The 127975-nt window shown below is 36.1% G+C and overlaps 1 protein-coding gene across 2 annotated transcripts; it reads left to right on the forward strand.

Moving 5' to 3' along the window:
* Positions 1-28529: 28529 nt before the first annotated feature.
* Positions 28530-101011, forward strand: LOC140138660 (transient receptor potential cation channel subfamily A member 1-like). 2 transcript variants are annotated; one of them, XM_072160400.1, is made up of 26 exons: positions 28530-29493; positions 47495-47651; positions 52455-52630; positions 56794-56901; positions 58146-58254; positions 58664-58809; positions 61591-61724; positions 62776-62824; positions 64465-64665; positions 65898-66067; positions 78334-78498; positions 79119-79233; positions 80409-80575; positions 81467-81551; positions 82129-82188; positions 83322-83420; positions 83944-84014; positions 87580-87736; positions 90823-90918; positions 92386-92555; positions 92870-92999; positions 94149-94346; positions 95554-95739; positions 96488-96615; positions 97336-97479; positions 98926-101011. In XM_072160400.1, the coding sequence occupies exons 1-26, from the start codon at positions 29320-29322 to the stop codon at positions 99092-99094; spliced, it is 3564 nt and encodes a 1187-aa protein (XP_072016501.1). In that variant the 5' UTR covers positions 28530-29319; the 3' UTR covers positions 99095-101011. The 2 variants fall into 2 exon arrangements, with proteins under 2 accessions (XP_072016501.1, XP_072016502.1); XM_072160401.1 differs by lacking the exon at positions 28530-29493 and adding an exon at positions 39229-39309.
* Positions 101012-127975: the final 26964 nt, after the last annotated feature.

Here is a 127975-nt window from a genome sequence, read left to right on the forward strand (position 1 = left end):
TTGCAATTCTGGCACTGGATATTGTACACGGTATGGCACTTTTCAGTCTTGTTGATTTTGTCCTTTGGTGACACTAGGAACTGCCGAAGAGTATTTCTTGGCTTAAAATGTACTTGTATACCGCGTTTGCACAGAATGCGGCGAAAGTCCTTCAGAAGCTCCCCTAACATAGGGAAGGGTGATGGAACCCTTGGAAACAGCAGTAGTGGAGGGCTAACGGTTAAGAGGATTGCGTGTATTTGCAACTGCGAAATGTGACCGTTTGTAGCCACACACACCTAGCGCTCTCTGGATCTTTTTCCAACTCTGATGACCCCCAACGTATGTTGAAGTGGGTGGTGCGAATACATGAGCAGATACTGGTCGGTGTGTGTGGGCTTGCGGTAGATGGTAATTTTGGTAGAGCCTGTGTCCTTTCTGTGAATGAGGGTGTCGAGCATAGGAAGCTGATGGTTTTCCTCCCGTTCCATAGTGAACTTGATGGTGGGCGAAATATTGTTGATGTGGGTGGTAAATTCGTCGATATATTCCTCGCGAATTACAACGAAAGTATCATCGACGTAACGGGCCCAGAAGGATGGTACGTGGGGAGCGGTACCTAGTGCGCGGACCTTAAACCATTCCATGAAAATGTTGGATGCGAGCGGCGAGACCGGAGATCCCATCGCGAAACCTTCTCTTTGTTGGTAAATTTTGCCAAATCCCATCATGTATGTGGAGGTAACGCAAAAAGTAAGAAGTTCCATAACATCAGCAACATATAGTGTAGTGCGATCAAGTGAAAAATGCGCGGTAAGCGATTGGTATTGGTATCTCATTGGCTAAAGGCCCCGGCTAAAAACTAATCGCTATAGCTTAGCGATCATGTTACAAATTTAGCTGTTTGAATTGTCCTTCAAAATACCCATGGAAGATAGAATGTTGGACAATTAAGTTTGTATTTACACAGTCTCTATAGAATTGATATCTCAATAAATAGTCCGAATCGACTCGCATTTCTGAAGCACCTATTATTGGATTGATATGAATTGTGTGACCAAACCACGCCCCTGTGCTATATGTCTATGCTAGCTGGTGTGTTATATTGATATGATAAAATCTCAAATCCTTGACTTGGTTATAATATTTTCCTAGCATATTGAGCTAACTCCTCAGCTATTTGGTTTTTCACGATATGATAGTAATAGAAAGATTCGACCAAATGTTCGCCGTTTTTCGCCATTTATTTTTTTTGGAAACGATGACGTAAACATTGCATCATCTCTTCCACAGGTGATACACTCATACACGTACAGGGGTACTATACTATGCCGTCACATGCATTATCACGCATAGGCTGAATGACTGACTTCATTTGCGCAAACGAGTGGCTTATCCTATAGTATATTAGTACTCGAGAATCCTTGGTTATGTATCAATCGTACCGGCGGAGTTCGTACAGGTACAGGTGGAGTGTTATACTTTGACTGGAGTGCTCTGCCTTTTATCTCGAAACTATTCAACCACGGCGGAACAAAATCGACATACCGTGCTGTTGAAGAAACTAGTGGTTCGCCCTACTATTATGGCGATTTCATACACGAAGGTATAGGGATGGTGATGCTGTGCCCCTCAACACCCCATACGTCGTGCCATATATTTAAACATTATGATTCATTATTTACGGATTATGATTCATATTCATTTATTTATTCATTAAAAACACAATATAACAAATAAGCACAGCAAAAAACAAAACAAACAAACAAACAAAACCAGATGGAGGAGGTGCAGCTAAAAACAAAGATATTATAGAGTAGGTTAATGTGATCGCAATGCAGGATCGATTGTGAGTGTGACATATATGTTGAAATCCTCTTGGCACGTGACATTACCATTCACTACATCGTACACAACATAGGCCTACACATACTTTACTTTTACTTCACTAATTATATAAACTCTTTATGACCATTATACTATTGAACAATTTTAATAAACATCTGTACAATTTCAAGTGTTAATTTTCGCTGTATATAGAACTATTTTACTTGCATTAAATGCATATTAGTAAACAGTAATAAAATCAAAATTAAAAACCAAACTAGTTGTGTTATTTTTACTCTAAGCACATACTTTTAAACAAAACAGATGCAAAATAAATCTAGAAATACCGACATTTGAAGCATTTTGCAAAGTCAAGCCAATATAGGGGCTCCGCCGTAGCGGGCGCCCCAAAATCACAAAATCCAAAAATCTTCTAAGTTTAATAAAAAAGAATGACGTCACAATATTTTAATGACATCACTGCATGCACGTTTAGGATTAGATCTCATTAGAAATTATGTCGTCAATTATGTCGTCATTTATCGCATCAACTCATCAACTCGAAAATATGTTGTAAATTATCATGACAACTGGATATTATGTCGTCAATCATGTCATCATTTATCGTGAAAACTGGAAATTATGTCGTCAATTATGTCGTCATTTATCGCATCAACTCATCAACTCGAAATTATGTTGTAAATTATCGTGACAACTGAATATTATGTCGTCAATCATGTCGTCATTTGTCACGTCAAGTTGAAATTATTATGTCAATTATATCATCATTTATGTCACCATCATGTCATCCTGACAACATGTCATGTCCCTTTAGTGATTCCGTATATACCTATTTCTTTTCGTTTTTTTCATACAAACATAGATCGTCCATATTAAAAAAATAGCAAAAAATATAAATTATGATTCCTGTATATTCATAATGAAAGCTACGGTCAGTCATGCTATAGGAACCTTTTCATGTTTCTTTTTTTTTCAAACGAACATAGGTTGTTCCCAGCCTATGTCCGCGTGGAAAAAAGGAAACCGGTATAGGTTACTATACAAAGCTATGGCGATTCTTACACGTCGTAATAACAAGTTAATTCTTGTGCTATTTATATTGAATAACATTATAATGAGTTTTACATGCTCATAATTATGCACTCCCTGTAAGAATTACATTGTTTTTGATAGCGATGATGAATTTAAGCTGATGCTTTTTCCTCGGACATCCTTTTTACTCCTACTAATTAGCCCGAATGCTTCTAAGAATGCATCTCGATAAAACTGACTACTAAATGCGTAAATGAACGGATTCAGCGCAGAATTAAGAAAAGTGAAAAAGCGAGTAATTAGTAAAATTGTTTGATACTGATCATAAGTCACCAAGTCTAGTCCATAGTTGCTTAGAATGAAAATTAACGCTGCAATACGATTTGGGCCATGGCACAGAAAATACGCAGAACCGTTGATGATCAATAAGCGGGCGACTTGGTTACGGATGGTATGCTGGTAAGCTTCTATTTTATCAGATGGCGTAAGCAAACGTTTTCCTAAAGCCCTGACAATCCTTATGTAAGCGGTGATGTTGATGGCGAGTAAAATAATGTATTCAACGGTAAAGACGATCTCGACGACATTATCAACGTTTTTAATTAACGTATTCAGAGGAGCGCATGCACGGTAAACGGTTACCGGTTCTGAGATGCCGGAAACGTCTTTCCAAACAAGACAGAGAACTTTCAAATGACCGCGTCTTAGCATTCCAAAAAGTGAGCCTGCGATACTAAATAAACACGCTGCGCTGATCCATTTTGAGGTGCGCGCCAGTCCCTTGTATCGTCCATGATTAATTGGAGAACATATAGCGATACATCGCTCAGCAGATACCAATGTCACAAGAGCATGTGATCCAAATGTTCCGAAATATAACGAAAACCATAGTATCCAACATCCAGCCTGTGAATATATTGGAACGTTATATTTTGCTGCTGAGTGAAAATACAGTACGAAATAGTAGGAAATACCCATTATAAGGTAAAATATGTCAAAAATGGCTAACATACACAAATAAAAGTTAGCCACTGTTTGCATGCAAGACATTTTAAGTACAGTGATTATAAATGCAAGATTTGCTACAATCCCGATGAAGACGAATATGGGTATTACGACAGTAACGAAGAGCTCTTTTGTCGAAGTCCATAACCAAAAGTTTACCATTGTCTGGGTGATTGTCAATGTGTTTAATATATGGCAGACTTCTGGGTAGCTTCCGGAAGAAATATTGTCGAATTCCTCCATACTCACAAAATATTACTCACACAATACTCACACAATAAGCATACAGAACTTATAAGTATGTCCTGTGCCGTTACTAGACTAGACATTCACAAATAATCGAAAATCCAAGAAGTATGACGTATGCCCTCGTTTAACATCTCTTTCACACTGGTATGAAGATCATGGCAACAAGTAAACATTTAAAGTTGGTATGGGTTTGCGGCATACATGACGATGCTTCCGAAAACAATAAAACCTTAAGCAGGTACCACATGTCTTGTCAGTTTGGTGCTGAGTGTTATAAAGAACTGAAGTTTATTGTGTAATACAGGTGTATGACGATTATTATCATATCCTTGCAACAAGTCAAAATTAAACTCTTTTTTACAGTCTGTTCCAATAAAATGACAGGACTTTTTAAATTTATTATAACTTAAAAGCAAATGCTGGCACAAGGCACATGTAGCACAATTTATTTCCGGCATTTCAATGTGAGTTGCGTACGATATCGGTTCAATGGTTACAAAGAAACCGTTAATTATGTAACGCAAGTAACAACGTAGTTCATTCTAAGTTTGTCCATAATTCACTTCCTATGCGCTTATGATTGATTGAGTTATTTGATGTCAATATTTGTTTCTCACGAATGTCTGTATGTTGCATTAATTTAGTTAAGTTGTAAAAAAGTTTACTCAACCAAAACGAAAAAATCGGGAAAGGAACAGACTGTTTTAAAACCTTTAGATAGTACATACCAGCATGAGTGGCATTGGAATAGTTTCAAATTTAAAAGACTTGTACTTTTACTAGGCCTACTGTATGCAACCAGACATGTCATCTCTTCTGAGAGAGAGGGGGTTGGTATACTGACATTGAGAAATACTTTAAATTATTATTAAGTAACAATAAACTGGACAAATCAACTGCTACGAAGCATTTTGCAGTGATGCATTGCGTAACATTCTCCCAATAGGCAGTTAGATTAAATCATTAATAGACTCTTAAAACGATCTACTCATTTTGAATAGAAACTTTGACAAATTTGACAAGGGAAACTATTTCAATGGAGACACAAAAGATTTGGGTTTTCGCAACAAAATAACACGAAAATCATCGAATTTGATAAGATTATCGTTTCATTTTAAAACATGAATATGTTCAGAATCTTGCCAAAATGGAAATGGGTAATTTGTCAAATAATGTTTTGAGATTTGTCAATTTGAATATATACCTGTTAATATAAAACGGGAACTGTTCAAGATTGTCTTCTCAATTAACAGTATGTCTCTTCAATGCGAAATGTTTCAGGATCAAAAATAAATGAGCAGGGTTTCTATTACAAAATAAATAGTGCATAATTAGAGTGTAGAAAATGCCACGATGATCACTAAAACGAATAAAGAGTTGCAATGAAGACATCTAAAAGTATGATCAGAATGATCACCTATGATGAAGTTATGGTCAAACTTAAGGGGTATTACACACTCGATAAATTTGTGTCTATTTTTGCATTTTTCTCAAAAACTAATAACACAGTGGTAACAAAGGTTATGTATATTATAGGGGCAAGGAATCCTATTACTACACTGGAATTTCAGTGACCCAAGACAAGCCGTTCGTTATTTATGATAAGAAAAGAGGTACCGCTAGAATGTACCTCATTTCCGATCATATATACTGAACCGCTTGTCTTGAGTCACTGAAATTTCAGTGTAGTAATTGGATTCCTTGCCCCAATAATAAACACAACTTTTGTTACTAGTGTGTTATTATTTTTTGAGAAAAATGCAAAAATAGTCACAAATTTACTACAGGGGTGTAGTACCCCCTTAAAATGAACTGTATGCATGGCATGTGTTACACGATCATTCGGTTTGTTTTAACCACTGAGCCGAATCGAATGCAATTTGCACAGATATTGTCAGCATGCTACACTAATTGCCTCAGTCATTTTTTGTAATTTTCAGAACAAAGAACTAAATGTGTTTCAAGCATGCATCAGTTACGTAATCACCCTAATTATTTCGGATAATTCCCTTTCATTTGTATCATTATCGTTTGTTCCTGTGTAAAGATTGGTGAATTAAAATGTTTAAATACATGCTTGAACCATATTGTATACTTTCTTCTAAAAAATTACAAAACATGACTAGGGTAATTAGCGTAGCAGGCTGACGATATGTAGGAAACAGTTTGTTCTGCAAGTTCCTTTTTCAATAAAAAAATAAATCTGGTAATTTTATTGGGATACACTGTAAAGCAGCAGTGTTGTGCATAAATCAATCATACAATCGATTGATCAATCACTAAATATGTAAATAAATACATAAAAACAACAAGCCATCTATATTGTATAAGTATTGTAGATTCAGTTTCAGTTCAGTTTCAGTTTCAGTTTTATTTATATACAGGAAGTTCAAACATGAAATTGTTTCTTAGACCAACATGATGAAGTAGTCAAATGGCAGATATGAGTTATGAAAAGACATTCAAATGAAATGATTTTAAAGTTATTTCCCTTTTGATCTTCTAAAGATTCATGATCGGTAATTTTTTCGCATACAAAGGATAAATCAATTATTTGAATCATCTGCAACTTTGCAATTACGTTTATTAAATAAAGAGTAATAGATTGGACGAAAATAGTCATTGACTATACTTATTATTCAAAGCTAAGACTATATAGTTTGACAGCGTTCTTACACAACAAATCAAAAAGGAAACAATTGAATTTTGACCAACGTAAGCAAAGTAAATCACACTTTATTCACTATCACTAGCCTTCGATAATGAGGAATTTCAAATTTTGTTTGAATTCTCGCCATTTATTACAAACCATGGTGACTGACCCATTGAATGAAAAAAGATGCATTTTTGAAAGTTGCACTTAAAAACTACTCAAGTTAGTGTTCCATTACATTATGTACATAAGTCAGTGTACCATTAGGTTATCTCCGTAACTGGTGAAGGATGTACCGCAGCATTTGAAATAAGGCGCGTCCTTGCGTAAAATACCCGTGAATGTAGGCGCGGACCCGCAAATTTCCTACGGTACGGGTCCGTGGCGGCACACGTGAAAATTGAACCAAGTAAAAATAAAAATAAAATACTAGTTGTGTTGTTCCCACTGGAAAATCTGGTTCACATAATAGCCCAGCTCCTTGAGTACACTTTTATTTTAGTTTCCCATCAAGTTTTCAACCCGGGTTTCAATTTTCTACAAACTACATACTATGCGACTGCATAGTATGTAGTTAGTGCACAAGCAGTAGGTATTGCTATTTATTGTTTCTATAGTCTACACCAGCATGTCATACTTCATTAAGTAGTATGCAGACTTTTATTAGACGTACAATATTGTATGTAACATATCTACGTTATTTAATCTATTGCCATTCAATTTCCAGTAATGTTTAAGTTCTAACGAATGTTTGATGACGTAAAATCGATAATATATTTCTACCAGATATTATACGTGACATATTATCGATTTTACGTCATCAGACATTCGTTAGAACTTAAACATTACTGGAAATAGAATGGCAATAGATTAAATAACGTAGATATGTTACATACAATATTTTACGTCTATACTCGGGGTCTGCATACTGCTTAATAGTCGGACCCTTGAAAATTAGTGAGGACACTTGAAATTTTAAAAGCAAGGGTCCGGTGTCGGACCTTGAAAATTGGTGAGGACCCTTGAAATTTCAAAGGCAAGGGTCAAAGGACCCTTGGATTTTTTTCTTATTTCAAGGCCTGATTGTACCGTGGTGACCAGTGACGAGCAGGTATTCTAGCAACAATGGGCCAGGTGCAACTTTTGAATCGGCATCTTTTCATTCAAAGGATCACCATGGTAACACATGTTAGGCTATTTAGACAAACGAGGCATCAAATGTGCAGAATAAAACTGAGTTTCTTTTGGGTATTAATTTTCAGTTTTAAAGGCAATGAAGGGTTACTTACTTTACGTGATGTGTTTAGTTATAGCCATGTCTGATTTGCTCCACAGCGACGCCCTCATTTATTTAATTCCTACTTTTTATTGTATTGCCCAATTTGTACTAAAATACCACGTGAAAGACTACGCCTGAAATGCTTTAATTTTACATGTAGTAAAAATGAAGCTTGTATAATTAAACTGGAGATCTTTATGGCAATATTGCTACTTTTGTATATCCATTGTTTGTTTTTTTATTTTATTTGATGCTCGGTTGATTATTTCTATTTCATTCTAATTGGTCAGTACATTAATACAATACTACTCATTTTTACACAAAGTAGCATAATTATGTAATATTTAACAAATTATATAAAAATAATATCAATTAATTTCTCCGTATGATGTCCAAGTTGTAGATAAACTATAATGAATAAACTAATATTTTACTAGGCTACTATGATGTGTATTATTACTGAAATAATATAGAAACACATAAGGTAAACAAAAGAGAGGTTAAATTCCAGCAGTAATCTAGGATATTAATGAATGTTTTTCTTTTTTCTTGTTCATTTAATGAAACAAGTTCGGTCATATTGGGTGATGGCCATCTTCAGAGTGATGTCTGTCGATCGAACTTCTGTACACCAGCAGATGGCTCACTAGCACCCAGAAGAGGATCGTAAAGGTGACTAAGATAATGTGGCCCTCGTCTCTGTTCATAGTATTCCGTATCCGTCTTTATTCCGCGTTACATTCCTTCTGACGTGGGCATCTCAATTGATAATATGATTTTGTTGAAAGTGAAGGTCCGCAATCACCGATTTGGATTCTTCAAAGTTTTTTTTGGTGTAAAGAAGTTGGAACGATCACTCTGAAGATGGCATTCGCTCAAGAAAAACTGTTATTACGACAGAAATCTGTCCAATTTCTCAAATAACGAAGTTGGCTGATTTTTATTAGGTGTAAGTTTTTAAGTGTAAACATAAATGTTTACCAGTAAATTAGGTTTGAATATGTATTTAAAACATTTGTATTAAAGCATTAAAGCATTAAATAACATGATTCATAATGAGGAAAGCTATAGTGTTAATATCGGAACCTATACCGGTTTGTCTTTATATACGAACATATACATGTAGGTCGTTTCTATAAAAAAAATTAATGTCCGTATCAAAAAGAGCGGAAAACGTTATAGGTTCCATTACTAAAGTTATGTCGATTTGTCATTTGTCGATTTTTAAGGCTTATGTCATTTACATTCAACAAAAATACAACCGGTTTATTTATTCCTTATACACTTACATTATTTTTGATAGCGATGATGAATTTAAGCTTATGCTTTTTTCCCGGGAGTCCTTTTTAATCCTACTAATTATACCGAATGCTTCGAAGAACGCATCTCGATAAAACTGACTACTAAAGGCGTAAATGAACGGATTCAGAACAGAATTGAGAAGCATAAAGCAACGAGTTATTAGCAAAATTATCTGAAACTGATCATATGTAACCAGGTTTACACCGTAATAACTCAGAATGAAAATCATCGCTGCAATACGATTTGGGACATGACAGAGAAAGTAAGCAGTACCGTTGATGATCAGCAGCCGCGCTACTTGATTGCGAATAGTATGCTGGCGTGCCTCCATTTGATCCGTGGGAGTCGTCATACGCTTGCCTAGAGCTCTCACAATCTTGATGTAGGCAGTGATGTTAATGATGAGCAGAAGTATCAATACAGCGGTGAAGACGATCTCAACGACAACATCGGCGTTTTGTACTAAAGTTACCAACGGAGAACACCTGCGGTAAACGGTCAGTGGTTCTTCAACATCGGGAATATCTGTCCAGACCAGGCAAATCACCGTCAAATGACCTCGCTTCAGAAGCCCTACGAGCGAGTTTGCGAGCGCAAAGAGACATGCCGCGCCCATCCACTTAGCGGTACGACTCTTCCCCTTGTACATTCCATGATAAAGTGGAGAGCATATGGCAATGCAGCGCTCCAGTGACACCATAGTAACAAGGGCGTGCGATCCAAATGGACCAAAATTGATGAGGAGCCATATCACCCAACAGCCAAATTCTGAATGTATTGGATAGTTATATTTAGCTGATGAATGAAAATACAGCATGAAATAGTATGATATAAAGACTACAAGATAGTAGATGTCAGCAATGGCTAGCATGCTTAAATAAAAATTGGCCATACTTTGCATCCTGGGAATTTTTAGCACTGTATCTATAAAAGCGCGGTTTGCTGTTACCCCGATAATGAAGAACAATGGGATAACAACCGTGATGAAGATATCCTCTGTATCAGTCCACAGCCATAATTGCACCATAGGCTGGGTGATTTCCAAAGTGTTAAAAGCGTTACATATCTTAGGGTATTGCTCAAGAGTAAGATTGGATGTAACCATGGTGTAAACTTTAGTACAATTGGTAACAAATTGACAAAATAACGTGCAATTCCAATCCTTCGTGGCAATGTGGAAGAATTTAATTGTGCGGTTGTCTTGCTGGTTGATTCTACCAAACGCTCAGTGGAAAGCTGGCCGTTATTATGGAAACTGGAACAAAGACAGACAACTTCGTGAATGATACAGTTATATTTAACTGATTACATCAACGATGATGGTTTGACCTCAATAGATCTGATCAACAATATGATATTAAATATAAAGGCTTGGTTTTCAAATTAAATTTTGCTTACTCTCATTGAAATTTTGGTACAAAGCATGAAAGAAATATAGAAAATAATTTTGAACAAAATTAGCAAATTAAATTAGTTCTATCTTAGGGATGAAATCAAAACTCCACTGGTGGTTGATCGGCATTTCCGTCCTGTTTCTATAGCTCTAAACAATTGAAACCCAAACTCGACTCTACTGGTGGTCAACTGCCAGTCGAGTTTTGATTTCATCCCTTTGAAACCATTAAACAAGTAATTTCCGGTACTCTTTCTTGACTCACAATGAAAAGACGGGACGATGACAACTCCGTTTTGAAGTATCTATATGGTATTAACAATGATAGAAAACGGCAATTGCTAATTCTTAAGTATAACACTAATTATATTTTGATAAAATCACACGGGAAAATTACCTATTACCGTATTTTGTAATTGTCATTTTTGTTCAATTTGCAGTTTGTGCTATATATGCCACTAAGGGGCCGTCCATAATTTTCGCCTTTTAAGTCATTAGAAAAAGGTTGGATGAGAACTCCCTTTCACCTGTGTGTGGTGAATTGACTACGTAATAATCACACACTCAAGGTTATAGGCTAACTGCACGTATCCTCTCCTTTCAAAAGTCGTATCTTGCTAAACAAATTTAGGCCAAAATATCACAATTAATATTAATTTATCTATTAATATGTTATCTTCATATTTCATGCAAAAAAAAATAACTTTAAAAACCGACTCAGGTACCGATGTAATTTCAACCAAGCATTTTACTGATTCGTAGTGAATCAAGGCTCAGGATGGCGATGTGCTACCATTCATACTACAGTTCATTCATAAAAAATATCAAACTCACTCATTAGTATTTTCCATAAGGTATATTCGAGCCAAAATACAAAATTAACAAATCTACCTTATTATAATTATTACAATACTTACAGCCTGTCTCAAAAAAATTGTGCAAGTAAAAAGCGCCCTCTATGGCAATTAGAGAATACCGTTGTGACATAATACTTACATCAACGTCACGGGCGCAGTCTTAGCTCTCAGATGCCGTTTGTTCTGTTCAATGTGCTTGTTCCAATTTTGAGATATGCTTAGTTAACAACGAAAGGGTAAAACCACGATTGTGCCACTTTTACTAGGGAAGAGAGCTGTTCATGTAAATCAATGATAGCTGATGTTGATGCGTCTAATGCGCTCCTCCTTTCGGGGCGCATGCATTGACGCATCAACATCAGCACGCGTGCATTATTTTGTCTACTATCTCTCCCAACACGTAATGCGCGTTCATTAACCTATAACATGTATAATAAGTGCGCAATATTTGTTTGTCTTTTAACATATCTTAAGTGACTAAGAGAACAGCATTTACCATGATAAAATCATTGACATGCACATGTATTGAATTTTTACAGCAGAATGTGAAATATTTATTTATCTTTTAATCTCTTTTAAGTGGAAAAAGAGAATCATCATTCCTGTATCATGATAAAACAGTAAAAACAGTCAAAAAAATTTTGTACTGTGTAATTGATGCATTCTTTTGATTTCACGAAGGAACTCTTGATAAACTTGATGCAATCACTGTTACATGTAAAGCTCTCTTCCCTAGTAAAAGTGGCACAATTGTGATTTTACCCTTTCATCTTTAACTAAACATATCTCGAGATTAAAACAAGCAAATTGAACAGAACAAACGGCATTTGAGAGCTAAGACTACGTCCTTGACGTTAATGTAAGCATTTTGTCACAACGGTATTTTCTAATTGCCAGAGAGGGCGCTTTTTACTTGCACAATTTTTTTTGAGACAGGCTGTATATAGCGCACTTTGTGGCGTCTTACCTTAACTTTCAACAGAAAATTCATAAAGAATTGGTATAAGATTAAGTGTCTCTTTCGTCAAATATGGTTTAAATTAAGTTTTCTTACCCCCATTGACCCCTAGTCGCATATCCACTCTCAAACAGCCTCCAAATAACGTAATTGTTGGACAACTGCTTGCAAACGTTTCAGGATTTTCAAACTAATATCTCAAAATAGTATTATAGTCATTTCTTGAATATAGCACTTTCATTGATTTTTCAAATATATCTGTTAGCGTCTTATTTCATCATTCTCTTTGACGCATTACGATCGTAGCTACAGCCATGAACGTAAAGGAATATATGACTTCTGTTAAATTTCATTTGTGTTATTCCGTCACAAAAAGGTACCTTATAACAGTAGCAACTGCTTACTACATGAACTGTCCGATCGTTTAACGTCGTGGATGTCTATAGGATACTACTTTATTATCGCTATTACGATGGTAATATGTTATATCCACTTTCTCAACGAACCCATTTTGGCTGAGTTCTGTCAGGTGTAAGTTGCAACTTTTAAGTGTAAACTTTAAATATATACCTATAAAGCAGGTTTGAATATGAATTTAAATGATTAAAAGCATTAATTAAATTAGCTATATAGTTATGTTAATATAGGAACCTATACCCATTTCACTTTTTTATACGAACATAGTTGACCCGATCCAGTCCATTTAGGCTAAAGTAATATTAATTGAGTTATTATCAGGTTTATATGAAGTAAAAAAAGTCCTTTTCTATCAGTTCAAACCCCATGTTTAAAACTGACTTGGTTGTAAGTTCCAACATTTTACATGTTCATAGTCTAACTATGACTAACCTTTTTCCGGCTATATCTCAGTTTCGTATTTGCCGACATTAGAATGAGTGGACTAAATCAGGGCACACATGTCGTTCCCAGCTTACGTCCGTATTAAAAAAGAGAGGGAACGGTTATAGGTTCCATTACAAGTTGTGTCAGTTTGTCGAACGCATATTAAAATATCAAGTTAAAGCTTGTGTCATTTACAGTCAACAACATATATACAATCAGTGTTTTCACACCTTATACAATTACATTGTTTTTGAATTTAAGCTTATGCTTTGTCCCAGGGAGTCCTTTTTACTCCTATTAATTATCCCGAATGCTTCTAAGAACGCACCTCTATAAAACTGACTACTAAATGCGTAAATAAACGGATTTAGAACAGAATTGAGAAACATAAAACATTGAGTAATCAGTAAAATTATCTGAAACTGATCATACGTCACCAGGTTTATACCGTAATAACTCAAAATGAAAATCATCGCTGCAATACGATTTGGGACATGGCAGAGAAAGTACGCAGTACCGTTGATGATCAGCAGCCGCGCTACTTGATTACGAATTGTATGCTGGTGTGCCTCCATTTGATCCGTGGGAGTCGTCATACGCTTACCTAAAGCTCTTACGATCTTCATGTAGGCAGTGATATTAATAGTGAGCAAAATTATCAATTCAGTTGTGAAGATGATCTGAACAACAACATCGGCGTTTTTTACTAAATTAACTAACGGAGAACACCTTCGATAAACGGTCAGTGGCTCTTCAATATCGGGAACGTTTGTCCAGACGAGACAAATCACCCTCAAATGACCTCGCTTAAGAAGTCCTACGAGCGAGTTTGCGAGCGCAAAGAGACATGCCACGCCCATCCACTTGGCGGTACGACTCTTCCCCTTGTATATACTATGATAAAATGGAAAGCATATGGCGATGCAGCGCTCCAGTGACACTAATGTAACAAGAGCGTGCGATCCAAATGTCCCAAAATAGATGAGAATCCATATAACCCAACAGCCAAATTCTGAATCCATCGGATAGTTATATCTAGCAGATGAGTTCAAATACTGCATGAGAAAGTATGACATGGCGACTACAAGATAGTAGATGTCAGCAATGGCTAGCATGCTTAAATAAAAATTGGCCATATTCTGCATCCTGGGAATTTTTAGTACTGTGTATATAAAGGCGAGGTTTGCTGTTATCCCAATAATGACGAAAATCGGGATAACAACCGTGATGAAGAGCTCATCTGTATCAGTCCACAGCCACACTTGTGCCATCAGCTGGGTGACTTTCAAAGTGTTAAAAGCGTTACAGATCTCAGGGTATTGCTCTGAAGTAATATTGGATGTAGCCATTGTGTAAACTGTAGTACAATTGTTAACGAGTTACCCAAATAACGTGCAATTCCAATCATTCATTACAATGTGGAAGAATTATACTAGCGTTCATTTGAAAGCTGTGGCAGTTATGTTGTAACTGAAGCGAAGAGACTTCGCTGAAGGTTGCAATTATATTTCAGCGAGTACATCATCAATGTGTTGGAACTTTAATAAGCCTGATCAATAATATGATATTAAACCTAAAGGCTTTGTTTTTAAATTAAATTTTGCTTTCTCTCATTAAACTTGGGAAACGAAGCGTAAGTGAAATATCGAAATTAATGCTGAACAATATTAGCAAATTAAATCAGATATATTCTTAGAAGTTGTTAAACAAGTTATTTCCAGTGGTCTTTCTTGACTCGCAATAACAACTACATTTCGATGTATTTATAAGTATATGATATTTACGACGATAGAAACCTGCAATATCTAATTTTTATGTAACACTAATTACATTTTTATAAAAACAAACTGGAAAATTAACATGCAATGTTTTCAATTTGTAGCTTGTGCTATGCTACTAATATTTGGAGAGCTTTTGTATTTTTCATGAAAGTTAAAAATACTTTAATACAATTATAGTATATTGAATGATTGCAGAACATGGCGATGGTGATGTCAATGTCACAAGTGCGAGTGATCGAAATGTTCCGAAAACCATAGCACAATCAACTTGTGAATGTAATGAACGTGTATTTTGCTTCAGAGTGAAATTTAGTATGGAATAGTATGAAATATAGTATGAAGTAGTACATGTAGTAAGAAATGCCTATTATAATGTATTCTATTCCCCCACGACCCATTATTCAAAATCGCGCACTGTGATTTGTTGAAACGCGTCACGTGAAAGACCATTAGGCTAATTAGCAATAAAGTGGCCAGGGCAACGAACTTTATGTTCTTCTCGCATCACAGCGCACAGCAAAGCGCGATGCAGTATATTAGCGTCGTTACACATTCTACGCAAAGCATTACGCTTGGTTATGTGTTCTGCAATAACGCTATCACATACGCTTTGGCTACGCGTAGGCGCTCCACCTTGAGGTAAACAACTTGTAATATTTGGGCAAAAAATGTGATATGTTCTCTTTAAATCGCACTATTTTGTGGTAATAGAATAGAAATAAAGGGTCCAGCATTATCCTTTACACGCAAATAATGTGTCCTCGGCAGTAAAAACGTTAAAATAATTATTTACGTTTTACTGACTCGGACACATTATTTTCGTGTAAAGGATAATGCATTACCCTTTATTTCTTAAATAAATGTCGACATGCTTATTAACATGCTTAAATAAATTTTAATTGTGATCAATTGTGATCAATCTGGTCAACCAGATTCGGTCTTTAGCTGAGTGGATGACACAGAGTCGTCCGAGGTTAATTAGAACAGGTTAAAATGAAGGATGCACCACTAAGAAAAGGAGACATTCTCATATGTTTTTCAAACTGGCCGCAAAAATCCAATGTAAAGCAGTTATATGGTTGAAATGGTTATGTAATAGATATATTTTACCACATTTTGGATTAGTTGGACAATCGACAATGCTTTAAAATCCATTTTGCAAATGCGAAGTTGATATCATATCTGTAAGATCTGTTTTGTCTGTATACTTTTTAAACAGCTGCGTTAAAGCCTTCAGAATATACCTTTATTTTTTCAAAACCGATTTTCTGGCATATTTGTAATACTTACACAAGTCATGTTCTAACATACATCTATGAGCAAACTGTCGAATTCGGCCTATTTGTCATGTTTGTAGTAAAACGGGATGATTTTCTGTTGGTCCTACATATAATTTTTAGATTTATGATAATATGTCGAAACGATCGCAAATCTTAGTCTCCTACGAAGCCAGTTTGGTTAGGCCCCCTCCACACATGTGCGTAACCAAACTGGCTGCGTAGGAGACTAACTCTGAGGCGGTGAAGTTTATAATGTTGTTTCTTTGCAACTTTCCAATGTTTTTCGCATCCAAATGTATTAGGAACTTTCATAATGATTGCATATTAACTATTTTATCATTTTGGAAGAAAAAAAAGAAGAAAAATCTAATTAAAAAGATCGTACATTAAGGGTTTAATACTGGAATGGTTATGTACATTATACTTCAGTGAAGTTCATGGCGGTGACAACATTTAAAGATAGCATGGATTTTGCGTTCTTGCAAGATGATGCTTCAGACATCATTTAACAAACCTTGAGCCGCTACCACGTGTCAGTTTGATGAAGAGTGCTTTAAATAACCGATGTTTATTGTATAATGTTTGATGACTAAAATCAAATCCTTGAACACGGTGAAGCAAGTCAAAATAAACATTTATAACAGTTTTGTGCATAAATGAATAAAGTTAATAAACAAACAAACAATAAATAAATAAACACGAGAGCAAATACTATACAAAACAAAAGCCCATATTAAGTATGGTTAAGGGGGTACTACACCCATTGCCTTCCCTCCCCCTTTTTTTGCATTTTGTGAAGAAATGAGAAAAAATGGACAAAGTGGTATGCAAACTGAAGCGGCGAATCTTCTCGTTCTATTGGTGGCATCGGTATCAATGCATGTAAGGTACATTGATACCGATGCCACCAATAGAACGAGGAGATTTGCCCCTTCATTTTGCATACCACTTTGTCCAATTTTGTTTTCTGATTTCTTCACAAAATGCAAAAAAAAAAAAAAAGAAGAAAGAAAAACCCGCAAAAAAAACCCACAAATCCAATGGGTGTAGTACCCCCTTAAAGCGTTTCTTAGATCAATATGATCAAGTGGTTTGGAAATTTGAGTTATGGAAAGTTGTGTGAATCCTAAATTTCATATGATTTTGAAAACAGTTCTTTGTAATTTTTTGATATTTTAAAGAACCATGATTGGTCGTCTTTCGCATACAAAGGATTATTCATATTGTTTGAATAATCTGCAAAAACGACTTCGCAATTACTTCAATAAAGAGTAATTATTGATTGAACGAAAATATTCAATGACTATACTTATAATTTAAAGCTAACAATATAAATAGTGCATCAGCGTTCTTACAAAAGAAATCAAAATTAAACAATTGAATTCTGACTTGCGTAAGCACAGGTAAAAGCAAACCTAATTAATTAGCATTCGATAAAAGGAAATGCTATTGATTGATTGTTATCATATATATAAATATAAATATGAATAGCATTCAGTCAATAAGATTTTGCCCCACAGGTTACATTTACTATGTTTTTCGTGCTTTTCTTCTCTTCATTGGTTTGACAAGTTGTACTCTGATTTTCCTTTCTTACGTTATCAGGGCTCGGGAAACGTTAGCCCTAAGTAAATTAAGCACCACATTGTCCTTGTTTAAATGGCAGAGCAGGTAACTTTCCAGTAGCCTGTACTTCTAGTTTGCGCATAACATACGCATCAAATTGCCATGAAAATGCTTTCGAGAAACATACCAATTTGATTCATTAGGCGGAGAAGCCATGTTTAACGTTAGCTTTGGATATTTAATTATTTTCTTTATGTGCCACCCGCCTTACCCGGGTGAAAATCAATGAAATAATTAAATTTCCAAATCTCACGTTAAATACGGCGCCTCCGCCTAATGTATCAAATTTGGCAATGTATTGCGTATGTTATGGGTAAACTAGAAGTTCAGGCTACTGGAAAAGGGACGGTACGACCTAACACAAATCAGGTAATATCAGGTAATAACACCCGGGCCAGGTAATGCCTGATCCACCGAGTGGGAATGTGTCTTTCTTTTGGAGGGTTCAATCTTGTTTGGAAATTTGGGATAAATCCCTAATTTGATACTTTTTTAGATATTTCATAATTTTAAGGGCTGGGGTATGAACGTTTGGACAGTATTTATTTTGGGACATGCGAGCACATCAGACGTATCGAATTGCATTCTGAATACGAAGAATGTCATTCTGATATCAAATAATTTTGATTTTTTGAAATTCGCAATTTAATACACATTTTATGGCAAACCATTAAAAATTGATATTTTTGATATTTAACAGTACTTGAAGTAAACTTTATAAATCTGATGATTTATACTTAAAGTGTATGTAGGTGGGATGAAAAGCCGATGATCAATTGAAAATTTTGACCTTTCGTATTGAAGATATGGATTTTTTTTTCCCAAAACACCAAAAAAAATTAGGTCTTTTTGGGGAAAAAATCCATATCTTCAATATGAAAGGTCATTATTTTCAATTGACCGTCGGCTTTTCCTCCTGCTACATACACTTTAAAATATGTCATTAGATTTATATAATTTACTTCGAGGACTGTTATATATCAAAATTTGAAAAATATCAAATTTTATAATTTGTCATAAAATTGGTATTATATTGTGATTTTCAAAAAATGAAAATTATTTGATATCAGAAAGACATGCTTCGTATTCAGAATGCAATTCGATAGGTCTGAGGTGCTCTCATGTCCCACAAAACATACTGTCGAAACACAATAAACGCTCATTTTAGATCCCTTAAAGGGCAGAGCAGGTATCTTTCCAGTAGCCTGTACTTCTAGTTTGTGCATAACATACGCATCAAATTGCCATGAAAATGCTTTCGAGGAACTTACAAATTTGATACATTAGGCGGAGGCGCCATGTTTAGCGTTAGCTTTGGATATTTAATTATTTTCTTTATGTTCCACCCGCCTTACCAAAATCAATGAAATAAATAAATGTCCAAATCTAACGTTAAATACGGCGCCTCCGCCTAATGTATCAAATGTGTAAGTTTCTCGAGAGCATTTTCGTGGCAAATTATTACGTATGTTATGGGTAAACTAAGTTCAGGCTACTGGAAAGGGAACAATACGACCTAACACAAATCAGGTAATATCAGGTAATAACACCCGGGCCAGGTAATGCCTCGCCCGCCGAGTGGGAATATGTCTTTATTTTGGAGGGTTCAATCATGTTTGGAAATTTGGGACGTTTATCCCTAATTTGATATTTTTGTAGATATTTCATAAAAGCGACATGCCAAAGACAAATCATTGGGCATATATTTTTATTATGTTGATACTATTCTCCGCAACCCTAAGATACCATTCGCGTTAGTAGTGATGTATGTTCTAATGAGCTGTGACTGTATTTTAACTGCCCGTGTATGCCTAACCCATGTCTGATGATCGCTCATCATTGTATGGCAGCTGACATATTCTAATGACAGCGGAAAACAAGCGCTTTGGTAAATGTATACATGTGAAAAAGGTGCTGTATAATAATACCAACATTTATTTATTTCAGAAATAAATAAATACCAATATTTGTTATAGTATGCACATGATCAACGGCGAGGCCATCGATATACAAGCAATGCAATTCGCGCATGCGTACTGTTTTGTTTGGGCGAATTAAATCCACACCGAAGGTCTGACACTGATGCGTCATGACTGTGTTATAGCACAGCAAAACACATGGTTCTTTCTATGATGGCGCAGTAGCTAAGACTCCGAAGCATACAATCGCGGTAAAAACAATCTACCAAAACACGTTAAACGTAAAAAGGGGCCAAGTTTAAAACATCTTTCCTGTGTGGCTTTTCACCCTTTTTAAACTTGGTCCCATTCAGTAAAGTGGTACCGTAATAACATGAAGAATGAGTCCTAATTTCTACATGCAACAATTAGGTTTAAGACTGTTCGAAAGCGGTGCAATATGACGTAGGCTATGTATTATCAAAAACATTTGAAGGTTTATGTTTCATTATATTGCGTGTTCATAAAGAGTAGTAGAGTATTATATATACTTAGCAAATTGTCTGTCTGTCAACCTGTTACATATTATAGGCCCTACATCTGTACATAAGGCGAAAGGATCGCACAAGACGATGAAGAATTTAACAAAGTGAGTATTTGCTACTTTTGCTTAAATCAAAATACATTATAACGTCTTTACGGAAAAACTTCAATCAAGCACGAACATTAGCCTAAAGATGACTTTGTATGGGTCTTTAGAAACATTCATAAATGGGACCAAGTTTAAAAAAGGGTGAAAAGCCACACAGGAAAGATTTTTAAACTTGGCCCCTTTTTACGTTTTGAAACGTGTTTTGGTAGATATTAATTCTTTTTTTTAGGTAAAAAGATATTGCGCGGTAAGTGGTTCTTTGTAGCCATGCGAGGCGAAGTAGTTGGATATCCATATTTCGCGATGAGTGGTTTTTGAGCAGTTCTTTGTAGCCCTGCAGGGCAAACTTGTTGGATATCCATATTTCGCGGTTTGTGGTTCTTTGTAGCCCCGCGGGCCTGCACTGTAATAACATAAAGATCATTCTGATCAGTGTGATGATATCATTTCAAGAGGTCACTTCCCGATTAACATGATTAAGCTAAATAGCCTATGTGGAAGAATTTTATGCATGAGCATTGAGCAACCACATCAATGATGTAGTAATGAATACCCTCTATTGTTATCGGATTAATTTGTACGACCTTCGATTACATGGGAGTAGCAACGAGGACACGGTGTTTGATTTCACTCACATAATATTGACCTTCATCCAGCAAGGATCAGCCAAGCACTACAGTGGCCAAGCACGAAAGGTTTCTTGTTATCTCTTCAAGTATTTTTACCTTAGGTCTATAATCATAATGCAGGCCTAAATCCCGGGCCTAAATTAAGTGTACTATTCGAGTAGGAGGATTTGTTTGATATTATTCTTGATTTTGAATAATATTATAGTACCTGTTTGTTTCCATATATCGGTTATTAAAATTACAATTCACCACATACACATTCCAGTTTGCGAGAGGTTTATAATGAATAAATGATTAGGTGTTATTATTTCGAATTATAATTATTTAGGGAGAGTGTTTTAGGATTTTGTTAGAAAAGGGAAGATTGTTGATCATGTTTATTTTATTGTTGTATGTATTTTCCTGTCATTTCCTGCAAACCTAATAAAGATATTTTGATAATTCTCGCTATTCGCAATAAGGGCGCCGCCAGCGGTTTGCGATGTAATCGTGATGTATCATGGGAAAAGGTCGACATCCAAGTCCGCGAAATACGAATATTACCATGCTATTACATAGGAACACGTGACAATATTTTTTAGTTTGTCAAAATAAAGGTGTTACACGCGAATCGATACTCAATAATACTTAATAATGTGATTTGAAATGTGCACAATTAATTTTTCTCTATCGATTTGCGTGTAATACCGTTATATTGACAAACAACAAATATTGTCACGTGTTCCTATGTAATAGCATGGTAATAGTCATATTGCGCGGACTTGGATGTCGACCTTTTCCCATGATACATCACGATTTTCCCATGATACATCACGATTACATCGCAAACCGCTTTAGGGTCTGCATGCATGGTATGCATATATGATCAGAGAAGATGTAAAAGAAGGAGATAGATCCAGCTATCCTCAAACAAAATATGTGTGTTGCCGCTCATTCAAAAGCAATCACGCTATTTAGGTTTAACAATAAAATACAACAAAAGGGTTCGAACCCATGACGGGTGTGATACACAAGTTGCTGGTTACTGGTTTTAGGGAAAGGTCAGTGTCTGTATACCATCAATACCATGCATACCATGCATGCAGATCCTAACATCCAGTTTATTTCAAATAAAATATGACCGAAGTTCCATGGCAAATAATAATTTTGCACGCTTTCAACCTATCCGATTTATGATACAGACTATTTTCAATTATCAAAATATCTTTATTAGGTTTGCAGGAAATGACAGGAAAATACATTAAAACAATAAAATATAGATGATCAAAAATCATCCCGTTTCTAACAAAATCCTAAAACACTCTCCTAAATAATTAATATATATTCCAAAATGGGCGGATTTTTTGGAATCTTTACAAAACTACATTTCTTTCTTATAGTATCCACGTGCGGTATCCCTGCAGAGCAACATCAGGTTCTTAACACACACGTGTCATACTTTCAAGGAATTATCTATAGAAACATTGGATATGGTTTCAATTCTGGAGTGAAAATTAATCAACCGTAGTCGGCAAGGCACATCACATCAAAGGCTACTGTCAAGTAGATGTGTAACTACTTGAGAATAAAGGACTATGAAAAGGTGCGACAGGATAACCTACGGGATTATCTCAAGGATATAATTCCGTTCTTCCTCCTTCTTTTTCAACTTTCCTGATGATGATATACAGACACTGACCTTTCCCTAAAACTATTAAGCAGCAAGTTGTGTATCACACCCATCATGGGTTCGAACCCCTTTATTGTATTTAATTTTTAAACCTGAATAGCGTGATTACTTTTGAATGAGCGGCAGCACACATATTTTTTTGAGGATAGCTGGATCTATCTCCTTTTCCTCACATCTTCTCTGTAGTACAAAGCGGTCTTTTTATCTAGTGTTTAGACAATGTTTACTCAACCATTGCTATCAATGGATGTTGCCATTTTTGACGACTTCTAACTTTTGAAATGCCCAAAATGAATCAATAAAACCGTGTATAAGATATTTGCGGGAATATTTGGGCGCGATTACAAAAAATTAGAAAATAAATGGGCACTTCTGTGTTGGGTATCTATAGAGACCCTGCATGAAATTATTGATTGGCTCCAAACAAAGAATTTGAACCGGTGTCCTTCCACCCATAGTGGGTAGGAGAACATTCGCCACTTGCACGGTTCCGCCATTATGCACTATGTGCGGGAGAGCCTCGAACTGGCAGCATACATGAATGGGAATTGAACCAGTCATATAACATTCTGTGTAAGGTTACGTAATTCTTCCTTTCATGTATGCTGCCAGTTCGAGGCTCTCCCGCATATAGTGCATAATGGCGGAACCGTGCAAGTGGCGAATGAAAACTAATATGAGATACTGTATTAGGATCACATATTAAGTATCATGTGAGAGTATACTCTTGTACTCCAGAAGACAGGATCACATATTAAAGTGTGCGACACTATGGAATATAAAAAGCATGATATGGGTATGTTAAAAATTGAAATGAGGTATGGGGCTGGCTGGTGGTGGCTACGGGGCGTTATCTCAAGGACAATATTGTTCAAGGTTGCGCCGCAGGCTTACAAAGAAACAATAGCAATCAAGCCAGAGAAAATAAAGGTAGAGAAGCGACACTCCGTACAATTAACGTGCAGACGGCCTATACCGATGTGAGGACAGAAAATGTGACTCTCCTGCTAGTCTCGGGCGCGGGCCAGACTGTATGCGGTATGAACAAAAACATAATTAACTGGTTGTGTAGGAGACTAGCAGGAGAGTCACATTTTTCTGTCCTCTGCTGTCCTCCGGAGTGTCGCGGTCCTGATCAAGCTTAAACTTTAAATTAGCACCCGATAGAGGGCAGGGCCTGAAGAATGAGGGAAATTATGGGGTAAATATTTAACGGAATAAACTGCATAATCATATTATTTAGATTTATTCCGTTAAAAATCTTATTTTAACTTATCAAATTACTAGTTTTTATATTCTATGGTGTCAAATTTTTATTCACAACGTTGTAAATACGCATTAAATACGATTAATAACAACAGAGGGCGCTTTTTCTTTAATATGTGATCCTGTCTTCTGGAGTACAAGAGTGACATCCCGCTATCTCTAAGGTCCGCTATCTCTAAGGTTCGCTATCTCTAAGGTTCGCTATCACTAACGTGTAAAGTCTATGGAGATCAGAATCCCGCTATCTCTAATAGAGAAAAGGGTTCGCTATACCTAAAAAAGGTCCGCTACTTCTAAGGTTCGATATCACTAATTTATAATAAGGTTCGCTAGTTCTAAGGTTCGATATCACTAATTATAAATAATGTTCGCTATCACTAATTTAAAATAAGGTTCGCTATCACTAATTTTGAATAAGGTCCGCTATCACTAATTTATTGAAGGTTCGCTATCTCTAAGGTTCGTTATCACTAATTCCAAGGAATGTCCTTCTGCGCAGTATTCTACAAATAGTCATGTCTCTCATTAGTGTGTCAAGAAAAGATACCTTAAACCCAGAACTACTGAGTCCTATTTTGTAACACGGACTACGAGGGGGGTTGCAACCCCCCTAATTGTCAATTATAAACGTCATATACCTAATAAATTAGTATCAAATCAGTTCATAGAATAATCACATATTAAACGTCATATACCGTTATACAGTAAGCCAAAAAATTAAGGTACCAGTTGTGTTCACCCCTGTATATCATAAATAAAGACAAATAAATAAAGTCAAAATTCAACATGCAGCTAATACCTGAACTCTTTAGCGCTGATTCAAGGCCTTATTTGTTGAAATAGGTTGACAATTAAAGAAACGGTGACTTAAAACCAACCGAAGAAATCAAAAGTTTCACTTTTGTGTTCTAATCAATGAAAGCATGAAGCTAGTTTTTCGTGCTAACCAATGCTTGTTCCCTTGTTCGTGAACGGTTTGTGTACAGGTCAATAGCGCAAGCAATGGAGAAAACTGCAACTTTTAAATTGACACCTTCTTTGTGTTTTTGATACCAATGTATAGATATGTATCCAGTGATACCAAAATAAGTACAAACATTCCCCACATAATGTCGCTATGACGTCATAATGTGAGGGCGCTCATGGAAATTTGGGACATTCTGGCTATGTACAAAAGTATAGGCAATTGCAATTTTCACCAAACTTTCACATAAATATAAAAAGAAATGACTAATTTCACCTACATACCCGGGGGGCCACTGTAATGGTGAAGGGGGGTATCAGGCGCGTCCGTAAATTCACGTAAAAAGGGTATTTTTTCAGACTAGGGTACGTTACGTGCGTAACGTGAATTGGGTATCAAATTCTTGTAAAATTGGTGTAAAAGGGTATGTTTTTCGAGCTCTTACGTACTTAGGGTAGTTTTGCCAAGTTTGGGATTTTGTGCTTTCTCCTTCATTCATGAAAAGTGAAAGGAAAGTGTCTTAAAGCAATCTTTTAGCTGTCACTGACCTGTCAGAGATGACAGATCCCTATACTGGCCCAGCTAGCATACTAAACACGAGGTCCCCAGACGAGGTCACAACTTGTTCAGAATATTAAACCAATCAGCATGCTTTCAATAAATTATGAGGAAAAATATAAGAGGATTTTTGATTGGCCGAACCTCTTTAAATTCATTAATATTCATAGTCTTAGTGGCTTCCAGCCCAGAAAATTTGGTTGATCGGAACATGGTCTAAATGGAGCAACAAAGCAACCACGAACTTCTAGGTTTGTAAACAAAGCTGTGTCAATGAACTTTTGACATGTGTGAAATTTTACCGGGGTATTTACAAACACAACGATTGAAGAATTTGGAACTATTTTGGCTTTCTTAACATATAAATCAATGAGTTTCAGGATTTTAGTTGGGTTTACCACTAAATCCAGTATGATAATTAATGCTCTAGGATGTTTTAAATCTAGACGAAATTAGGAAATAAACCAAGCTAAACTGGCCGTGTTTGCCGTCTTCTTCCAACTTCAATGTGTGGTTTGCAATCACAATGGTCGTAATTTGCGTTGGGATTTGCAGTTCAAAATTCTCTTGGATATGTGAAGAAATGGGTACATCCCAATCCCAAAGAATGAATTCTACAATAAAAGGGTTAGACCTGTGATCCAAAAGGGGAAATTATTGGCCCAAAAATCTTGAAAATATTGGACATACTGCATGAACTTTGAGGTAAGCTTTAGCACTACCATGACTACGTAAACTTGTATGGCTCAAAATTCAGACGGCTTGCCACACATTGCTAGCCCTATCATGCCACTCGCCGCCTGGGTTCTGTGTGTTTACTTGTTTAGGGGTAATAATTGCATCAATTACTTGTTTAGGGTTGGGGAAAAGACAACTACTTGTTTAGGGTAGCAAATCGTGCAACTTATACTTGTTTAGGGGGGGGGGGGGAAATTTCAGTCTCGGAAATACTTGTTTAGGGTGCTTTTGGAGAGTCCTCGGACGCGCCTGATACCCCCTCTTGACACTATAGTGGCCCCCGGGCCTAAATAACAAGTAAATAGTCAGTAGATCTTGGAATAATTTTACAAGTGCGAAATGAAAATTATTGATTTTACTGTAGAAAACCAATGGTAGGCCTCACCCCCTCCGGGTAAGGTGCTGGGCTGGGGTTAAAATTTTATCACTGAAATGAGTGCAAAGGATGGATCTACGATTAGCAAAGGTCGATTGGGCTTAAAAACGTGCGTTTTTTTAATGACAGATAACAAAATCTTAGGTGGGGTGTTGGTACAATGTATTGTTTTCTTTCTTTTTTACGGCCCCCCTCTATGTTCCATTTTTCCATACGGGTCCCATTAAGGTATGCTTTCATTACTTTTACGGGCTCCCTAAGATCCCGGGCCCGGCCAGGAGCAATGCATCCGCCCTCTTGTCGGCGTCGGCGGCACTGCTTTGTCTTAGTTCTGTCTTGCTTGGTCTTTTGGTTCCGATGTGAATTGTTTCCAGATCCCTTCATCCTTCGGCTTCCTAACACCTTTAAACTTTCCCAGTCTATCTGGTGTCCTTTGCTCCTGTCGACGTACTCCTTACTCGAGTTATGTACATTTACAATGTGAAATGAGTCTTTGCAAGGGATGCTATGCGCAATACCAGATTGCTTTTTCTTGCTCAGTGTTGTCCATTGGGGGAAGATAAGTTACCTACCTAGGGTATTCTGGGTCTTGGAAGCTGTACTTACCCATGCAGAATCAAATGTCCTGTGTTAACTTTCAGCGAGGCCGTCAACACAATGGCAATGAGATAAATTTGCCCTTCTTGGGAGCTAGCTGTCCTTATTCGTTTGTTTTTTGTTATTTTGGTTTTGAACGAGCTCTGAAAAATGTCCAGCCTTGGAAGTCACCGCAGTGTAACATGATCAGTAACTCTCTACGTGAATGTAAAAAACCTGCTATATCAGCAGGTGGTGCAAGCTAACATTCAAGAACTGATCCATCGTCTTCTGTAATATCCTTTCTTTTGTTCCTTCTGAAACCCAGTTTAATAAGGAACTCAAATAATTATCTTTGGTCAGTTGTCCAACAGTTACTCGATTCCAACAGTAAATGGTTGGCACTTAGCCATTGACAACATCCAGCATTGTATGCCAATTATGGTTTGTAATTTCATCACGCTAAACTAAGCTACCATTACCATTGGCAAGTGCATAATAATAAGAGATGATTAAACCATCATTTAGAGCGTGAAGCTCATTAACGTGTTTTGTGGTAGTTTGTGATATAGTTGGGCTATTCCAGTTGAAACCCATACACCCCTTATATGGAAGACATGACCTTGATCTTCCACACAGAATGTCAAATGGTGTTACCTGAATGAGTGATTCTGTTTGAAATCTACAACCCTTATGTTGGGGATTAAAGTCATGTCTTCCTTAGGGGGTATGGATTTCAACTGCAAGAGCCCATTGCTGATTTTACACTACGAGCCGCTTGCCATGGCATCTGTAAATTGACGCATGCGTGTATACAGATTTTTTCAAGCCTAATTGATGTCTTATTGGTCAATCTACGTTATATTTCGCTAATTAAAACGTTTTGATATATGAATCAGTTAAACGTACAACATCAACGATGACTCCACAAATTGGTGGTCAAATACCTGGTATTATTGATTGACGGCATGACTCTACATATTTGTTATGAGGTAATGAAAGTTGTTCGGATTACGGGGTATATATATATTCAAGCACGAGAGCAGAATCGCATTATTATAGATGATATTGTAGAGATAACGTTAAGTGATATATCGCCTTTGAGATCACTGCTGTGATATATGTCTAAATTGCGTAAACATTCATAAATTTGGAAGTGCATTTTTGTCAGATACGAACGCGTAAATAGATTCTTCGGTATACTGTAACTACATTATATGCCTATTTAACTTGGACTGGTTTATCCTAAATGCCTGATGACCAGATTTGGTATTAGCCTTCGAAGTGACACCTTTGCTGTGCATTCTATCCCCGGGATTCTATTATGAACTGATTAAAAATTCAGCTTAATTTTACTTCGCAATATTATTATTTTCACTGAAAATAACGGGTTATTAGTATAATACTAAAGTGGCAGCAACAGGTTTAAGACGCGTTATACTGTAGTTCACTCGCCGCAGAGTTCGCAAATGGTATAATATAAAACCAACGGCATTGTCGAAATTTGTTGTAAGTACTCAGAAGCTACACTATTCCATTAAATTGTTTAACGTCAAAGCTCCATCTGCAATATCGCTCACATGGATGCTCAAATCGGATACATCAGTATTCGCTGCGTGGATATTATCTGCAGCATCGCAAACCGTTAAAAGCATTCAGTATTAACTATCACGTTTCGTTTGTCATGAACCATCTGGATCAACTCTCTATAGACTAACTTAGTCTAGACTTGGACATTTGAAAACAATCACAACGAATTGGTTATTATTTCCACACTATATTGGAAATCTTAATTATAAACGCATCCGAACAAGTACAAGCAATTCAGCAGTGGTTCAATATAACTTTTGACCTTTCTGAAATTTTTCTTGTGACTTTTAATTACGATTACGAGTACCTCGGTCAAACATGACAACGAAGTATAAGGAGTACGCAGCACGCTTCCTGGCAGCGAAGAAAGAACGTCAGCTTATGGATATGGAGGAAAAGGCCGATATGATATCACTGGGAAAGGTTTCGAATGCATCGGCATGTGAACGGCCTTCATCAGCACAGAATGAAGAGGACTCACAAAAATTGATCGTAAGTAGAATATAATTATTTCACTATCAAAATGTTATTTTTCACTACTCAAAATTGTATTTCTATGTATTTCATACAATTGCGTTCACCCACCTATGTTTATACAATCAGGGGATACCATAGACCAGGTAATAACAAAGTGATGCTATCTAGAAAGCTCAAACTTGATTGTTATTTAAATTATTCCAAAAAATATATAAATATATAGATATCCACTAGGGTTCTAAAACGTGATTTTTCTCGGAGGACTGCTTTTAAAGTTTAACTTTTGTCGCACAAGGTGTTTTTTCATGTGTCAAGAATATCCTTTTTGTAGTCCGCGAACCGAAAAAGTGGTTATATAAACGCGTTAAAAAGTAATACCAAAACGTTCATGTTTTTTGATTTGCCCTAATGGTTTTGATTGAGGAGACATCACATTCAATTCTTTTTTTTTATAGTCTGCTAAAACTATAGCTTAACATTTCGGTTTCAGGTTAACTTTGGCCCCTTTTTGCAGAAGGATTAACCTTATTATATTCTTTTATGCCTGAACTTTTTTTTCGTGATAAAATGGAGTTCAATTTACCGGTGATTTTTACGGAATTGTAGCATTTCCTCAACATTGGATTTTGAAAGATTGTATTCATTTTATTTAACCGTGATAAAAATTGACTATACGAAATAATTACCATCATTCTGTTTTAGATGTGCCATGTAAAAACATACAAACTGACTGAAGATGGAAATTAATATCTACCAAAACTAATTTGCGACAAGGATATTAACTAGCGTCCATCAGTTTTGAGCATGAAAGCTAATAAATAAAATTTATTTCGTACACTTAATATTTTGATCGTGAATCTATAACCTAGAAACGAATAATCAATTGAGATAATTCGTTTGAAGATTACTAGAGAGATACTTCAGATAGGTGTAGTACCTTTGTAGCATTCTTCAAACTAATTAGTATCTTAATTAGTTAAAATGTTGTGAATAGAGTAGGCTTATCAGTTTGTTATGCAATGGTTAGACACATGATTTCCGTGTATTTAGATTGCGATTGGAAACAGATCTGTGCTGTCAAGTAAATCTATCAAAGACCTTTGCACAGTATTTTTTGTGGGACCTGAGAGCACATCAGACACACCAAGTTGCAATCTGAATACGAGGAATGTCCTTCTGATATCAATATCCTAAGGATTCAGGAATATTAAATAAAGCCGCTTAAAAAGTTCCATAATCTATGTATTTCTTGTTGTGTATTATTCTACATCTTCATGTACACCGAAGTCTAAACCATGCAGCCTCATCCACTGGCATTGGGAAACATGTTACATTGATATCTCCAGTAAAAAAATGCAATATAGGGCTACGGCAATAAATATATATAAACATAAAGGCAGTTAGCATGCTTGAAAGTAATAAATTTTAAAACGGTTAACGTGCATCGCTCTTATTAGCCAAATATCAAAACACAAGAAAGTACTTAAATATTTTTGTAATTAAATTGGATTTCGTTCGTGTTTTTCTTTTCATCCTTGGCATTGCTTAGCGGATAAACAATAGTTGGGTGAATACGTTCCTAATATTTACACCGTCCATGCTTAACCCAATTAAGAACTACTAGGGGGGGGGGGTTGAAACTCCCTAAGATTTTGTATCCGTCAGAAAAAACAAACAAAAACAAAACATAACGCACGCGTTTACGCCCAAAGGACCTAAGCTAATCGTAGATCCATCTTTTGCGCACATTTTAGTGATAACATTTTTACTCCAGGACCTTACCCCGGGTAGGACCGGCCGTCAAGGATGACCATTGGTTTCTACTACAGTTAAATCAATGATTTTCATACTCTAGTCAAATTATTCCAAGAGCTACTGACATTTTACTTGTCAGTTAGATTGAAATAGTCATTTCCTTTGATATTTAGGAGACAATTTAGTGAAAATTGCATTTTTTGTAGAATTTTTAGCCGATAATCAATTTTGCCTATACTTTTGTACATAGTCAGAACTTCCCAAATTTTCATGGGCATCCTCATATTTGTGGGAAATGTTTGTACTTATTTTGGTATCACTGGATAGAGTAGACCAAAAGCTATACATTGGTACCAAATTTAGCGGTATATGACGTTTATAATTGAAATTTAGGAAGGAGGGTTGCAATAGCCCCCACATTCGTAGTCCGTGTTACAAAATATGGCTCAGTACGGTAGTTCTGGGGTTAAGCAATCAATGTGTTCATTTCATGGAGCACGACAGAACAATGATATAAGTTACCGTAGTTGGGAATTGGACGTGGTTACAGCAACAACAACATGAACAACGACAACAAAAGAAACACTGGACATCAACAACAAAACTGGGCCTCCAAACAGAAAACCTATTAGGCGTACGCAAACTGCTGTAGACCAGTGTACAACTGAGCCAACAGGTCGGGTTTTATTTGATGGCCAGTGTTTAACACGCAACATACGTATTTGACACGTAAATGGTTAACTTAAGCTTTAAACATTTTGATAAAATTGACACAACATTGTCTCAGAAAGTTCAAAATTATTTAGATAATGTGTGTGGTATGTTTTTACGGTCATGTCTCAAACATGATTATGGTAATTCACAATCAATTGGATACAATTGTACACGCCACGTTAAGTGTTGATTTAAGCTGGAGTTAAAGCACTTCTGATCCAGGAGCACTTAGATTCGGCAATAACCCAGGTATGCGATATATGCCTATGGCTGGAGTTTAATGCTCTCAGCTAAAACCAATCATGCATGCCAAGCTATTGTAAAATGTAGTTCAAATACCACTACTAGGAAGGTTTATACCGATGGTCAATATTAAATGCCATTACGTGAGAAAATGAATGTGTGTGTTTGGTGAAAACCATTAGTGTGGTTATTGGTCATTCAGCAAAAGTGCTATAATCTTTTAATTGAAATAAAATTTAAAAATGAATATACATTCATCGTGCAGTGTCGATATAGCTTTATCGATGACGTAATCTATTACATGGAAACGTACACGTTTATTTGAGAGCAAAAAGTAGGCCTACTCCTTGAATACGGTGTTTGCGTTTTTTCTGTTCCAAACTACATGGTGTCTTTTAACGTACTTTTAAATCTTAGTCAAAGAGAATAATAACATTTTTGAGAAATAAAACGTTTATTACATTTTAAATTTTGAACAGCTGAATGCACAAGTTTTTGTTTATATGCTTCTAGCTGTGGTTACTGCAATTCAACCACATTATTGTTTACGGGTGTTAAATTTTACCGGGGTAATGAGAAAACTGATGAGCTTTCCTTCTCTTTCTGGGTCAGATGGGGCAGGATTGTACTGCTGTGGTCTTCACAAGAATACGCCATCTACTTCTATCAAAAGCCAAACGTGTTGCACCATACATTCCATGTGATGAAACGTTCTTCAAATGGTCTGTCCAAGATGTTGATGGACGTCCCCTTCCACAATGACCATCCACCCTTTCTGATACCAAAATCTCAAATTGGGGGGACGAGGTTGTTGGTCGGGTTATACTCCTTTAACATATAGCGTCTGGGATGTTTGGTTGAAATTGGTTTTACATTTTGCTTGCAACTGTACACTTTAACAAAGAAGGAATTATCATTGCAGTAAAGAAAATATCTTTACATTGTCATCTCTCTTTTTGTGGTGGCTCTAAAAAGAGCCGTTTGAATTTTGAAACTTTCCCTACTGTATCTACAAACCTGATGAATATATTCAATGAAGATATTCTCAAGTTACCAACCAATTTTGATATGGTATCAATAAAACGTGATGCCATAAAAAAGCGTTTGGACATACTGCAGTCAAATCAAGGTGTCTCATATTAGACATAAAGGCGATAATGCCGTATTCTTTTCACCGAAATAACGTGTCCACACTCCGTTGTCACACTTTAGCACGCTTCGCAGCAAAATTGTTTTGGCAAAATATTTTACAAGGAAAAGCGCATACGCGTAGAAAGTGACCGCGAGTAAACTCGTGTGAATTATGTTCTACGTTGAATGTACAGCGTGTCCCAAAAGTAACTTAACATTGTGAATTAGCCATATCTCAAATATTTCCTACTTCATACCACAATGGAGAACATATTCACATAGATTGATCTATTAGAATTATTCTGATACCAAAAACAGCATTATTGATGACCCCTTGACCTTTCTGTGCGACTGTACATATGTGTGTATCAAACCCACAAAAGCAAGCTCATTATAAATTATGTTCTTTTTTTCAAGCACATGAATGATGTGCTTCCCTGAACAATAGAGTTGGTTCACTCCCTGCACACGCTACATTTAGGTAAGGACATTCATGAATTACATGTCCTAGCGTAAGCGTGAATGCTGTTTTAGATTATAATTAGGATATATTGACAATATTAAACTTTAAAACAATTTAAGTGACGATGAATTCAACGGATTCAGATGGTATGGTTCTTTGCAGAGACAACGTCGGAAAAACTCACTCAAGCAAAGTTTAAGGAACATTTTAATGTAAATTATGCACCCAGCCGAAATACAATCAAGCAACTAGTGCAGAAATTCCTATCAACTGGATCTGTTCATGATCTATCTCGAGCAGGACGTGGAAGAACAGGAAGATCGGCTACAAACATCGATGTCATACGAAGAGCGGTGGCGAAAAGTCCAAGACGATCAGTACGTCGATTTTTAATGGAGAACAACGTACCGCATACAACTGTTCATCGAATCCTCAGAAAAGATCTAAAGCAGTTTCCATATAAAATCCAGATAAAAAGAAAATAAAGATTACGCATTGAAAACAAACAACAAACAAACAATCAAACAAACACAGCAAAATTAAACAAAACATATTTTAAAACGATAACACGTTATATCGTGTTATCACGTCTCAAATGACGAGACTTATTTTGCGTTTATAAAAATGGGTTTTACGGTACGGTAGATATCCGTTAATTTCATGCCAAAGAGTAATGACCACATAGGCATGTTTGATATCATAACATTTCTAAAAGAATTATCTACATACTGTGCAATTTTTGTAACAACACTATCAACCCAACGCAAGTTATGGCAAATTCACAATGTTAAGTTACTTTTGGAACACCCGGTACATGATTTGATATGATGCGTTTATCAGAGCTTCCGATATTTCAAAGATACATGCTCACGTGACGCATTTGGACCAATCAGGATGCGCGACTTTGATTAATAAACGATGGGTTTGTGAATTGGTCGAATCGTGGTATTCTGTGAATAGTTACTACCTATTATCTGACACAAGTATTGTAGTGGTTTTAAAGTGGACTTGACAAAAAAATCAAATATCAATGTTACCCTTTTGTAGGTCTTGAAGGTTGTTTTGAAGCGGACTTGACGAAGAATTCAAATACCAATATTAGCTTTCTGTAGGGCTTGTGGTTCTTGAGTTATGATGTAAAGAGTATCGACACCTCTTCATAATAAAGCCACAATAAATTTAGCAATTTTTGAAAATGCATGTTTTCAATTTCATACCAAGTCAAATCATCAACATGTTACCTTCATTACTCCCATGATCTCACAGTGAAAATGTATTTTTTGGTGTTAAACTACTCCTTAATAAAGTCACTTGGCTTATACATTTATACCACCCACTGTATTTGGCCTCCAATTTTTAATATTCAATCAATGGATTCAAAAGATGTTATGAATGTCCTACGAATGTACGAAATAAACACGATAATGAATATCTAATGTCAGGCCACTGATCGCACTAAAGAGGACAGAAACTTAGCAGTAGTTTCTCACCCTGCGTTTCTGAAACACTCCAATAAGCCAGCAAATGACTTTGGCTAATAGTGGGACAAGACGTTGCACTCATTTTAGAAAAAAAAAATCTTTTGCTTTCCTTCTTATCCGGCGGTAGGTTGGACGCTAGCATTTTGAACTCAAGGACAAGAGAGGGGGTAAGGCGGTGGTTACGAAGCCAACGACTTTCCTTCTTTCTCTTACAAATACATTTTAGGTGATGTTTAATCCAAAATTCTATGACAAAATTATAGTTATATTATAATTATATAGTCAACAGTGTATCTAATTTTACGCAATAACCTGTAACTTCTGTTACTAACATCCAATTTCTAAAATCTTAACTTCTATGACAAAATTATTTGTTATAGATTAATTTGTGGCTTGGGATTCTCTATTTTGCCAGAGGGGAAAAATATATTATGATGTCATTATAACCGGGCATTATGATATCATATGGATATTTTAGGTACTTTTACGGATATTATTGTATAAAGAAGTCCATAACTATATAATTTTGGGTATACACCAGTCACGCGTCTAGTAGCCTAAATAGGGTGAGCACCAAAAATGCGTTAGTCAGAAGGGTTATACAGGGTTTTCCAGAATGATCTATACGTGTTTGAAAATAAGAATAAAAATATATAGTCAACAGTGTTTCTAATTTTACGCAATAACCTGTAACTTCTATTACAAACGTCCAATTTCGAAAATCTAAAATTCTTAAGAAAGCTAAATATATGTAAATCTTAGGATTTAAAACAATACCAACAATTAGTAATGCTCTTAATACGTAACAAAAAAATCGGTATAGATCATTCTGGGACAACCTGTATCATGTGTATAGAATACGCCTAGTATACGTGGGGGTTTATTACCATGTTAATTTCTCATGTTGCTTTGAAATCATTAAATCATTATTGCAATCAACAATGGTCTTTGTTAAACATTTAATGACCCATGGGAGTATCAGTATTGGGAAAAAACAATTAAATCGTCGGTTAAAAGCGAGAGATTTCTGATGTTAGTTGTACAATTTGGATATTGCCCTACTGATGTTTTTTACTTTTTGTCCATATACTTTCGATGCGTGTCATTTCCATTATGCATCTTTAAATTGATTTATTAAAATAAACAGAATACATGATTTCCTATCCCGCAAAACAAGGGTAACAACAATGTTCAAGTTGTACATAAAATTCAGAGCTAATAATATATTCACAAAGCCATCAGTTTATTCGTAATAAAAAGACATACTACATTAACATTGCAACGTAAAATCGAACGCCGGAAAGACGTTGGTAAAGGGCTACAATAAACATGCAGTTCGTTGAACTGTGCACCGAGCTTCAAGCAATAAAGTGGTTAACGTATCGCTGCAATATTATAAAACATCAAAATACATTTGAAAAAAAAATAGATTTCCGTTCGTTATTGGATACTCGTCCATGTCATTACTAAGAATGTTACTTTTTTTTGGAAAAAGACAACTTCGCCCACTAGAGAGCCACCACCACCACCCATGCTCCCCACAGATGAATAAATCAATCCCTACCGAACTCTGTATAAAGATGTACATTAAAATTGGAAATAAAGATAAAATTAAGAAAACAAATGTCCGTCCGACCCAAACTCCCAAGTCCCCTCTAAAAATTGTATTGAGTAAAAATGCACTTGATATTGTCAAGCAATATAAAAATGTAGGAATAAGGTCACTTTTCAAAGGTGAAGAGCAACAAAATGGTTTGTAAAGTGATTAACTCAAAATATAAAATTTTGAACAAAAACAAACAAATAACAAAAGTGTTGTAGCATAATGGAAAAATGCAGCGAATGGGACACAAAGAGACATTGATTGAGATAATTGGGTGTAAAAGTGCAATACGAAAGGTAACAACATTTATTTCTATTCTCTAACGGCAAAAATAGTGAGAAATTAGGGAAACGAAGTAGGGCCATGTACAAGCAGAACTTTAGTCACCAGCAACTTTTGTTATGCATAGTCGCACTAAAAGTCGATCGATACATGTTGAAATCAGCACAATTCAGAGATACACCTTTTTGCTATGAAATTAATTTTCTCGGTTAAATAAAAAGCAATTTTTCCTTCAGAAATGTCAGTTAAAAACATAGTGCTTGGATATACATTTAAAAAAATTCCTGTTGTTAAAATTAGGCATTGTGTCTTTTAGTGTAAGATTTTTGATTTCTATAGGCCTTAACTTCGCCTGCTAGCTTTTTCATAATTCATTTTTAGCGTTTCAAACTAATATAGTTTGCTAAAGACAGATATTTCCCACCTCTGTAAGGCAACATCTTTTCCCACCTCTGTAAGGCTCATCTTACACTAAATGACTGAATTCCACGCCTAAAAATAGAGTATCAAGCATTATAGTTTGTCATTACATTTACTGAAAAAATTAATATTATTGCTTTTTATTTGGTCGAGAAAATTAATTTTGCATTGAAAAGGTGCAACTCAAAATTTTGCTCATTTCAACACCAAATTCGATTGTTTGTATTGCCTCATCAAATGACTGAGTTCTGCCTGTGTAGGCCTCTATGGAGCATGATTGTTTGCTTTTTGATCAATCTTTTAAATGTAGAACATCAAAAATCACTCCACAAATTGATTTTCAAATATCACCTCGTATAATTGATTGACGACATGACTGTACATAATTAATTATGAGGTAATGAAAGTGGTGTGGATTCAGTGGCATATACAGTGAATCAAAAAAAATATAAAGAAAAAAAAAAACGCTTTGTGTAGAGTACCATGACTTCACCTGCCTCACAAAGATGAATTTGAGCAAAATCGGCATCAAATCGGCTAAAATGTTATCAATAATTAAAATACTCAACTACAAATCCTCATAGTATACTTAATACAAATCGCACAGTATGTTGTAAATTTAGTCTTGTAGACGAATTACTCAATCGGCAATTTTTCATCCATTTGAATGCCGATTTCGTTCAAAATTCGAATGTGGCCAAAATACGGCTATAACACATACCTAAAGCGTAGGGCGGCAAGTGATTTCTTTTGAGGATTATGGTCCTCAACCTAAAGTGTTGCGATTTGTTGGGACACATTGTAAAAGCATAATAGCATAATTACATTATGATACATGACATAGTCGAGATCACGTTACGAGGTAAATATCTAATAAAGATCTCTGTTGTGATAATAGTGGTAATTGCGTAAGTGCATACTTATGACATGCGAATATTTTATCGGACTGTTCTGCGTGGTATAGCATGGTATAACGTTACGTATCAACATTGGATTAGTCAGTTTTTGTCTCTGGAACCTTAATACCGAATGTAATATTTTTGGTTGAAGATGGTTTATTGTACAATGATAAGGACTGATTTGTGGACTAAGCATCAATTTAACTGGATTCTGCGTATCGTGAGTAGCAACAAGTTTCTGAATTGCGTGGTACTGGCAGTTTACAAGCCACACTACAGTTTAATATAAAACCGGTAGTATTGTTAACTACTTAAACAATGCATGTACTTTGATTCAACTAATACAAGAAGAAAGTGAACTATTAGTATTAAATTGCTACATACTGCCCCAGACTTGTTATTTACCAAAGAAATACTGGGCTTAACATGTAAGCTCCATCTACAACATCGCTCACTGGATTCTCAAATGGGATACATCAATTGTTATCTGCGCAAATTATTGTCTGCAGTATCGCAACGATCAACTTTAGCTTGCTATAAACTATCAATGTTGAGCTCATCATCAACGCATCCGTACAAGTACCAACAAGCCGCCTATTAGTGCTTCAGGTACTTTTGAAATAACCTTAGATTTTTCTGGAAAAAATTGACGAGTACCTCAGTCAAACATGACAACAAATAACAAGCAATGTGTAGCACGTGTAATTGCAGCGAAGAAAGAACGCCAACTAAATTACACGGAGGAGAAGGCTGATAACAGCAGCGACAAAGGTGTCGAAAGCATTGGCATGTGAACTGCCTTCTTCAACACATTTCACACATGAATCACAAAAATTAATCGTGAGTAGGGTTATATTTTTCCAAATTATTAAAATGATATTTTTTACATAAATCAGTTCCAAGTTTAAAAACAAATAATGTAACTGCTTATGTTTCGCGTAGCGTGTTTCATTATACAAAGCGCTACTGTTAATACTGTACATCAAGCCTGGCCCGCAGCTTATTTTACATGCAGAATCTAGGACAAAAACTGAGTTATTTTACAAAATTCTTCATTTGTCAACTTAGACCTTATTTTTGACAAATTAATATTTCAAGTATAACAACGCTGTATTTTGATAACACTTGGTTTACACATTTTAAGTACAAGCACTTCAGAACGCAACAGTGGTGAATTGTTGATTTACTGAAAATCTGTTTCCTAAATATATAGCTGTTGAATAACAAATAACTACTGTGAATTTGAAAAGGACATTATCATGCATACAGAATAAGAATAAGCATCGTGGATATACATGTACATGAAATTTAGTGTCCTTGGGTAGTGTGACTGCATACCTCGCACGGTGACCACCTCGACTCGCCGATTTATAATTATAAGTAAGGGTGTTGCTACTGAAATATTATAAACTCTACTTTTTTTTAAATTCTGTTTACTTTTCTGGTGATTTGTAAATTTAAGCTGGTACTACACCCCTTGATAAATTTGTGACTACCTTTGCATTTTTCTCACAAAACAATAACATACTGGTAACAAAGTTATGCATAGTATAGGGGCAAGGAACCCAGTTACTACACTGGGATTTTAGTGACTAAAGACAAGCGGCATGTTATTTATGGTAAGAAAAGAGTACCGCTAGAATTTACCTCATTTCTTAACATATATAATGAGCCACTTGTCTTGAATCACTGAAAAAGTTGAAGAAAATGAATTTATATATAGTGAATTGTGTAAAACAAGTATTGAATGTTTTTATTCGTTAAATGAGAAGAACATTAAAATACCGTTAAAACTCGATAGTTAATGTATGTGCTTACTATCGAGGGCTTTTAAAACATGCAAACATAAAGAGCCCCATCCACAAAAGGGGGTTTGGAGCAAATTATCGATACACATATGAACAAGTAAACCTGCAAATGTGTGTCTCAACCCCAATAACTCAATTGGTACAATTTCATGTTTTCAAATGCGCTCGATATATAGTAAGCACGTATGCTAATTATCCAGTTTTTATGATATGAACTGTTCCATTCATCTATAGGCAAAGCCTTGTAAATCACATTCCTTATTTCACCTCATGAATATATTCTTACCATGGATTGTACTTATAAACATTCAATATTTGTATACGCACGGAGTGCAATAGTCTTTAGCATAACATAACAACAAGTATTTATATGTGCATTTACCCAGGGTTTCAAGGCGCAAGAGAAAAGCAAATAAAACCATTTAAAAATACAACAAATTAAGGAAATAAGTGAGTTTTGATCAATGACTTAAATGAGTCCAGGCTGATGGCATTCTTGAGTGTAGAATGGTAGCTAGATGGTAAGCCAATCCAAAATCTTCGGCATTCATTGAAAAGGCTCTATCCCAGCACATTCCTGGTGCGAGGAATGATAAATTAACACTCTCACTGGACCTAGTACTCATAGCATGTATCGAACGCTTTTGTGAGATTTTTGCCCGAAATTATGCTCTAGGAGCATAATGGTCCTGGAGCAGTAATCCCAATCTCTTGACCGTGAGACGGTTGGAAATGTACCGAGGAGAGAGCCCAATCAGGGACTTGTACACAAGCGTGAGTGTCTTGAATACCAATCTATTGGTAAAGAGCAAAAATAATCAATAATAATTGGCCAATAGTATGACAAAAATATGTGTATGAGTTATATAAAGTAGCCTGAAATCCACTGCTCAATAACATAAAGAATGAGCCCGGTATCTCAATGATTTTTATGTATACTGTATTCTATTACCCCCACGACCCATTATTCAAAATCGCGCACTGTGATTTGTTGAAACGGGTCACGTGAAAGACCATTAATTAGCAATAAAGTGGCCAGGGCAACGAACTTTATGTTCTTCTCGCATTACAGCGCCCAGCAAAACGCGATGCAGTATATTAGCGTCGTTACGGATTCTACGCAAAGCATTACGCTTGGTTACGCGTTCTGCAATACTCGCTATCACTTACGGGTAAGTCCATATGATATCAAGGAGGTCCCCCACCTGACCCCCTCAGATTTGCTTTATATTTTAGTCATATGTTGTACCTGTAAAAATATTAAAAACCTGCAAATTTGAGGTCTGTAGCTCTTACGGATTTTCTGTGGCAGCCATTTAAAGTTGGAGTATGGGGGTCTAAATTTGGACTCAAAAGTTGCCCTTTAAATAAATGTCATCTTTGGGAGTCTGTGACTTCTTTACAAAAAGAGAGAGAGGTCTGAAACCTTGTATACACACTAACTGCATGCCCAATTTGTCAAAAAGTAAAAAAAAAAAAAAAAATCCGTAATTGCGCGTTGTGTCACGGGGTCATTAAATATGCAAGAAAAATGTAATGTTTTGTAAACTGGCAAGTTTAGCCCTCTAAATTCACATTTTTGTCAGATTAATTATTTTTGTTGTCACTGATGCTAAATATAGGATAAATACAATACATATCCAAAAAAATTGAGGTCACAACTCATTTACATTTCGAACAGCGCCCTCACGAAGATGAAATTTATTGCAAATTCAACATTTTCAGGGGGTCCAAAGTCAACGTGGTCCACCTTCAAAATTTATAAAACATTTTTTTTATATGACTACTAGTCTTAAATTACAACTTTGCAAAGTCCCAGTAATTGTCTAGGTTGACTTCATATAAAACGACAAGCCCAAAGTTGACCATTTTCTTATGATTGCATGTACTGCAAATGTGCCGAATTTGGAAGGCTTAAAGTCAAATTGGCCCCAATATTGAAAATAAAATGGAAATTAAAGTAAATAGGGCCAATAACTACACATCTAGTCATTTATTTTCAATATTGTGGCCATTTTGACTTTTAAACCTTCCGAATTCGGCACATTTGCAGTACATACAATCATAAAAAAATGGTCAACTTTGGGCTTGTGAATTTAGGGGGGCTAAAACATTAATGTTTTGTATACTGGCAAGTTTAGCCCCCCTAAATTCACATTTTTTGTCAGAATAATTGTTTTTTGTTGTCACTGATGCGATATATAGGACAAATACAATGCATATCCAAGACATAGAGGTGACAATTTATTTACATTTCGAACAGCGCCCTCGCAAAGATGAAATTTAAGTTGCAAATTCAACATTTTCAGGGGCCCAAAGTCAATGTGGTCAACCTTCAAAATTCATAAAACATCACTTTTATATGACTACTAGTCTTAAAGTACAACTTTGCTCAATCCCAGTAATTTTATAGGTTCGGAATGGCAAATACAGGGAATGCAAGCAACTTAAAGGAACAATTGCAAAAATTAAATCGATTAGAAAACTAAATTAAAAACAACAACAACAACAACAACACAAAAAATTGCTTCCTGGTAGGGAAAAGAAAGAAGGTTATGATCGGCGTATGAACTGACCAACAACGACATCACAGCTTTGGTAACAAAACAAGGTATATTTAAACCAACATGTGGACGCATATAATGATAACACTATTTATTGAATTCTTAATTGCCATTCCATGTACATTGTCATTGGCAATGAGTTTGTTCAAGTTACCCAATAACGGTAGTTATGCAATTAATGCAAACAATGCAATTGTACGAATAATTGTTATTGGCTAAAAACAGACCGTATACATGAGCTGCATAGAGACTACAGTGTGTCGCAAAAAAAAAATACCGGATGTTTTAACTTTAGCGCATACTCAAATCACAATATTTAAAAAGGATCACATAGAAGAATTTGTGAAAATTGGAATTCGATTCGACTGAGTGATTACAAAGAAGTTATGTAAAGCATTTCTCAATGAAGTTCATTCAAAGGTTGACGAAAGGCCAAATAGTGGCATGGCGTCATAGGGGCATTCGAGCACGTGCCCCCAATCGATTGCAAAATTTAGAAAACCCCATAGGAAAATTTCTAAAAAACGGATTGTGCCCCCTATCAGACCCAGTTGCCCATATGATGACCCACGCTACGCCACTGAAGCCGATTCACATTCTTAATCTTAACTGAGTTGCCTTTATATCACTATTTGTTTCTCATGAATGTATAACTATTTAGCGTTTGTTTAAAAGGTGCCTAAATTAAATATTAGCGTGCACAACTAACGCAATATGTGGGAAACAATATTCCTTTTTAAATATTGTGATTTCCGTATGAACTGTCGAATCTATACAATCAAAGCATTTGGTACTTTTTTATTAGGACACACTGTATTTTATCGCTGCAAATATTTGAATCTCTAATAAAGATAAGTGATAACTTACAAGTGGTATCCCATGACATAGCGGTTCGTAGGGGTGAAGCTTTGAATAAAGTATAGCTGCCGTTTGTTATATTTCGTTGAAGTATCCAGTCGTTTGTTCGTTCAAGAAATATAAACTACATTGTCAGGAAATAAGGCCAACAAATTGTTTGCTTGCCCTCCAGTAGGATTTTTGGGGTGGGTTGGTGGATCGGTCGGAAAAATATACTTTTTATTGATGACTCACTATTATATAGGGCTGTAGGCAACGAACATTGGACATGTGGAAAGATACATCAATACTTCACTTCCGACCTTCAATACGCAAGATACATAGATTTGAAATGAAATTTAGACACAGAAAAAGTAATAAAAAAACCCTTTAAATTATAAACTAAAAAAAAAGGTTTTTAAAGGGCCGACCTTGATTTTGGGTCGGTATCGGTGGATAATGATCTGATGGCTCATGACATGTCTTAGACATGAGTCAATAACGAATCAACTCACATTGATACATGGTATGAGTTATAAAGATGACCTTGGACACTTAAAACAAAAGGAATGTCCAGAAAAGTGGCCTTCACCTTGAGACAATCAGATCATACGTTCAAAATCATGTTTAAACGAGGTGTGAAGCGTATACGTTTTGTCCAGGTGGTGTATGACGTGCAGTCCCTAAATTCAGTAAATTTTCATCGTCAACCGTGTAATTGAATGGGATTATTTTGAAATTTTAAAACGCTTGAAATATCACAAACAAATAGGCCTATGTTGATAAATAATATAAATACAAGCTAAAACCGTTGGGATTCGATAATGAACCCCACAAAACTAACCGAGTATATGGAAAATGCCATACGGCCGGGCGGTTTCACGAGTTGCCGGCGCGATCATGTCATCCGCCGCCTGGTTTTGTCCACAGAATAACAGTATATTCGTGGTGTGTGTAAATAAATTTTAGCCTAGCGTAGTATAAAGAGAAGCCATCTGTCGGACCGTGACGGTGAAAATATAATTAGACGTATTGTCAAGGATTCTCGAGTACTAATATACTATAGGATAAGCCACTCGTTTGCGCAAATGAAGTCAGTCATTCAGCCTATGCGTGATTGTGATGGCATAGTACCCTGGCCCCTGTACGTGTAGGAGTGTATAACCTGTGGAAGAGATGATGCAATGTTTACGTCATCGTTTCCAAAAAAATTAAATGGCGAAAAACGGCGAACATTTGGTCGAATCTTTCTATTACTATCATATCGTGAAAAACCAAATAGCTGAGGAGTTAGCTCAATATGCTAGGAAAATATTATAACCGAATACCCCATGACGAGACTGGCTAAATAAGCTGTATTTTTGCCGGAAAGGATCCGAATAATTGGCAGTCGATGGGCGCCATCTTGGAAAAATAGCTCGAAATAGACTTCCTCGACAGTCGTTCAAGATTGAGGAGATTTTAGCCTGACGATGTTAGACTTGATCAAGACGGACTGTCGTTTGTACTGTAGCGGTCTAAATGTGCATATTTCTGATTATTTCATACATAAAATTAGCTCGAAAATCAATAAAACAAGCAACGAATGCGTCTAATTTTCTCTCTACTAACACAAAATGTAATGAAAATGGTATATCTTTCCTAAAACAAATAAACGTACTTTCAAATTGCGTTACAATCGTATGTGTACTTGCACGTCTGGAACTAAGACTAATTTGCGCACTGAAATGCTCAAGAACTGTCAATCATTGACGAAAGCTGTCAGTGCAATACAGGACAAGTTCCTTTGGCCGTACGCAAATTAAATACGTGCACAAGTACGTAAGTTTTAGGCTGCGCACTGGATTGCATAGCAACCGGCATAGCAACCGTCAATCAATGTCAATCAAATTGCCGGCGAAGTGACTTCACTTTTTATACAGGGATTGAATACGAGTGTCACGGCCCTGGTATTGTATCCTCATCATATCATGATTAGGCAACAGTAAGTAGGCATATAGCTTTTAATTGTTTGAGTAAATGACAGGGGTGCCAGTAATTGTGACCACCGTAAAACCAGAACCAAATATAATTGCCGAACGTGTGAGATAAGCATACAGCTTGAACAGTATGGCCAATATAATAGCATGGTTGTGCAAAATAACGAATCTACAAATAAACGGCAGCCATCGATGATAAGTCTCATTTGTATCAACAGAACAAAATACACACTAAAAAGCAATCAGTGCGATCAAAGTACAAGTGATCATGATATCGGTTTGAAGGGTAATTAAGAATAATAATGTTTACATGTTTAAACATCACTAGGAAAATCAGTAGCCGACAAAACTTACGAAGCTTAGGATGACTTAAAAATTTTCCCAATTACTATGGATTGTAGAGAAACATTTGAGAATATATACAGGGTGATTCCTGACAAATCTGAAGATTGTAAAGTGTTGAATCATCGGCATGGCTATTGTACTGCTTCTACTACTCAAGAAGAAGGACGCGATTTAGTTGTAAGTTTGTAGTGTACGTAATTTACGAGCGTTATTTAGCGTGTATTATGGCAACAATAAACACGCATTGTAAAGCTATATTATTGTGATCTATTTCTACCCGAATTACTGCTAATTATTGTTGATACGTTACGAGACAAAATGGGCTTTCACTTAGAACCTATTAAATGTGGTCATGAGTCATACCTACGAGTTAATACGATTTAATCGTACAGAATCTCTATTAAAGTATTTAAAGTATTAAAACCACGATTATAATATCAAAATAGTATTTTTCGAGATTATTGTATTCACTGTATACAATAAACTCACCATACGCTTCAAACTTTGGAAAGACTTTGGATAAAGAATGAGATACTTGGTGTCACTTACATGACTGTGTGACTTTTAGAGAGAAAACAAAAAAGAAAATAAAGTGTTGCACGATAATATATTGCACATACAATCTCTTTTAAATGATTGTTTTCCACGTGCTCTACATCCATTTTTGGTATTTAAAAAAAAGCTTGCCTCTTCCAAACCCATCATTGGATACACTTGAAACGACAAGACTCTGAAATATGAAGTATATAGTTTGATGAAGTATGGTCGTTTCAAAAGGATCCGTGCGTTGGTGCGTTTGGAAGAGGCAGGCTTTTCACATTTAAATCAGATGGAAAACAATTATTTTGATACAGCCTGAAAACAATCATTTTGATACATCCTGATATCTCAGTATATATAGCACACGCTGACAGAGAATTCAGACCGGTCAAGATCGAGCACAGGCAAGCTGTCAGACGTTTTAGAATGATAACATAAGTGATAGCTTTATTAGCACTGACTGCTTTTGGATAAGATCATAGTCTATGATAAGATAAAGTACAACTCAACTTCCTTGCTTTTATTTTATTTGATTTGTTTGCAAATTGAACCAAGTTAATACATCAACACCATGATAACATTTTTAAGTAGGCAGATTGTAATGCAGACATATGACTTTCTTCAGGTTATGGTCTGAAGTGTATAAAGGATGCGCTACAAAAATAAGCATAGAAAGTCTGATTGACATGTATGATGCCATTATGAATAAGACACCGGAATGCAACATGAATGTAATTAGGAGCATATGTTCCACATAAAAGCAATACCTTTCTTTGTACGGTATGTGATAATGATGACATAGCCTTGCATCGAAATCTGAAAAAAAAGTGAGTGACACCATTGGATTTGCCTGCCAAAATAATAACTAATAATTACTCATTTTTTCTGTTCATCTTTACTTCTTTAACATTGTTTTTAACCTATTCATATTCCTTTTGTTATTTTCGTATAGACTATGCTACGGTGGTCATTTGACGAGCTCATACGTGAAGTCAAATCGGACCCAAATGTTGTCCATTCCACGGACTCAAAGGGCGCTACATTAATACATTATGCAGCCAAGGAAGGACGAACGGATGCCATCGAGTTCCTGATCGATAATGGCGGAAGTGAGTACATTTAATTTGCGTATTGGTTTTCATAAAAGCGTTGGCATCCTAACTAGAAGCAACAGAATGAAAGACAGACGTAGACCAATAAACGAATACTGATTATATGTAACTGTGTATAGCATATGCAACATTTCCGATTTTTTAATTTACTTTTCTAAACGTCAAATGACTATTGACTTATCAGACATTGTTAATGTTAACATCAGGTGATCCAAAGACTTTCGTGAAGGTTATTACACCTTTGGATGAAACTGAAAGTATGATAGTCTGTCAGTAAAACAACGCAAGAAGCACAGGTACCATCAACGTTAGCATCAAACCGTAAGGTGAACAGAAACAAATATGAAATGAGCGTAAAGTCGCAAATTGGTAGTTTCGAGACATACTGGCTGACTGAGTTGATGTTCTTTGTTTGCCGTACACCTGTACAAGCCAGTGATATGTCCTTCGTGAATGGCCTATTGTGTCCCATTCACAAAGGACATATCCCTACAGGCATACTTGAACAGGTGTTTGTGAAACAAACAATACCAACACAGTAGCCAGAGCGTCTTGAAACCGTCAACTTGCGACTTTAAACTCATTTCGTAGTAGGATGTCACAAAAATGTTGAAACAAGGACAGTGCACCTAAGTTTATTAACGGTATATTAAGCAAAACATGACAGATTAAAAACGCAACGTTTCCAGAGGCGTACTGATGGTTGGGGACGGCAAGAGTCAATTGTATAAACGTGACTTCCTATTGTTAAGAAGATTTGATATTTTGGAGAATTGAACTGTATATTTGCAATTTCAATCCATTTTGATAGTGATGTCGTTCGCTGCGTTTTCCATTTGCAATGAAATAACAAAGTCGCAGCTATATACCCACTACTATAAGGGTTTTGGTTTACAAACTTGCTCATCAATTCACATTTCAAATGTGCGTGGTGCCTTAATCTCCCACGGAGGAGTGTAGATGTCAAACGGAGTCACCCATTCAGGAAATTAACACTCCCTGTGTGAAAGATTGGATTTGAACAAAAGATTTTGATCTTTGTTAGGATTAAAATACTACCTTCTGTGGCATTACTTTTGTCTGAAATTCTACAGCAAGTTGGTTGTCATTGTTAAACGAATAGTTAACAAATACAAACCAACTAAAAATGAGATACTGAGGGAAATCACAAACGATTTCCCTATTGGCTCATTGCACGATTCCGCCATATTATAAATATTTTTTTCATACAGCTCCATACTCCGTTGGTGAAATCAATATTCTATTATTGACATTGATAAAGAAACTTTACATATGCATTGTGATATACACGTGTGATCGAATATTCTATTATACAAGCACCTGGATCTTAAATGTGTTCCTTTATATAATTGTAATTCTCAAAATTAAATATATCACAATTTTAACTTACGATTTAAAAATCGTTACGCCAAAAATGCAGTAAAAATGTATCCAAAGCAAACATCAATGGCCGCTAATAGCAACACCATATGGGATACTAGAGCATGCGCAAATCGTAATAATGTGTAGAATAGAACTTGGTGGTATCTCATATGATAGTCGTATCGTACTATGCTTAGCCTGAGTCGCTCGGCCTATCTCAAACAAAATTCGCCGTACTATCACGGCATTTTTTGACACGAAGATATAGGGATAATGACGCTGTGCCTCGAAAGGACACGAAAGGAAGTATTATGTAACGTCACACAATGTGTTCAATTCCCATCCATGTATACTGTCAGAACGAGGCTTTCCTCGAATATGGCGGAACCGTGCAATGGGCCAATAAAGTATCCCCGAGCATTTAAATAACAATTCATCGGTACCGGTAACCGTGACCCTTTATCCTTCCGAGGCGCATACGCTGTAATTACTATGGTTACTGTTGCGGAACAATTGTGATGCAACAACCAATCACATTGCGCCATTGTCATGATGTAATTTCACCTCGTCATGATGACTTGCATTTTCTTTTAAGAGGAGGGATCGATTTTTGGTTAATACTTTTCAAATGGCAGTTGCGGTCAGATGGGTTCCAAGTAATCGGCTGGAATCAATAATTCGTGTAAACACTTCAATAATAGCATTCCAATTAGTGCCATTAGAGCTGAAATAATTAAAATTAATTAAATGATTGATTGACTCATTCAGTGAAGAGAACAAAATACCTAGAGGGGATTTATACTAAAGTTAACAACAAAAACTTGTCTTTTAATTACTTTTATATCACGTCAGAGTTTATGAAACAATGAACACAAACTTGGTGCAATAACAAGTGAGAAGGTTCTGTGTAAACAAAACAGGATATAACTTTGAACGCTGGTGAGTGTAGACCAGCAAGCACACAACAAGTAAACTCTCCGATTTTACATTATTGACCATTTCTGAGTTGACATGTGTCACATGTCCTAATTTGAGCGATTTCAAGGGGAAAAACACGACTGAGACAACCTCGTGGGTCCATACCTGTAAATGGATGTTGTGGACCCCAGTGAGTGGACCCTAAATTGAAACTTTCGTGACTTGAGAGCTCCCCATAACATAAATTTTCATTTTTCAAGTTGAAGGTCAGGCGAAGACAGTTTATGCAGCGAACCCCTAGAGCTGAGGTCAGTTAGAAAGTTACTGACCACATTACCACACAGATCCATGGGCGTACCGGAGCTAACGAGCCAAGGGGAGCAAAATTACCAATCGTCCTGCTGACCCGCTATTAAAATTGACAAATGCGCAAAATAATTTAATAATTTTAACTCTGAAATTAATCAAAATCAGTGCAATTGTGACCTAAAACTAGCTAAGCACATTTCATCTGTTGGTCAATGTTGTGCTGTATGTCGAGCCAAAGGAAGGATTGGACCTGTTTTTGCGGTATTCAATTTACCCATTCATTTATAAGAGGGGCATCCCCTGTCTGCCCGGTTCCGGGCGGTATAAGATTTGATTTTAAAGGACGAGCACTAATATTAGGAAACCATAGATTTGATGTACCAGTATGTCTAACAAAAAGGTGACAGCTAAAGAAACGCACCTAAGTTAATTTTGCTCGTGATGTAAACATCTCAAAAGAGTAACTAACCCCCTTAAATAATGGCCATTATTCAAAAACGGGCGATTGTATTACAAATCTGTAAAATGCGTTGGAAGCAGAATGTTTTTCTGCGCATTTTGACACCACATTTGTAGCAATTCGTCGGCTGTATTCCATAGTGGCGTATAGTGATTTTTGGTCATTTTTTTTTAAATTGGCACATATGTTTTTAATGATGTTCTCTTTCATTTTTCTAAGTCTCATCAGTCAAAATTAGCTAACTAATTAATTAAATGTGGCGTATTGTTACAAAAATGTGTGTTTTTCATAGTGGCGTATCGACCATACGCCACTTTTTATACACATTTTAATTATGAAATATCGGCAAAAATGAAAAAAAAAAAACATCGTATGTCATAGTGGCGTACACCTCGCTACATATCATAGTGACGTATTGGACCTATACGCCACTATGGAATGAAGCCGACGAAAAGTAACGCCATAGGGATTACACTGCGACCGAGGTGGCGTAAGGTTACCGCTAGGTTAGGGTATTGCGTTTTGATTGTTTTTCATAGTGACGTATAGTTTTGTGCTTTTTGTTTTCAGTTTGCCAGCAATATGATGTATTTATTTCTTTTGAAAAATATATGAAAATAAAATTTATTTAGTTTACTACATACATTTGTCATCATTTACAAAATGTAATGAATGTCTGATTTACACAACTCGATTTTAAATTGGCATTTCTTCAAACCCGATTTTTTGGAAAAGTTGTTTATTCGCGGCGCCCCACTATACGCCACTATGGAATACAGCCGACGAATTGTCTAAATATTGACGCCGCAGCGTACATTTAAATCAATGTAACCCAAGATTTGAAAGTTGCAGTCAATTCTATGCATATGTATTCAGTATAATGGAAGGAAATCTGCTCAACTCTCATGGAAATGTTCGTTTTGTTTCATGCATTTGGGGGTCAAAATGTCGGGAAAATCAATACCAATTGTCATAATTCCTATCGTTGGTCAATATTCACTTAATATAATCCCTAGTTGAAACATGAAGAGTTAACACATTTTTAAATGCCCCGCCAAGTTGTCATTTCAAAGGTTAAGTTAGATCAGGTTATAGGCCGGTCATCTTCGTGACATCTCACCTTTCGAACAAGAAGGCATCAATCGTATGATATGGCCTGCCATATCTCCAGACCAGGACCCGTTGGTGCATTTGTGGAGACATTTAAAGTACCGGGTAGACAAAAGGATCAAGCCAACAACAACTTTGATTGGACTGGAACAAATTATGAGACGGGAATGGGCAGCAATAGACCAGGGACGCATCAGACATCACGTAAACATAATGAGGCGGAGGTGCTGGGGGAGTTATTCAGGCAGAAGAAAAACCACACCCGATATTAACTGATATGAAAGTGAACATTACAACAACAGTTACAAGAGCCATTTGTAAAAACCATAAAATGATAATGTATTGTTGTAAGTTCAAAGTTGGACCTCACTACATTAAATAGACCGGTGTTTTATTGTTTTCTAGGCTATCGTATCAAATGCCTCCAACACATTTTACAGATTTGTAATACAATAGCCCGTTTTTGAATAATGACCATTATTTAAGGGGGTTAGTTACATTTTTTGAGATGTTTATTTCAATACACTCACTTAGGCATCAATGGCGGTTCTTTGAATTATAAAATGTCTGGTTTTTAACAAAGTTACGGTACTAATGTGATTTATTGTCTTTTAATTCAGTAATTGACGCCAAAGACAATGAGGATAACACACCATCACACTGGGCCATTTGTTATAACCACCCGAAAACACTCCGGATATTATTGGATGCTGGAGCAGATGTGACCATCCTAAACCATGCTAAAATGGCCCCAATACATCTTGCATGTGATAAGAATCGACCTGAAATGATTGAGGTGAGTAGTTCCAACGGTTCCTGTATTTCAAGATACTTAAGGGGGTACTACACCCATCGCATTTTTTGCATTTTGTGAAGAAATGAGAAAAAAATTGGACATAGTGGTATGCAAAATGAAGGGGCAAATCTTCTCGTTCTATTGGTGGCATCGGTATCAATGTAGCTTACATGCTTTTGAAGGTAGAAGCCAAAAGGTGGTACATCACTGATGTTTTAAATTCACTTCATTTTGGAAAGCTTGCTATCAACGGATTTCGTTAAAATTTTGGATATGTGTTGCTAACGCATTAGAGAAATAATGTTGATATGTAAAATGGGAATAAGTGGTTCCTGATGGCTTCATGAACTTGGTGATTTTCAGTGCTCCACATCTATCAAAAAACGAACTGGTTAAAATGCTTCTATTTTCAATGTTGAGCTATATTTTGTATTTTTAACTAGCGACATTATTTCACTGAAACTTAATTAAGCCATAGGTAACAGGTTACCACAACCATACTACAGCAATGTTGAAAAAATTGCATTTCTCGTCACCTATACCCACCATATTTCGTAAGTGCGTTAAGCTTATATTTGCGATTTTGGTAACTATTTTACCTTTTGTTTTCTAACCCATTTCAACTAGGAACTCCAAAATTGATACAGTGATAGCATATTTTAAGCGGAGTCATATCATTTGTAACTTACCTATGATTGTCGCTATCCAAGGCAAAAAATCAAATATTGTGTATATTTCCATAGAGTTCTGCACGATATACGGTAGCCGAATTTTGACACACGACAATTTTGACAAGTGTTCACCCACAATCCATTGCGTTATACGAGTTGCCGAGTTTTGGTATATATTTAGGTATTTTTAAGATCAAATTTCGGCGTATGGGGCAATCCCAATACGGAGCCATGGAGAAGGAAAAAACAAATTTTAGACAAGCCAAGACGGGCCGGGCCGGGGGGCACAGGAATTTGGGAAAATTTGGCAGATCGAAGGGGGAAATTTTGGCGCACATTAAATGGGACACGACTGATTTTTAAATAACACGCACAAGGCTTTGGAATCACGTCACGGGTATGCCTACAGAATAGAAACGCAGTCAAAATCATGAAAAAATTCCTGCACGTTATCCGGCACGCTCAGGCCTATAACGTAGGCCCTACGCTCGAATTTAGACATTCCCATCTATCAAATTTTAAAGGCCTATCCAGTGATCCCAGCAAAGTGTGAAAAATTAAAATTGTTTATAAATGTCTAAAAGTGAAGGATAAGTCATTTAAATTGTCATTTAATATTTTTGAAATGTATTTGGCATAGGATCCTAACAGCAGTAGGCCAATTGACAAAGTTGAAGCCCGATATAATGTAGGTGGCCTATCATAGGCTTATCCCGGCTAGTAATCAGATTCGTGTAAAATGTCTGATGATTTTTTCCCGGGATGAGATTTTGTCTTTAATACTCAGCGTTTGGCTAAACCACTAATAGGCCTACTATAACAACAAACAGGGACAACAAAGGCGATTATGAAGGCCGGGGAAGGGGTAAGATTATAAGAAATTCAGTTGGTAGGCCTACACCATTTGGAAATCCCCCAGTGAGCCCCTTATCATGCTTATTTCATCATATAATATTTTAATTATATGGCTGCCCTGGCTATAACCTTTAACTTTCATTTTTCCGTGTTACCTTTAAAATGTAGGCCTACGCCTATTATTTTGCGGAATTGTAGGCCTATACTCGTGCTTTTCACCGCTGATTAAGTTTATATTATCGCAACTCGCCATCTGGGGTGGTGAATTTCTTTCCCCATGCCAACAAATCTTTGTCCTCCCCACTTTTGACATGCCAACCTACCCCCTCTATCGACATAGGCCTACCAAAACATTGTCCCCCTAGGCCTACATGGCAACCGGTATACTTTTAGGCAGGCCGAGAAGGGGCAAGCAAGTTTTGGCACGTAGGCCTATATTATTGCAAAAGCCAAGTATTAATATACTCCTTTAAAATGCCTCTTCTGGCACAAAAGAAATACCGGTAGCAGAGTGATGCCACGTGCACATGTGCATTGACATTGGCCAATATCTATGGGGTGTAATAGGTCTACTATTATTTATTATTCACTTTTTCTACTCACTTTATTAGGGCCTACCATTTAAAATGTCTAAAATTGCGGAATTGTTAAAATGTCTTAATTTGCGGAAATGAGCAAATTTCTCATACGTTCAGTGCCGTACATAAGGGGGGGCAATGGGGAAGCTACCCCAACCCCTGTGGAAAGTCCGCCCCCCTTTGGATGCGGTCGCCCTGAAGAATTTTACTAGGGTCTTTTTGTACTTTTGAGCCTATTTTGTTTCGTTAAAGATTTCCCCCTTGAATGAGGGTTTCCCCTTTCACTCTTTTGGGGGCCCTTAAAAGTCCTAGCTACGCCCATGATCCCCATGACGCCACTTCACGGGAGGGGGGGGCTGGGCACAACATACATTTCTGGTGGGTATGCTCCTGGGGTATGCTTCCCCAGAATTTAGTAGGGTCCGGGGACTGAGCTCCTGGGGGTGCTGACGGCGTACCGGGGTAGGCCTACATGCCGGAAAGGGATCATTTTGGAGCTGCCAATAAATATAAAAGGTGGTCTTTTGGAGCTGCGAATAGTCAAAATTGGGTCTTTCTTGGTTTTCTGGGTGAATAACGCCTGAAAAAAACCAGACATGTGAAGAATGATCGAGCGATGTAGGTCTTAGAGCTGAAATTGTCAAGTTTCCGTGTTTACGTATGCCTGCGCCTGCGCCTATAGCTCTATTTTGGTCACGGGTCTTTTGGAGCTGCGGAATCCAAAAATGGAGGGGGGGTCTTTCCGGGAGAGCATACCCGTATGGTCTTTTGTGTTAAGTTCCAACGCTTAAAATTCAATTTTAATAACACGACGGTCACAATCTTGATTTTATCATGATTTTACCAAGAGAAGGTGCTAGGCATACATGCTCATGTTTGAATCTGGCAACTTTGAACTTATGCGGTAGTCTTGTAGCCGTCCGGCCCTGTTCAGTTTTATACACGCATTTGAATAGGAATTGTTTTGCGCACTTACCTAATGTTTATGGAGCACATTTTCTTCATTAGTTTGTCAAGTTGATGTCAAATGTTCTATTCTATATTATTTGGCAATAGTGTTTTTTTTTTTGCCTATAGTATGTCCAAACATGGTCCAATGTTGTAATTTGTTGTTTTTGATCGCAAAGGTCGGATATTTTATTCCCGATTTAACTGTGCACCCGCCGGAGGGCTTCGCAAGGGTGCAGAATTCGGCGAAAGTTTGACGGTAATTTTGCCTTTTTTGACACTAAAACGCATTCGATCCTTAACTTTATTTCAACAAAATTTTTGATTAGGTAGCATATTAATGAGGCGGCTACAATTTTTTTACCAAATCTTAAAGAATTATTATTCTCAAATGTCTGACCTGTGTATTTCCTATTGGTAATACAAATTGACGTGTCAGCCCTAAACATACATAGGCAGGTCGTATTTTGGACTGGTAGCAAGTCTAATATACTGTATACGTGAATATCGATGAATGTTAGAAACGGCAGAAACCGGTTGTGACGGAGACTACGTGGTAGCGTCCTTAACAACCAGTCAACTTTAAGACAAATAGGTGAAAAGGGCCACTTTCACGATGTTTTTTCATATTTTTTTTAATTTCACATGATCAGTGCATATATCGCCTAGCTTGAAATGATAAAATATTTTTTTAGACCAATCAAACCAATATATGGGTGTAGTACGCCCTTAAGCCTTTTATTAGAATCAATATTCATTCAATTAGGCATTCTCAGCATACATTAACATTCATCTAATCTAATTTTACCAAGCGTTGAAGTTGCTTCAGGTTGTAGTTAAATAGGCCTATATGAAATATATCCTACTTAAGTCAGCACGGTGAACATAGTGAAAATACATAACGATATCATTGGCGCATGTTTTAGGGGAGACGCGAACAATGGGGAAGGACATTGGGCACACGTTAATAAAAATAGAAACAGTGTTAGTCCCATGGAACCCTGGGGTATACATGTATTTATATTGCATTAAATTGAAGTAATAAGAAGTCTTTTCTGCAGGCAATGTAATTATATATATACAAATTTCACTCTTGATCATGTTGATTTAGATCTTGGCAAGCCGTAAAGATTTTGACCCAAACCTAATTGGTGATCTCGGCCAAGCACCAATTCACTTCTGTGCAACCAAAGACAGCGAAGAAGCAGCCAAAAAGATAGTAAGTTTGATTCAATCATACACATAAACCGTTTTTATTTTAACATGCTGTCCCAAGTGTGTTGACGTGGTTTTTTAGTTATCAGTAACATATGAAAAGGTTTGACTACAAAAACGATTCTCTTATAAATGCATCTACGCACAGTTTCCACCTCGATACATCCGAGCACACATATTGCCAGCACAACGAGTCTAGCCTAGTACGCAGTCTATGTTATACTACACGATTGAGTGCATACCATCATAAGAGCTGTGTGAGATCTAGTGGAAAATGAGGTTTCTTTGATTGGTTTTTGTCAAAACATCAAGTGTTCCCTTCATCCAATCAGAAATATTTTTTTATGTTAAACGAAAGCTAACACTTCCCCCTAGAAACACTTGTCCCCCATTAGGCCAACAAATAAGGAAATTCAATGTTATAGCAAGGCGAATGTCCCAAATCTGCCCAAAACTACCTATCGAAGCACATTTTTTTGAAGAAAATGTAGGTTTTAAAAGTCAAAACCTCAAGTGTTCCTTACAATATTTTTCATTATTTTATGTCATTAAATGGAAGAGTACACTTATATTGTTCATTTATCTTGTGCAAAAAGTGACTATTTTCGCATGTTTTGTCATACGGTTGTAAATTCAATAAACTATGACTTTGCTAAACAAATTACAAATTGATATTATTCGGCAACACGAGTTCACCGTTGACTAAGTATGTAAATCGTAAATCGTAAAGTGGGAGGAGGGCAGCACAGAGGAAACAAAGGACAGGTGTAAACTTTGGGTGACAAAAATTTCCGTCGTGGTATCCTGCTTTCCTACAACTTACCTCATTGTTTTGCCTTAAGGTTGTACTACAACCCCTGATAAATTTGTGACCATTTTCTCAAAAAAGAATAATACAGTGGTAACAAAATGTATGTATTTTATAGGGGCAATAAATCCAGTTACTACACTGAAATTTCAGTGACTGAAGACAAGAGGTACTGCTAGAATTTACCTCATTTCTTAACATATATAATTAACCACTTGTCTTGAATCACTGGAATTTCAGTGAAGCAATTGGATTCCTTGCCCCTATAATATACATCATTTTTTGAGAAAAATACAAAATTAGTCACAAAATTTATCAGGTGGTTTAGTACCACCTTAAACAACAACAACAAAAAATATTATAAAAAACCGAATACTGTTCCTCAGCTGTAATATCTCTATCAAATTATTTTCCCCTTCATCCTTCAATGCACTGTGAAGTTGGAGTACAAACCTAAACTCTGCATATGCGACAACCACGGTGTGTTTCCTGTACATTGTGCCGCCACGCACGCCTCCAGGAAAGTCTTGGAAGTACTTCTCTCAGAAGGTATGTATGTGAAACAAGTATGCACCCACAATGTGGGCACAAACCACAACCCCACCACATTCACCACCCCCCCCCCCCCAACCCACTGTCATGTCATGTATCCACGCATCCATATCTTTAAATGGTTTATGGATTTGATCTCCCCTTCCTATTAAAAATGTAACTGCCTTTTAGGTATAACGCCAAAACTATTCACTAACTCTCGTTTTTTAATCTTTTGATCGTTACTTGGTTGTATAATTCACCTAATGATGCTCTAATTTAAGCGATATCGCCACAAATATTTTCTCATCCTGGTTTTGTAAACATATTTCTTATTTTTTTTAGTGGTTGTGACAGTTATTGATCATGATCATTTGGTTGTTTGGTAGTGGTTGTTATTGCTATTCATCATTTTATTTTTATCCAGGTGAGAAATATGGCTATACACGCGAAGTTCAATTCAGTTTCAAAGACAAGGAGAATAACACACCATTACATGCTGCAGTGAATGGTGGCTGTGAAATCGCCATACAAGTGTGTTTGGATTCGGGAGCACCTCCTGATGTTCAGCAAGTAAGATATTATTAAATGTTCATGAACAAAAATTGCTGGGATATGATGAAAATTATTTTGTACTCTTCAAATTAAACGCGTAATGAATTAGCTTTCATTTGTATTTAATTTTCAAAGTAATTTGTACGCAGCTTACAATTTTACTAAAATACATTTGTACGTGACGTCTTCGAAACTAGGGAGGTTGCGTATCGTACGCCCGTAGATCTATCTATTCAAAACCCCGTCACATAAGAGTATTTTGAACACATGCACGGGCGTATGATACGTATGTTTGGAAATCGCAACCGCTCTAGTATCAAAGACGTAACGTATAAGTGTATTTTAGTGAAATTGTAAGATGCGTACAAATGACTCTAAAAATCTAATAAAACTGAAAGCTAATTCATTTGGAAATCGCCTACCTCTCTAATACTAGCCCGTCACATTAGTAATTCAAAATGACCCTTATAGTAGGGATAACCATCAAAATTTCATGTTGACCCTATTGCTACAAAAGATTGTTTTCTGAGTAGAACTAATCAACAGAAGTATTTTGGTGGTTAAATGGTCAAAATCGGTCAAAACTTTTCGAATTATGAATTATCAAAGTTTCCCATTCTGACCGGTCATTGAACGAAATAAAATGACAAGGTCCAAAAATAGCAGTTGGGAGCAAAATTGGCATAAGCATATATTTACCATTATATATTTCTTTATTTTAACATATTTGCAAACATGAAACAAGCATATTGTGAAAGTATCAAAGGGTTTCTTATGAAATGGCACTTAACTAGTCACTGGCATAACTTATTTTTTCAAACCAAGGCATTGAAATCATGCATTTAGAGGACATTTGCCAAAAATCATCCAAGATAGCCGATATGGCACAAAATCAAAATTGCACTAAGTAGGTGAACTTTTTTTTCACAACCAAGAAGTTCAATGTTATTGGGTTTAATATGACCAATTAGTAGGTGTATGTAAACAAAATCTTAAGTTTTGAAGGTCATTGACTCATTCACAACAATAGAGATTATCCTCATCATGCTCATGTGTATTCCTGTAGTATTCCTCATTCACACCAAAGTAGCACTCAATACATTATGAGTATCTTTGTTCAAACCAATTCAATGCTTGACCTCGGAGTTACCTGCATGACTATCGCGGGCTATTTTGAAACAGTTATGGTTGCACATTCAGGTACTTCTTTTGAAAGTCCTAAACAAGGTATAGCCAGCAGCAAGTTGTAGACATTATAGGCCTAAATATAAGAAAACGTTTAGGTTAAGATCAGGTGAACAATACATCGAATGAGCACGAAACTTCACATTTATGTTCAGAAAGGTGTCTTCTTAACATGATTTGAAAGGAATATACAAATTCCAAAGGGAAGCTGGTGATTTAATTTGTAACTCGAGATCTACTTGTTCAATTTTTTAACCTTTTTACAGAGGGTATGATAGAGGTATTACTGGCAACTCTGCCAAATTACAGCTCAGTAGGCCACGTTTTTCACCTGATCTTACTGATTTGAATATTTGGTGCCATTCTTGAGCAGTGCTAAACTCAGCCACTGGCAATTAAGCGCACTGTGGCGATGGACCAATTTTGACTCGCACTTACAGAAAAACAAAATAAGTTATGTTGCTGTAATTTGCAAGATAGTTACAAAATATAATTGGCAGTAACTTCCCAAATTTTACAGAAAAATATTGAAAAATAAAAGAATGAGATCAATTTAGAAATGTATGTGCAAGCAGTGCACAGTTGAGCTCCCTGCATGTCTATGGGAGTGTTCTAATCAAGTTGATGGTTCATTGGTCATCCCTACTTATAGTTGATAAGTACTTTAGATATTTTAACCACCCGCCTGAAAAGTTACTCGTCATTGGCGTGCACTCGGATATTAAGGTACAGCCCGTGACGTGTCGTAGTAATTTTACTGTTCCGGGTTCTTCAACAAGACTAGTTTAATACTATATATCATTAATTATTTGTAAAAAAGCGCGAGTTTTTCTTTAAATAAAGATTTACCGTGAAATGCACGCCCAATGCGTCAGAGCTTAATGCTGCATTTGTGTTCCGAAGTTAATCAGAAACATGATACGTACAATAGTGGTCGCAAATGTACTTTCCAATCAGCAAAGATACTCACCTGTAACTAAGATGACCTACTTGTACTTGAACTCATTCATAGAATAACGGTAATGGGCGGTAACAATTAATCAACCCATATATCATGTAATAAGTGCATTAATAATAATTATTACGAACACGAGTGAGTCATAATGACCACACTACAAGATCATATAACCACATCATCATAAGGTAATAATACAAGAGACACTGAGTGTGTACTTTTTTAGGCGACGATTTTTATCATGAAAGACAGAAATAAAAACACTGGTTCGCGTCTAAAATTCTGACAACTAGATAGAAAATGTCGTACTGCGCAGGTCGGCAACCAATCACGACGCACCTTTGCCCTGACGTCAGATGCGATTTAGTCTTTTTATCTCTGTCTTTCATTATAAGGATACGCCAGATTTTATACCGGAATTTCAATTTTTATTTGGATACACTGTTTCCACGACAATTGTAATTGATAAGTAATTTGCACGGAATTAAACGACACATAATTATGTAGGATGTTATCTACTTTGGAATACTAATGAATAATTCATTGGCTTCATTGCCTGTTATATGCAATATCTACCTAGCTCCTATTTCATTATTTATGTTAATAATAGCATTTATAGATCACTAGTTCATCATAGCACTAAATATGGTTTTATTTAGGATGACGATTCCACTCCGCTCCACCTGGCGTGTTCCCAGGGAGCGCTGGGCATGGTTAAACTTCTCATTAAAGCCGATAAAGGATTACGGACTCTGAGCATGCGTGATGTAGAACAAATGACGCCATTGCATAAGTAAGTACGGTATCAAAACAACATTCTGAGAATACGGTAACGTATTCTCAAAAATACTTAATTATTTAGTATAATCATTATATTACCGGTAATAGGGAAATGTACACCGTACAAAATATTAGGAATGTAAGGGCTCTTTACCTGATTCTTGTGTCAGTAGAAAGCAGAATAATTACTCCAGACAATGGATAAAAGCATGTAAATCCAAAGATATTATGATTTGCATAAACTAGAAAAAATCCTAGTTGGTCTCCTTTGCCCCATACTTAGCATGGTGTGTGGACAATGCCTTTAGAATTTCCATTGTGTACATTGGCCCAGGTGAATGTGGCATGCTGCCACTTGAAGACAAAATCTCACAGAAAACAATCCTCATTTGGCCGAAATCATGCTACACACCATCAATGAAAAAAAAATTGTCACGTATTTTTGAGATACAACATATACCCCCTTTTCATTGTGGATGTGTAACTAACTTCATAGTGTGACACACAAAGTAGATATTTGATACTGTCAATGTACTTATACAGTAATTTGTACCTGGTAAATGAAGATTTGAATTTTTATACTGAATTGTTTTAAATGTCGACATAGCTAACAGAATGGTGCCCGGTAATTTGAGTGGAGTATGGTATCTACTGAAAGCTGGTTTACCGTTTACCGTTTACCTTGTGTATTATCGCAGATAATATTGTTATATACATGATCTAACACATACGTAAATACAATCAGTTGTGTTCCATTTTATTTTTTTTAATCTTTTGACAATGTATATGCATATATTTTAAACAAAATAAAACGAACGGAGACGGGAAACAGTTATAAATTTAGCAAAAATGCATCTTAACCAGGAAAAACCAAAAGAAACACGTAAATAGTAAAAGGTGTAACCTTTCATAGGAAATTCCTTTCTTTTTGTAAATAAAAAGATTTAAAGAAAAATGTGTTAGAATGTAAAAAATATTTATACTGATAATTGAAAACAAAAAACATACAATTAAAATCCCTTGAATAAGCATTCATTTTTTATTATTTTCCCATGTACCAAAAGAGCGGCCATGTTTGATCACATGCACGTGGTGGAGTTTCTTCTCGATATGGTAAGTATTATGATTTAAAAGATTTCCATTTGAAAAAAAAGCCTTCTGAAATTGTTTATGTTAAGGGAACTACCCAAAAGATCTTGCAAAATGAAAAAAGAAATAATTGTACTATACTTGTGAGAATTGAAATTGAGAAACAGCGGAAGCTAGTATTATCCAATAGATATGCACAGAAAGGGAGTTTCATACTTGATAGAAACGAATTATGAGGACAGAGTATTGTCAAATTATAGACACATAAGGGCAACATAATTAAAAGTTCGCAGGTAGGCCTACTTAGTTCACCCAAGATTTATATTACAAATTATTTTGTAACATTATTTTGGAACGGAACAATACAAATTAGACCAAGTGAATAAAATAAACGTATATATTTTGTTCGTCAACCACTTTCGATTTATTATTATTACTTAGTCTTACACACTTAAAACTACGGGGTCAAAAATGACCCAAACGGGGTCATTTTTGACCCCAGCATAGTTATCAACTAAACACCATACCACTAACGGGGTCATTTTGACCCCATTGGTCGGGGTCATTGCAATGACTACATATTTGGGTCAAATAGTAACCCCATTGGGGGCAAAATATTACCACATTTCGGGGTCAAATGAAATGACCCCTTCAAAAGGGTTGCCTTATTGGGTTACTTAATGACCTCATTTCGGGGTCAAATGAAATGACCCATTTGAAAGGGTTGTTTTATAGGGTTACTCAATAACCACATTTAGGGGTTGTTTGGATTTTTTTAGTAGGCCTATGGTCATGCTGGTCCCACCAGGACATAAACTTGTGTGTTTCTGCACAGAGAAAGCATTACATAAACAGCAAACTGCAAAATGCATCTGTGTATCACACTCACACACAGTCAGTCATCGCCTATGACAGTTCACGTATTATAAGCTTACATGATATAGGCCTAAGCTTATAACAACTGCAGCCAAGACACCAGCCACGACAGCATGAAATTGGAATGAATATGCGTGCATAGACAAGGGTCTATGCATCCTTGCAGTCTCACTTTTCAAATAACTTTTCATATTCCATCATGCAGACAAGCACACACGACAATCCGCTGAGCTGCACAATCAGAACAAATATGGCGCTGATGTGACCACGTGAGCCGATGCACACCGTGTGCAAATAGTTCCGAAATGCAAGTCATTATAAAGTTGACAAATTGGGTAACCGTTCGGTCAAAAAATTAGTTTTATTTATTAATCAACAAACATTAATTGCAGCTCATGTTTAAACTCATTTATGAATTGAGATTTTCAAAGCGGAAGATTGAAACTGATATCAATGCGCGACGGTATCGGCAAAATGACCACTAAGTTTTTGACCACGTTCGTCGTGGCTAAAATGACCTCGTGAATGTGGTCAAATTAAAACAGTACAACCCCCTTGAAGGGTCAAAACAACCCCAAACGTGATCAATTCAAAATGACCACGGAAAATATAACCCCGTAGTTTTTAGTGTGTAGGGGAAACGTGGGACCCTTTATTACAAGCCACGCCAAAAAGAAGCTTATCATCTTGTCACATTTGTTTTTGGATGTTTTATCTTCGCCGTAAATCCTTTGAATTATAAAACCAACAAAGAAGGTCTAACACGAACGCTATTTTGATATTTCCAGGGAGCTGAAATGGATGCCTTTGATAAACATTGCCGTACTCCTCTTTTGCTTGCAACATCCAGAGGCGCCTGGAGGACAGCATCATTCCTCATTCACAGAGGCGCTTCGCACACTTTTAAAGACGACCAAAGCCGGAATCTTATGCATCTGATGGTGCTGAGCGGAGGAAACATCAACATACTTGGAGTTGAAATATCTGAGGTAGTTTTCCATCTCGGGTTATTGTGGTTATGGCAATACTTCCCCCACTCATAAACACCTAATTAAATAAAGATAATTGCGTCAACCTAGCTCGAAAGGGAAAAACAGAGCAAATGGAAACTTTTTGTAAAAAGGCGCATTTTATGACGAACAATTGTCTTTATTATGTTTGTTGGATTGGAAGCAGAGGATGATTTAAGGAAGCCCCATCATGCACTGTAAAAGTGTTATCACTAGAGTTTTAACTGCCACTTTACTTTTCAAATCCCATTGAACTCTGTGCAAAAGATGTTGTTTTAGAATTGCCCGTGTGTCATTATTACTCAGTCGATTTCAGATCTAAAGTAATGTATGCATGAAGGATAATTCACACCGTCTGTAGATAACATAAAATGTGAAATCGACCAACCTTTTGAAGGAGTTTTTATTGTAAATATATCTGTCAAAATTCAAATTTCACCATGCACGTGTGTATGCAGTGGGCGGGCAGTGGTGTCATGTTCACTGGATTGGAAGTAGTAGACTAAGTTAAGTTATTGGAACAGGTTCATCGTGTTTGTTTTATTTGTCAAAACTAATTAAAGAAACTTACAAACAGAGGAAGAGGCTTACGCATCATACACTGGAACATGGAAACATTCAAACATTACAACTAGCGCACGAGATCAAATTAATGATGCTTAATCGTTATTCTTAATATATCAATATACAGGGGAAAGAAGAATAACGCATCGCACACTAGCACATTTAAACATGAATTTACAAATGGAAACATAACATGCATAGGCAGATATACCAGAGAAAAAACTCCCGACATACCTGCCTGTGCGGGGACTTGAACCCCAGACCTCTCGCTTGAAACTTACTTTTTTTGCCGACAGTTTCTTCAGTGAACCACTGACTTTTTAGAAGCTTGTTGTTGTTGTAATGATCCAACAGCTGATGACTAGCGGAAAGTTATGTCACTTCCGGTAGCGATGTTAGTCTTGCTAGCAGTCTCCAACAGTGGGTCAAGCTTGTTCCAAGGCAAAGACTAACATCACTATCGGAAGGGGCATAACTTCCCGCCAGTCATCACCTGTTGGATCATCACAACAATATCAAGCTTCGAAAAAGTCAGTGGTTCACTGACGAAACTGTCAGCAAGAAAGTAAGTTTCCTCGATACCTTAAAATACGCCCCTACACTACCCATTAATTATTTACCAAACATATCTCCTGTCATCTTTACAGAAAGGAGGAATTATCCATCTGATAAATGATACCGACAATCATGGCTGCACACCCATGCATTATGCTACCCGAGATGGGAACATCAAATCATTACAAGGCTTATTGGAATTAGGAGCAACGGTAAAGCTCAAGAACAAAGACAAACAATCTCCGCTACATTTTGCAGCGCGGTGAGTGATTAGTTTAATTAAATTCCTTGATCTATTAATTAATCATATGGGTTGAAATAGTAAACATAATTAAGCTAGTTAAGCACGTGCACAGGTTTTATTATTATTATTTTTAATAGTAATGATACACGCATTGCTTCCAGTGTATCAAGCCGCTTGATACTCATCATATTGCTATATTTTAATTTTAATTTAAGAAATAAATGGTAACAGTTTCCTTTACACGCAAATAATTGGTGAGGCGCACCCGATCCCATTATTTAAACGTTTTTACTGCCGAGGACACATTATGTATTAGATAAATGCTGACCTGTGAACTTTTGTGCCACGTAACAAACATTACATTTCTGGGATCCGTGGGGCCAGACGCATAATTTGACATGTTTGAAAGTTTTATTAGAATAAAATGAATTGTTGTCCCTATACGATCCTATGGGGTCATTTGGAGGTCTTTTTGACGGTCATGGTCTCCAAATATTGCTTGACAGACAACAGATTCAAATTCAGCATACTTGCCGCTATAGGAACGATTTCAAAAATATATAGAACCAGTCTAGTATTGATTTTTTAGACCTCCTCTTTCGCTTAGCTGATATGTAATGCGATGACTTTTCGGGTCATAGGTGACGTGTCATGTCAAAAAGAGACACTTTTGGGCAGGATCGTAAATGGAGAAATAGCCAAAAATCTGCCAGGGGGTGATGTTTTCACAATTCGGCTTTGTTGCGAATTTGTGATTTTATAAATGTAAAAAATATTGTCTGATAGTTTCAGACCAGAATAAAACTGGCATCATGCATTTTTTGGTACATTTTTCAAGGCAATTCCTACTCTCAACATTGTCAATAATATTTTTAAAGGCCTATATCTCTATTTCAAATTTTATAATACCATACCTTACGAATTCAATATCTTCCCTTAGGAATGTCCGGTTTCATTGGGCAAAATATATCTATATTTAAGATATGTAAAAACCTCAAAATTGATAACCTGCCCAAAAGTGTCTCCTTTTCACATGACACGTCGCATATAATCTAACTTGAACATCGCAGAGTAATGCAAGAATGTCGTTATGATAATGAAATACAAAGTAACTTGCTGTTCCTAATGGAGAAGTCATCCTGGCATAAGTAATGATTAATGAAACAGTATGATTAGAATTCGACATGCAGAGGGCATTAATGTTTCGTCCGAGACACTACTTCCGTTTTATGTTATTTACTGTCAACGTCGTAGATTTCCTCGTCCAATCTACACAATTGAATTGGTTTTTAATCAGGTTTCATATATGACGTGCGATTACAACCGTACTGGCAATTTAAAACACAGGTTAAGAAGGCGAAGTGAATAACAAAAACAAGTACTGACAGCTCTAATATTATATGTGACCGTACACCACGAATGAGCCGTAGAGTCCGCCCGGTCAACTTTGTTTGATTCCGTGTTTAGAAAATGTATATCATAAGCTTTAAAATAATATATCATTTTACTTTAAACGATATCCACAAGCGGGTTATGGTTTGTTGAATTTTGCTCCTTCAACAAAATGGAATACATTTTTCGCTACTATTATGTGTCTCTTTTCCCACATTGCTGGTAATAGAATATCAAACAGTCATGATTGGCGGTCATTTCAAATCATCCCCAAGTGAACGAGGTTCAGGAATGTCCTCTCATTGTTAATTGTTGGTTATACAAAATGCAATGCTTTGTAACCCATAACTTGAACAGGATTTAGCCAAAGCAAACAAATACTAGAGATATTTAAGAGTTATATAGATATAGGTAAAAGCTTATTATCCTCTTCAACAATAGGATTATCGATTGGTTTAAAATGTGTTTGACTAGCGCTATCAAAATGAGATACATGTAACACGAACTTGAGGTACCTATGAATACGACCTTCATGCACATCATACACTGTAACTTAGAATAAAACTTAGGACATTTATGGCTCATTCGTCGTGTACGGTCACATGCTTGTTTAATATTTTCAGGTAGGGTGGCTCTCAAGAAACATTTACCTCGAAATGCATATTTGCCACGGAGAGCCGATTGGAAAATTGCAACAATTTTGTAAAAAATTGCCTACAAATTCGTCAAAGAAATATTTGTTTTATTAGAGGAGGGGGGGGCTGGATCTGCACTAACTATAAGCATTTTGATATCGTTGTCTCGTGCTGACTATATACCTGATCATGTTAGTATGCTACATGTATACGTTATCCCACTGTAGCCCTGTAGGGGTCGAGAGGAGGGGAGGGTGTGTGTGGGGTATGTTGGTGGTTCAATTTTTTGCGTTTTTTTTTATTGTTAAGACTTCCATAGGGTAGTTGTGAATATCAACAGGAATAGCCCAAATAACCATGAAATACAAACTTTTCTTATTAATGGATATGTCATTCTGACACAAATAACGATTAATGAAACAAAATTATAGGAAATCGACATGTGGATGGCATTTAATGTTTCGTCTCAGACTGTGCTTCCGTTTTACGCTCGTATGTTAATAACCGGTACCACTTTTTACTTTATTAAAATACCCGAACACTTAGAAAAAACATACCGTCGCTGGTTGGGAAAAAATACGTAATTTCAAACGTCAATAACAAACCTCGTAAATTGTGGTCAAATTCTTTTTTGTATCTTCAACATGAAATAAACATCTCTTTTGATTGCAAACTATATTTGTGTATGTAAATGACCAAATAGCCAACAATTTCCTACACTTCAAAAATATTTTAAACAACACTTACATTTTTAAAACAACTTGGGCAGTTTAAATGCCAAGATTTAAAAAAAAAATTGTTTTGTAGTTTACATTTAGCACTTAAACAACCCGGGTGTTTTTGTATAACAATGTACATCCTGTTAATGTTGAACATTTGTTTTAAACTTTACGCAAAATGACAAAATCGTTACATTTTATCTAACCATTAAGCTGTTTAATCAAAGGCACTTAACTTAATGTACGCGTGACCCATGGGCGCCCCTAAACAAATTCCATCGAAATTACTAAAAATGTATAAATTGGGAGATTTTGAATTTTCCCTATTTTGGAAGTCTTTTCCGACGACAAATTGCTAGACAATCTGGACAGGCACAGGAAGACCAGCGTTCAAAATAGGGCCGGTCAGCCGGCCATTGGCCTGTTACTTTTTGGCCTGGCCGGTAACTTTTCTGCTTGGCATATATAGTTGCCGGCCCGGCTGGCCGGTAACTTTTTAAGGTCAAGCCCGGCTGGCCTGTAACTTTTTTAGGTATATTTCGAACACTGAGGAAGACCACCCGCTGTACCAAAGGTAATTTTTCCAGACTTCCTGTCTACAAACTGTTATGTCAGCACCCGTCTGGTCACGTGGTCATTAAGTGTCTTAATTTAAATAGTCTAAGAATATAAGTTTTCCATTTCACTCTGAAATTAAATGTGAGGTTTTTCCCTACCCAGTGACGATGTAATTTTAGCGCAAATTTACCGTAATAAGAAATGGCCAAACAAATGATATACCATACATTTTGTACGTTTATTGGCTCGGCATTTCAGACGCTTGTTGATTGTAGGTGACTCCACAAAAGTTGAATGCCCGAAAAATTGTGCATTAAAATATACATTAGACTATGCATCACCGTCAATGGTAGACGTGAATCGTCGTAATCAACAATTCCGTCCATTAATCAAACAATTTGCGCACTGTGGCGTTATACCTACCCATATCACCAATCACTATGTGTATTAATGAGCTCACTCTCATTGGTAAAGTTCGATAAATAACCTTCATTTAGCAACAAAAGCTCAAACATTGGCATTAGGTTGTGGAATCCTTTTGAACCCAAATATATCCAAAGATGATATATTAAACGTGTTTTGTGGGAACAGATATACAGTACTTTGGCGTTTGGTGTATAAATTCTTTCCGTTAAGAAATTGCCAGGAAACTTGCCCACTATATAACGTAATGGGTATGTACTGTGCATCGATATCTTTCTCAACAGAAACGTAAGTAGCAGCCGATTCATGATGTGTTGGATGCGCGCAGGAGATTCGGAACACTTCTTAGCTCCAAGAAATATCAAAACAGAAGCTACATGTAGGTTTGCCATGATCATACTATTAGACGGGCTGTTTTTAGCTTGCGCCATAATATTTTCATATTCCACGTGTTTTGCAAGTCATTGCAAATGTACGCTAGTGTTTATTGGTGCATAATTTGTGCGGTAACTGTGCCTCACTATAAACAGCAAGAGTTTCGGTGTACATACAAGTACTACTACTATCGTATTACATTTACTATTAACAGGCCATATGAGTGTAGAAACATTAGGTTTAACAAACTTTTTCTGTATCTTGTATCAGCATTTGATTCTAAATAATAAGTATGAAAATGATGATAAAATCGATGATTGTTTTACCGTTAAAACTCGTGGGATCAATGGTCAGTCTTCAGAAAAACTATGTTTAAAGTATTATTGATAGGCTTACAAGTAAGTCTTTATTAAGAATTGAAAAATATACTACCTTTATACCATATAAATGGCAACGCTCTCTTTTAAGATTTTCAATTCAATATATATTATTTTCAATCATGTTAATCAATAAATGTATCAAATATAAAAGTCGTCATCGGTATTTTTAGTTAATCACATCAACAATAGATGAACATTTAAGAACTAAAATAATATTACCTTTACACCATATAAATGGCAACCCTCTCATAAGATTTTTAATTCAATATATATTATCTTCAATCATGTCAAACAATAAATGTATTCAAATATAAAAGAAGTCGGCATCGGCATTTTGTAGTTTTCATTCATTCATATTCATATTTTATTATCAAAAGGTGACCCGAAGGTCAAATTACATGATAAATTTACAAAGATAAAAACAAACATTCAACAATATTTTTTTAAAGAATAACATCTATAAAACACATAAAATGGTATAAAATTTCATTTACAGAAACTAATATTGCACTTGTAAAATAGTATCATTAAATAATAATAAATAAAAAGAAAAGGAAAGAAACACATTGCATAATACACTTCAGAAAAGGGGGGTGATTGCACGGCCACCGTGCATGCAGGATACAATGAGCACATGAATAAAAAAGAAAAATTACATATTACTTGTTTAGCAGGTCCACAAAGTATGGTATGGGACTATTTTGGAAGCGAGAGGTTCGGAACCGCAGTTGGGTGAATTTATGCGCATTGCGAAGGTTGCGACCATGAGCACTCTGTCTAGATGGAGGAAGAAGATCTTTGGTACGGTCTGAGTCGGCAAGCCCTTCGGCTAACCTTCGACAATGATCTTCTCTTCTATCTGACAAGCGCTCAAGGTCGCAAGCTTGCACCGCCTCAGCATATGAGGTAAATCTCTGGCCTAAGATGATCCTGCATGCACGTCTTTGGAGTTGTTCAAGTGACTTTGTCTGATTTGTTGTTAACGAGGAGTGCCAGGTGACATCTGCGTACTCAAGAATAGGGCGCACATAACCTTTGTACACAGTAATTAGTTCTTCGTCATTGAAACCAAATTTTTTTAACAGTTTAAGCATATACAACTTCTGGTTGGACTTCTTTGTAATTTCATTAACATTTTTGTCCCATTTCAAGTCATTTCGAAGGTGAACCCCTAGTATCTTAGCCTCTGTTACATAGTTCAAGGGCTTACCGGCTATCTTAAGCTCAATAGGGGGCGGTGGTTCATTTTTGAAACAGACCTGGATGGCCTGACACTTGCTAGGGTTCAAGCTAAGCTTGTTTTTGTTTGTCCACTCAGTGAACTCGTCCAGTGTATCTTGAAGCTTGCTTGGTTGGGAATACGGACGATTTTCAGCAAGTGTCAGGTCATCCACATACTTCCAACAGTTGATGCTTGCATCTTTGGACTGGACTGCATCATTAATGATAACCTGGAAGCCAATTGGGCCGAGTTTAGTCCCCTGTGGGAGGGCTCCACTGAGAATTTTGAACTCGGAGAGTGTCTGGTTGTAGCGAACACATTGCATACGGTTGCTGACAAAGTCACACAACCAGGGAACGATGGATCTGCGGACTCCCAAGTGGATAAATTTCTCAATGAGGATGTTATGGTCTATCATATCGAACGCTTTGGAGAAGTCCGTCAGAACCACCGTTCCCACGTTGTTGACCCAGTCAGCACCTTGATGAAGAGTGTGGAGGAGGTTGATCAAGTAGTGGGAAGTCGAGATACCCTTGATGTTACCAAACTGTTGGGGGTCAATTTTGTCTTCGATGTCTTCCAAAATCCACTTCACAACAAATTCTTCACCTATTTTTGACAAAACATCGGTCAAGGAGACAGGTCTAAGTTTATCGACCTTGGGAGGTTTTGTTTTGGGGATCGGGACAACGATGGCTTTTTTCCACTGTGTGGGGACCACTCCCTCATGATAAGAACAATTCAAAATGTCAGTTACAGGGATACTTAATTCGTATGCGAATTCCTTGATCAACCTTGGGGAAACCCCATCTGGGCCACATGCTTTACTGGTTTTGACTTTACTGAGTTCAGCATACACATCCCATGGGTAGAGCAATGGAGGGGAATCAATGGCCGGTAAGTAGGTCTCAAGATTGCAAAGATCCAAAGGTGTCATATGGGAGGAGACCTGCACAAACTGATCATTGATTTTATTCGCAATGGCAACATGATCATCATTGTCCACCCCTGGGACAGGTATGCTGACTTCAGATTTTGTATTTCCCGTCATGATCTTGATTTGCTGATGCCACTTCCGTGGATTGGTAGCCTGAAGATTACGAACCCTGTTAGCATAATAGAATTGCTTAGCCCTCTTAATTTCACGTTGTACCTTGTTACGCAGCTTCTTGTACACCTCATTGTTACCTGTTGAAAAGGCAAGTTGTCTTTTTTTGACAAGTTTTTTGATTTTATCAGACATCCAGGGCTTATTATTATTATGAACCTTTACTGTGGTTAGAGGGAAGAATGACTCTACAGCACCTTGGAGAGACTCATAGAGAGCATCAGCTTTTTGCTGAGTGTTGCTGGCGTTAAGGACATTGGTCCAGTCTTTGTGCTGGATCCAGTTACCAAATTCTCTGATTTGGTGGTCTTTCATGGAGCGATATGTCCTTTTGACATTGGAATGTTTGGCAACATGCTCTAAAGGTTTCCACATGATACTTATATGGTCACTCTTCCCAAGAGCAGATAAGGAATGGGCTCATTATAATGAGCGCCAATGTTAGTCAGTACAAGGTCGAGAGTGGCTTGACCACGGGTGGGAAACTTGATCAATTGTTTCAAATTACAGTTATAAAGAATGTTGTTGATTTGCATTCTATTAAAGTCACCCATGATTACAAAGCCTACATCAGGATACTTGGTATGAAGTAAGTCAATTGATTCAAGTAAATGAAGTCTGAGAAGTTCTTGATTTGGTGAGTCGCGCGGAATGTAAACTGCACAAACCACAATGACGGAGACGTCTCTTGGTAGTCGCTTTGGCTGCAGTTGTACCCATACACATTCCAATTCATCAGGCACTGACACTTCGGAAACTTCTCTGGCTGGGATCTGTGAGTTTACATAAATAGCAACCCCTCCTCCTCTTGAGTGAGTACGGGAATTTGAAAAAAGGTTGTATCCATCAATATTGCACATAAAGTCAGGATATTGAGGGCGAAACCAGGATTCTGTAACGACGCCTACATCAATAGATTCTTGTTCCAAGAGCAATTCAAATTCGTCGAATTTGTTCATAAGCGATTGTGCATTTGTGAGCACAAAAGATGGAGCGTCATTATGGGGGCGCTTAGTACTGGTGGCGACAGGTGTCTCACACTTTACTTTACAAAGGTTGTTGTAATTGACTCCTCTTCCAGAATCAACAACAGTAACTGGTGAGTTTCTGGCAGATTCAACTACTTGAATCTTTCTTGGTACATTTTTACCACCACGACAACCGCGTTTATTTCGTTTACGGTATGTATTAATTTCATCAAGTTTAATCTTTAAGTCATTGTCAATAAAGTTACTGGGGCTGCCGTTCAAGCTTTTCAAAAAGTCAGGTGAGTAAACTATTCTTTGGCTCGAACTTCTGGTGTCCAACAGGTGCATTGCGACCGTTTCACACAGGGCTGACATTCAAAGTCAATGAAACACAAATCAACGGAGTTCCTTGCAGAAGCAACACTTAATGTCAGCCTTTAGTAATACATAGACTTGTACAGGGAAGCTTACGCTGACTGGTTGTAGAATTGTGAAGTGTAAACACATCAAATGGGAGCAAATAAAGTCAATCTCAGGCTAGCGAGAGTTCATTATAGGATGACAAAAGAACGTTGACAGTACTTACTACATCAAAATTGATCACAACGTGGATAAAAGTGTGAAAACGAAGGATAAATAATAGCACGACAATAAAAACACGTCTGGATGCAAGCTGAATAGCGCCCCCGAAATGACATCAACAAAAGAGGAAAAACAAAACAAAAATAAACTTTTATAAAGATTACTTTCACATACGTTGTTTTCTTAAAAGGGCATTTCGTGATCCACAGCCTCATCCCCCCACTTTTCTCAAAAAAAGTTGAGATTTTTATACCACTGGAAACCTCTGGCTACATAATGTTTATGTACAAAATATTCCTTGCAGATTAATTCGTTTAGCAAAGATATCGTGAAATTTGAATTTCGTTCTGATATACCAGAACGAAATTACAACATATTGTCTATGGAGCAGTGTAATACACATAATCATGCATAACTCGGAAACACAAAATCGGAATCAACTGAAATTTTGGGAATAAGCTTTTTTCGTGGATATGGATTGAAAAATGTCATAAAAAGAGGATGCTAGGATCACAAAATACTCCTTTAAGTGAATTCCCACAATACACAGGATTATTTCAAAAGTAATAAACCACCACGTAGGTTTTTCAAATCATTGTTTATCAACGATGCTTGAACAAAAAAATTAATTCCCATCGGAGATTTTTGATTAATGCGTTTATGAATACACCACTCCTAATCGATTTTTGTTACGGAAGTCATCATCGCTAAAGCAATGAGAGACCTGGACATCCAGTGACTTATGTCAACAAATTGCCTCCAATTAGTGCACCGCTGATGGAAACGGCAAACAATACTGAAGCCAGTTTGTCTAAATTAGATTGTATTCTACACAAATGAGCGTAAATGCGAAAGACATGCCGTGTCACAATGGTTTTATTTTAAATGTGTACTTGGCACCACATTTGGTAAGTCTTATAATTTGAAATATGTGATGCAATCAAACAAAATCAGTCGGAACTCGGAAATATTGAATTTTCACCCTCTTATTATAAAAAATTATAATAAGTCTTACACTTTGATTGGTTTGATCAACCAATATAATATTAATCATATTGATGCAAATGCAAGGCATATCATAATTGGTCACGTGTGTGTCAGTTATTCAAACAAGTTAATCAATGTTGTCGCTTTTCACGCGTAAGTCAAAGTTGTTCACTCACTCGTTACGCCAAAGATGAAAGTGAAATCGCCAGTAGTAAATCTAGCGAAACTAACAAGCCTATGTTTATGTTTTAAATTGAAATCATTATAAAAATTAGTTATGTAAACTCTAAACAACAAAATGGCATATTTTACCTTGATGCGGGAAGCAAGTAACCAACGGCTCGAAATACCGACAAGTTTTATCGTAATTTATGATGCATCTTCCTTTTGGCCTAGGTTAGGTACAATTTTTCTTATTTTGTCGCATTGTGCATTAAAATGACAAATTTGAGCGTGATTCGCTCACATTTCCCGGTAAATTTAAATTTAAATTTAGTCCTGGGGTCGTTAGTATCCTTATTATCATGGCGCTGATACAATGACAAATATTTTTATGAAATTATTGTATAGAACTGGAAAAAGATAACTGCATAATTAAGCTTTAGGTTATTGCAATAAACTGTTTCAAAACATTCTAATCGACCATAAAACTTCAAATCGGGATCACAACAAAAATATAATTTTGACTACCTCTTACCAAAGTTTAGTAAAAGATACACGATCATTTGGTAGAAAATGTATTACAAACTCAGAGCAACCGTTAGAAAAATGCGAAACACGCATTGATTGCGTATGCACGGGCATGTAGTACGTGTACTACCCGCAGTACTTTCGGACGCGTTCATTTTTCTTGTGGGTTGATGCATTTATATTTGTTTATATTTTTCAACATTTTTAGTGACAATTTTGTTATAAAAGTAGAAACATCATTGAATTGTTTTTCTTCTTGTGTTAATAAACGCGTATTACTTGTTGCTCGAGATTTTAGATAAAATAATACACGTGTGCTGATGTTATGGCGTCTAATGCACTCGCCCCTTTGGCGTCTGTGAATTAGACGCATCAACATCAGCGCGTAAATACACAAGTAATACGCGTTCATTAATCTATAATCGTTTTACAGTGAGTGATGATTCAGTCATTGGCTATCTCTGCTTATGTCACATAGATTCTACGAAAGATACAGAACTTTTAAGATCTCGCCAATTAGTGCACACGGTATACCAAGTGATTTCTAGGAAGCTTTTCATGGATAGCATTGAAACATTTCCATTAAAGGCACTCTCAATAATTCGCTAAATCACATACAATCTCCCAGCAAAGACAAAACGTTTTCAAAACCTTTTAAACTTGTTAATATATTTTGGGTTTTGGTTTTAGTAAAACGTTTTAATAACAATGTCGGGTTATATAAAGGTCATAAAAACGTTTTATATGAAAACACACTACAACAACATTTTTTAAAATGTTGTTGAAATATTTTTGTGCATATTGTTTGCAATTTCTTTTTTAAATTTCGTCAAGCCTATACGTTTTGTTAGAATATTTTGCAGTAAGTTTTTAGAAATGACATGAAATCGTTTCATACCTTATTATATAAACCGACATTTAAATTTGTTTCTGGGAAACCAATCCAACCTTTTGCGAATAATATCGAAAACGTTTTGTGTTGTGTTTACTCGGCTATAATATAACATCATCATTTTTTTCATTATTGTAAGGAGAATAACTGTGCTAACATACTCTGTATTAGTGACTTGACCGAAAGCAAGGGCAAAACATGTCACACTTTGAGGATTTTTTCCGTGAAAAAAAAAGCGCAGTGATTTATAGTGCGCTACGCACATGCACAACTCCTAGACGTTGATCCACAAGTCTCAGCACACTTTACAGTTTGTCACTGACCACTATGGCCCCACATCATTCCATAAACCACTTAACAACAATTCAGGGACTTTCAAGAACTTCAAGAGCGCATACCCTAGACATTCCACAAATAACCATCGCAACCAGGTCCAGCTCACTGAGTTTCGTACGAGTTACAACGAGACAATTAGCAGTAAGTTTCTTGTCCAGGGGAATTTCAAGCTAACTCAGTTTTTCCACGAGAGCGTACTAGGCACAGCCAGGGTTCGAACCCGCAACCTCTCGCACCATAGTCGAACGCCTTATTGATTGAGCTAACTTGACTACGTACAAGTTCTGCTATTGAAATATTTATTTAAAAAAAAAGACAAAAAAAACCAAAAAAAAAAAAAACCCACATATTGCCAATTGAGACACTCTAGCTCGGATCAATCAATAAATGCGCCTTTAATTGTACAGAATCGTGTTGTCAATGTTTTTATTCCAATGCTTTATTATCTTCGCCTCAAATATCACCGGTTCCCTTCCTGCAATTTACCTTTCCAAAAGCATTACTAAACCTAAACTAATGAATGATATGAATAATGAAAGATGGCAGTATAATTATCAAATATCCTTCACTCTTACTCCTACGATTATTATATTATTGTATAACCAAACCACGTCTTTGAATGATCAATAGGTTAAGCTATTCTACTTGAAACCCCTCACCCCACTGAGGAAGATTTTGGAAATTTAACCAAAGTCTCCAGCTTTAATTGGTCTAAATCGATGCAAATTACATCCATAAAAATCGAAAAGTTGTGGAAGGTTTTGCAATTCAAACAAAATTGTCAAATATTAAGCCAAATTGCGCGAAGTTTAACGAGATTTTATAGTTGTCAACAATTGTCAGTTGGATGTTAACATCAAACTAACAGAAATGTCCATATGGTTTGAATATAAGATGGAACTGAAATTGCGATGAGAATGAAATTCTCACAAAGTGATTATAGAGTAAATAAATATAACATTCATAGTATGTGGTCTGTTTTTGTTTTTGTCATGCGTGTCTTCCTCTCCACCTCAGATATGGGCGTTTCAACTCCTGTAAGCGTCTTCTGGACAGCAGCATCGGACCCAATATCATCAATGACACAGACGGTAAAGGAATGACAGCATTGCACATTGCAGCGTGGAATGGCCACAGTAAAGTCATACAGTTACTGATGTTAAGAGGTGCTCTGTTACACAGGTAAAATTGCAATTTGCTTACATGGTTACTTCCAATGCGAGTTTTAATGACATATTATTTACACGTGATCCAAGACGCGAACAACACTTAAGTCTGATCATGAGAGTCTGTCTATGAATTACTTAATGTGTCGGCCCTCCATGTTGGCTTGTAAAGTGAATCTTGAGGATTCGTGTCATGTTAATACGTCATATTATACGACATGCCGTCCTTTCCGAAGGACGAGTCCCTGCAATATTTCCCCATTTTCATAGTCTGGCTTAGGAAACAATAACTCACATACTTGATAGTTTTTATTCGTCATGCAATTTTAATTAGGACCAAAATCAAGATGGGAACAAACATGGCTAGATTTACCAAAGGGCTAAACCAAATTTGAAAACAAAGAAAAGGAAAGAATAATAGTTAGTGAAGCACTGATTTAGAATGAGAAATAGGTCACTGTTAGGCTTTGGGGTGAGGTGTAAGTAACACGTGACCAGGTGCCCAGAATTTTAACCTTGCCCAGAACCCTAAAGAAGGCAAATGCGGCCTTGGTACAAATCGTCTTCGACGAAAATTATAGCACTGCTATTAATTTGCCAACCTTTTGTTTTTTGTTTATTTATACCAAATTTCAGGGATCACGAAGGGAGAACACCGTTACACTTAGCTGCAATGGCTGGCTATGTTGACACCATGAAAGCATTACTGGGTACTCACTCACATCTATTGGATCAGGTGACCTGCAAAGGGGTGAGTTGATCAGTTTCCTCTTTGAAAAATTAAATGCAAAACGGTCGCTCCGTGTGGAGACACGCTTGGGTCCTGATGGGACCAGGCTCAAGCAAAATGATCAAGCCAGGGTAAAAAGCCTATATAAACATGCTGGCATGTATGGAAAGAGAAGTAAGAAACAGATTTGAAGACAAAGAACAAGAAATAGAAGGCCACTCCCAACAATCAAGTTACTGTCAGCCTTTGGGTCAAGAGAAAGGAAATGCTTATTCCAATAACTGCCACTTAATAATGTATATTAGTATATAAGTTATTACAAAAATGTTGAAATATTCTAAACTGTTATAGTTGTTGTGGTGGCCACATTAATGGAATCAAATGTGTGTCAGCTTACAGTTTTGGCCGTAAAGCCAATGTAGGTTTGCTGATAATATTGGTTAGATGGTAATATTGGTTAAAAGGTTTTCTTTTTACACATTCATTTGTTTTGGTCTAATATACATAACCTCATTACCACACTACTTTTACCCTGGATTTGCAGCATGCTTTTAAAGTAATGTTGACACAATAATTTGAAATGACTTACACGCCACTAATCAAGTAGGTTGGTATATTGATGGGAGAAAGGAATTAGTCGTGTTGTTCATTTACCTAGTTAGCCCATTATCCAGCTGACGCAACATATTGCCGGAACGTGACCAGTGGCTATCTTTCCTATAAATCAATCTCATTATAGAAAGATATTCCCACAAACAATACCATCATTTGAGCCTATAAAGAATGCCACATAAAAGACTTTTCAGTGTATGTGAAACGAAGACATTGCCAAGTATTTGTCCGTTTTCCCTTAGCCATTTACAATTATCATGATTGAAAGAGGGAAAATAGGCTGACTGTAATAATAGTATACCGTAAAACTCGATAGTTAGCATATGTGCTTGCAAACATGAAGGGCCCCATCCACAAAAGTGTAAAGAGTTTTGAGCAAATCATCGATACACATAGTTAACGAACAAGTAAACCTGCAAATGAGTCTCAACACCATTAGCTCAGTTGGTAAAGCGCCAGACGGTACAATTTCACGTTTTCAAAAGCGCTCGATACTAAGCACATATGCTAACTGTCGAGGTTGTTACGGTAATGGCTATGATAGTGTTATTTTATATTTTTTGTGAAAAACATTTTACTTCTAGGAATCTGCTTTGCACGTAGCCGCACGCAAAGGGCAAGCTAAATCTGTCAAATACTTGCTCACGGCTGGGGCATGTTTTTCCACGACCCACAATGGACAAACTGTGTTTGATATTGTTATTGAGGAAAAGAACCAAGATGTTGCCATGACATTAATTACGCATGACAGGTAGGCTTGTTCAAATCTGATATAATCACGACGAGTCTTTGTTCAATATACAGTTTGTTTCCAAAGAGTAACAAAACAATTCATTGTTTGCAAGTATGTTTTCGTGTCAAAAACATCCACGCGAATCATGATATCTTGAAAACTTACATAACATTCAAGGTTTCTTTATTATATACAATGTCACATTTTGCACTTTGATCGAAGTTAGAGGGTTCGGATCGATGGTCATTCTCAACTTGATTTAAAATTACAGCTCCTCAGTTGGATTAGAGTTATTTCTACAATAGAGGTTATCAGTGTTCTATAAGCTGCATATCATATCAACGACTGCTATACCTTGTTTAGGACCTTTGATATAAGTCCCTGCATGTGCAACCATCACTGTTTTAAAATAGCCCGCCAAAGTCATGCAGGTAACTCCGAGGTCGTGCATTGAATTGGTTTGAATGAGGAATACTACTGGAACCAGCGCCTTTTGTTTGAAGTCACATAGTGCTTAATAACATGCATACACTTTGGGAAATATTTGAGACATTTTCGTGTTTACGTGTAAAACCAACGACAAAATTCAGTCAATCTTGCCCCCTCCCCTTTACAATACAGCAAAACATGTAGTTCGGGATTTTCTCTTTTCGTATTAGTAGCATTATGAACATTACAAAGAACATAAATGTATAAAACATCCAAATGAAAGACACGACGCTGCTGTCGGCGTTTATGCCTCGATATGGTTGACATAAAAAAAGTTGGAACATTACCCAGCCAATACGTGTGCAACAGATAATAAAAGAATTGATATCGAAGACAACATTAATGTAAAAAGCATACATTAAAAGGTAATGTAGATGTAGATTTGAAAGTCACAATTTTTTTTTTTAATTTCCTTTTTAGGTGGCACGAGACACTCAGCAATTACTCTAAGATGGACCAATGCCCTGTTGCCCTGCTGATTGAGCACATGCCTGAAGTGATGATGGTAATTCATTAAGTAGAAGAAGAAGAAGAAGAAATAGAAGAAGAAGAAGAAGAAGAAGATGAAGAGATTGGGAAAATAGGAAGAGGGAAAAAATAAATACAGACTATAACAATAAAAAATATACAATTGCAATTTCATTTTTAAGACAAAAAATATTGGCTAACAGAAAAACTATGCATGTTTCTTTACGCTATGCTCAATCAACTAAACCGCCCAGAAACAAGTTTGCAATTTCCCGCATATCAAGCTTGCATCGTGTAAAATTGACTTTCATGATTAGCAATTGTATTTTTGCTTTTCAGAAAAAAATAAAAATGTCATGGTGTACATGTAATATTGCAGTAGAATCAGTAATATCTTGGCTAGCAAAAAAAAAAATGGTTTCTTTCCTAGTCAGGTTCAAACGCTATTAATGTCAAATAATATACAATGAAATGTTATGTTTTCAAATCAAAAAATTGAAAATCGGAAGACATGTGTTAAACAGCATACGTATTATTTGTAAACAATTTATAATTTTTATTAGTATCAATAAACTTAATTAATATACTGTATTGAAATTTGTTTTTTTTATCAGAAAGTGCTGGATAGATGCTTAACCATATCTGAACACGACGCGATGAGTGTTGATTTCTGGGTAAGTATCTCCATCTTGTCGTTGTTTGTAGGTGAAGTAAGTGTTTTGTTAGATAATTTTTCAAACCATGATATTTTGATTCACTTTTAGCATCCCCAAAGGAAATAACACTCGAGTAACATGCCCTATATTTGTATATTCCGACTGTCTTTGAAAAACCAAAGAGAAAACAAAATCAAACCAAAAAACATGAATTTTTCAATCAGAGAATAATACTGTTCTTAAAAAACAAAAAAAACAAAAAAAAAAACAGCCAAAAATAAAGACACTAATGTAAATTTAATTATTCATTAGAGAATTAATTTGGAGAAAACCTTCTGATAATTACAAACACTCGCTGAGCAGCAAGACCTTCACTCTAAGCTTTTAATCCGATAAGCAGATATCTATTTGTTTTCATGAATAGAGGTTATCCGTGTTCTATAAGCTGCATATCCTATCAGCGACTGCTATACCTTGTTTAGAACTTTCAAAAGAAGTACCTGCATGTGCAACAATGAGTGTTTCAAAATAGTCCGCCAAAGTCATGCAGGTGACTCCGAGGTCGTGCATTGAATTGGTTTGAATGAGGAATACTACAGGAACTAGCGCCTTTTGTTAGAACCCACACATGAGTAAAGTGGATAACCTCTATTGGAAGACATTCTTTGATGTATTACTGAGCTCAATCATCTGAAATTACTGGAGCGTGATCCACCCAGGCTGGTGGCTCAGTATAGTATTTTATTAACAGAAGATTTTCTCCAAATTCGTTTCCTAATGTACACACATTATTTGATTGAAGCGGTTCATTTGTTAATTAATCACAAATAAAGTATGTACTAAAAGGCATTTTAAACAAAGGACATTACATAAGAATGGTGTAATATTTAAGGATAGGGCCTGAATATATATACTGAGCATGTCAAAACACAAAAACAAAACAAATGTTTCTGAACGATGCAGTGTTAAAAAGTTAATATCTCTGTTTTTGCTCTCTTAAAATGAACACCTCTTCCGGCTTCGTTTTGAGCTGAATTGAATGTAATCGTTCCCTTTTTATAAAGATTATTGATAAGTGGTTATTCTGAACCAGAGTGAACATGTATATTAGACCTTTTTGCTTCATTCTGTTTTTCTTGGTGCCTTTTCAGGTCAACTATGACTTTCGGTACTTGGAACCCACGGTCTGTTGTCGTAAGGAAATAAAACAATGTGCAGGATTTGACATACCACCTCTACCAGCTCTAAACGTAAGTTAACTCCCCTTAAAACTACCCTAAAGAAAAATATCAGTTCACTAACCCTACCCCCTGATCTAAGTAGTGTTAACTTGGAATTGGCCCGATAAGGCGACTAAAAACATGATCTACGTGCGGTCGGACCTTCCAAGTAGGGTCGGTCAGTTGGGCCTTTTTTTTGACAAAATCACCAAAATTTGTAAACATCTTGCAATTTTGGGGAAATACCAAAATAAAAATTTGTTCATGCTATTTTCGAAATTTGGATCAGCATTCATTTGAATAGGTAAACATTGTTTCCCAATTCTTGTAAATTCTGGGTAGGTCGGTCCCGTAAAACAGGATTTTCTTTGTTTGTCGCCCAAACACAAATTTCACCTTTTCTTTCGGACAATAATAATGTAAAATTGACGATTGGTCTGTTTTACACAAATTGACAATTTCGCCTTAATTTTGGGCTAAAGTATATATATATAGTAACGCGTGTCAATTGATATATTTGTTTTGTCTCAATTGCATTTGATTGAATCTACAGGCTATGGTACGTCATAACCAAGTTGATCTTTTGAGTCACCCGCTGTGTATTGAGTATCTGAACAGCAAATGGTAAGAAAATGTTAGTGAAGCAAGCATGTTGCAAACTATCTTCATAATACTACAACATTGACGCTTGCCACGTGTAATAAAATGCAGGAAATTAAATCCAATTTAGTGTGATTGAATAAACATTCCTCTGCATACAACGTACTACAGAATAACATTAACAGGCTGATTCGCTATAGGATATTAAATATTTCTGTCAGACGTTCACTTTGAGCACTAGTGAAAAGGTCATTGCCTAGTTAACACTCAAATCAATAATTCAATTCGATTCATATGTAATCTCTCCTAAATACCGAGTTATTTTACCGATATTCTTTTGATTTTTTAAAATTTTTTGTGTACATTTATTTATTTTTTGTGTATATTTATTTATTTATTTATTTATTTATTTATCTATTTATTTATCTATTTATTTATTTATTTATTAGTAAATGTTTAGCTAGTTAGTTATAGTGGGAATTAATATTTGATAAAAAATGTGCTTTACATAAGTTGGTGCTCGAAATGTAGAGATTAAGCCTAAGATGGCGGATTTAAGGAATTTGAGTTTTTTGGGTTTTGAGATTTATGAATTTGGGCAACATCGTTCTGAAGTGATATTTCCTGAACCAAAATACCAATAACTGTTCGTCAGAAATCGTGTCTCACACGAAGCTCAAATTCAGCCTCATTAAAGCCGCCATTTTAGGCAAATCCACTACATTATGAGCACCAAATCGTCAACCTGCTACGCTAATTGCCTAAGTCATTTCTTGTAATTTATTTGTAAAATATGGTTCAAGCATGCATTTAAGCATATAATTTAACCAATCTTTGCAGAAGAACAAATGATAATGATATTTATAAAAAGGAATAATCCGAAATAATTAGTGTGATTACGTAACTAATGCATGCTTGAACCACATTTTGTTCTTTGTTCTCAAAATCACAAAAAATGACGTAGGTTATTAGCGTAGCAGGCTGACGATATGTAAACTTTAAGGCTAGCAACTATTTTAAACAGTTGAGATTTGGTACTTCACAGCATCTTGCGAATGGTAGTGGGCTTTGGAAAAATTTGCATTGATCATTTCATAGCGAATGTGTAGAAGAATTCAAATATCACATATATACTTTTGTAGGCACTGTGGTTCTTGAGTTATGTTGTAAAGTGGGCTGAAACAACAATAAATCAATCAAGTTTTTAAAGTATACGATTTGTTGAATGAACTTTTGCAAAATATCAAAGTGTTATTTTTCAATAATATATTGATTTTGATAATGAAAATAAGTTATTAGCTATAACTTGGGAACCTAATCATGTTACCAAAATAAATAACAACAATAACAATAATACATGTTAGATGGTGTGAGTAGTCGTCTGTTAAAAGCAGGGGCTGGTCCCCTAACACCTGCTTTGACCCACTTGTTTAACTTTAGTCTTTCTATGGGACAGGTTCCCCAACCTTGGAAAACGAGTAGAGTTACTCCTCTTTTAAAGAGGGTTCTAGATCTGAGGTAAATAACTACCGCCCAATATCCGTCCTTCCTGTTGTCATGAAGATTTTTGAGAGACTGATCCATAATCAACTTTATTCATACTTGAGTGAAAACAACCTTCTTTCTTCAAACCAATCTGGCTTCAGACCAAAACATTCCACACTCACCACCTTAGTTGAGGTTTCTGACTACATCCTTACAAACATGGATGCCGGTCATCTTGTTGGAGGCATTTTTATTGATCTCAAGAAGGCCTTTGACACAGTCAGCCATTCTATTCTGCTTCACAAACTCAAATCTTTTGGAATTGCAGGTCTGGAGCTGGATTGGTTTAGTTCATATTTGTATGATAGGAAGCAAGCCACTAAAGTTGGAAATGTTGTTTCTGAATTTGAAATAGTCCAGTATGGGGTGCCTCAAGGATCAATACTTGGCCCTCTCCTTTTCACAATGTATATAAATGATCTCCCCCTTGTTGTTTCTAAGGAAACAAAAATCAACCTTTATGCTGATGACACTGCCATATTTTTCGCTTCCAAAGATGTTCATAACATTAATGATCATCTCAATTCTGACCTTTCTCAAATTGCATTGTGGATGGAAAGAAATAAACTCACTCTTAATGCAAAAAAGACCAAAGCCATGCTCTTTTGCTCAAGTCGTAATATTAGTAAATCTGATGATCTTAGTTTATTTTTGAATAATGATGTCTTGAAACTGTAAATAAATGTAAATACTTAGGCCTCACTCTGGATCAAAAATGTGCTGGGAGCCTCACATAAATCAAATTTGTTGTAATGTTTCAAAATATATTGGTCTTCTATATAGAATTAGAGAGTGGCTATCAGCTGACAATTTAAATACAATTTACAAAGCTCTTGTGCTTCCCAGACTCAGTTATTGTGACATTGTATGGGGTAACTGCAATTATACTCTCCAGAACAGGATAGAACGTCTTCAGAATCGGGCTGGGAGAGCTATACTCAGGGTCCCTGTTCGCACACCTTCTTCATTTATTAGGGACAGGCTTGGCTGGAAGCTCCTAAGTGATCGTAGACATGATAACTTATGTATCACTGTCTTTAAATGCCTAGCCGGGCTTGTTCCTGAAGGCCTAAATGATGTTTTTACTCTTATTAGAGACAATCATGGCCATAATACAAGAGGTAGCTCTCACGGTAATATAGCTCTCAATTTTAAACCCAGAACTGAAGCTGGAAGACGTTCTTTCCTGTTCAGGGGGGGGGGGGGCCAAAGCATGGAATAATCTGAAATCTGATCTGAAATATCCAATACCAACCAATACTTCCATTTTCAAAAACAGGTATTTAAGTGTGTAATAATATTTGCAATATTTAATAGTGGAATATGACCATTTGTGTAATTAAGTAGCAAACCTTTTTAAAAAATTTTGTGAACATGGCCTTAGGCTTGTATTTGGCCAATGTTGCAATTAAAATTTTAGTTTTCAAATGTGTATATATAATTGAAATGCTGATAAAATTTCTTACTGTATCAATTTTTAGTGTGTTAAAAATCTTCAATTGTTTTATAATTTGAGAAATATGTTTATTTAATTCAAATACTAAATTTTCTTGTTATGTAAATTCTATTGTGTCACAAATCTGAAACCGTGTAAATTATTTAGTTTCCAAAACATGTCTTTTATGATGTATTTTGGCAAGTATAATGGAAATCTTAAATCTAAATTTCTTTCTTGAAAAAATTATGAATTCTGAATTCTATATTTGATAAAAACAATTTGTTGTTAAATTTGATGCGCTGTGTTGGTTATGTATTTTATAATTATGTATTTTATAATATGTAAAATATGGGTTAGTTTCCCCATTTTAAATTTATGATTGTGTATGCTTATATATTTATGTATCCTATGTATTTAAATATTTTGTTTCATTATTTTGATGTATTTTAATGTATATTTTTATGTGACCCCTGGGCCTCATGGAAGAACAGAGGATACCTTAAAACATCCACTGAATGAGTAACCCAGGCAAAAGAAGAAATAAAATAAACAAACAAACAAACATGTATTATAATAATTGTTCCCTTCGTTGTTTCATTTAATAAGGTGTGCATATGGAGGACCGATCCATTATGGTTATATACTGATCTACCTTCTCTTTGTCGGCTTCTTCACTTATTTCATTGCAACACTCGACCCTACACCAATTATGGTGGATGATGGCACAGTTAGTCATAACATTAACGGGACAACTAATTACCAGGTAAGACTAATGCCCCACGTTCAGTTTGAACCTTTTACGATATCGGTGTCCCGACATGTATCGATGACTCGATCTCTCTATCGCACCACAGCGACATTTGCACATTATTTTGGTGGGACTTGAGAGCACACCAGACACACCAAATTGCATTCTGATTACGAGGAATGCCCTTCTAATGATTCTTATTTTTTGAAATTGGCGATATAATACAAATGGTATGGCAAATTATTGAAACTTTGTATTTTGACATATACATGTATAGTCCTCGAAGTAATCCGACCATCAATTTCACAAAATTTTGGGAAACTGTATGTATATCTTCTATACGAAAGGTCAACATTTTCAATTGATGGTGGGCTTCTCATCCCAGCTACATACATTTTATGTGCATATCATTAAATTTATAACGTTTACTTCGAGTACTATTAATCGCATTTTATGGCGAATTAAAAAAAAAGAATTATTTGATACCAGAAGGACATTCCTTATATTCAGAATGCAATTTGGTGCGTCTGATGTGCTTTCAGGTCCCACAAAAATACTGTGCAAAGATGGGTGACCGACTTAACATTATTATATTGTGACCTACTCCCACGAAATGAGCGTTAAGTCACAAGTTGGGAGTTTCGAGACGGTCCAACTGTTGAGTTGATGTTTTTTTTTCTTTTTTCTTTTTTGTAGACAGCTGTCTTTATTAAAAGTTTCTTAATACATAGTACTGTCACTTAATCAGTGACCTTAAATACATTAACGTGCATTTTATTTATTTATTAATATTAGTGACATAGTCATTTCAAGAGAGTTATAAGAGGATTGAAAAACAAGCAACAAAAATAGGGGAAAAGAGCAACAGAATGAGCGAATAGAACTAACTGCTGATTATTTTGTACTCAAATTGAGTAGAAAACAAAAAACAAACAATCAACAATGAGCTTTTTTTTACTCATCCCGTCGACCCCCTCCACCACACATTGAGCATGTTGAGCATATTTTACTTTCTTTACTATGGATTAAAAATACACAGGAATGAAAAATTATATCATAACATTAATAGTTGCCAGGATTGCCACTCATTATTAAACTTTTGTAACTTTAGGCTACATACTGCTTGGTATTTCAAAACATTATAATAACATTTAAGTTCCCTTTTAAAACATCTAAGTTTGGTCGTTTCTCTGTCATCTTTACTCTATACAAATGTAATTTTGCAATAGTCAAAATCAATGTTAGAATTAAATCATATTTAGATCCAAAAAGAATTAACTGAGGGTCATAGCTAGATCTATACTGATCTTGTCTTTTATCCAGTCTTTGAGATCTTCCCAAAAATTTCTAGACAAAGGGCAATCCACAAAGAGATGCTTGATTGTTTCTGGATTTATCTTACAAAAAGTACATAAGTCATCATCACTTATGTTCATTTTTAACAACAATGTATTTGTGCCTATGATACTCTGATTAATTCTGTATTGAAACCATCTCAGTTTAATATCAGTGGAAAATTTGAAATTTAAGGTACATATTTTTTTCCAATCATCATTCTCCATTCCAAATTCCATTTGCCACTTTGACTTACTCATTGTATTCTTCATCTTTGATTCAATAGAAATATCATAGAACATTTTGCACCCTTTTCGTTGCTTAAAAGTAGTTCCATATTATACGGCTGAAAAGGGAGGCTAGTTTGGAGCCTATAGTACCATTGTAATTAAAATTTGACTGAATTGCCCTAATAATACCATTGTATTCTAAGAAATTGGTCTTCACTTTATAAAGTTTTGTAAATTCGACAATCGACAAAAAGGATCCGTTTGCATTTAAGAGATCATTTATAAACAGCACACCTCTTTTTTTTTCCAATGGGCATAACAAACTGATTTACCACCAATCTTTATTTTATCGTTCCACCACAAATATTGTTTTGCAATACGGTTGAAATCCAGATTATTATTATTTACAATGTTTATAAGTGAGGACCAAGAAAATAGAGTATCATACCAGAACTTATTATCTATCATGTTTTTCATGTCATTAAAACGATACATACCAAGGCAACAAATATCATCACTTATTACATTAAAACAAAGACGAAATAGCTTAACCCATTTTTGATCACCACAGGCAACCCTCCGAATCCAATTTACCTTTAAAGCATTTATATGCATTTCTACATTTGGCATCTTTACTCCACCATTCTCATAATTTTGCACAAATTGTATTCTTTTAACTCGATCTGGCTTGCCGTTCCAAATATATTTATATATCTCATCATTTATCGTTTTGATAAATTCCTTGCTTGGGTTTGGTAGCATTTGAGCAATATAACTTATTTTTGGCAAAGCCAATGATTTCACAACTACAACCCGTCCCAACACCGTTAAATTTCTTTTTTTCCAACTTGATAACAGTTTTCGTATCAAATGAAGTGCTTTATCATAATTATCATTTACCATTTGAGCAAGGTTTGTACTAAAAGAAATGCCTAGAAACTCAAAGCTACCATTGAAATTCCATTGTATTTTTAAATTTTTACTAATTATAGTATTTCTGAATTTTTGAGACCCAATCCATACTGCAACCGTTTTATCAATATTAATTTTCAAACCAGACATCTCATAAAATGAGTTGATGTTCTTTGTTTGAAAACACATTGGTATGTCCTTGGTACAGAATTGAATACAGCAACTCAATAAATGGAAGGTCGCGAAACCACCAGCTTGCGACTTTTTTCTGATTTTGTCATAGTGCTATTGGTTTTTAATTGAATAAAAACGATAGCACAACCAGGGATCTTAACAATGGGATAGGTGAGTGAATTCACGTGATAATTCAAGTGTGTGCTGGTATAGGCGTTGGTTTGGCATCGCTCCATGACCTCCACCAAAGTTACTACCTGTCTTGTTCCACTGTATGCCTTCGTATTGTATAAGGGCGTCCACTTTTTAGTTTCATAAGATGAATAAACAAACAAGTATCAACCTATAGTAATAGCCAGAACGTAAAACAATTATACTTCTCTGAGACGCTTACAAAATGTTATTGACTGATTAATATCTAATCTATATCTACCATTATTGTCTTTTCAGCAGGTGCATAGTGTTGGCCAGCACATTGCCCTGACGTATATTATGATATACGCATGTCTTAACATCATCAAAGAGTTTTTCCAGATGTTCAGCCAGGTAAGTTGTTTGTTTGATTAAAATGGGACCAGGCTCAAACAAAATTATCAATTAGATAATATAGAAAGCAAATTGAGAAACAGACTTAAGGTTAGCAACTATTCTAAACTGTCGCGATTTGGTAGATCACAGCATCTTGGGAATGGTAGTAAACTTTGGCAAAAAATGCATTGATCATTTCATAGCAAGTGTATAGAAGAATATAAATATCACATTATTGTTTTGTAAGTCTTTTGGTACTTGAGTTATGTTATACAGAGGGCTGAAACAAGAACACTTTTTTAAACGTACAGTAATTCAAGCAAGTTTTCAAAGTATATGATTTGTAGAATGAACTATTGCAAAACATCAAAACCTTATTTTTCAATAATATATTGATGAAGATAATGAAAATCAATTTTTTTGGCTGCTTCGACCAATAATACATCTTGTACCCTTTAAGATAAAGAATAATTAGAGATAAAAATGCCAATCCCAACGAATCAATTGAACAATGTGTCAAGAGAAAGGACATTTTAATCCAATCTTAATTGCTACAGAGATATGTTATTTTAAGGAATTTAAAGAGGTTGGTCCGATATCATTACGGGGCATTTCCACTTCGGTTGAATGACCTCGACTACCACTACCACTTTAGGAGTTTCATATAGGTTTTTCTCAATACCTTTTGATATGTGAGTCGTTATATTTTCTTATTCAAATCAACACGTTTGTCAGCACAATTCTGTCCCATCAACCCTGTGTTACCAGATCTTTATTATAATCATTCAAACGACACCTTTTAAAGGAGAGACTCTGATATGGTACATGCAATAATATTTTTTTAACAAACCGTAGAAAATATCACACATGGAATACTCAAACCTATTTTATTCGTAATACATGGTGTCCCCAAAAAAAGAGGCTCCTCATTCCGCCCTCTTTTTCGTCTATTTATGAAAAGTTGATCAAATATATTTTGATACGTAAAGAAACCTTTAATTGTTAGCTGGGTTTACTCTCGTTGTGGAGATGACGTTATTCTAGAACTGTTAAGGCACCCTTTACAGCTTCAATACTGAAGACTCCATCTTTTTTTTTTAATTTCACATGTTCTGCCATTTCTCCGTCCAATATATCACCCAAAGGACCATAGTTTTCAACGTTATCTGAGCACTGTTACTTATATTTAAATACAGTTTAGCAAAGCCATTTGAAGCAATTTAGAACTAGAAATTACATTTTTCTGCGTGACCGTCTGGCTCCCACCGAAAGGTTCTACTTTTAAAACGGAGTAATGGTGTCGGCCAGTGCCATATTTTAGGTATATAAGTCCCCAAACGTTTAAAACATTCAGCCTTACACGTGTCAACCTTATTCGGTACAGGTTTGTAAAATGATAATATAAGTTCACAACAATGTGCAGTAATGCTTTTAGGCAGAACAACCAATCACCATGATGACATTACTATATTTATTTGATTACAGGGTATTATATACTTCACATCAATTGAAAACTACGCCGAGTGGTGTTTGTACGTTTCCACGTTGGTCTTTGCGACACCATTTTGGTTCGAGGTATCCAACCATTACCAATGGGCAGCCGGATCTATCGCAATATTTTACGCTTGGTTTAACTTCCTTATGTACCAACAAAGGTTAGTGTTAAATAAAGTATTGAAGAAGTTATGTTGTCATAGCAAAATCAACTGTTTCGCCTCAGCCCTAAAATGAATAACAGAAATATCAGTTACCCATTAACAGTAAGTCCAGATGAACAGTTTGATATTTAATTTTACTTTATTTATCTACCTATTCAAAATATTCACAAATATAAGATATTTAAAGACTTTAAAGTCCAATATAAAGGACGTTTTTGCTTATGCTATAATATGCTATATATTATTGATTGATATTATTGATTGATTTACTTATTTATCAATTAACTGATTGACTAATTTGGTAATTTCAGAATCGACCGAATTGGTATCTACATCGTGATGTTCTACGAGATTCTCAACACCATTGTACATGTAATGCTTGTGTTTTCTGTAATTATCATCGCGTTCGGGTTGTCCTTCTACATGCTTATGTCTGGAGAGGTTTGTATGCTATTAAATGCGTTAAATAACCAGGGTCTGACGTACGACTACAGCATAGGCCCAGGGTTTCAAATTCAAGCTGCCGTCTTTCTTAACACTCGCAGCTAAATAAACGTGTTTTAATTCGGATTCAAAACAGATTAATATTGCGGTGTTTGGCAAGTAAAAATGGCTGTCACGTGTTTTCATTAAAAGGACGCATATTAATAAATATGTATATCATCCGCACCATAACTCTAATGATAACCCTAACTCTAACTTTAACAATACAATCATAAATCTTACCCAAACACATGTTGTAACACCCTTACTGTACCGATATAGTCCAGTGGTTTGGACGTGTGCGTAACACACAAGTGGTCACGGGTTCAATTCCCTTGTCGGCACATTCTAATTGTTATCTAGAGTTTTAGCCAGTTCACGGTTTAATTGCAATTAGTAGGTGTAATAAACTTTACTTTTCTCTCTTCGTATCCCTATGTCCTATCCCATACCTTAAATACACGTTATTGGTCATTTTCTGCCATACAGTTTACAATATAATAATATTATTATAAAGTCTGCACAAAAAGTAACTCAGCTGTTATAAATACGCCTATAGCTTCAGAACTAAAAATTGTTTCCACAATATTTTAATATAGAAAGAAGGACGATTTATTTACACGCATTTTGATAGCCCATTTGTCCAATTCCGTTCAATATTAACATCACAGTAGTGTTTTTAAAGGAAGTTACCCGAATTTAAAAGTTGCAGCTATTTGTATTGATTTGAAGTCAGCGCGAAGATAAATGGAGGGTGTTACGTGCCACAATGCTTGCGTAAAAACCATTGATTGCTGTAAACTGCAACTTTTAAATTCGGGTATTTTTCTTTAAAAGCACTACTGTGTTGTTAATATTGAGCGACATTTAACAAATGGGGTATCAAAATGCGCGTAAATAAATCGTCCTTCTTTCTATGTAGAAATATTGTGGAAACTATTATTAGTTCTGAAGCCATAGGCGTATTTATAACAGCTGAGTTAGTTTTTGTGCAGACTTTAGTTTATCACATTCAGTATATAAAAAATGTGAGCCTTTTTATCGTATCTACGACGAACGCATACTTTATTAGAAAAATAAATACATATGCTTGACATTCTATTCTAGATAAACCACGCCTTCATATCACCAGAGATCTCAATATTTCGTGTGTTCTCAATGATGTTGGGAGAATTGGATTTCATCAACTCATTTGTGATGCCTCTTACTGATGGCAACCCTGCAACTCTTCACTACACGTATCTGTCGTACATTTTATTGGTGGCTGTTGTTATCCTGTTGCCAATTCTGCTGATGAATTTGCTCGTAAGTTAAATGAGGGAAAGGCTTTTTGGAAGAGTAATCATGGTTGGTTATAGGTTATTTGCCTGCAAACTAGAATCATTTTCCAACTTGGGACACTTAAACCCAACGGCATGAATCTACAATGTATTGTATTCAACATAAATAAACGTGACTCTTAATTCCATCCTTCATGCCTCTCAGTAGTCCAGTTGCGATCTACGTACCTGTTTTCGTTTTTGCGTATACTCTGTGCGTTTATGTCATGTGCGCTTCACACGCTCGCGCAACACGCGCTATTATTTATTCATTGAATTTAAACACAAGGTTTTAATAACTTGTAAAAGTTCAATGACATTTTTAAGATGTCATTATTTTCATATTGCTGGATCTAAAACTGAGTAGAAATTACAGTCGTTTAATAACATAGTAATGTCATGATAAAATAAACCAAACAAAACATCGGGTCTACGCAGGGAAGTTCAGTTTATTAAGGGACGGGCGAGGGTATTATTCAAGAATATTTATCCCAACGCGTTTACTTAAATCCACTCACTAGAAGTTGGCGCCATTTTGCTACTTCCTACATGATATTATTCACGTGGCGTAATACTTAAGTACAAAAATACGTTTGTTAACAATTTTACAGTTTGAAATTGTAAGTTACGAAATCTGATGGTGCTTGTGGAGGTATATGCTTTTAGACTGTCTGACATGTATAAATAAATAAATAAATGTTGTTTGATTTAACGTGCGCTTCAGCTAGGCATGGCCTAATTATCAGCACACTTCAACAATTATTCCGCTGCCATTAGGATATATCAGAATCATTTCCGCTTCACCAAGTCCGCAACTGATGCGCAGGTACTCTCAGCGACTTAGATTGTGATTATCCCCAGCAGCTCCCCATTTTACACCTGGGTGGAGTGAAGCAATTGGGAATTAAGCTATCTTGCTCAAGGACGCAACACACTGGCCGTGGTGGGGCTCGAACCCGCAACCTTCCGATCATGAAGCTCGCGCCCTAACCATTGGACCACCGTGCTTCCCAGCCATTTATGTGCTTCCCAGCCGTTTATGTATCATAAGTCGGGCATTGTTTGTGGCCAGTCACCCGTCTTTGTCCTTACAGACATTTTCCACTAATTACCATCATGCACTATTGCATCTCCCGGTAGTTTAGAGTTCTAATTCAACGTATATCTTTCATTATTTTCGTTAATTCTGCCAGATTGGTTTAGCTGTTGGTGATATTGCATCAGTTCAGCGAAACGCACGACTCAAACGGCTCGCCATGCAGGTTGATTTACACTCAGAATTTGAACCAAAACTGCCGTGGAAAATTCTTGAATGGGTCACCAAAGACAATATCACCCTACGACCAAATGCTGTGTGCTCTAGAGGCACCACTCTTACTGTAAGCATACTCATCATGTATACTGACGCTTATGAGATATCAATGATTAACATACATGCTTTCGACTAGAAAACTAGGGATATCGACATCAGTTTTTCATTTGTGGTGTGTGTAGCAAGATGTCGGTCATTTCAGGATATTTCCTGTTTCAGTTAGACCTACTCATTAAAGTCATTTTTTCATGTAAACCAATAAATAAAGAAAAGAAAGAAAAAAGGAAGGGGGGAAGGAAAGGGCCGGTGGATGGAGAGGGGGAGGTAAGGAGGAAGGGAGGGATAGAGGGAATCGTAGTGAATGGAGATTGAGAGAAGAGGAGAATAGAACAGAAAGAAAAAGAAGGAAAGAGGAGGAGAAAGTGAGGGGAAGAGAGAAATTGAAATAAATAAATAAATAAATAAATAAATAAATATAAATAAATAAATAAATAAATAAATAAATAAATAAATAAATAAATAAATAAATAAATAAATAAATAAATAAACGTCAAATAAGGCAACCTTTTGATGAAGCCAAAACCTATTGCACGGCCTCATTAATACTGATTAGCAACATTTCACAATATGTCAGCACTCAAAATGGAACTACAGCTGAATAAAAGCTTGAGTCCATTGGCAGTGGCTGTAATTGTTAGTGAAAATTTTAAGCAATTTATACTTTCAACAGTTGGGCCTTTTGATAAGGTTTGATAAAGTATGTTCTATAAATGACCTTGATATCTTTTATTAGAGTTTGAAATACTTGATTTCAGTGCTTTGACAAGGTGAAGGAGAAATACATAGTCCAAACAGGAGGAAACAAACGATTTCAATCCATTATCGAAATGAAAAACGGTGAAGAAAAAAGATGTCAAGGCGAGTTCGAGAAGCTTAAGAAAAGGTAAACCGTTTACATGAAGAGCTATTATAGACATTGTGAGAAATTGCAGTTTTTACGCCAACGCTAACTTTAACCCTTACACACCAATCAAATTCATCATACTTTGACTCGGATCATTTGGCGTACGCGTATTGTAGCATTGTCGTAAAATTTGCAATCTCTCAAATGCATGTGTATTACATGCCCACCTTCCAAACAAAGTCGTACATTACAGGTCTATCTCACTTCTTTTCAAATGACTAAAGACACACAGTGCTGTATTGCCGGGACTGTTTGGAGATAGAGTGAACAAAAGTTTTAGTTTACCTTCGAATTTGAAATATATGACATGGTAGCGTCATGTGAAAACAGTGCGTGCATATGGCCGGATTGAACTTTTTGCATTCTTTATTTGTATGCTGCTTTATTTAATCAATTGTGTTTGGGTGGTTCTAAAATTGCAATGTGCATCTTCCTAAAAGCCACATATTTTTGGAACAAAATAGGGTAAAATTGCAAATTTGTGCACGCTTTGTAAAAGCGGAACAAATATGCTCGTCTTCTTATAAATTTCAATGCTTCCGCCGCCACTGTCGATCTTATACGTGAACCTAAACTTGGCCACTTCAGTGCATATGCCTTAAGTTCCTGGGGCCCTCCAAATTTTAGCAGGGCTCTGAGCTGACAAAAAGTGAAAGCCACGTTAATTATAATGTATGTAATTATATCTTTTTCCAACAGAATGAGAGGTTTGTCCAGCAAGTTAGACAAACAATACGACCTAATGCGACTTATTGTGCAGAAGATGGAAATTCACTCAGAGGCCGATGAACAGGATGAAGGGGAAGCACCCCCTGGAGAAGATGGTCATAGGATGAGATTGAGGTGAGCAATACTTGTAATATTAAATGCTTGTTCTCTGTTGACGAGGGAGAGTCTTCAGTGAACTGCTCTTTTCTGAGCCACCAACCCTTTTATATCAGCAAATAGGCGAGATCTGGTTGTTCCCTGTTGACGAGAGACATTCTTCTGTGAACCGCTCCAGTAAGCAAGGGCGGCCTACATGTCTCAGTATTAGGTACTTTGTCCTGAAGAAGTCAGAGCTACTCCTGACGAAAGCTTGGCAGCTCTAAACTTGTCCGGCGGCGAACTCGCTAAAAACTTACCAATTGATACTATCACATTTAAATGTTACTATTTTTTGTCTTTGGTTATGAAGGCCGAAGGGTTCACTTGATCATATAAAAGAAAAACATTTAAAGAAACAAAGACGTCTTGGAGTACAGACTTGTAGTGTAATGAATGGATGACGTAGGTTAATGCATCAAAAACAAACCTTCTATAATCTTACCAAAACGATTCAAAAACCCTTCAATGCTTTATTAGTCAAGAACATTTTTTATTAAGAACCAGCTAACAATTGCTGATGATATTTCAGATATATACATGTTTCAAATACTTCACAGAAAGAATGTGGTCATACTGTGTTGAAATGTCTTTTTGTTGATTCCAAATGACAAATGTTATGGATTCAGGTGTATGCCGGTCAACTTGCACGCAACTTGCATCTTTCCTTCATTTAATATATTAAATATAATTATTATATTTAATTATTATATGCTGTTAATCCCTTCCTACCACAATAAATATGAGTTTTACCATTGGGTAGATAAGATGAAAAATGTAACAGCGTGGCATAGTCTACTGTACTATTATTGCATATTCAACAACTCCTCCTATACATTTGTACAGGAACCAACCGTTGTTAATCCGTGATGAATCCACACTTTTACTGTAGCGTATACGCGAACGCGATAGAGACAACGCGTTACGCGAGAGCGCGTAAAATTCGTCATGCCTGGAACCTTTGTGCGTATGCAAGCTTACAAGTTGAATTCAGTATTTTTCAGGTAGCGGCTAAACTTTGCCGTTTTATTCTGTAGTTTTATTGCTGATATTAACAGAGAAATCATCGAAGTTTTTGTAAGACTTAGTGACAATGATTAACTGACATTTCCTCGTAAAATAATCGTGAATTATACGATCTTTAGCTTCTTTTCGTTGTTGAAAGGATTCAATCATAGTTTCACCGTTAGTTCATCACCGTTTAACAACTCGCGTCCGGCGCGTCTGCGTGGTTTACTTCGCTCGGGCAGCTAAAGCTGCCCTCGCGAAGTAAACCACGCAGACGACGCGGCCGCATCGTTGTTAAACGGTGATGAACAACGGTGAAACATGATTGAATCCCTAAATATTTGATTCCACGAAAGCTTATTGCCAATTCGATTGCTAATCAAAATTTAAAAAAAATTTTTTTCTTAATTATTACAGATTGAACATGTCCCAAGTTGTGACTGCTGCCATGTCGACATTTAATGCCAATCGACTCCATAAAAGAAACATGGATGCCGACAAAGGATCTGCCGTACTGAGTTTGACGCCGCGAACAGGTTCCCCAACTTCAGATATTGCGTCAGTTACTAATGTTGATGTCATATAGCTGCGGGACTTTGATATAGGAAGAAACTTTGAACATAAATGTAGAGTCTGTATAATGATGAATAATCGCCATACGTGGACCGAAAAAGGATCATTTACGCTTTTATCCAGACAAAGGGGAGGAAGACGGTCGTAGACTTTTAGCACACTAGTTTTGTTGTTATTGGCATAATGTTTCAGGATGCACATCATAGGCGTAGCCAGCTTTCTTGGTGTGGGGTTTTGGTGGAGGGGTAAAGGCGAAAACAAATCCCGGTTGCATCTTTTTGATCCGGTATTATCGGTGGAATATAAAAAAAAATATTGAGACAATGTGCGGGCGTACCACGAACAAATATGATATTTTACACTCTTTTGGCCCTTCATCGGGCTAATTTTTGGTGGGAAACAGACTCCTTTCCACTTTTTCTTTTCCTTTGCCTTCACGATATTTTCTTTTATTATTTGTCAATGGGCACTCCGCCCTCTGCCCCACCGCACTGGCTACGCTTCTGAGGTACATTGTGTAATTAATATCAGTCTGATGTAAAATATTGTCACAAAACGAACGCGTTACTTATTGGTATTTGTTTCATCAGTGTAGAGAGCATTAAAAAAACCCATCAACGACAAATTACCGAACTGCGTCAATCGCATTAGGAAGGGAGGCATTTTAGAGTGCCAGGAGGCGGAAAACGGCATAGACTTTATTACGGTTTTTCATGTAAGCCTTTACAAAGGAACCGAAACAGATCGTCACTGCACAATGTGAAGTGATCGAGCTTGCGAAGTAGCGACGATGACATTAATATTCGCGATTTCGTTTGCAAATGTTTTCTGGATATACCCAATACAACCACTGGACTCAGTTTCAGAAACACCAACATGATAATCTATTTATATAGAACTGTACGTTAATAAGATCACTGTTGTCTTTGGTTTTCTAATTTGAGTTGTGTAAAGTTGCACAACAAGTAAACTTCCTATGTTAACTCTTAAACGAGTAACTGCACATGCATGCGCACTCGACCGCTCATGTTATGGCTTATTTATACTATATTACACTAGATTTCGCGGTTCTCGGGTTGGGTGGTTCTTGTGACTATCTCTAATGACCCAACACCTGTTACCCATATAGGCCTACTTGCCCTGACCTTTAAACTACTAATAGGCCTCTGCACGTGTGCCGTTTTGGAATCCGATGAGATGCACCTGCACGATTAACCACACTGTAATGCTCTCCGATGCTCGCACTGCGCCCGTTGGTATACTCCGCGCACTACGCGATAGCTCGCACGCGATACGTACCGCGAGCCACGCGCACGCGATAGCGCGCGGACAGAGGGACGGACGGACGGACGGACGGACACGCCATGATTAGTATTATGATATCGTCGCGTTGCGAGTTTCCACACTGGAGAATTGCAGACAGCTAGCAGTAAACCGATCAGCGTCCGTATTCCGTCGTATAGGTCTAACGTGACTACAAGAGGGCGACATCACCGATTTGATTATAATACAAAGCCGTTTTTGCAGTGGTCGCTACTCGCGCTAGGAGAATTACTCTATGTGATACATAAGCCTTAGGGCAGTTCATAGAAATATCGGATTGGTCCGTATGCGATATTCACGACAATATGTGAGTCAACGCGAGCAAAACAGGTTGATGTCGGTAAATACCAATTTGATATACGGGAACAAAATAATAATGCACTCAGATGATCTTTGATACCTCCTCTATCTGACCAATATCTTTGTTTTTTATATTATATTATATTATGATATTGCGTTGTGATCTGTGAAAACCCTTCCCATGGTGACATTTTCAATTTTTGAGTTTTGTAAACAAAAAACATGGAAATTTAGAACTCTTCTTAGAATTGTTTTCATTTTGTACCTGTGACTTCAACATTAAAAGTTATGAGCAAAGAAGGATTTAAAAAAAATAGTTTTAGCCTTTATTATCTTTATAAAACAAAATTGGATATTTATTTATTTATTTATTTATTTATTTATTTATTTATTTATTTATTTATTTATTTATTTATTTATTTATTTATTTATTTATTAATTTTCCTCTAAAACAACAATATAAATACATGAAAACCAAGTCATGTGGTGGGACAATGCGACTTGTGAATGGTTATCACAGGGCATATTAATCATTTGCCACTGATTTAGTAAAATAGTTGAAACTTTAAATTGGTCATTAACTACTTCTGTTCATATCAAATAAATGAAAATAAAATCCTAATTTGTGTCTTGCCAACATCCACAAACAAACAAATACACAAACAAACAAACAAACAAACAAGCATACAGACAAACATAAACTGTGAATCCACTCGTGGTATCTAAGATTGTTTTGTACTACTTTGTAATCGTGTTTGTACAATGTATTCTAAAATATGTCTATTGTACTTTAACATGGTAGTTACATAAATTATATATAGATCATTTATTTATTGATAATACTCCCCCTCCTTAAAGTTCCAAAACATTTGCAACTTCATGCTTGGTTTTGATAATTTGGAAGATTTCCCCCTTAAAATTACTAAACACATTTTAAAAACTAAAATAATCTTGTGTAAAACATTTGGCTATCCACCCAAGTTTGTAAAGTCACATTTTCCACTTTTTGAACGGTATTTATACAGCGCCATTCACATGAATCCAAGAGCTTTACATTTATTCGGCTGTCGTTAGAATACGGTATGCCAGCTGCCATACAATGCCCAAGGCATGCTTATGCCTTCGGGCGGCGCTCAATGGACAATATTCATAACAGCGCCCATTTCATCCCTGGGTAGATAGAGCCAAGTAAGGTAAAGTGCCTTGTCTAGAGAGAGGCAAGTAAGGTAAAGCGCTTTGCCCAAGAGCACATGATGGCACCACCGGGGCTCGAATTCGCAATCCACCGATTGGAAGGCATCCATGTGCATTTTGTCCAAGGGAAATATGGCACTAACGTATAAAAGTTGTAAAGCGTGCTGTAAACGAAAACGCAGATAAGGGTTGTTTTTGACCAAAATTCAGGTCAGTTTTAAGGGTATCAAAATAGCAAATTTTCGAAAATAACGGTACATTTTACAACTTGGAACGGCGCTAAAGGTACACTCTTAGAAAGAGTTGATTGATCTAGACCGGGAAAAATTATGAGCTTATTTGAATTAAGATCAAGGTGATCTGGAATTCCACATAAATTTGATGCATTTCAGATCAAAATGAATTGTTCCATATCAATTTTGAGTATAGAATTCCAGATACAATTTATCTGGAATCAGATAAGTTCATATTTGATCCCATTTCAGATTCGGGCTTTCTAAGGCCTCGTATCCATAGGCTGTTCCCTTGTGGCTTGTGCCATTGTTCCGTGTTTACTTTTTCCCATGTGACCTGCCACACAGACAACGAACCTTTGTTTTGCTTAGTGGCCGCTACGGATCGTTGTTGTCTGTGTGGCAGGTCACATGGGAAAAAGTAACACGGAACAAGGGCACAAGCCACAAGGGAACAGCCTATGGATACGAGGCCTGAGAGTGTATATTTTCGGTTGATCACACAAGAAAATAAAAATACATTAATAAACGAAGAAAGCAATAATGCATTAATGATGACTTTTCAAACCTTTTCCAAGAAAAGCAAATAATTCAGATCTTGAAACTGGCTATGATGGTTTTATTTTGAGCAATGTGGTCTGACAGTAGTATCAAGTCAAGAGATGAGGTGTATAGTATACTTCACACCCAAGCGTTTAATACTGACCTACATATTTTATGGGTGTGATTTACTGAGCAAAATCCTTGACTTGGATGGGTCACATTTTCATTCTTTGAATAATAATAATAATAATAATAATAATAATAATAATAATAATAATAATAATAATAACAATAATAATAATAATAATAATAATAATAATAATAATAATAAAATAATAATAATAATAATAATAATAATGTTTCTAGATAATCCAATGTTTCTAGATAACAAAATGTCTTTTGCAACAAATGCGAGATTAAAACCACGTCAGCCCATTTTTTAATGGATTTTTGACGTGGCTTTTTCAGTAAAACTGGTGCATTTTACATTCTCTACAAAATGGTGGAAGCAATTTTTATTGGGTCCTTTATTTGGGCATAAAAAGTATTTTGACCACAAGTTGTTGGTTTTGACTTGTTTGATTTTGCTTGAGAGGAGAAAAAAACTGTTTCCAACATCTTTGTTAAAAACGATATTATAGATTATGACACGTTACAGCAAAAGGTACCCTTAAGTCATTAAGATTATAATCAAATGCAGTAAACCTTTGACGAGCGCGACTACCGTGATGTTGCAAATTCGGAGCTAACGCGTACGGCGCGCAGTTCATTCATAAATTTCCATTTGGCAACAGCAGATCGCCTCAGCAGCCAATCAGAGACAAGTACGTCCAGCGCAGTAAATATGCGATGTATGCTTAAAATACACGCTCTTCAAAGGTTTACTGCAAACGATTATAGTTCTGAGATAATTGATTAAAATGTACAAAATATAAAGAACACGATACAAAAATTAACTTGCGTTTTGCTTCATATCTTAAAACATACAATTGTATTATTTCAAGGCTTATTCCTGCCAAATCTGCTAAGGTACCTTTCGCTGTAACGGGTCACTGATGTATTATTATATATGTGGAAAATATAGCAAAGAGAATGGGAGGACATTCAATAAAATACTACATATACCTTGAAGTTAACTTTATTGATATTGATATGCAATGATTTCTCGTACTTTACTTCTTGCAATGATTCATTAATGATTTCTGTCCACGAACAGACACCAACTATGTTTTTTTTTTTCATTGAAGTTCATACACCACCTATGGAAGAGATGACGTTCATCTCCCAATCGCCCACACAAAGGGCGTTTAGATTTTAAATAGTGTCACCCATTCAGTTAACCCCATTTGAAATTCACACTCCCTTTGTGAAATATTTAGGCGGGGCACGTCTTCCATAATGGGTATATGTATTTCAATTGGAATAACCCAGTAACCAAAATTAAATTTGAACAAAGTTTTGAGTTGAAGTATAAACTTTTCGGTGATGAATTTTAAAGTTAAGGGTTCTTTTCTTACTTGAATCGGTCTCTCCCTGTAGTTGACGGACTGATTGAACTCGTTAAAGCTTACTCGGACAATTCGCGTCACTTATGCGGGATCAATTTAGTGAAGGAAGCCCAATGTTAGATGCAGGATGAAATAGGGAAGCCCTGAGAAGACCTACTAGAGCAAGTATGAAATGTGAATCAGAGGCACAGATTGTCGTCTGGGTATGGTCATGCTAGGGCTCACACCCGGTACCTCAATGGATTTACATCAGAGGACGGAACTGCTACGCTAACTCGCAACCCCGCTGGAGTTGACAAAGAGACACATTACCATGACGGGATAGAAATCTATTAGAAATAGAAATATTATTATTATTATTATTATTATTATTATTATTATTATTATTATTATTATTATTATTATTATTATTATTATTATTATTATTATTATTATTATTATTATTATTATTATTATTATTATTATTATTATTATTATTATTTTTTTATTATTTTTATTATTTTTATTATTATTTATTGTTTAAACAAAAATTTTACACACTGTGACATATTCAGATAAATCTCTTGTTTGAGAAACACAACTCAATATTATGTGTGTCCAACCCTTGCAAGGTCAAGGTCATGTTGGCGACGTGATATTCCTTCGACCAGGTTTTCCAAGGTTCCTTGTGGAATATCTCGCCAGCAAGCAATGAGGGCATGTCTATGTTCCTGCAGGATGGTTGGTTGCCCATGTTACCTAACCTGCGGGATACTTCTGCCCATAAGTTCTCTATAGGGTTCATATCCGGGCGCAAAGCCGACCAGTCCAGGTGTTCTACATTCTCATTTTCAAGGAATTCCCTCACGCGTTGGGCTCTGTGTGCCATGGTGTTGTAATCTTTCATCACGAAATTGTTCCCGAAGTCTCTTCTTGCACATGGAAGCATATAACTCTATCATGAAAATGCAGGTGTTGGTCCTAGTTCATCTGCCCCATTTACATGTAGAGGTGTGATTTTGACCTACTGTGAAGTGCTCTCCATACTGTGATTGCACCATCATCACCCTGGACTCTATGCAGGATACAAACCCGAGGCAGACCTTTACCAACTTGTCTTCGGAGCTTGAATCGGCCATCTTGTCTGTATAGGAGGAACCGGGCTTCGTCATTGAAGATCACATTACACCAATGGCCTACTGTCAAATTCCTATGCCTCTGTGACCAAAGCAAGCGCGCATGCCGATGTCTTTGCAGTAGTATCGGCATTCTTATTAGTCGTCTTGCGCGAAAACCTGCACTAACAAGTCTATTGCTCACAAGTTTCCTGTTAACTGGCCGGTTTATGGACCTCAGCCATTCTTTTCGTATCCGAGATGCAGGCTTCGTGCGGCCATTGCGGCAAAGTCTCAGGAGACATCGGTCTCCCCTGGCGGTTGTCTTTCGGGGCCGACCTGACCTTGGTCTAGGTGTAGTAGTTCCGGTCTCTCGACGTCTCTTTAAAAATTTAGAAACTGCATCTTAGGTAATTCCAAAAACGGCACCTTCTGGTTGTAGCCGCGATTACGAAAGTCAATGACGCGGGCGTATAAATTTGCGCTCAACTCGCACCCCATAATACCCGATGATTGGTCAGGCATAAGAGGCCACTGCCCTACGTTACGTATTGTGTGATATGGAATGGTACCTAAGACCTTGTCAGACACCCGTGATTTTGCATGGCTGATGGGTCATTGATAAGAAATCTGCACTTAAAAACAGGGCTATGCAAAAATAAATAAATAAATAAATAAAAATATTCTTTTGTCCATGACTGTATTATTATTATAATTATAACTATTATTAATAATATTATTATTATTTATTATTATTATTATTATTATTATTATTATTATTATTATTATTATTATTATTATCAAAATTATTATCAAAATTATTGGCATGTCTATCGATGTGATCGGGTGTTAAACACAAGTACCGTGTGACACTACAAAGTCCAAACACTTGTGTCACACAATTTGCTCCAGTAGGTCAAAGGGTAAATAACCGAATCAGCACTATAACATTTTAACGATATTTATCACGGTCAGAAGGAATATAAATTAGCTAGGATAGCAAATCACGTGTCTGTATATGAAGAGCTTGTTTCCAAATCATGTGATGTCCTGGGTGATGTCCACAACCACTGTGACTCATTTAGTTGTTATTACTTTGGCACGTTTGACATTAACAATAGTGACTTGTACCATCAAGAAAATAGTTACCACAACAATGCTGTTTAACAATATGCAGCCTTATGTTCTCATTTAGGAAAGAATGAGCTTGAGGTCTGTCGGGAAACCAAATTGACAGTTTTTAGCGCCATGTCGGATTTGTCAGCGTGGATGGTTATTCTTCCTGTGGTCGCTGCCATCCTTTCAGTGATCTGTTATTGCTATAGATGTATTGAACAAGCAGATTCTTCAAACACCAATATCAGGAATACCAATACAAGTGATAATGACTCAAGGTGCGATCCAGAGAGTCCACAGACAAGACGAAGAAGGGAAATTCAATTACAACGGGAAACACAGACTCCGTTGCAGTCGTCTTCAAATTACATTCCCTATCCTGCAGATGCATCCTCGCCATTAACACCATCAGCACCACCGTCTTCCGCTAATGAGAGAACTAGACTCCAGGCAAATTTACCACCTTCATATGAGTCTGTAGTGTCAGCATGCAATGTTTCGTCACATTCTGGAGTGACCACTGTTAACTATGCCCCACCACCATATCAATATGATCCTAATTTAGCGTAGATTGGTTCATCTCAGACAATGATGACGAGAGTGCATCATGGTACAATTGCTTTAAAGAATATATTCTTTAGAGAATTATGTCCTGCCTCTTTTTCAAATATGTATAAATAATGAATGTGGTCAAACAGCATTTACAGCACACCAAATGAATAGTGATACCATCCATTTATATGCCTCACGCGACGGAAACTATAATATCTGCACAACTGCACGTGTTTATAGTATGTAACTTACTCACACATGTGGGCCATTGATGACTACCTGTTTTGAAGTCACACCGTGCAAGATTGAGAATTCAAGTTTAGACAATTCAAAGTTTGTTTAAGGCAGAGCTAACGTAGAGTTCCAGATACATTATAAACTAAGAACGCATTAAAAAGACTAGTTTGCGTCTGACATCAAGAGCAGCGTGTTTGGTTGCTGACCTGCGCAGTACGGTATTTTCGGTATGTTTGATAGGACGTCATACGCAAACTAGTTTAATTCGGTCCCGAATTATAATTTTGTAGACACTGCAGCATATCACAACCACATTAAGAAAGACTTATGAATCTGAAGTTTGAAAGTACAAGATGTGATCGATGGTATAAGAATAATGTGTATACATCGTCGGCCGTATCACATACTGACGTATTCGACAATTTTTTTACATTTTTGAGAAAATAAGTATATTAGTTTGTTATGTTTTACTCTATATATTCACCAAAAACCATGCCTCAAAGTGGCTTAAGGGGGTACTACACCCCTGTTCAATTTTGTGCCAAGGACTACAACTACTGCACTGGAAAGTTTATTTCAACACAGACAACAGTAAAAAATGAGGGAAAACCAGTATTTGATCAATAAATCAATAACTACTTGCCTTGAGTTGCTGAATTTTCAGTGCGGTAGTTGTAGTCATTGCCCCTATAATATACATATCTTACTTGTCACCAATGCGCTATAATGTTTGAGAAACATGCAAAAATAGGCAAAAAATTTGACAGGGGTGTAGTACCCCCTTAATTAGTAAGGTATTATTAATTAATTTAATTATGTCGTATTTACAAACCCTTGAAATGTCTGCATCACATAACGACGTATCTGCCGATCACCTATACTGCGCAAGCCCAGTATATCATATCTGCAATTTGAAGAATTTGCTGTTTCAAATACTGAAGTATTTGCGCGACTCTGTCATTGCACGGCAAAATTGCTGTTTTGTCCTTTTCACATACTGACGTATTTGCGCTACTTTTTCACATACTGACGTATTTGCGCGACGTATTTATCATTTGAACGGCGAAATTGACATAAGTCCTTTTCACATAGTGACGTATTTTATTTAATATTGATTTTTTTTGCAGAATAAGTTATGCGCTGATAGTAATAAGTGAATTATATTGAAAATATGGTATATTTGCATTACTGTTAACCTGGTTTTAATCGAAAATAATATTTTAATTAAGATTATGCAGCAAATGAAAATCGCTAGATTTTTAAGTTCGATTTTCTCGAAATACGTCAGTATGTGATACGGCCTACGAAATATCATCAAATTTGTATTAACGTTCTGGTTAACAGAACACAATTACAACACATTGGCCCATGGACATGCTGAAGCAGCAATAATACATATAAGTATGCATAGCTCGCAAACGCGAAATCGGAATCAACTGAAATTTTGGGAATACGCTTTTGTCGTCAATATCTACTGAAAATGTAATAAAAAGAGGATGCTTAGATCAAAAAATACTCCCTTAAGCAACATACTGCAGTTACTGTCCGTTTTCCTATACACAATACACAATGCTCTCACCATTGACGCGTGACCTCTACAAATGATGTACGTTGGAAGAATGGGCACTTGCCTAGTTAACATCACTGTGTGAAATTACAGCTACGTTAGATGTTCAGAAATAGTCGCACTTTTGTAAAATATGAGTGAGGGCAAGGCATAGCTAGCCAACTCCCCGTGTTAATTGAATGGAGATTTGACCGAAAATATTGGTATCGGACCGCTCACTTCTGAAGGATGCCACAAAAAACGGTATAAGCTACATTTAACCTATTCTAAATAGGTTCTAGAAAATATAGTTTTGTAACATGTCCTAAATTTTTAGCTAATTTAGATATTTGGAGAGGGTCGCACTTTTGTGTTTTAGGAAGGATATATGTAAACGACAGATAACACCAAAAATATGAAGAAATTATTTCTAAACCGTGTTAAGTCAACAATCATTATGTTGCTCATTTTCAAGAATGCTGGTTTACAAAAAGCACGCCATTGTCTCATTTTGTGAACAAAGCCACACATACCATTGTTTCCTTTCGTTTCCTTTATAATCGGTTACCCAACTGAAGCTATGAATACCAGCTTTATTGCGATATCGCACATGAAAACAGACACTTGTGCAAAACCAGAGAAGATCCGATTTAATCAGTTGAGCTGTTTCAATGAGTGTTATCTTGGTTTAATAGCTTTTAATGGGGTTAAGTCCTGCAAAGGTCGAGATGAATTCTACTGTAGACATGACTGCATCATGATGCAAACAAATATTAGAGTGCTATTATAATGAAAGCCAAACATAAATCTGTCAATCAAACTCCAGCACAGTTTGTTTACAAATGTCGTGATGATACATGATGCATCTTCAAACATACAAACCGTCTCAAAGGTTAGATCTTTTTTGTAGGAAACTTTCTTTTGCGAAGGCACAATGTCAACAATGCCTAGAAAAGTTGCTTTTTGACTTGTAAAAGTACGTACTTTTTTGCCATGTTCTGCTATTCCTTTTCTCCGATCGGCACCAGATAAATCGACCTTCCTTTTACGCGCTATAAACCAATCAAGGATCGTAGAGAATTTGATAGACAGTGACGTCAGATGCAAACTAGCCCTTTTATCTTTGTCTTTCATTATATTTAGCAGCTTTATTTAGTGAACAGTGATAGGTCTCTTTGTTGCTATGCAGTTTTTTTTATGCATTTTTGATTTTCGTGATCTTGTATAATGGGAGCTAAAGATATCAAGAAGAATCGCTGAAAACTGAAAGCATAAAATTGAGTTTACACTTCATCGCTGAGCGACGAGCTATGGGTTTCTAACCAATGTGGTAACGCGTTTTTGGTACAGACTTGACATTTAGTATGGTCTGGAGGGGTCTGCATAAACCACACGGGCTAAATATTAATTGGGCTGTGTTAGGAGATGGTGTAAAATGTGACACGATCTGGTCCATGGGGGCCAAAGGAGGCATTTTTTGAAAATTGAGTTTCTGTAATTAGGCTATTATCTACTGAAAACACCAAAGGCCTAGCATACTTGGTTCTAAAGTCTTTTGATGTCTATTTTCTTATGTATTTTTTTGTTTTCTTCTCCATATTTTTACCTTTATCTCAGTTTCAAATTTGCCGCCTTTGGCCCCCATGGACCAGATCATGTCACAAATAATTGTTTGATAGAAAATGTGCTCTCCATGAGTTTGCAAGCTGCCCGACGAGTCTGCGTTTGTATGCATTCACAATAAAGCTTGAAATTAGAGGAATATTCAAGTTGCTGGTTCCTTCTATATTAGAAATAATAGAAATATTGTCAACACGTGAATAATCCGTAAATATTTGGACAAAATCAGTCGAAACTGGCTGGATATAATTGGGTAATTGAGTTTGAATTTCGCGCTGCGATCAATTCCATGTGCAAATGCTTGCTGCTACCGGTCATGGCATGGACTGAATAAACATGATCGATCAACAAATTAAATACTTGTATGTGACATTCTATATTCTTGATTCATTTTAAAATATCTGATTTTAAGAATTTTTTTTTTAAACACGCCGATTTCATGAAATCCAGCTCATAAAAGGTTTTCATATTTAGCGCATTGCGGTAAACATTCTTTCCATTGTGATGTGCCCTGAGTAATTTAATTTGATGATTTATCTTTGTTTACAAAGTTACATGAGTGATGACATTTTGGGGAATTCCCTCTCAAATTGAGCAAAACAAGTTGAATCATATCTAATTTGGAATATTTGGAAACCCCCATGAGTTTGTAAAAGTGAAGATGACATCGTATGGGATTCCCCTCAGGAAGTAATGTCACGGGGATTCCCCTCAGGAAATGATGTCATGTGAAAGGTTAATGTTATAATTAAGGCTTGGGAATTTCCAAGATCACATTTGGCTATTAATACTTGGGATTTCCCATTGCTTGATATATAAGAAAATGAAAACACAATTATTGTCACAGTTTATAGTGTTGATCTGGGCTAGCTAGCTAATATGCTTACAGTCCAATTCCTTCAAAAAAGGAAATTGCTAACCAGCATTAATTTAAGTAGTCAATGCACTACTACCTGCCGGTGCTGTCGGAGAAGATCTAGAATACGTCAAAGAACGTACTTCTTCCAAGAAAGGAATATATATTCTTCTGCCGATTTGCTGAAGTCTGGTTAAAGGAGCAACACAACTGTCAAAATAAGTGGGGACAACTGCATCGCAGTCCTGCTTCCTGAAGATATTGTGTGAAAGGTGGATATAGCACCAATTTTGGAGAAAGCAGCGCAAGGAGTTAATTGTGGAGAAAGCAGCGCATGGAGTTAATTTTGGAGAAAGCAGCGCAAGGAGATTTGTGTGAGGATTTCATACGCAAGGATATTTATAAACTCAAGTGTACACTGGAATTCGCTGATTTTCGCAGGACAAGTGAATAAGGATATATTACATCAGTCGTCCAGAACATTGCAAGAACTTTATGATCACCAAGAAGAAGAATGCTGGCTAAGTACTAAATAGATAAAGAGTGATTATATTTAATTATTGTGTATGTGCATTTGTTGTAAAATATTATACCAATCATAACGTGCTTTCAATTAAAGATTTAGATTTTGTGAGTTCGGGTAAAAGGTGATTTTGGCCTTGAGTCAAGTACGACTCGTAACACCATCACGATTGAAAGAAATTTAGGCTTGGTAGACCGTTATTTGATGGAATTCTGAAATCTGTATAAAATGAAAATATTGTCACTTGTGCAAAGATTCCTGCTGATAGTACAATCAGTGTACCGAAAAAGCGAAACATTCATGTTTTATGGATTAGCGAACACGATGCGTAAATTGCTGCTGAAGAGCCGATTAAGGTGGATATGCACAAACACACCGCCTCGCTTCGTCTTCCGGTAGCACTTGCGCTGTGTATTTCAGCAGATTTGATCAATCGTTCCCTTATATTTGGAACATTTACAGGAATTAATACTGATGCATGGACATTGTGTTTGCAATCAAACCCGGAAGTAACTGTGTGTCCCTGCACCGACGTCATCAACGAAAACGATTTCGTTCTGTAATTTAGGGGAGGGGTGCCAATATCCTATCTTTGCATGGAGATTATATCTAGCCTGGTACGCTTGGCAAATAAAACTTTTTTTTTCTGCTTCCTGACATATAAGCTTTCCAACGATATAATGATTCACTTTCCAATGTGTGTCACCTTTAAGGGATCTGGAATGAGCGTTTTGAGCGTTTCGACAGTATTTTTGTGGGACATGAGAGCACATCAGACATATCGAATTGCATTCTGAATACGAAGAATGTCTTTCTGATATCAAATAATTTTCATTTTTGAAATTCACGATATAATACAAATTTTATGACAAATTATTAAAAGTTGATATTTTTCACATTTTTTTATATATAACAGTCCTCGAAGTAAATTTTATAAATCTAATGATATATTCTTAAAGTGTATTTAGCTGGGAGGAAAAGCCGACGATCAATTGAAAATTTTGACCTTTCATATTGAAGATATGGATTTTTTTCCCCAAAAAGACCTATTTTTTTTTTGTGTTTTGGGGAAAAAAATCCATATCTTCAATACGAAAGGTCAAAATGTTCAATTGATCATCGGCTTTTCATCCCACCTACATACACTTTAAGTGCATATTATCAGATTTATAAAGTTTACTTCGAGTACTGTTAAATATCAAAAATATCAATTTTTAATCATTTGCCACAAAATGTGTATTACATTGTGAATTTAAAAAAATCAAAATTATTTGATATCAGAAGGACATTCTTCGTATTCAGAATGCAATTCGATAGGTCTGATGTGCTCTAATGTCCCAAAATAAATACTGTGCAGACGTTCATACCCCAGCCCTTAAGGGACATGGATGGATTAATTAAGCATTTTGTTAGGATTTTTGTTTTGACAAAAACCAGTGATTTTTTATTCTTTACAATATTTTGTCCAACTATAACAGTGGTATTACCCCATGTAAGCGTTTAACAACAAGAAAAAAAAGTCGGTATTAAGACAAGGGATTAACTATTTAATACCTTACATGTGAAGGGTTTCGGTTAAGTTAGGGACGCAAATTGTGTCTAATTCTAATGTTAAGTACACTTAATAGTCGGGTGGGCAACATTTAGTAATTAATCTGCAATGGGACAACATTTTGGGTTTTCGTGTCACTACCACCTGAAAAATTACACGGTGCGCCAATATTATTTTGATTTTACATATTGTGATTGTGGACAAATTGGTCGTTAAATACTCACCAGGACAATAACGATCGTCGCCGTGGTCGTTTGTACCAGTAACGTAGCTGGGAGTTATACGGAGGGGAGGGGGGGATCATGTTAATAGACGTGTGAGGGTGGAGTGGGGTTGAGGGGGACTAAACTTAGTGAACTGACAAGGAAAACAAAAAGCTACCAAAAGTTACAGCTGTAAAACTGCATGGAGGGGCGGACCCAAAATGCGGACAATAATAATGGTACCAATTCAATATTGCTTACCTCATAAATATTTATTAGGTAATCTCCAGACATCTTATCGGTTAATAACGCCAGCGTCCGAGTACGGTATTTTGACTATTTCCCGCGCCTGTGCAATTACGCGCACGCGGAGAAGCACCCTACTACCACACGGTGTCTCGACCCACGCGTCATCGTTCCTTCAGGCGTAGTATCATGCTACACAACGGTGATTCTAATGATGCGTTTATCGTGAACACGGGTGTCTGCTACAGTTACGAGATTACCAATGGATAATAACAGCCGAATTTGCGTTTTATGAAACAAAATGTTATTTTGGAGTATTAAAAAATTATTAGAACAATATAAATCTAAATTGATTGAACAGAAATCCTCCAATAAAATCAGGTAAACAAATATTAAACATATTTACCATGCCGGCCGGCACGCTTTAATACCGGTACGGTGTTTTGACATTGATCATGTTTATTGTGATACTGATAGTGAAAATATTTATGAGGTAGAGTAAAACAAATACAACATGTTCAACTTCGGGGAAGTATTCAGAACTACTGGTCCCTCAGTGTTGGATGATTTGACTACTACGCGTCGGGACATACTACAGTTACTGTCCGTTTTCCTATACACAATACACAGTGCTCTTACCATTGACGCGTGACCTCTACAAATAGCCTACGTTAAAAGTATGGGGATTTGCCTAGTTAACGTCGCTGTGTGAAAAATAACCGGCCATATTAAAAGTACTCTTCTAAAGTTCTAGAAAATATAGTTTCGTAACATGTCCTAAATTTTTAGCTAATTTAGATGTTTGGAAATATGCGTACTTTGGTGTTTTAGTGTATGTTATAGGTAATAGTAAATTGCCTAGTTAACGTCGCTGTGTGAAAAATAACCGGCCAATATTAAAAGTACTCTTCTAAAATTCTAGAAAATATAGTTTGTAACATGTCCTAAATTTTAGCTAATTTAGATGTTTGGAAATATGCGTACTTTGGTGTTTTAGGAAGGATATGTAAACGACAGATAACACCAAAAATATGAAGAAAATATTTCCAAACCTTGTTAAGTCAACAATCATTATGTTGCTCATTTTCAAGAATGCTGGTTAACAAAAAGCAGGCCATTGTCTCATTTCGTGAACAAAGGTCCACATACCATTGTTTCCTCGCGTTTCCTTTATAATCGGTTACCCAACTGAAGCTATAAATACCAGCGCATTGCGATACCGCACATATAAAACAGACACATGTGCACAACCAGAGACGATATGATTTAATCAGTTGAGCTGTTTTCAATGAGTGTTATCTTGGTTTAATAGCTTTTAATGGGTTTAAGTCCTGCAAAGGTCGAGGTGAATTCTACTGTAGACATGACTGTATCATGAAGTAGTTAAATCATCCAACACCTCGTAACCAGTAGTTTTGACTACTTCCCCTCAAAACATGTTGTACTTGTATAGTAACATACAGATGTAAAAGTTGGTGCAGATATGATAGGTATGCTACCGGTGTCATCGTGCGCCTGATAACGTAATAGGATCAAACTAAATATGTGACTCCTCGCCACAACTGAGCCCGGATGTCGCCAGTGCCACTTTTGAGATATGCTCCATCGAACTTAACAATAAACAATAGGAAAGAAAGGATTTATTGACTGTTTTATTGATTTTTCACTACTTAAATGTCAAGTACTATAGACATATATACATCATTTTAAAGCTAATTTCAAGCAGAATATTTTGGTTGAATATCTCAAAATGATGATTGGCGACATCCGGGCTCAGTTGTGGCGAGGAGTCACATATTGAGCCTTATATCAGCATTGTGTCATGTTTTAATTACCTTTAACATAAACCCACCTCCTTGATAACCGTAACCTAAACTATTTGGCCCCACCATACTTTTCTCATTATCGTACTGTGTGATTTTTTTTGGTGGTGAAATAATCAACATGTCAATTACAACAAAAATATAAACACGCGCCTAGGTTTTTATTAAGTTTAAAGAGACTTTACAGCGCTTTTCTTGTTGGGTTGAACTGTACAATTCATTGGCCATTTGCGGCTTTCAGAGGGGGTATACATTTAAACCATTTATGCCTTTAAGCATGAGTATACCATGACCCATAATATTATGTACGGCAGTATGCCATTGTGTGATCAATACGTGTATGTCTAAACACCACAATGTCACTTCTAGCCTACAAACAGTTAAAACTACTCCACAGTGTTGCTTTAAACATACTTTCAATAACACCAACATGTTTTACAAATTACATCTCCGCAATGTTACTATAATGCGGGTATTGAGGATTTACTTGCAATTACGAAAAAGAACACCCCTATACCTGTTTATTTGCAACATGCAATGTTCATAATATAACTGGTGTTGGGTTCTCATTGAGACACCCTGTGTATATTGTGTAATGTGACACAGAGTGCATGGATAAAGTCCAACTCTCGGTAGTGGAACGAGTTTACACTAATTATCAACTTTACAAGGAAACTCAAAGGTTGTGAAAACGACTTAATGATACGGATAATTGTTTGTTTTTCGAGTAGCCTACCGTTACTGAGAGTAAGGGAATCATGTTCAGATCTGCCTTGTAAATCGTGTTAAAGTTTACCAGGAAGACCTGTGACAATTTCAGATGTGGAACTGGGTGCGAGGTAACAATTAAATGATTGGATTCTACCGAGCGAGCTGACAAATTGAATAAACATTTACGCACTTGCTGTTAACTCGTCATCATTCAAGATGTTTTTGGTATTAACTGTACCTCATGTAATATACATGTACTTTAGCGTCTAACGCTAGTCATGCAATCCAAGGCAACTCGAAACTGCCTCTCCGTATTGCTAAAATAATTCCTGATCTCATTTTGGTTTCTGTATTGCCAAATCTTGTTCATAATATTATAATGGATCCGGTTATTTTGGGGTCAGTCCTTGCTGCCAGCGCATTTGCACTGATCCTCATCATATGTTGTTGTCGATATCAGTGCAAGTCAGCACTCAGAGATGACGAGCCTTTTGACAGTGAGGGTGACGAATTTACGCCAGATAGTCCCCAGACACGACGCGCAAGAGTAATATCACGAAACATGTATCTACGTAATACGGAACATGAAATGCAAACCTCTACAACAAGCACAGAATCTAACAGTAGGACAGAATCTAACAGTAGGACTTCAAGTTTATATAGCGTAGAAGATACAATATCAGGACCACCGATGCCTTTTGACAGTGACGGTGACGAAATTACGCCAGATAGTCCCGAGACACGACGCACAACAGTAATATCACGCAACATGGATCTACGTAATGTGGAAAATGAAATTCAGACCTCTACAACGCGCACAGAACCTAACAGTAGGATTTCAAGTAGCGTATCAGATTCAATATTAGGGCCACCGATGAGGGGGCAAATTGACTTACCTCCCTCGTATGAGTCTGTGGTAGGCTGTGGAATTGGTAACGAAAACTATGTTAACGATGAGGAACATTTTGAGGATCCTCCTCCACCTTATGAGCCAACGATATCGTCGTTGTCAGATGGGAATGCTTACCATTGACATCACAGATTAGACAATCGATTTCGTCTGTAAAATCCTTGACGTGAACCATGGGGTGTTGACAAAATACTGAGACACATTACAGATATAGACTTGTTAATGGAATAATAATTAGAATTTTAAACTGAGCGACCCAAAAATAAAAAAAATAATGAATCTATTTTCCTTTTCTGCAACACAAGTAATACACTAACCATAATTTTATAAACACAACCCTTCAATCACGTAGCCAGTCAGAAAAGACGTTAGAAAAGTTGCATCGTATTTAATAGTATTTTAATTTTTGCATTTAGAAAGGACAATTGAAAGGGGTGCCGCCACTACTTCTCGTATTTTTGCGAGTCCTGTAGATTTCACTGATTATTCTTGGAGGTGGATGCATTCTTATTTGTAGGGTCATACATATTAAGGTTTATCGTATTGAATTGAACGAATTGACGGTTGATAAAGGTTCTTTCAGACAATTAATATAAAATGAGCTCCTATGCTCCTTCCAAAAAAGTGTGGGCTAACTCCAGGAGGAGGATAAATCTTGTACTAAATGGGTTTTAAATGAAAACAAAATTACAACCTGGTCAATGGTCATTTAAATCTGTTGACCTTTAACAGGCTAATATAAAATGATGAGGTCAATGACAATTTAACACTCTTGACCTTTGACTTTTGTGATATTTTGTGCTCGGTAAAGGTAAACACAGCAGACAGTATATTCTCTACTTGCTTTAATCATTGTGTCAAGATATTCACAATAATGTTGCCTATTTTTAAATAAATCGGAGCATTAGATAAGTTCAGTTCAAGGAATGTTAAATGTCAAAAATATCATTAAAAAAAAAATGCCATAAAATTCGTATTATATCGCGAATTAAAAAAAAAATATCAAAAGGACATTCCTCATATTCAGAATGCAATTTGGTGTGTCTGATGTGCTCTCACGTCACACAAAAATACTGTAAAAACTTCGCTATCCGAGCCTTTAAAGTGAAAGCCCCACTTTTGGTTCACGTTCCTTGTGGAATTCGTCAAGGTTAAAATTTATCCATATAAATTCTGCTCTGTCTGTCATCAGGGCTACCTGTTTAAGCACACTTATATTCTTTGGCACCATTGTTTTATTGAAACTGATCCCCAGTTATCAAAACGTCGCTACAAAATGTTTCTAACCGTATTCCGGAGGGAGCTTAAAGTTGTCGTAATATCAAATGTTTATTGCAACTTCAGTGAGTCATATTTGTCATTTCATTTATAGTTCACGAATAACTGGTGGTGGGTCACATTGAGACACCCTGTGTGTATTGTGTAGACATCGGGTGACACAGGGTGCATAGACAAAGTCCAACTATCGGTGACTGAACGAGTTTACACTTATTATCAGCTTTACAAAGAAACGCAATGGTTGTGAATGCTACTTTATAATGACAAGGATATTTTTTTTTTTTTTTAACTGAAAGCAATGGATTCCCTTATTTTCCTGTAAGTTGATTGGCAGGTAATTGTTCATGTCGATCATGTTAATGATGAGGTACCGGATATGACAATTTTGGATTGCATACTCTACTGTTTGCGGAACTGACTGCGAGGTAACAATTAAAATGACTGGATTCTACCGAGCGAGCTGACATATGGATTAAACATTTATACATTTGCTCTTAACTCTTCACCATACAAGATGGGTTTTTTGGTATTAATTTTACCTCGTTTTATATACGATATGGCTGTAATGTATGCGGATATTTTAAAACCGGTCTCTCCGTATTCCTATAATTTCTGACCTCGCATTGGTTTATAAATAACCAAGTCAAAATATTATAATGGATTTCAGCTCATATCCCATTCTTTTCGGGACATCAGTCCTTGCTGTCAGCGCATTTGCAGTGATCCTCATCATATGTTTTTGTCGATATCTGGACAGGTCAGCACTCAGAGAAGATGTGCCTTCTGACAGTGACAGTTACGAATTTTGGCCAGATAGTCCCGAGACACGACGTGCAAGAGTAATATTACGCAACATGATTCTACGTAATATGGAAAATGAAATTCAGACCTCTACAACACGCACAGAACCTAACAGTAGGACTTCAAGTTTATGTAGCGTATCAGATTCAGTATCAGGGCCACCGATGAGGGGCCAAATGGACTTTCCTCCCGCGTATGAGTCTGTGGTGGCAAGTCCGGGTGATGACCACCAGGGCTGTGCAATTGGTAACGAAAACTATGTTCATGATGAGGATCATTTTGAGGATCCTCCTCCACCATATGAGCCAACGCTATCGACGATATCAGATGGGAATATTCGCCATTGACATCACATATTTCACAATCGTCATCGTTTGTACGTCTATGCTGGTCGTGATATATGTGTGTAGACAAATTATACTGGCACACATTACGGATATTAGAAGTTTAGAAGTAAGCGAAGCAAAAATGAATAATTAATAAACTAATCTATTGTCTTTTCTACAACACCAACTAATATACTACATCTACATCTACATAAATACTCAACAAAGTTGCATGAAGCAATATCTAGTTGAGGTGATCAAAGGCGCCAGTTGAAAACAACATGGCTATACAAAACTGAGGGAAAAACCGACATGAAATTACATATTATTAATACAACTCTTCAAGTCAGGCAACACGATCGGAAAATTTTCCTAAAATTGAGCGACTATGGCCCTAAATAGTGGATAATGACAGGTAAACTTGGGAGGGGGCAAAGAAAGCGTTTGGGGAATGCCTCCTTGCCCTTGCGTGGAATTCTGTAGGATTGATTGGTTATATTTTATTTTCTTTGGAATAATTAAAATAAAGGGAGCTCCTCTGTTCCTCCCAAAAGTATGGGCTAACTTCAGAAGGGGGTAATACATGGGTTACACATTTTAAATGATTGGATTAATGTATAATAGATAACAAAATACCCGTATTATCAAAAGGATTTAAAAACAAGTCAAATGTCAAAGGTCATTCACACAGGGTCATGGGTGTTATGCTCTGATTCAAAATAGGTTTAAATGTTTCATTAAGTCACAAGATTGAAACAAAAATAGTTTGCACTGATTCGTATATTTGGTGACCGAGATACAAAGTCGTAGATAGTTGATAATACAGATTTAATATATTCCCATTACCCGAAAGGCTCTTTGATTTCTTCAAATTATTTTTTATTATAATAGAGTGATCCTCTGGCCTTCTATAATTACGCAGAAATGGTCCGGTAACCTTAAATGTCGGGTTATATAAAGGATACGAAACAAACCATCAGAATAATGTTATCAAGCGTTGGCAAAATATTTTGAAAAACATGTTTTCCAAAAAATATTTTGTGAAACATTTTGTCAACATTTTTAATACTGCTCTATTGTTTTTCATATAAAACGTTTTAAACATGTTTTTATGGCCTTTATATAACCCGACATTTAAATGTTGTTGAAATGTTTTGACCAAAACCACAACGCGTAAACAGTTTTGTGTTTGCTAGGTTGTAACTAGTTCGATTCCACAACCATTTATACATATCACCTGTTTAATTGTATTATCATGCCAATTGCCCCGGGCCCATGGAGGCGTCATGATGGACACCATTTTATTTAAATGAAGCTAAGTGTCTATATCAAGGAGCTTGCATAAACATAGAGAAACAATAGAGTACGTAACGCATTGTTCCTATTGATACCGATATGAATTGCCGACAAGCTATTCATCAAGTGGTACCTACCTACTTGCGCGAGTGGTTCCCGTTGTTCTCATACGGCCCTCGAGTTGTTCCATGCAGGATTTATTGTATTGCCTGTTCATTCAAAGAGTTGTAGAGGTTGAGAAATTGGTATAACCTACACCAAAACAAGTATAATGATGTGGAAATCGGGAAGCTTCTTACAGGGAAATATTGGTATTGTGATGTGCCCTGAGTAATTTAATTTAATTTGATTATTTAACCTTGTTTACAAGCTGAAAGTATGTCATGAGATGGGAAAGCCCCTTGTACGTGCAAGATAATGGTGTGGAAAGTCAGTTTTGGAATTCCCCCAAATTATTGTAAACAAAGTCAGATCTAAGTTTGGAACTTGGAAATCCCCAGTACATTATTACACCATCAGGAAAAACCCCCAGGAAGTGATGTAATGTGAAAGGTGAATGTGTATAATTAATCTTGGGAAATCCCAAGATTGCAGCAATGTTGTGAAAATGTGATTGAAGTAATGGTTTATTAATAGATGATGGGTTTTTGCATGAGTACTGATATAAAAGCTGGAGGCTTTTGTTGGGACTTTACAGAATGTCATGGGAGATTGAAAACTCCACATGTGTGTGATGGTGTCCGTGCTTCAGAAAAAGAAGTACATTTTAACCAGCTTATATAGCCAATAATTGAGCTAATTTTAATACAGCAACGAAGAAGACAGCGAGCACACAAAAGTGCTCTTCCTCATCAAAGCATTAAAAGTTCTTCTGTCAAATTGCTGGAGTTTGCTGGGTTTGTGAAGGCAACGCATCTGTCAAAAAAAACAGCGGAGCTGTGTTAAAGAAACCTGTTCCCTGGGAAAAAGAGGGATTGGTGAAAGAAACACCATTTTTGGAGAAAGCAGCGCAAGGAGATATATTTTGGAGAAAGCAGCACAAGGAGATATATTTTTGGAGAAAGCAGCACAAGGAGATATATTTGTGGAGAAAGCAGCGCAAGGAGATATATTTGTGGAGATAGCAGCGCAAAGGAGATTGGAGGAAGCATCATCATTTTCGTATGAGGATTTTATACGCAAGGATTTATAAATGCAAGGGTACTATGGACTTCGCTGATTTTCGCAGGACAAGTGAATAAGGATATATTACATCAGTCGTCCAGAACATTGCAAGAACTCTAGAATCACCAACAAGAAGACCGCTGGTTAAGTACCGATAAAATAAAACTGATTGTGTGATTTTATTGTAATTGTTGTTATATGTACCAAGCATACTTTGTTTTCAATTAAAGACTTAGATTTGTTAGCTTAAAATCAAACAGTGTATTTGTGTTGTGCATTCGTGTGAGTTCGGGTAAAAGGTGATTTTGGCCTTGAGTCAAATACGACTCGTAACAGTATTTAGAAGGAAATATTCTTCTTCTCAAGTACATTTAAAAAAAACAATCATACAAAGTTTCTGTAACACTAAAAAGAAAACAAACATACAGATAAGTTTTTTCTTTATTTTATTTTATATTCCTGTTTCGTTTATGGTTTTCAGAAACAAATAATGCAGATATGCAGGCTATATGTAAGAAAGAAGACCTTTGTGGGTAACTTTCCCTGTCTGCACATTATACCTCTGACCAATTTATACAGCATTTCATTAACTTTAATTTGACATATGTGAGTGGACGCGGCGAATCAGCCGTAAACTCGGCAAATTGTATTCTGAGTTAAAGTGTAAAATGTATGTGAAGGTCGTATTCATAGGTAAATTCGTTGCGACAAGTGTCTTATCAAACGCTGTTTAAATCAATCAATAATACTACTGCTGAAGAGGATAATAAGCTTCTACCTATTTCTATAGAATAGTTCTTGTATTTTGTTTGCTTTGGCTAAATCCTGTTCAAGTGGTAGATAACAAAGCATTGTATTTTGTCTAGGTATGTATAATCAACAATGAACAATGAGAGGATATTTCTGAACCTCGTTGACTTGGGGATGATTTGAAATGACCGCCAATTATGACTGTTGGATATTTATTACCAGAAATGTAGAAAAAGAGACACACGTAGAACCGATAAAAAATACAATTTTGTCGAAGGAACAGAGTTCAACAAATCATAACCCCGCATTTGGATATCGTTTGAAGTCAAATGATATACCATTTTAAAGCTTATGGTATATATTTTCTAAACACGAAATAAAACAAAATTGACCGGGGCCGACTTTACGGCTGATTCGCCGCGTCCAGTCACATATTGTTTGACATGTTTGGAATTATGGTAAATCATTAAATAAAATATTTATTAATTAATCAATTGTAGGATTTGACAAGAGCCATCTTTCTTGTAAGTTTGATTCTTATAACATACCGGTATCGTATTGCGTCCCGTTATAGTTGCAGAAAAATGCAGGACACACATACGCACACACCCCCCACACACCCCCAGAGGATCGTACCGTTTTACAATCGTATAACATTCATTCGCGCTAGTAGTAGTAAATTCCAATTTTCTTTGCTTTACCTCACTTGTTCTGTTCAAAATTAAAAGGGGACATATCTGACAGTAAAAGCTTACATTTTATGGAAATTGTTAAACTATTTGCTTTAGCAGCACAAAACAGATAAAGCAGACAAATTTACTATACATAGGCATATATACGTATGGTATGCCAGGGACTGTTTAAGAATATATCATTAGATTTATGATATTTACTTCGAGGACTGTTGTATCAAAATGTGAAAATATCAAATTTTAATAATTTGTCATAAAATTTGTATTATATCGTGAATTTCAAACAATGAAATTTATTTGATATCAGAAAGACATTCTTCGTATTCAGAATGTAATTCGATATGTCTGATGTGCTCTCATGTCCCACAAAAATACTATCGAAACGCTCAAAACGCTCATTCCAGATCCCTTAATTTGGTTATTTTTTTTTGTCTTTTCTTTTCTTTCCTAGTTTTATTTATCTTTTCTTTATTTTTCTTTGATTTATATTGCCAGGATAAGGAGAGGAGGAACTAAGGCCCATTCAGTGATTTTTTTATTTTTTTTTTCACTTTCGCTGGGATCACTGAATGGGACTTTCTGGCGCGGATTATTCAAAACTTGTTTTTACCTACTACTATATAATATTAATCCGATTATTACATAACTTAGCCAGCGTATTCAAGACATATAGGTTATGTAAGGGATAAACTGTACATGGGTATAGACCACTTGACATGTGACGTCATTGTCCGGCAGTATGCGCACGCATTATGGTACTTTCCATTGTTCTTTGCCCTGCAGTGTGCGTGCGCATCGTAGTTTGCTCAGGGCATGTGTATTTTAAATCTCCCACCACATTTCATATAGTACAAGAAAGCCATTGAACAGTGAAGCGGTTCGTTCGAGCATATTGAAAGACCAATCCCTCGCCTTTGTTGATAAACATTGATGTCAAGTGAATAGTCCCTGCATGCTTTTATCGATTGGCTCCAAACAAAGGATTTGAACCGGTGTCCTTCACCGTAATCACGGCGCAGTAGCCTACAGTCCAATCATATGGGACATAATCAAATTGCAGTGACTGCTTCCTTTGTCATCTTGTGATTATTGGACCATGTAAACCTGCAAAAAAATGACACAAAGTGAAGGCCCTATGCAAAAAAGAATGAACTCGAAGCGTACTAAGTATATCAAACCACTAGACCACGAACCTATGAATTTGGAAAATTTGTTGATTTTAATCCTTGTTATCTTTTGTGAAATAAATCAATGCTGTTAGGCCTATTACCCTGCTTACGCAGTAATATACAACAATGACTACAACAACAATAGTAATTAGGACAATTGTGCCCTTGCAAAGGGCACGAGGTAAGTTAGGCGGATGACTTTGATGACCTGGTCACCCAGCAATACTGTGCTGGATTGATTGCCGTTGTAACATACCTTGATCGTGAAAAGCTAGCAGTTTGAACTATCTCAATTGGAGCATTTTGAAAAACTTGACCTTTGACCCTTTATGACCTTAATTGAATTTTAAAATATTTTTTAAATGTTTAGAATGTCATAAGGATTATTGCATTTAAATTTCAGCTCAATTGGAGCATTTTGAAAAACTTGACCTTTGACCCCTTCATGGCCCCTTAATGACCTTAAATGAATATCAAAATATTTTAAACATGTTTAGAAAGTCATAAGCATCATTGTATTTAAATTTCAGCTCAATTGGAGCATTTTTCAGTTAAATGACCTTTTTGACCTCTGTGACCCCTGGATGACCTTCGATGTTGAAAACAAATAATAACTTTTGTAGCCATCCACCCAATACTGCTTGTGAGTGAGTTTGGTCGAAATCCGATCAAGGATGTGGGAGTAGTAGCAAATTGTGAGAAAGAAAGAAAGAAATGGCAAGAAAGAAATAAGTTAGGCTGGACGCCTAACTTAACAACAACATACATACAAAATATTAATATACACGACTTAGTACTCCAAACATAGATTCAAATTTCTGAATTACCATATAATGAAACAATTTAAACAATCACTGCAGTCAGCTAATCAATCAAATAAAAAGTAAGGAAGAAAGAAAGAAAGAAAGAAAACCAGAGAAAGAAAGAAAGAACGAAAGAAAGAAAGAAAAAAGAAAGAAAGAAAGAAAGAAAGAAAGAAAGAAAGAAAGAAAGAAAGAAAGAAAGAAAGAAAGAAAGAAAGAAAGAAAGAAAGAAAGAAAGAAAGAAAGAAAAAAGAAAGAAAAGGAGAGGCAGATATAAGCGATGGATAAATGAGGTAATTCAGATCAGGAAACAAGACAACATCATGAACAGGGCCGAGGCGCAATACAATCATAGTCACGCACAGTGCTCTTACCATTGCCGCGTGACCTCTACAAATAGCGTAAGTTAGAAGTACTGGGATTTGCCTAGTTAACGTCGCTGTGTAAAAAATAACCGGCCAATATTAAAAGTATTCTTCTAAAATTCTAGAAAATATAGTTTTGTAACATGTCCTAAATTTTTAGCTAATTGAGATGTTTGGAAATATTCGTACTTTAGTGTTTTAGTGTATGTTATAGGTAATAGTACATTGCCTAGTTAACGTCGCTGTGTGAAAAATAACCGGCCAATATTAAAAGTATTCTTCTAAAATTCTAGAAAATATAGTTTTGTAACATGACCTAAATTTTTAGCTAATTTAAATGTTTGGAAATATTCGTACTTTGGTATTTTAGGAAGGATATGTAAACGACAGATAACACCAAAAAATATGAAGAAATTATTTCCAAACCGTGTTAAGTCAACAATCATTATGTTGCTCATTTTCAAGAATGCTGGTTAACAAAAAGCATACCATTGTCTCATTTCGTGAACAAAGGTCCACATACCATTGTTTCCTTGCGTTTCCTTTATAATCGGTTACCCAACTGAAGCTATAATACCAGCTCATTGCGATACCGCACATATAAAACAGACACATGTGTACAACCAGAGAAGATCTGATTTAATCAGTTGAGCTGTTTTCAATGAGTGTTATCTTGGTTTAATAGCTTTTAATGGGGTTTAAGTCCTGCAAAGGTCGAAATGAATTCTACTGTAGACATGACTGCATCATGTTCATTTATTTATCAACAACAGTCCTGATGAAAATGTTCAGTTATTTTCAGCTAAATATATTTATCTTTTTTTAAATATTCATTTATATATTTATTTATTTTTGTTACTGCATTGGTATTACTTTCGTGCATAAGTACCGCTAAAACAAAATGTTTTTAAAATGTTATAGACGCGTTTTGATTTTGGTCAAAACCTTTTAAGAGACCTTGTGTATAAAAATCAAAGATGTGGTGGCAGACTTCAAAAAATCGATTTTCTTTATACATTGCACATGGTTAGACATTGAGTCAACATGTATAAATTTGGTTAAAATTGTACCTCTTCATCTATGGTTACCATGGTAACGGCCAAAATATGAATTGACCCAATTTTTCACTATTTTACCCTTTTCACAACTGGAAAAATGCTTAAATATTTCTGTATGAAGAACGTGAATTAAAATAATATTCTCCCATACAATAAAGTATCCATCCTTGTCCTTTCCAAAATGAAGTAAATATAACAATTAATTATTTCAATATGGTAGATACCATTTTGTAAAATAGGGGTGTTTTTCATTAATTTAATTATGAAAAAAAAATGATCTTTTTAAAAATGACGTAACCTCCAAAGTGGTGCTTTTTTTAAATTATTTTTTTGCAGGGTAAGTAGATAAGGTATCGGTCTACATATCTAAAAAAAAAAAATTCTGGTAATTGTTGTACTAGAGAGCAGTGTTGCCAGAAACTTTGAACTTTTTTAGATTGTTGACATTATAAGGTAGTGTGGAAAAATAGGGATTTTGAGCATTTACTTTACTGAAAATCCTGATTAGGGTTGATAATGTACCAAAAGAAATTGGCATCAATACACCGTAAAGTGAGACACGATTTGATAATATTTTTATGACAGTGTTGCCAGAAAAACGTCTCTCAGTGGAGCTGTTGCCCATCTTGTTATTACCTATCATACAGCTATGCTGAAAAACGGCCAAATAGACCAGGTTCAAATAAGCTAGGTCCCACACATGAAAGGAGAAACTGAGGAACAAGAATGTATAAGGTAAAAATCCTGTATCCTGAAAACTTTCCTGTGAGGGCATTTTTTTTTTTTTTTTCTGCCAAAATCCAATGGAAAAACAATTATGCTCTTAAAATAGGCGGATAGAAGATAGAATTTGTTAGATTATGGTTTTGTATTAATTGAAAGTAATGTATAAATAAGTCAGTATATTAATAAGAAGGTACCAGGAGGTCACAGTTGGGGACAGCTTTTCAAAATGGCCGCCAAAATTTAAAAAAAGGCATTATGCAGTTACCATGGAATCAATTATGAGGTATAATTGACCAGATTTTTCAGTTTAAGTATTGATGACAGTAATGTAACGCTTAATTAAGATTTCAATAGGAAGGTACCAGGAGGTAACAGT

This window comes from Amphiura filiformis, chromosome 18, assembly GCF_039555335.1.
Source record: "Amphiura filiformis chromosome 18, Afil_fr2py, whole genome shotgun sequence".
Lineage (NCBI taxonomy): Eukaryota > Metazoa > Echinodermata > Ophiuroidea > Amphilepidida > Amphiuridae > Amphiura > Amphiura filiformis.

Bases quoted from the DNA above. Each gene is read 5' to 3' on its own strand.
- LOC140138660 (XM_072160400.1), top strand. From the start codon at position 29,320: ATGACAACGAAGTATAAGGAGTACGCAGCACGCTTCCTGGCAGCGAAG. The intron at 80,576-81,466 runs GTAGGCTTGTTC...TTTCCTTTTTAG, and splicing joins ACATTAATTACGCATGACAG to GTGGCACGAGACACTCAGCA. The intron at 82,189-83,321 runs GTAAGTATCTCC...GTGCCTTTTCAG, and splicing joins CGATGAGTGTTGATTTCTGG to GTCAACTATGACTTTCGGTA.